The sequence below is a fragment of the Lathamus discolor genome, chromosome 4 (assembly GCF_037157495.1).
Source record: "Lathamus discolor isolate bLatDis1 chromosome 4, bLatDis1.hap1, whole genome shotgun sequence".
Lineage (NCBI taxonomy): Eukaryota > Metazoa > Chordata > Aves > Psittaciformes > Psittacidae > Lathamus > Lathamus discolor.
This window is the reverse complement of record NC_088887.1, coordinates 49,204,688-49,348,866: the sequence shown is the minus strand read 5'-3', so window position 1 is coordinate 49,348,866 and position 144,179 is coordinate 49,204,688. Positions and strand designations below refer to the sequence as shown.

The following is a 144,179-nucleotide window of genomic DNA, read 5'->3' as shown; positions in this document are numbered from 1 at the left end:
TCTTGGGGATCCCACATTACACAATATCCTAATTACATGCTCAAAGGTATGTGTTTGTTCAGCTGTTACGGTCACTCCCTCTCTCTGCTGGTGTCTGAACATTTGATTCTTAGAGGTGCAGCCAGTGAAAAAATGCAGAAAAAAAATGCAGTAATCTTTACTTGCAAATTCAGGAACAGTGACACTGTTTCAGTTCCCATGGCCTTGGCAAGGTCTAGAAAAGCACTCTTGCAATGCAGTATTGAATGTGATGTGCATAGAAACGAGTTTTGATTGTATAGCAAATATATTCTTGGTAGCTTATGTCTCCTCTGCTGCTGAATGGGAAGAAATCAATCCACGTAAGCCAGGAATTCTGCAACTGTCCTCAAGAATCTTCTTATTTTCAGCTTTCTTCAGAATTTCTCATTAAAACAGAGGTTTATTAAAAACAAAACACCCAAGTAGTTGGTTCATTAGTCTTGTATCACTCAACTGAAGTTAGGATTGTACCACATCATTAATTTTCCTGTATGTTACCACTATCTTCTGTTTCAGAACACTGCATGAGCAGATACTGCAAGTGACAGGGTCAGAGGACAGGTCAATCATTTACCTTTTAATAGGTTCAAAGGCTAGAGACAGAGTATGGCAACTAGCTTTTTTTATAGCACTCAACAGGATACAACATTGAAAGACAGGAAACTGCCCCAGAGGAAAGACTTGTATCCCAGTGGCTAATTTTCCCCCATTTGAAAAAACTGTAGTCTAAGTAAGAAACAGATGCAGATGGTTTTGTTCAGACTGTCCCCAGTATGTGCAATTAGCAAAGGAGAAATTATGTTCATTTCACTGTGAGGGGAGTCAGTTCGTTTTTCCTTTTTCTGTAGAGCTGTGTATTATTGGGATTGCCACCCTCAACTGACTGAAGGGAAGGCTTTCTCAGACAAGCCAAGTGAACCACTTTGACGCGTGGCAGCAGGGTGAGGATGCACGCCCTGAGTGATGAATTTGGATGGAGCCTCTCATGTGTTTCTGGCAGTTTTCCGTGCTTTCTGTCCACAAGCCATCGATGGGCAAAGCCTTTTGGAAAGCACGAAGACCAGTGCTTGTGCCATGTGTATAGGATCTCTCTTTTCACTGCAACCGCCCCCCCCCCTTCCCAAGCTGCAATGCTAGCTTGCCCTTGGCCAACAGGACAGGCTTCATGCATGGTGAGACCTAAATTTTCAACACGGATCTGCAGTGCTTGGCCTCAGAATTGAAGGGCATAGACCTCCAAAGATGTGTGCAGGTGTGTACTGCTGCAGCCTGACACCTGAGCTGTTCTGGCAGGGATGTTTTGACCTGGCAAACTGAGCACCTACTACCTGTGCAGAGTAACCAAAGCAAACAAATACCACTTTCTGTTACCCTACCTGGTCTCACAGTGGGGTCTCTGTGCTCAGCATCGCCTGTACTGCAGACCAGCACAGACACATAGAGGTACTTGTTCCCCTGGTCCCCAAATCCCCCATTCACCTGTGGACAGAAGCTCAGCTTCTGTGCTCTTCCTCCCCTTCAGAGAGTGCCTTATCTTCTGCTATTGCAGCCTTACCTGAACACATTCCCTGTAATGGCACGATAACAAAACCAACATGGGGATTAGCTGGTTAAATCCCACTAAGCCCCTGGTAACGAATCAGACAACATATACCTTAACTTTTTTTTATCACTCCCACTGAGTCTTCCATGGCAGTCCAAGTATTACATTTTGCTTTTATCTGCAAGAATATTTTTGCAACAGCCAAGCTTGGGCACTGAACTGAAACTAGCAGCTGAGGAAATTATTTGCCAATAAAGAAAAAAGCTATTTCTACACCACCAGTTAGTAAAGGAATTGATTCAGTAAGTCAGGGAAAAGTTTTCATGCGCTGGCATCAGAAGGTAAAGCTTCAGACTCATCTGGTATTTTTCCACTAAGACTTCTGAACTCAGAGAATTCCATTTGCTGATCATTTTACCAGAAAATTATCACTTCTGAAGGGAAGTTATTTACTCTGACTGCTGTATTAGCAGCTGCAGCAGACCAGGTGCGTACAAAAGCTAGTAAAGAGTGCCATCTCCCGGGCCTCAGGCTGCTCTGGGGAATCCGCTTTGCACACCGTGGCATGCACATGCTGAAGGCAGGGGTGCAAAACCCATATGGCGATTAGTGGATAATGGTGATTCTAGGAGTGGAAAGAGGGCAGTTTGCTATTGCCACAATTCAATAGCCTCTTAGCTAGGCAGACAAGCTCTGAGACCGTCTAATTTAGGAAAAAAGAACCACTATATTAATATTGCATAAGCCTGAAGAATTGCAGCAATTACAATGCTCGTACAGCTGTCCTGTGAGATATGTTGATCTGCATGTGTGGGGAATAGTTTTCACATCACCCAACAGCCCACAAACATTGTGAAATGCCTGCAGCACCAACACCAACCGAGCTGCAGGGAAGCCAGGTGCCTGCAAGGTTCTTTGGGACTTCTGTTTTGGGGGCTGTTTGGAAGGCCACTCTCTTTATTTCTACTAGCTGGTGTTCCCCTCCCTCTTCACATGGCTCAAACGCCATGTTCTCAGACTTAACTTCTATGTTCTTCTAACAGAACTTTTCCAAAGAAAAAGGAAAAAAATACGTTTTCAAGTTCAGAACAGTGTCAACAGGTCTGCCTTTTAACTAGTTCCAGCTAGATGTCAAGTAGGCTAACCATGTTCACATGCTTGTGATGCCTGACTTGAAAGGCTTTATTATTGCTATAGTCCAAACCCAATCAAGTAAATTGAGAACAATGGGCTAGTTCTCATTCATTTTTCATCAGGTAGGGAAGACTATGGGGCACTCTTGTACTCTGTCCCCCTGAAGTTGTTCTAGTCATTCCTTCCTCTGATTCATTTCACAGTCCATAGGAAGATCAACATTATGGAGGGAGGTATCAGCTACTTTGTATAAAGCAGTTTCTTCCTTGGAACGAACGCTTTTTTTTTTTTTTTCCATAGTAAGTTTGAGGAACACTTGGCAACGCTGGTCTAAATTAGCAGTGAGCATAAAATTAAGTTGGAATTTAAGCTGGATAAGTGTAATTTGCCATTCTCATACTGAGGTGATGCCCTTATTCTTAATTATGGAAATGAAGAAATTACTGCAAAAAAGCAAATTTTCAGAGCTTGAGGACTCCAGAGCTATACTTCATTAAACACCAGCTGAGACTCTTTCTCAGAACTAGAGGGGTGCACCTCTCTCTGCCCAAAGTGATGCCTCACATTATGCCTCAGCTAGGCTCACGATCCAGAAGCAATACTGCTGCATTCACAGTTCACAGCAGCTCACCTGTGCTAATAGATGCTATTTCTCAGTGAAGCTAATTGTCTGCAACAGAGCTCCATATTGACATGATTACACATCTTCTAGCACTCAAATAAGCTTGGTTACCTTGATGTACCACCGCATTGCCTACAGCACTGACAGACTTAAAGTACAATTAATTTGGTTTAGTATAATAGATTTTGAAAATGACTTAACTAAGTCCGTTGGGATGACTTACATCCTGAAAGAAGAATATTTGCATAGGGATTTACTGAAATTGAACTAAATTTGTGCAGACGTGAAAGAAAAACTTTCTTAGGTGACCCATGTTTAGAAAAAAAAAAAACCAAACAAAACCAACTCTACTTTTCTTTGGAGTGGGGAAAGATGGAAAAATACACTGGACTGAATTTAAAATGCATAGCCTCTACCTGCCTGTCTGCACCTAACTCCCCACTACCTCCAAACCCAGAACTGAAAGAACAGAGAAACTGCATAAGATGAAAAAAAAAAAAAAAAGAAAAAAAACCCCAAAATCTGGTGCAACAAATAGACAAAACATCCAAGACTTCAGGATTTTGCAGTTCACACCTTTGACAAAAGTGTACCATCTGCTATTCAGCTTACAAGTTCTCCATATTGCTTTCTTTTGTCTTTGCGACAAAAGAGTCGTAAGTGTTGAGGGGTGAGGAAGGTAGAAGGTGAAAATTTATAGGCATGTCCAAAAAAAAGAGCATCTGTTGATCCCTTCAGAGCGCTGGAGGTGTTCCTTCCAATCCTCCCCTCCATTAGATAACTATCCTAGGCACTGAGCTTTAGAGATTTAAACAAAACTTAGAGGACTATGAGGTTGGAAAAAAATCAAGGGGAAGGCATTCAGGGCTCAGGCTGTCACCTGGAAGGCTTGGAGGCATCTTACAAACACATTTTGCACAGCTAGCACATGCTGAAGGAGCAATCAGTGAAGTAATTTGCAGTGAGGCATGATTTTAAAACTTGCACAAAAGCAGCTTTGTATGAAATCTTTTTCCCACCCAAAAGAGTTTGTCCTTCAGTTCTGGCAAACAAATCTTGGCTTTTTCTTTACCATTAAAACTTCCCATGTTGTTGAGAGGAAGGTGAGAGAGGAGGCAAGAAGAAGTAGTGTGAAACTAATAAAGGTGGAATACATTGTCTCCCTGTGTGCAGTGAATAAAAATAAGAACGCTTTCCTGAAGGGACCTGGAGGACATTTGCTGCCCGTTTACAAAGGACTGGGGTGGAGGCTTGATGCTGCTGAGTACTGACCTATGGGAAAAAAATTCCCTCCAGCCACCATGAACAGGCACTTATCCTGCAAGGAGCAGATAACAGAAGAAATCATAGAATCATAGAATAGTTAGGGTTGGAAAGGACCTCAAGATCATCTAGTTCCACCCCCCCTGCAATGGGCAGGGACACCTCATGCTAAACCATCTCACCCAAGGCTCTGTCCAACTTGGCCTTGAACACTGCTAGGGATGGAGCACTCACAACCCCCCTGGGCAACCCATTCCAGTGTCTCACCACCCTAACAGGAAAGAATTTCCTTCTTATATCCAATCTAAACTTCCCCTGTTTAAGTTTTAACCCATTACCCCTTGTCCTGTCACAATAGTCCCTGATGAAGAGTCCCTCTCCAGCACCCCTACCAGTACCCCAGTACCCCTTCAGGTACTGGAAGGCTGCTATGAGGTCTCCACGCAGCCTTCTCTTCTCCAGGCTGAACAGCCCCAACTTCCTCAGCCTATCTTCATACGGGAGGTGCTCCAGTCCCCTGATCACCCTCGTGGCCCTCCTCTGGACTTGTTCCAACAGTTCCATGTCCTTTTTATGTTGAGGACACCAGAACTGCACACAATACTCCAGGTGAGTTCTCACGAGAACAGAGGGGCAGGATAACCTCTTTTGACCTGCAATGCAGTACTCCAATAACACCTGAAATGATATCAGTTATAATCCTTTTTGCCCTTTTAATGTAGTCAATTATTTGGAATTGTAGTGTAGTTATAAAACCCTGAAGACTAGATTAAGTTCTCTATGAAAGTTTACAATACAGTTTACTAACTTCAGCTGCAAAATGCAAACAACTCTTTCCTTTTGCATCACTGCTATTGCCTTCTCTCACTGCTAGTGTGCCTGTCTGTAGGATACACTGATGGACATGTAGAGAGAATTCGTCCAGGGTTAAATGATGGCCACGGTCTGAGAAGGGCCTTGGCAGAGATCCAATTAGTGCAACAATAACCAGTGATTTATGGATGAGTGATGTGAAACTCAATAAAGATCCAGAATCAGGTGACATAATTGGTGTGGACATCGAATGAGAGAGGGGAATTAAAAGGCTTAATATACTGAAAGCAGAAGCTAGGAGATAAAAATATGCATGACTGAATCTTTTCCAGTAAGGTGTTTGAGAAATCCTGTTCCTGTTTGGTATAGATGAACAATTGCTTTTGTTGAAGTGTATGCCTCCAAAAAAAAAAAAAAGTTATATTTAAAACTAAAAGTATGTGGTATGCAAACTTGGTGAAACATCTTGCTGGAATGGCTTCTCATCAGAAGACATTTTGACTTTGCAAGTAAGTTAAGCTTTTTCTAAGAAAACTAGAAAATGAAAGTAACCCTTCATGGAGAAGCTTGTAGAGATACAGTTTATAGAAGAGTCACACTCAGTAATTTTATGATCAGGGAGAAGACCTACATGCTGGTACATTGAAATGCTGTGTGCAAGAGCCCTTTTTTTGTCTGAAAGGTAAAGAATCCCACAGGCCTTGAAATGGATTTGAATCATAGGCAATAGATTTTATTTGTAACTGCTGCAGTTCCCTAACACAGGTTAAAAGATTATTAAAACCCTTGCTCCTATCTTGGAATATATTAATTCCACAAAGTAGAAACCTGTTGCATGTAGACTCAAAGGCTTCCGTCCCTTTTCTCAAACTCAGGGTTTGACCTTCTCACTGCAGCAAGGTTAGCCCTTGGCTAGTTCCAGGCTACCACACATTCCTCTCCCTTTTCCTTCAAAAATCTATCATCTGTGTAACTATATTGAACAGCATCATCAAAACTGATACACAGGGCATGGCAATCTCTTCCTGTATCAACATGCCTCATTCACCATCACTAAATTCCATCTTCTGAATCATTCAGCCAAAGGTTATAATATAAATGATCTCCTTCACCGATAAAAAGCTCTGCCTGTATGTATTGTGTGAGATAATCATATCTCCCACTGTCAACCAACAATTTCATAACCCAGTAAAAGCATTTTGGATTTGCTTTGACGGTGTGCTTTGGTCATACCAAATGTCGTCAGCCTTGGCAGCACCATTGACCGTCTAAATCAAGTATTAGATCATAAGCCTGGGAGCACTCCTTGTGCTTCCTGCAATGGAGAGGACACTGTTAGTCATGCAGAATGGGCATGGAAGCTGGAATAACCTGACATGTAAGGAACACATCCTCTAGCAGCAATTTCTCTCCTGTCCAAATGTATGAATTAGTTGCTGATTTCTGAATCTGGTTCTAGAAAACGGCTGAGCCCTCAGGTACAGGCAAAGTTTCCATTTGATGCCTTCTGTTGGCCAACAATGTGCACCCAACAAAAATGACCTTCAGAGATGAGAGTATCATGGGGACACCAAGACATTTACAATGATAAATCCCTTCTCTGCCCTGATACTGCTTCCTCGGACCCACTCCCCTAGAATATCATCTCACATATACCATCTCTCGATGGTTTTCACCTCTATCTATAGGTAGGTTTTGCCATCTCTTTCTCTCTCTCTCTCTCTCTCTTTACTCTGTAGGCCAGGGTCTACAGCCCACTGAGTGGTGTGTTTCTGAGATGCAGAAGACTTCAACTGAAGTCTGTATTGCAAATTCCCTAATTTACAGCTGTTGATTCATTCTCCTGCTGCTCAGAGGAAATGAATGTAACCTTTCTCCTTCAGCTGACAAGGAAGTAAACATGAGATAATGCAAGAAATGGCAAATAACCATTAGTTAATAAATACAGTATGAGTAGTTTAGCAGTTTTCTTTTGCTTTTTAGAGGTAAGCATACATCTTCTTTTGCTTCTAGAGGAAGCACACATCAATCTAGCTACACTTACACAAAGTGGTGTTTACAGTATGAATATATTATAGAGGCATGAGACAATGATGAGCAAGGGTTGTTTATGGACAACAGATTAAAAGAAGTGTTCTGAATGCCAAATAGTCAATAAGAATGTTTTTTATCTTTTTTTTACCTTTTTTAGACTAAGATGAAATGGCTTGATCCTAGCCAGTTACCTTTTAAAAATGTATCTCACTGTTGATTGACATAATGGAAGAGAGGACCAGAACCATTTTAATTTTTCTGTGCTTGAACCTGTTCTCATGCAGGGTTTCTCATCTGCATGTATCATTACTAATATTAAATTGCTGAACTTAGTTAAGAAGCAGAAGATTTATGTGTAAATGAATATTTTCTTCTTTTTAATTTCTTCAAAATATTGGGCATCTTTTATTTTATATGACTATTTTTCTCCTTTTAGAATTGTTTTCATTTACATTCTCTAGGCACATCATTATAGCATTTTTTGCATGTTGCTATAGCAGCTGAATTTGCCAAATTATATCAACAATTTATTTATTTATTTGTTCTTTTTTTCTTGACATAAAAGCCTAGTCTCTGTGGGGTGATCCAGTTCCTCACTAGTATTTCAGGGTCAGCACAGAGCAAATATGCTCCAAAAACCTTGAAATGTTGCGGGTGACAAAATTAATAACTTCTATTCTAGCACCATGAGTTACATTTGTAATTCTGCCACGTGTACTCTTTCAAGCAGGGCTGACAGTTAATCTAGTTATGAATGATACGTTTTTATACATTCCAGTGAACCTTAACCACTATTTGGAACACTTATTATGTGTTGTTACTCCAAGTTTATTTCATATATTAAGTAGGAATACAACCAATTAGTTTAAAACATTCCTTTCTAAAGTTATACTTTCTACTTTAACACAAAAGTGCCAAAAACTGCTAAACTGCTCAGATCTGAATTAAAACAAGTACAATCAGAGAAGTGAAGAAAAAGTAGAACAGAAAGCTATAAACTAATTTTTAAAACTCCATTATAAAAGCAGTCCAGGAAAAGCCAGAGGGGCCTCATGTTAGTTGACAGTGATAAGAGGAATGGAGAATATTGAGAACAAGACATTAGAGAGTAGGAGTCAGAAAGGCAGCTTGAGGGCTAGAAAACTCATTTATTCTCCAACAGTGTGCAGTGATTATGAAATATAAGCATGCTATTTTTCCAATAAGCTGTCTTATTAGCAGTATAACACTTCACATTAATCCCAGGTCAGTAAATTATCACACCCCTTCATTGTGCAATTTCTCAAATCTTTCCTACTTTCTTCTTTTGTGGTTTTAAATCAACATTCATTCCAGCTGCAAAATAAGGTTTAGCTAAGGTGAGAAGAAGATGTCAGTGATATGTGCACGCATATGTACTCATGCACACAGGTACACATTTATCATGTTGGCAAGTATTTATAGCACCCCAGACTTTTAATTAATAGTGAAGAACTCTTGAGGAAGTGGGTCACAATCTGCCCACCACATCAATTTGCTGACCTGATTGTCAGCACACCAGGTACTAGCCATAAGTACCAGAAAGCAGAACCTAATTCGTCTTACTGTGTGTGCTGAATTGTCAATGGAATACACTATAAGAACAATATGAGAATTGTTTTCAGCTGTCTCCCGGAGTGAAATTACAAGACAGAAAAATCATTGAGAGCTGGGGCACTGTGGAGTGTTGGCCCTAACTGAATGCTAGGTGCCCACCAAAGCCACTCTATAATTCCCCTCCTCAGCTTGACACAAGAAAGAAAATATAACAAAAGGCTCGAGTGTCAAGATAAGGACAAGGAGATCACTCACTAATTACTGTCACAGCCAAAACAGACTTGACTTGGGGAAAAAAATATAATTTGGTACCAGTCAGAGTACCAAATCAGAGTAGAAATGAGAGCAGCAGCGTTCTGCAGGGGAAAGACAAATTGTGCACTGTATATTTGAGTGCAGATCCAGATTCAAGGTGGATCTCCCATGTAGATGTAGTTATCTCCTATGTAGATGTAGTTATCTCCTGTGTAGATGTAGTTATCTCCCGTGTGTCACAACTTCAGTTGCCATTCCAGGGCATGTGTCAATGCGCTGAACTTCAGCAGTGATAAGCAGAGCAAACATGCTCTACTCGTGTGTTGGTTTTGATCACAGATGCATAGAAGGTAAAACTAGACTCATTTACAGCCTTTTCTTCTGGCTGTGAATTCAGCTGTTGCCAAGGGAGCTCTCAATAATTATTAATGCATTTTAGTCTTTCTAAAAAGTCCCTTTAACTAAAGTAACATATTAACGTAATTAACGGTAGTTTGATGCAGTCATCTAAAAATTATAGTGTTAAAATATCTGCAGGCCATTATAACATTCTGAAGGAATATCACATTATAACTTAGAATAAGAGGAGTATTATAGTAAAATCATTTAAATAACAGGTTTAATGACTGCCTTTTTCTTCCATCTTAATCCAGAAGACTATAAAATCTGTATATTCATTAGTATGTAATGAATTTTTCCTGCATCAAAACACTTTCTAATCAGCTCAGGCTGTGTGATTTATCCATTATATGCTTTCCGGTGCTTTAATACAGAGCAATCCTTTAAGGTAACCTGAAACAAAGCAAACTTCCTGCTTTTGTTTTCTTTAGGAAATTTATTTTTGCTTTTTGTCATCCCCATTTGTCACTCACCTGCTTTCACAATATAAAAGAGTTTACTTACTCATGGCCTGAGAAAAGAGTTGGAAAGGCATTTCATTACATTTACTTGAGCCTCTTCTAACATAATGGTCATACTTGCCATTATTGCCAGTATTTATATTAATATTCAGTCTAGGGTACTTTGATTAAAATGAGTTTGAAAGGACAACTTGACTTACCCACTGATAAAAACTCAACCTGGAGGTGCTTTAGCTGATTCACTTCTGAAATGTTACAACATCTTTGGATTAGAGACTTGGGATATACTGGACAAGGAAAGCCAGTAGCTATGAGCTTTAGAAATTAACGTTTTAAAACTAAGCATTTACTTGTGGAGAAGGGAGGAGTTGAGGTGCGGGTTCAATATGCAACTGCCATGTTGGGGACTTGGGGACAAGCGGTAAGTGCCTGCATCCCACAGTAGGCTGGAATTGAAGACCTATGTCTGGGATTTTTATTTCTGAGTGGTGTTATCAAGTGTCTCATTGTTAAACATATTGGTTCCTTATTATATTGCTCTGAGACTGCACATTTTTCCACTATTCTATCAGTACTTTCACTGGTAACTGAAATGGAGACATAAGCTACATTCACCCATGACCTTGGATGCAACTTGATTGAAGGTTATCTAATAAAATGCAATCTCTAATGAACACAGGCTCACAGAACATTAGCCTGCCCTGATTCTTTAAACAGACAAGGAAAAGATAGAAAAGGAATTTTCTGAATGTAAAAAAAGTTAGAGAAAAAAAATCCAGAAAAGTTATCCTTTGTGTGGTGGTTCAGAAAAACCAAACCAAACCAAACCAAAAAAACAAACCCAAAAGACCCCCACCTTTAAAATGACTGCACAAAACCAGAAAACTTGTTTTCAGTGCATTTTGCCAGGTTCTTTTGAAGGCTTCCTATGGCTTCATGTGCCAGCAGCCAAAGAAACCATCACTGCAGACTACAAAACAGACGGTGTTGGAGGGGAAAGGGGGAGAAGGCATTATGCGGTGGCATCTGTCAAACTCTCCATGGATAAAGTTACCTCTTATCTACTTTTAGACATCCAATCCTTTAAAACAGAAGAGCCCAGGAGTAACTTTTTCTCACACTGAACACAAGGAGGCTCTTGCCCTGGGGAAAATCTTTGCCAAATTTTTTCTGAGCCTTGTTTCTATCCTTCACCAAAAGCTGGCAGGGCACTTGCCTGCACCAAGGCAGGCACCAGCATGTGCTGGAACAGGATGTACACGGCAGAAAAAGGGCATGTATGTGCCTGCACATCAAGCCCTTGGTGGAGGTTTCACTGGCTATTCCCAACTTGGCAGAAGCAGGCAACTCAGATTAAGCATAAACAAGTACATACATGAGAGAGTTGCAAGGTCCTTTACAAAGTATTGTCCATCTTTCCCTGTTTTCCAGCATATGAGTAGAATATTCTTGTCTCGTTAAACTCTTAAACAAATGACCTACACTATTCTTCTGCTTTACCATATATACTCTCAAACAAACCTCTTCTATGTCCACACATAGAGGTCTGCAAGAAGACTTTTCTTGGAGATCTTCAGCAGCCAAGAAGCATGAGGGTCACCATAGACTGAATAACTAATGCAACCCTCAGGAAAAAGAAAAAAGCAAAACACAGGAGAAGTTATCAACCTGTGTTCCCAAGCTCCAGACACTTATTTGGTACAAACACGTACCCCACCCTGCATCTGACTGACATTTCAGGAAAACCATGTTTTTTCCGAGTTTCCAGGATAACTCACCTGAACTGACAAAGGGGGCTTCACACATCTCCCTAGCCAATAGTGTGTCACAGTGCATGTCACAAGGCACTCGTCACCTGGGAAACTGAGAAAAAAAAAACCCCACATTTTGTTCTTAAAGTAAGAATTACATAACATTCCTCTAATTCCACCTAACATGGTTTGGTGATGGAGAACAGCATCACAAAACAGACTGAGAAAAAGAAAGAGATTCAGACAACTCTGAGCACTGTATTCTCCACAAGCTTTTCTGAATAATGCTCAGATGAATTAATTCATGCATCAATTCATCCACTTATTAAGGCAAGCAACTATACGTGCACTTTCTCTGGAGATTATTGAAGGGCAGATTGTCATTGATAATGATGACAGTGTAACAAGGCAAACAAGAAGCTCACAGTCATTCAGACTGAAAAAATGCCATCTCCAGATCAAGAAGTACGTTTCTAGTTGGACTGCAGGTAGGTCCTTGGTGTAACTTGAGTAAAATCACAGGTCCCTGCTGGGACCTGAATGGCATGCATGGTCAGGCTTGCCCTTCAGAGTCCACCTGTGCTTTTTAAAGCTGGCATGAAAATGTTTCTGTGGAGAGCCCAATCTTGAGCACTCCCTGTGCAGAGTGTTGCCACACAGTGATGAGCCACAGGACCTGAGCCACCCATTCTGGTACTGGTAGGGAAGATGTCCATGGGCAGAGTCTCCCCAGTCACTGTTCAAACAGGGAGAGAATGGCTCCTTGCTTGTCAGGAGAGTGCATGTCCCTGTAACCGTGGAAATGTGTGCACCACCACAGCCCTGCTACTCTGGATGCAAGGATCCTTTGGTGCTTTGACTAGGGATATGAAGAGATCTTTGGCTTTCCTTAGAAAATAAATGCTTCTTTTTCCCTGAGCCCCACTTCCACAGGGTAGTTTAATCCTGGTAAGGCACAGTTCTCTGAATGGACACTAGCCATTGAATTAGGGGTGGATTACAAAATGTATCACTCAAACCAAAAGCACAAGAGTAATTTTGTCAACTTACTTTGCACATAGGCAAGATGAGCCAGTCTTCCTTGGGATAATCTTCCAGAAGCTTTCCTACTTTTCTGCTGTTTAGCCTGGAGGATGAATGTGTCAGACATGCAGAAGACCATGTCCTCCCTCCCATCTTCCTGTTTCCCCAGTAGAAGGGAAGAAATCTTAGTAATCCTCTCACCCTAGGGTCATGCAAGCAGTGGAATTTGCCAACAGAGACCAGAGAGTAGCCACTTTATATATAAAACTCAGTGGCTTTGTCTGCACTGCGTCTTAAAGGTTCTCTGGAGGGGACTTGGCTGCAGAAGCTCCTTCAAAGCCTCAGGAGAGCAGCAGTGCTGCAGGCTGGCCCTGCAGCACCAGGTCATGCTGGTAGGCACAGCATGTCCCACTTGGGATGCTCTGGCCACCTCTCCTCAGGGCCAGGGATGAGGGAGCCTGCTTCAGGTATGTGCTGCTTATCAGGGATGAACTCTCTCCGAGACACCTGCTTCAATGCGGTAGGCTTGGTGTGTCCTGCATCTCAAACCAGAAAGAGTAACAGAGCTGTACCTGGCAGGAAAATCAGATGGTGATGACCAGAGGTCTGTAGGCAAATGCTGTGTGCTTTAGACAAATTGTACATGAATCATCAGAAAGGGGGGATTGTACTCATGATCAAAATATATGCCAGAAAAGATTTTCTCATTCTGACTGAAAAACAGGATTTGCACAGTCCTTAATGATGCTTATTGATAAAGACAAGGCTGGGCCAGAGCTGTAAATAGGAAGAAAAAGTCAGATCTGCAGTTCACAACTTTACTATGGTATAGTTTATCTGTGAAGGTTTCAGAGCTGAGGCTGCAGTCTTCTGCACTCTCTCTGACGTTCGAGATCACTTTCCTCCCAAAGCACACAGTGTTGATTGCTCCTCACCCACTCCCAATCCCAACACCTTGAATAAGTGCTTTGAATTGGTTACTAAAATAAGCAATTGACAGTTTCTGGAAAGACCAGGGGGAGTGGGCCTTGGGAAAACACATTCTTGTAAAAGCAGAAGCTAGGCAAACTCAAATTGATATGGAAGTGCAATTAATCACCAGTGAGGCATCGCAACAACTCAGCTGAGATGTGGCAGATTCCCTGTCATTTGAAAATTTACCGCTGTATTTCAAATCTCTCTGGAAGGGACTGTTGAGTAAAACCACATCAAGATTTTTCATGCAGGAGTTGCTGAGTAAACACTCAAGCGGTTTGTACCAATAGATTACCATAGGAGCTCTTTTGTAGATTTTAAAATTATTCCTTTTCTGAAAACAGTGCATTATATCCCACAAGGATATGATTTGCAAGTCAGAGGAGCATGTTAATAAAGGCATAATTTTCTTTCAGGGCTCACTATGATGAGTGCATATAGTCAGTCGGCTCGGAATTCATAGAATCATAGAATCATAGAATAGTTTGGGTCAAAAAGGACCTTCAGAGGTCATCTAGTCCAACCCTCCTGCAAGGAGCAGGGACATCTTCAACCAAATCAGGTTGGTCAGAACCACATCCAGCCTAGCATTTAAGATGTCTCCAAGGATGGCGCATCTACTGCCTCTCTGGACATCCTGTTCCAGTATCATTGTAAAGTTCCACCCTCATTGTAAAGAATTTCTTTCTCACATCCAGCCTGAATCAACTCTGTTTTAGTTTAAAACAATTACCCCTTGTTCTATTGCATCAGGCCCTGCTAAAAAGTCTCACCTCATCTTTCTCATAGGCCCCTTTTAAGTATTGGAAGGCTGCTCTGAGGTCTCCCTGGAGTCTTCTCCAGGCTGAACAACCCAAACTTTCTCAACCTTTCCTCATAGCAGAGGTGCTCCAGCCCTCGGATCATTTCTGTGGCTCTCCTGTGGACTCAGTACACCAGGTCCGTAACTTTCTTGTATTGAGGACTCCAGAGCTGAAATCAGTACTCCAGGTGGGGCCTCATGAGAGCAGAGTAGAGGGATACAATCATCTCCTTTGAGCTGCCTGTCATGCTCCTTTGCATGCAGTCCAAGGTAAGATTGGCCTTCCGGGCTGCGGCCAAAAAAGTGTAAAGGAACCAAGATGCTCATTCACTCTTGCTTTGCTCATTAGCCTGGACTAAACCTGTGGTTTGCAACCTTTTTGACCTGCAGTTGCCTGAATACTTTTCAGTAAGCCTCTCTGTAGTGAGCAGCAGCTTGCTTAGAAATTATTTGTTCTATATGTATGCTGTAGAAATAGCCATGGAAATGGATTTATGGATCTGAGAGGCCTAAAAACCACTGAATCAAATTACTTTTTTTTTTTTTCATTCCTTGACAGTTCTGAGTTTATGCTTTATTGTCTGTTTTGCTACCATCTTTAGTCTTTGGCAGTCATCTGTCCACTTAATGTAAATTTCATCTAAATCCTGTTGGATTCTCTGAAGTCCCAAAGTTTTATTCACATAGCAGAGAATGGTTTGTACACAGAGGAAAAAATAAAGTTCCAATAAGACTAAAGAAAGTAAGGTCGGTTAATTTTATTGAAGTTGGAGGAAAAAATCATTCTGCTTAACTCTGCTCATCACATTTCATGTGTCTCATTTTCAACTCTATGGAAGACCTAGTGGGTACCAAGAGTATGTTGCTGTTACAATGTCTGCCTGCCTGATGTAAACAAAAAAAAGTTCACTAATGACACCTTTTGGCTTAGCGTAACCCCTGCCAAGACAGCAATGGTCCCCTACTGTCTTGTGCCTTATGCATGCTGATTTATATCTGTGTAGGCAGTTAATATTTAAGGTGGCCAATACACAGAAAAACATAAAGCAATTAAACCAAATCTATCATGTCTCTCTCGTAGGTTTTGCCAGGGAGACAATATTTAATGAAGCTTAGCATTATCTGACAGCCCTTCAACTTCCTCTAATTAACTTTCAGCTCTTCGAATAAACCCTCTGAACATGGTGGCACTGCCTGTAAATGCAGTGTTTTGCATGCCACTTCAGAAGATATTGACCTCCTTGGTGTGGCTGTGAGGTCAGCTCCTTTGTTAATTTCTTCATTAATTGCTCTTTCCTTAGGGAGCTGTATTGGTGAGTTGCATTGAATAGAAATTGTATTGTTTTTTTGATGAGAAAGCTTAGCAGAATATTGTATATGATCCAGAATTCAGAATATTAACGTATATCTTATTAAGCAGTCTTCCTTGCATTAACCTGCTACAAGCCATGTTCTCCCTTCCAAACAGTGGCCAAAATAATACAGGCTGTCTTCAAAAAATACTGTCTTCAAAGCTTAGCTGGAATCTCTGGAATCTTCTGTTTTCACAAATGTCTGTTTCTCTCCCCTCCAAATAGAGCTGAATGACAACTGTTGGATGATATTTTGAGAGAGGCCTAACAGGAGAATATTGATTCCTCTGTCAAAGTCCACTTGTTATTGACCAAAAAGCCAAATGACACGTTGTGACATCCCACTTCAGTTCATCCAGATAAAGTGCTTTGTCCCTGTGATGAAAGGCAGGTAAGAAGCAAGTTATTCTCCTTTTCCTCCCTTCATTCATCTTCTGTCATAGGCAGGCTCATCTATCCAAAGACATAAAGCTGAAGAATTTAAATCTTCTTAGATAACAAAGAGAGCCTAGGTCACCATTATCATCAGAGATGTCTACAAGGGAGTGTTGTGCTGGACAAAAGGAAAGATCCTTTATCCCTGCTTCACCATATCCTATGTGTAAAAATCTTCATCCTATCAGCAGGATTATTTAGAGGAAAGCACACCCAGTAGGTGCCCCAGTGGAGCAACCACCTTTCTTCTCCTTTTTAGTGGACACTTTGAATTTTCCATATGGTGTAAAGGTTAAAGAAGAAAACATGATGAGGATGAACTGAACTTCAGCAGATGCAGAGTGCTGCTTATTTTCACCAACTAATACTGTGCTCATCCTTGCTTAACTACTGATATTTTAAGGTCAAGAATAATTGTGTACAAATCTGAGAAAGTGTGGGTGCCCAAAAAACTACCCACTCTCCTGACACGTACCACTTGCTGTAACAGATAGGCGATGCTGACTGTAAAACTGTCTGTTTAATGACTTGTTAACTATCAGTTATCAATCAATCATGATTCTCTTCAATATAGCTTAAAAACCACCCTCAAGACTACTTTTAATGAAAAAGTATGACAGAAAAGGAATCGTGTTGATCTTTCATAGTTGCCTGAAATCACTTTTGACAACACATTTACCATAGCAACAAATCAGACTACCTTGTCAGCAATACTTTGCACTGGCAAGCTCAAAGTTTTGAGCATACAGTTGTTCTTCTTAAGACTTAAAACCTTCTGTATCTTTAATACACAGTGTTGATTTTCAGCTCATCTTTTGGCTACTTGGAGTATACCCTTCCATGGAAATAATACTTTATTTGTCACTCAACAGCTGAAATCACTATTAGTATTACTATTCAACACATTGACAAGCTTCAGTCATTATAGTTTTTTTTCTAGAAACTTCTTTTGCCTTACAGTAGGCCATTTTTCTTTCCTTTCTTGATTTTTTCTTTTTGGGAATGGACATTGTCTCACAACTTTTCTGGATTCCCCTTTGACATAGGTTATGTTTTCCCCTACAGTTTCACAGATGACAATTCATGTGCAGGCTGAGAGGGCTAAGAAGGGACAGAGAAGTAGATCCTGGACTAACAAGGTGAAATTCTGGAAAGGGAAACAGGCTTGATATGAAAGAAGTTTTCCTTCATATCATGAGGTGCATTGACTCACACAGGGTAGTCTTCAAAAACAAGAGAAAAGTCTTAACAAATTACATATTTTAAAGTACTCAGGAGTAGAGCATACTGTGAGTTTTTCTGATGAAAGATGAAGGGCTAGTCATCTGAAGGCAAGATTTCTCACAAAAGTAGATCAGCTACGTTTGATAGGCTGGAATTTCTACTCAGGCACTGGTGGAAAAGATGTAATATGAGCATCCTAATGGTCAACAGTTTTATGATTAGGGTTCTCATCTGCTCTATGAATCCACCTTTCATGCATTAATGCAGACTTGCTAAAGAGTTAAACAAGTCCAGGAGGAGAGGAGACAGTAGAAACCTTAGACCTGAGGCTTGGGAAATCAGTGTAAGAGCCTGTCAGCAAGTCCTGGTCAGCATCAAGCAGAGCAGTGACTTGAACAGAATGACAGAATGGAAGAGACCTCCAGAGGAGATCTAGTTCAACCCATCGCCCAAGCAGAGGCACATAGACTTGGTTGCCCAGGACCATGACCAGACAGCTTTTGAGTATCTCCAAGGGTGGAGACTACACAGCCTCTCTGAGCAGCCTGCGCCAGAGCTCAGCCATCTACAAAGTGAAAAGTATTAACACTTTTATTTTTGACTCCACTTCTCCAGCTTGCCACAGCTTTTCTTATGTCCCAATAGAAAGGTTAATTGTAAAGGCAGAGAGTTTTCCTCTACTTTCCATTTTGAGAAAAATACTTGGAAAGCACAGAAAAGTAATTTACTGCAGTCCTCCTTGTTTTCTGAACTGCAAGGGTAATTATCTCCACAGCGGTGGGATACAGGTGCTTCCTCCAAGAACCCTAACCTGGACACTGACACACATGTAGAGCCTGGGAATGAAAAGGCAGACTGAGGGATCAGGAAAGGCAAACATTGCTTGAACAAGGCCCTCTGCAGCATGTTCCAAGGTAACCCTGTTTTCCTAGGAGTCTTTGGTTTCAGATTCTTCTCCCTGGATTTTGAGAACGTTGTCTTGTTCTCAGATGAGAAACTGTGTTGTGGAATCTAAATAGTAAAACAAACAAGTTGCTATGACATAGGGTCCCATGAAACAGTTGCACAGCGGGGGGTGCTCGCCCTCCTATACACATGCTCAGACAGAGTAACTAATAACCTGTCATCCATGCCCAGCTGCATTCTGTGTAGAAAACTAGTAGCATATCAGAAAATGTAAGCTTGCCTGAATACATTTATAACCAACAGCCTGCATAACATTTGATGTGAGTGCATCAGCAGAAAGATAGCTAGACTAGAGAGGATGGGGTGACATCTTGTGTCCACCTCCAGAAAGAGCCTACATTTTATTTTCACAGTCCATATACTCCCTGCTATTTCAGGAATGAACCCTGGAGTGATAAAATCTTTCAAGCTTCTAGGCAGAGCCATCAAATACAATTGCATTCATATTCCAAATCTGAATGATGAAATGGAGAGGAGAGAAGATGCTGAGATGGCTACCCTGCAGGAAATGCTAAAATAACAACTGAGGGCACCATTCAGAAGAGGAGCTCTTGACACTAGTACTAAACTTCCAGTTCTTTTGCCCAGGATGCATCCTGGAACTATGAGGTAAGAGAAAATGAGCACTGGGAAGAGTACAGTTATTAATAAACAATTCTGATTGTATGCATTTGTGTAACTTATAATCTTTGGTTACCTTGCAATGGCAAGCTTGACATTGAAGTCTCAATGTAAAAACTCTTGTTGTGGTTTAAACCCAGTCAGCCACAGAGTTTCTACTCCCCCTGCCCCTTCTTTCCTCTCCACCCCCCCCACCCCCGGAGGGATGGGGAGGAGAATTGAAAGAACGTAACTCCCATGGGTTGAGATAAGAGCAGTCCAGTAACTCAGGTATAACACAAACCACTGCTGCTACCGCCAATAATAATAATGATAAGGGAAATAACAAGGGAAGAGAATACAATACCACCGCCGAAATGAACCCAACTGAGAAGAGAGAGTGCCCTTCCAGGTAACTCCCAGTTACCTCCCCAGGCATGACGTGGTATGGAAAACCTCTTTGGCTAGCTTGGGTCAGGTGTCCTGTCTCTGCTTCCTCCCGGCCTCCCTGGCAGATCATGAGACTCACAAAGTCCTTGGTCAGAGTAAACATGACTTAGCAACAACTGGATCAGCTCTGTTCCCAGGCTGAAATCAAAACACAGCGCTGCACCAGCTACTAAGAAGAAGAAAAATTGACTGCTACTGCTGAACCCAGGACAACTCTTTTTCTTTCTTTTTTTTTTTTTTTTTAATATTATACCTCTTTATTGCCTTAGTGGCAGAGTAAATTATGGACCAACTGAGAAACACATAATGCTTTGTTCTGCCAAAAGTAGGGACTCCAGAAAGAGTAGTGCGTGCAGGCAGTCTAGTGTCTTACATGACAAGTGTTTGGAGTGTTTCCTGGTAAATTTCAAAGGCATCTTCTGAGGTCTGCAATTAACAAGTGCAAATTTTGGAGAGAAATTCCTTTCTGCCTTTCCCTTAGTGGGTATTATCTAATGTATGTCCTACAAGAAGAGAAAGGAAGTCATTCAACCCCCATTCATCACACTTGCGTAAACAACAGATCATATCTTTAAAGTGTCTTATATTAGCAAAGGAACAATTTGACTCACAACCTGTCTTTGGGGATGCTTTCTTCAAGAATATCTGGCATGAATGGACATCTTACGCAATCACCGTCCTTTTCCTACAAAGGATGCCCTTCAGAGAAGGTATTGCTCAGCAAGACCTTCATCCCACAGAATGAATCAGATCTCAAACTGCTTACAGAGACCAAACTTCCCAACTGTAACAATGTCACCCTATTGTCAGGGATGAGAAGAAATGGTAGCAGAAATATGCAGACACAGGGCTAAGAAGACAATCAATACTTTTTTATGTTCCACCTCCTCAGCCACTGGAGAATCTCCCATGCAATTTCAGGTAACGTCAGGGACAGTGATTCTGGGGAGGAAGGACATATCAATTCTTTTGTTATCCAGATCATACTTTTCTGCTTTTTGAAGATAGATGCAGTGCCAGAAATTCTCCAGTTAAATGACTTGAACTCGATAAAGTCCTTGAAAGAAGTCTTGAAATTTCATATGGTCTTTCAGTCTATTAAGGTAAAGGCGATCTGCCCTTTTGTTCTAGCAGCTATTCCACCTCAGCCCCAACTTTTTTCCTTGTCATCCAATGAGAAAAATGAAAGAAAAGCTATCAAAAAGCTTGCATGCTTCTGCATTAAACTTTGTCAAAGTCCTCCTGCTTGGGAAGTCTTAATGTACAACAGTCTTATTTGGTTTACAAATCATCTCTTGCTCCTTCCTGACAGCTCAGCAAAGTGACAGAACAGTACAGAAACCCAAGTACTGCTTTTGAAGATTTAGAAAACAAGTTAGTCTTTGCAACAGTCATCAAATATTGAGTGACTTACATGTTGACTGTTAGATGAAACAGCGCCGTAGAGCTAAACTGGACTCAGTTTAAAACAATAATTATGTCTCATAGTTATGGTCTTACAACATGTGTTAGAGCTATGGAAACTGTATTGATGGAGAACTTTACAGAACTACCACATTTATAGTTGATTGCAGTCATCGATATAATGAGGGTTTTAAGGTCATCTACTGTCTGTGAATTTGCTGGTGATTAGTAAGTGACACACTGCAATCTTGATTTTAAAAACTAGGAACTGTTATACTTAGTTGTTGTTTTTTTTTTTAACAAACTCTCCCTAATCTTCACTCCTTTTGAAGAGTAATGCTGACTCTTGCTGCTCCTCTGGGCCCCATGGTGGTTTCATGCTAGTGATAATGGGGAGTGATTACAAGTCATCAGCATTTGAAGGCTTTTGCTGGAAGAACGTGATGTTCCCATCCATGTTTTCTTCTTCCTCACCCCAGGATCCAAGCAAAAAGCTGCAGGCAAGGTCAAGAAATACTCATACAAAAGGAGCCTGACAAGCCTCAGTGCTGAGATCTTGCAAACTGAATAAAAAACTCATGGCCTATTACCATCAGTGGCAATACCACATTACATGCTTACATGCTTGCAAAATAATAAAATCCATATAAGCATATTTTTAAAATGAAAACAAAACAAAATGATGAATGGTTTGCCTCTGCTGTTGCTATGTGGGATCTACTTGTCACTGGAAATCTTTCTTAGGTAGATAGAAAAGTTTCCTTAAAATCTGTTGCCTTGCTCACTGCATCTGCAGTTCTTTGTCCTGCAATATGCTATTCTGTTCTATTCTAGTTTTAATGCCAGAAAGAAAAAAGCTAATGGGGAGCTGAGGTCTCTGTCCTATGAGATCCTTGAGTTAGGGATCTGTGTGCTAAAAAGTGTATTCTTTTGGTTAGTATAATATTTCCCATAAATGCATTAGTTCACCATCCATGCAGAAAAAAAGCCTTAAGTCACACTTTTTATTGTATTACTGTAGTTCACCCCCAGTAATGTGCTTGTGTGAAAAAGCCCCATAATTTCAGCTCTGCAGGAACATTCTTCACAGCATTCTTGGTGGCCAAGAAGTGGTGCTACTGGAAATAGTCATGCCAAGCCAACTTTGCACCTTCGGCTTTAGAACCTAAAGTTTTAAACACCAAAGTCAGTGTCCTGAACTGCAGCTGGAGATCAGGTGAAGCCAACTCTGTCTCAAAAGTAGGGCTGCTATGTTCTCTCAGTGTCCATATTTTGCTGAACAATTGGGCAATTTGATTTTGCAGCAGCTACAGCTTGAGGACTCTCCAAACACAGCCAACTGTATTACCCAGTGCATTAATTCAAACCACAGCTTTGAAGTCAGAATATCTTGGGTAAAAATGTGTGGTTTTGAGAAATAGCTGAGTCAAAAATCACCAGCAAAGCCTCCAGGGTTTCCCTTTGTAAACACTGGGGAGAAGAAGGGAAGGGTGGGAGGATGCATTACACTGTGCTTATTACCTCATTGACATTCTTCTTCAACAAAGCTGTAGGACAGATTATATTTTTTTTCTTTTTTCATTTCTCCACCGATATTTTTTGTCGTATTTTCACTTCTTTTCCCTGGGAGAAGCATAAAACCCAATACTTCATGAAAAAAAACCAGCCAAATTGCTCTTATTCCTTTAACAACTTGGCACTCTTTCCTTGCTTACCCACCTATCAATCAGATAAATAAGCTTACAAAAACTTTGGACTCTTTAGATGGGTAAGAGCTGTGAAGAACACCATGCAATTCTCAGCTGTACTGAGAATAACATCTGTAATCTGACCGTGTAACCACACTGCTGTTTCAGATGTGCACAAAACATCATTTTGCCTCCTTGGTGAGTGAGATTCAGACAAATATTATCTCTGCTTCGTACCTTCCTTCCTCCTTATGAGAAAGAAACCCAGTCACAGTGGTCTGAAGGAAGCAAAAGCATTCTGAAGTCTGGTCCTTGATGTTGTCAATGGCTGAAGCAGAAGTCAGGTTATGCTGTGGCACCCAGATGCTGTTCATCCTCAGTGAAGCCAAATCAACAGATCCTTCTTTTTAATTGTCGTGTAAGTCCAGTCAGTAAATCAGGACCAAGCGGTGGCTCTCTCACTCCTACCTTCATTCCCCTCACTCCCAGAGGGATGGGAAGGAGAATAGAAAGAATGTAACTCCCATGGGTTGAGATAAGAACAGTCCAGTAACTCAGGTATAACACAAAACCACTACTACTACCACCAATAATAATAATGAGAAGGGAAATAGCAAGGGAAGAGAATACAACCGCTCACCACCTGCTGACCAATACCCAGCCCAACCCGAGCAGTGATCTAGCTCTTCCGGGTAACTGACCTCGGTTTATATACTGGGCATGATGTGCTGTGGTATGGAATACCTTTTTGGCTAGTTTGGGTCAGGTGTCCTGTCTCTACTTCTGCTCCTCCCTGGCAGAGCATGAGACTCAGAAAGTCCTTGGTCAGAGTAAACATTACTGAGCAACAACTAAAAACATCGGTGTTATCAGTGCTGTTCCCAGGCTGAAAGTCAAAACCACAGCACTGCACCAGCTACTAAGAAGGAGAAAAATTAATGCTACTGCTGAACCCAGGACATTAGCAATTATGAAAAACCAGAAGGGAATCCCTAATTGCAGTTTCATCATGTATTGCTCATATGGATGAAATGCTGCCATGCAAATGCAAATTGTGAACCTGAATTCTCAGGTCATCCACACATCAAAGGAGGTGCCAGGAGCCATGGAAGCTGATTGTAAGGCACCCAGGAACTATTGTGGAGATGGATGGTATGCTTGCACACCTTGCACTGTGGAGTAACAGAAATTAGAGGGTTTAGTTGCAACTAATTCCTAAGATGTGTTTGAAAATGAACCAGGATTGTGTAAGGTAGCGAATATGCCACTGGACTAAGGATGGCCACTCATGAGTCTGTAGGACCTCTATTCACAGTCTGGTCCAAGGAAAATTTGTGTACTATGACATTTAAATAGCTTTGAGGATCTGGATGTCAGGGGAAGTTTAGGGACTGTGTCATTTGGAACATGAACAACACTTACCAGAAATTACAGGTGTCTATTTTGGAGGCTTTTGTGGACTGTATTTAGATGCAAAAGTGCTTTTGAGCCAATGTGTAATTCCCAGCAATTCTTTTTATCTGCCTTTTGCACTCTTCCAAAAGTGCCTTCCAAATCCCTCAACAATGTTCACATTCATGCCTCATACTTGTAGCACTTTAAAAATACTAATGTTAGAAGTCACCTTTCATGAGGTTGAGGGAACTGAAATGCCTCTTCAGTAGCTACAAAAGGCTGAAAAGAACTGCAAGCTTTCCCCCAATAGATATTTCTTTGGAGATTCAGCAGCTGATACTTTACTGAACGTTTTCTGCCTATGGGTAATCATAATAGCTCTCAAAAAAAAATCCACACCACAGCTTTGAGCTATAAAGCAGAAAGCTGGAGGAAATTAGGTTTATTTTGCTCTTAATGGAAAGAGGCAAAATCCTGCAGTAATTGGACTGTTTTTTTTTCATTTTTAAATTACTGAGATTAATAAAATTTAAGAGACAAAATGAACTTGCACTTGCTATGAGCATGAAAGTGCACTGTGTGCTAACAAAAGGTTTCTGTGATAACCATAAAGCAGAACTTAATGAAATTGCTTCAGAGAAATGCAGCAATAAATGCATGCAATGATCCAGCAAAATGAGCCAGGAGGCAAGGTGCTTCAATAGATATGAGTCAATAAGTGCATTAGTGAAAGGAAGAATGTGAAAATTGTTTGAAGTGATCAGAAAAGAGGACAGAAGTAATTTGTAAAAAACTCTACCAAGAAATATTTTTTTTCTTCTGGTTATGTTAAAATATCTGGACTTTAATAGAAGTCTGAGATGGCCAAAATGGTAGTTAAACCACTATGCTTTTACTGTCAGCTGAAGTAGCTTCAAAGGCTGATGTGTGATATAAAATGAGGTTGTTCATTCCAGCCCACATACATATTACCAATCTCAGTGCTGCTGAGGGAACAGCAGCCTCATGATGACCATAACTGGAGCTTAGTGTTAAAATATGCGTAACTTAAGATCAGGGCCATACTAACTGAACCAAAAACTCTACAGCCCTTTGATATCTGTGGTGCATGCTTCCCACCCAGCTGGTTACAGCACTCCCCGTCTCGGGCTCAGGCTGCAGAGGTGAATTCTAGTAGATCAAGCCCCGTGGCATTCAGGTGATGGAGAGCAAAGCAGAGCTCCTATCTCCTTTCCTTTATGGCTTTTATGGAGCCAGGAGAAACTGGTGAAGGAGCTGTCCACCTTATATATGCCAGCCAGCTGCAATTTTCTGCACAGAAGTAGCACAAACACTCTAAGTTAGTGATGTCATTTCTGCACCCTACTTTTTTTCTCACTGATATTTGTAATATTCTAGGCAGCTCCTGTAGAAGGTTCAGAGAAATGAGAGCACCATCAAAATAACTGCCTTAATTTACACAAGGCAAATGGCAAATGCACATCTCCAGGCAGGCACTTCTATGTCTTATTAAATTACCTTATGTAGAAGGATGCATGAAGATTTGCTATAATTATTCATGTCACATATTGCATTGAAAAGGCCTAAACTACATGTAGTCAGGTGAAGGCATTTATTTCTAAGACGTGAAACTGAATTAGATAATCATAAGCAACACATACATCCCTTGGGCTGTAGAACATGAAAAGCTGTATAAACAAAACGTGGTAAAGAAGGTGTGGAAATAAGGCATTTCCCTGAAATCAGAGTCACTGCACAGCATGGAGCACAGATGTGACAAGTCCTGGCTGTGACACCAAATGGCTTTGTGAAGTTCTGTGCTGCATGCTTTTTAGGAGAAGGCTCCAAAGATCTCCAAGAAATATTCTTGCCTGAAACAAATTAAGAGAAGGACTTTTGCCTAGAGCTGCTATATAGAAAGTCGTAACAGTCAGCCTGTGGATTTAGGAAGCTGGCAGTAGCAATTATTTCCTTAGAAGAAAGAAAGGGTTTTGAAGGGTATTATACTCCAGTAAGTACTCATTCTGAAAACCAAGGCACATTTCAGTGTCTAATTGGTTAATTATACGTAATTTCAGTAGCAATGGATGTTCCATTTTCTGGAAATGCTCTTTTTTCTGTCAAGTGTTAATGGATATGGAAGGAAAAATGTCTTAAGCAAACTCCTATGGAAAAAAACTAAGTCAATGAGCAACCTTTCTAAGACTGAGAGTGCTGCAGGATACCTCTAGGATACCTCTAATTACCAGGTCATTGACAAACAGTGACCAAGTACTGAGAACGTTTGTGTTCATTTTTTTCCAGAGTTCTCCGGTGCCTTCCTCACAGCATTTATGAATGATAAAAATACTGGTTTTCACCATAAAAGGAAAGTAAATATAAAGCACAGTTAATCCATCAGTTAAGAGAAACCCTGTATCCTGCTGAATCCCACTTTTGGACAATTGATGCAGAAAGGTTGGGTAATAGTAAGACAGTAAAAATGTTGCATGGGTTTTGGATGGAAATAGCAATGATGGGTGATCCCCTGGTCCATGTGAGCCCGAGGTTGCATTAACTCCCATAACCACCAGTAACCACTACTCTACTAGCTCAGTTTTTCCACTGATTATTTCTCTTGCAAAACTTTTCTGAGTGCCAGGAATACCATCTGCTGGCTAAACCTAGTGCTGTTCAGAGGAGTGGGATACAAGTCCCCATGGTGGGTGCTTTTCTACCCTCTGGCCCCAGGAGGGTTCTGGTGCTTGGGGCAGCAGGCAGGCAGCACTGGAGAAAGGCAGCAAATCACTATCTCATCTTCCCCAGCCAGAAATGTATTCAGTTACTCCTTTCATGTGTGTCCCTCAAAGTTCTGGCTTTCAGTTATTATGGTTTGGGGGCTTTTAGCCATCATACTTAACAAGGAAGAAATGCCTGACCACCTCAGCTGTGCAGGTACATGGAAAAGCAGATAGACTCCAGACTGTGTGCAGGGATCAGGCATGATCTCTTTGCCATACCTCACGAAAAGTACTCTCTGTGCTAAGCTCTTTGCCATAGCTTTGCACATAGCAGCTCCCCTTTAATACGGGAAAAGCATGCAAAACAATTGAGATAATTTTTATGGAATGAGATAACTGAAAGGAGAGAGCATGTTCAAAACCCCTTCAGGAAATGAACTGAGGGTATTTCAATAGGTATTTCTTTTGGATTAAGCTGTCTGATTGTATGATCCAAGAACACAGAAGTGTCTGAGACACACTACAGGGCACACAAAGAATGCAGCTGGGAAGCTTTAGAAGGCTCCCTTTTTCTAGATATATTTTTTTGGGGGGGTGGGGGAAATACTTTTTTTACAGATAGAATCACCATATTTCAGGCACCCAGCTTCTCTCCAGGTAGTGGAGGCTGGGAGTCATTGGCTTGGATAAAAAAGAAAGTTAAGAGAGGGAGGGATAAGACAGAGGACTCATCAAGAGAGTACCAAGTACAAGAGAGTACCACTCTTTTGAGTGAAAAACAATTGTTAATTTTCTCAGATAAAATCAACCAGAAACCCTCACAGAACAAGTGGAAAGAATTAGCCATACACAAAATGTGTGGTGGAGCTATAGTCCCCTCTTTATAGGATGCCGCAGGTGCTGTGAATTTGCATGGTTACCCAGACATGCAGGTCCTGAGGGAGCCACCAGTACTTACTGCCCCATGGCAACCCCCAGGGCACCCCCCACCCTGCCTGAGGCCCAGAGCTCCATTTCAACCCTTCTGGGGCTGCCAGTCCCTGCCCCAGGGATGCCCTAATGCAAACATCTTGTCTTACACTCTTATGTACTGACACTGACAGTGAGAAGCTATTAGTGAATTCAAGTCAGACAGTTGTGCTGGACAAACTGGTTTAGAGAGAGGCTTATTTTCACCAAAAATTAAGAGGATCTCTCTCCAGGGATAGAAAAGAGAGACTGAATCTATTTTATTCTAGAAGGGGAGTTGAATTGGCTTCTATCACCTCTAAATAATATGTCCCAGTAGCCCAACCTTTGGATAATATTTTTTCATGTAATTATAGTTTGAAAGAGAGAAAAAGCTACTTTTTAACCTTTGCTCCATTAGGAAAAGCTTTTGGGTAGGGTGTCTGACTGACTAAAGAAATGGCTGCAAGCTGTGAGCAAAGCCATACCCCTCCAGCAGTCAGTGACCAGAGTTAGTACTCCCAGCACCTGAGGAGAGCTTCACCTATTCTATGTGACAAATTCATAGACTTAACTCAAAGGAGGTCAGGATACAGAATCACAGAATGGTTTGGGTTGGAAAGAACCTTAAGATCATCAATTTCCAACCCCCCTGCCATGGGCAGGTACACCTCACACTAGACCATGTTACCCAAAGCACTGTCCAGCCTGGCCTTAAACACTGACAGGGCTGGAGCATATATGTGAGCTTATGCTCACACCTTGTGCACACTGAGGTTTGATTAGCTGAGGAGCACAATTCATCTGTTGATTATTCTGAATCCATGAATATGAATAGAGATATTTCAGAAAAGGATGTCTATAGTTCTTGTTAAAGACACTTGGAAAGACGGAGGTGCCACCTACCAGCTTATAGGAAGAATTAAATATAAACAACTGGAAGGGACAAAGAGTTTGTCAGCCTCAGCCTTCATGCTTTTGTCAGGAGGGTGCAAAAGAGAAGTTGGGTACAGGGGTGACACACCTTCAGGGAGAACAGGGGAAAGCAAAGCAGCTCCTGGGAACTTTGCACCACACAGAAGACTGCAAAACCAACAGTTCTTGTTTCAGGTCAACTATTTAATCAAAGACAAAACCAACACAATTTCTGTTCCCGAAAATACATAATTTAATAAAAAGTGCAGTTTCAATAACAAGGAGGCAACCCTATACTTGTGGTATTGTGACTTCTTTTTCAGGTCTGCATGAAACTTCAGGATTCAGAGTCAGAGTGCTGTCACAATACAAACAGCTGCTTTAACTGCTACCACTGTATTTTTCAGAAAGAAAAAATTGTCATAAAGAAAATCTCTAGGGAGTTCAAAAGCCCCAGACTCAGTAGAGACTCCACAGTTTAATTTGTGAGGTGAGTCAGCTGACAGAATACAAACTCAATTTTACTTTACAGGCACTAAAGCCATGAATCTAGTCCTGTGTCTCTTGAATCTGTAACAGTTAATGAGTTTCAAACCCTTTAAAAATGCAAAAGGCAGTAGTTAGGAAGGAAAGGCTTCACCTGGCATAGAAAAGGAGCAAGACCTTGCTGTACAGCAACATAACCCAGTTATCGTCCAGGTATCCTTGCTGCCCAGGTACTCAGGTGGGGCTGGAATAAGGGTTACCATGCTGAATGAAGATATAAGAATTTGAAACATTCATCTTCCCAGTAATAGCTCACTGCTGCCATTTTAAAGAAAAGCGGACTCCCTGAGGCATCAAATGTTGCCTGTGTGCATGAAAGTGAGTATCCCTTGGAGCAGTGAGCTGAGAAATGTATCAAGGAATGTCAATTGCTCAATATGCAGAGAAATAACTCCCAGGAATTTTAATCCGAAGTCAGCAGGGTTTACACTGGGTCTGCAGGGCAAAGCAGTCTCCATTTTAACACATACTGTGCATATGTTAAGCAAGAAAAAGTGGCTTCAGGGGCATCAAGTATTGGAACTGTGGCTCTCAAGAGCGTGAGTTTGAGGAGAAATGAGTATACCCTAATCTAGGGATGCAAGTACACTCTTTTCACTCTTCTAGCACCAGTAATCAGATATTTTGCATCTGGTCTGTCCCATTTTGCTAAGCTAGCAAGGTAAAATTTATTTCCTTCTTAGTCACCTTGAAATGAATGCATGTCAGTGTAGAGGCAAGAGAACACTCTCTGCATATGCTCTAAAGCTGCGTGTTATGTTTACTGGATTAGGATGTCTGTGGTTTCCGGTTAAGAGAAAGAAATCAAATGTTGAGAAATGGGCAGGGCAGCTGTGGACCTTTGCACATGACTGCAGAATGAAGAACTGAGTCCTGGGGCATGGCTGATCCCACCTAGCAGCTGCTGTAGAGCCAAAACAATTTTGCAGTAATTTGTAGCGCCAGACATCTTTCAATAAATCAAAAGATAATTTCTTGTTTAAATCAGCTGTCTTCTTTTGTTGAGGTGTTGGTTGTTCAGTTATATGCTTTTCATAAGCAGCTCTGTATCCAACAGAACATCCTATAAAGCCACTTGCTGGTTATTGCCCTCTGTTTCAGCTGGTCTCTGTGTTCAGAAACTCCCAGAGATGCATCTGATGGAGAGAGAATTACTGTTCTCTCATGTTTCTCTAGCTTCAGGTGGATACTGACAGACACCCCTTGAACTTCTGATCCTAAAGGTTTTCACACACTCACTTCCAGTGAAGGCACACACAGGGGCATCCAGATCGCTTGCTGAGGAGACTGTGGAAATAAATTCATGCAAATCAGTAAAAGATCCCCAAACAAGCTAAAGATGGTAAACACCTTAATTTATATCTTTTCTTTTGCTTTCCGGTTTTGTGAAAACTCCAGCTCCTTTTCACTAACCCTCAAGTGAGTAGAAAAAGAGTTGGAAGAGTCCAACTCTACCTTAAAGCATCAGCAAAAGGCAAGATTTGCACAATATTTGCATATTAGCCTTATCTTTGCTATAGGTCTGTTTGAAGGAAGTATTCTGTACACTCACCACCTGTAGGCAGAATTACAAACAATGGGAATTCAGTCCAAAATTCCATAGTATCAGACAATACACAAAATTAATGCTACAATTTAAAAAATGAAAGCAAAAAATAAAGAGTATAAACCATTTATTTTTTAGCAAATATCCTATACAACTGTGGCTTGACTACCATTAAACTGCTAACAAAGTAATAACAAAGAATCTGGTAAAATAGATTCTTGAAAATCTTTCAAGTCCTGCATTACATTTGGAATGATTTCAGATATAGGAAAAATCCAAACCTCACCTATAAGGAGCTTATTCAGCTTGCATCTTGTACAACTTTCACAGTTTATAACTGGATAAGTGTTGATGCATAAAGCTGTAATTTGCCAGTGTTGATCACAATTCATATTAAAATAAATAAGCAAACATACTGAGATGATACAAGCTGAGCATGCAGAATTAATCCTAATTACACTTGATCAGAGGGATTCAAGTAAACAGTCACACCATGAAATTTCCAAAAGAAAAGCAGTATAGAAGCAATGCTCTCACTACCTTCTCAGAGCAATTTTCTCCTGATATTAGCATTACTCCTATAAACCCATTGGCTAAATTTATAAAATAAGATGTTTAAAGGTAAATTATGAAACTAATACATAAAAAAATGGTTCTTCATCATCTAAAATATAATAAGCTGGACCTTCATCTTTCAGATGTGTTGCCAAAGCAAGGATTCTTTATGCTTAAATCTTCAAAAGTTAAGCACTAGATTCATTATCTGTTCTTTGCCTTTTCAATGCAGATTCAGCTTATCCAAGATACTGATTTTAGAAGGATGCACTTTTCCCACCCAAAATGCCTGCTTTTATTCAACTCATGAAGACAGATGTCTATTTTTCTTCCCCAGGAGGAAGGAAGGAATATAGAAGGCCATTTTAAACCATCCAGTGAATTTTTACATAGCTCAAATTATGTGTGATGAATGGATCAGGTAAGTGAGGATTTCTAGGTTTCTCTGTTGCAAGGGGAGTTATGAACATAACTGTGTTTGTAATCTTGTCCTGTTAGGGTACAATTTAGTGTCCCACAATACCAACAGAACTACTCCTGATGTATTTGGTCAGCACAAAAGAAAAATCAAACCAGCATACTGGATGCCTATAGCCAGCAGATATGTCCAGCTGAGGATTTGAATTGCAATTTATATCAAATATGAACTTCCAGGTAGCTTTTGATTCATCCTCTTTAACTTCTCATATATAAAAGGAAGGCTTGCACAGCACACAGCAGCACACTAGTAAACATCAAAATAACTTTGTGTGTTTGAAGGCTGCTGTTCTCTTCACTTAGGAAATAAGGAATCCATATAATCTCATTGCTGGCATCAACAACTTCATCACAGTTTTCACACACCAAGCCCACTCTTGCAGCAGTCTTCAACGCGAAGTAAAAAAGTATCTCTGAAATCATCAAAGTGCAGGTTCTGCCCCTCTAACACAGGAGCGCCGGTGTCAGTACCTCCTCAGGGGAAGCGGTGGGTGTGCTGCTGCCCCCAGGTGATGCAGATGCACCATGGTTCAGAAGAGGAGAGGAGACAGGGAGGTGGGCAGGAGTGTCAAAGCTTCAGCATCTTCGCTTCTGTGTGTATCAGGCAGATGATATCCCCCAGGGGAGCACCCAGGAGAGCACAGAGTGGTCATAACTGCACTTTGGTTTGTGGCAGCAGGACATGTTTCTAGGAGGGAAAGAAAAACGCTATTGTTAAAGTTTAGCTGGAGGGAATATTTGTTCTTGTGACCTCAGTGGAATAAGAACCACATGTCATGTTTGTTTGAGAGACACACACTGAGCCAGCAGCTCAGCAACCACTTGGGGGGCAGAAATTATCCATTATCTATTTAATGGACTTTAATTCAGTATTTTAATTGCTTTATGGCCATACATCAGAGGTGTTATTATTACCACTGCCATGAAAATTGCTATGAATGAAGTAGCTTCTCTCCAAGAGAAAAATTATCTATCTTCTTGGGTGGGTAAGGGGATAGAAGCTGTTGTTTTTCTGACACATGCTGATAAATGCTTAGGAAATATCACTAATTTTCAGGGCAGAAAGGGGGAGCACATAATGCCTGCAACGGATAGCTTGTGCCCTTGAAAAATAATATGCTACAAGGAGAAAATAGGTAGTTGTGAAGTGTGTCTCCCTTATGTCTCAAAGCATCAGGAATAAGTGATTTTAATGGATTATTAAAAACTTTTCCCTCACTATGACTGCACTGTAGGGAGCTGCCATCAGCAGCGACCTACTTGCTGTCACGGCAGAAATGTGTGTTTCAGATGCTCGCCTAACTGCAGATGATTGTTGGTTGGTGCTCCTCCATCCCCAGTGTAATGTACTTAGAAAATAAATAACATCTGCCAGAGGGCCCCATTTGCTTTGCAAGTAGATTCAGTTGGGTACCCTTTCCTTACCCATACAGTGGTGTGGGTATGTGTGCCTGCCCTCACAGGTGGCAGGCACATGAGTGCTATCCTCAGTATCTTCAATATATACATTAGTGCTGCACTGGGCTATGTGTTTTCTTCGTAAAGGGCTGTCAACCACTAGCCCTCTGAACCTGTGTCAGAGAATCAAGAGATCTATTTTAAAATGCTATGCTCATTTTCTATGCTTTCTAGGGGGCTCTCAAGTCACATTTCCAAGCTTCACCATGCAGTCATGGAGAATTCTTCCTTTCCAAAATGACAGATTTGCTAGGGGTGGTGGCAGCATGTTCTGATCAAATTGGTCATTCCCATGCTTCTTGGGCCTTTCATGGCTTTACTACAGACCAGCAAATAACATTGCAGGCATTGGCAATACTACTGATCAGAAAAGAGTCTTCCCTCAACAAACCTTGCTGTGTTATTAAAGGCACCAACTCAAACATGTAAGGCTTATACGTGGAGAAGGAAATGTTTCAGCTCTTCTGGGAGGACAAGTCCAGTTATTTTTTGATGTTGCTTGTGTCCAAAGCACCTCCTGATGCACAGGCGGCACAATTGCATCAAGGACAACGGCCCTGGAGAAAGAGACAGGAAAATACTCACACATGTGGCTTTATCACTCCAAAATTGTTAACCTGAAACATCAGCTGTTCATCACTGCTCCCCCCACCTCCTGCAACCTACCTCATGCCAGGGGTGCATGGGCCTCAGAATGCTCAGCAGTGAAAGACCAGACTTGCACCCACCAAAGTGCACTTCAAGCCTAGTTAGTCACTCTCTATCATTACACAGTCACAATTAGCATTAGCAGTGTCAGTCTTTCTCTTTTAAGCTGCATAAGTGGGAAACAGTTTGTGTTATCTAAGAAGAGATGATCAATGTTTCCTTCAAAGTCCTTTCCCTCTCACGTCCCCAGTGAGTCCCAAGTTTGCAGCCCACTTCTTGCTTGAGACTGACAGTCACAGAGGGGCTATGGGAGGGCAGATAAGAAGGGTGCAAGGAGGCAGCAGCAGCAAGAGTGGACAAGGGTGGGGTGCTGGGAGTGGGGAGGAGATAAGGCACTGTAGGAACTAAAAGGGAGGTAGGTGAGCTAGGAGAGGACAATTTAGGTACCACATAATGTGCCTGCCTGCTGGGCAGCTAAGATATCAGTGACCAGGCAGCTGAAGTGTTAGTGCTAGTGGAGGAATGCAATGCACTGGGAAAGAACAGGGGCTGCAGCAAAAATGTAGTGAGGTGACAGCTTTAATCACCCTTTGAGACTTCCCTCATGCAGGTTACCACATTTCCAGCAGATCTACAAGGCTGAAAACTGCTGTACTGGAAGGGCTGTGCAAAGAGCTGCACCCTTCTGCTAGAAGTCAGCAAATGAGTTGAGTTAGTTACCCAAAGGCTGGGTACAAAACAAGGCAAGCTAATATATGACAAGTTAAATTGGCTATTGTAGTGTCACGCTGTGTGTGTCTTTGGCCATTCTGATCCCACAGATAAATGCCCTGCCTGTAAACATCTCATTTTTAAAAGCTTCAATTAAAAAAATAAAATTACTTCAAACCTAAAGACTTACCAAAACACTGGAAAATATTTAGCAAGCACAAGCATACTCCTTAAAAACACAGTGAATTTTGGGATCATCAGCTAGTTCTCCAGCCCACAAGTAGGACTTTCTCTGCAATGTATTCAGGGTATGTGGTGGTCTGGCAGGATGATGAAGTAACGGGAAGGGAGACCACCACATGTACTACACCTGTTCTGGGCTAGTCCTAGGGTGACTAGGTGAGCACACTCACCAACTCATCTCTGGGGGGAAAACATGCTGCAGATGCTGCCCCCAGAAACTGCGGCGGGAGGGAGAGGAGCAATGTGTGGGACAGGGGCAGGAGAGCAGCAGCTCATTCATGCCAGTGCTGAGGGGCTGTGGGGCTGGCAGGGTGACTCTGATCCCCCCAGCACATCTCCAAACCTCTGTGTGAAACCAGAGGAGTAACGTTACAGCACTGTCATGGGTTGCAACTGACAGTTCAGCCAGCAAAAGAAGTTGGACATCAGCTGTCCATCAAGCACGACCCTACTCACAGAAGGGCATGCTGGAGAACACCAGAAAAACACTACTCAGCAGAAAAATGTCTTTCAGACATTTATAGTTTCTGATGTCAATTGCTGAATTTCACTTAGAAAAGTTCCTTAGTGCGCTAGCTGTCAGCTCAGCCTGAGCAGCAGTTCTCAGGCCTGCTCCATAGGGTGTGCCTGAAATATTATTCTATCTCGAATAAACAGGACACATGTGGTGCCACAGGAGCTGGGAGTCTATTGCAGCAGGGATTTGAGCTGAAAAGAACACCACTGTGCACCACAGATTAGACTGTGAAACCAAATACCAGTTGCTCACACATAACATGCACAGCATAGTCATTTTTATGCTCTTATGTTCCGGTCATTATTTCAAACAGGGCCTGACTCATCACTTTGTTATTCCAGTTTTACCTTGGTGTAAACTTTTTATGACAACATCTAACTGGCATAACAGAGTCATGGACCACACCATCAGCAGCTTGTTTAAAATAATGAAAATACCGATTATTCAGTAGTGCGTATAGCTTGCTGACTGAATGAGAACACAACGATGAGTAAACACTAGAGACCTTACTCTATTTTTTCTCAAGAATAGTAAATAAAATTTCTCTCTGTAATTCATTAAAATATTCATAATCTGTAACATAAAATTACCTGGCACTATTTCTTTTACAGGTACAAAATAAGCTCCTCTTAAACATTAAGCTTACAGTTTGATACTGTTGGATTATTCAGCACATAATGTTGACCTTTAAAAACAGACTAGTGTATAAATATATGTACATATATAAATATATATTCATTATGTAATTTCTGTGTATTTTCCTTAATCCTCACAAAAAAACACATTTTTTCATTGTAAAGATATTTTTGCAACTACATAGGAACATGACCAAACAAAGTAAAGGGCAAAGAACTAGAAGATTAGTTTTTCAATGTACTTTTTTCTTTCCTCAATATTACATGCTGATATCTCAGTATGGATATCACAGTTGTGGCTGCCCCATCCCTGGCAGTGTTCCAGACCAGACTGGACAGGGCTTTGTGCAGCCTGGTCTAGTGTGAGGTGTCCCTGCCCACGACAGGCGGGTTGGAACTGGATGATCTTTAAGGTCCCTTCCAACTCAAACCATTCTGTGATTCTATGATTCTATGCATTGAATGTTTTCTGTTTGCAATTTTGCATTTGTTCTGAGACAAGTGTCTGGCACACACCTGATTGTCAGCATACTGTATAACCAAAGATCTGAGTCCTAGCACTCACTAGCTAGTCTCAACTCCCATCAGAGAAGATTTGCTGCTTGTTTGTCAGCACACTCCAGATAACACTCCTGGGTCTACTCCTGTCTCAGACACAAGGGAACTGAGAGGTTCCGGATAACTTCAGTGCTTTAGGTAGTCAGAAAAGGCTACCATTAATATCTAAGGAGTATTTTGTTTGTTTTTTCACCCTAAACTGTATTTTGCATAATATTACAAGCTCCATATGATTGCTCTCCAATGCAGTAAATTCACAAATCAGAGGTCAAAAGGTGAGTTATTGTTGTTATCACTGTTAGTGCTCCACTATACTCTGACACTAGAAAACACAGTGTCCATATGTTAGTGAATGGAGATAAGCTTAGCTATTCTCAGTTTTATAGTGCAAGTAGCATGGAATAGTATAGCCTTTTGCAGCAGTTTGTCTGGTTTTTCCCTAACAAATCCTGACTGAAAGAATAAAACGAGTGCTAAGGTGCACCTTCTTTCTGCAGGAACAGTCGCCCCACAGGACTGCTGGATGGTACCAGCTCCATCGGCCTCTTGCTTTCATCATTCTTCACCCAAATGTCTGCTCCGAAGTCAATCAGCAGTGTCACCAGCTCCACACTGCAATTCCTGGCAGCCACATGCAGAGGGGAGTCCAGGCCCTTGCCACTGTTCACATTTGCTCCTGAACACCAAGACATGACAAAGAACAATGACAAAGAATAATGGCTATACAGTAGCCATTTTCCATTTCCCACACTAGCTGCTATTTCTTTGAATAATCCATAAATGCTCTAGCATTCACCAGAAGTGGATTTCCTTACACTGGGGCTTGGTACTACAGTTTGCACACGAACAGCTCACACTGGTTGAGGAAGAGTGGGGTTGTGACTAAGAATATGATCCTGGAGGAACTGTGCAGGAAGTCCTTCATTCACAGTTCAGCTCATGAATATCTTGAAGCAGGACAAAGATACAGCTCCACCTACAGCCCACCTTTGCTCCCCATCCCAGTGCCCTATTCCATTAAAATACATGCAGGGTTTCAACCTGCTCTGTACTGGAGGCTTAAGCTGGTGGGATTTTCAAATGCCAAAGTATCTGTTGAGGAAAAAAATGTGAGGATGGAAAAGTTCTGGAGGCATAGTAGGCAGGTAGAGGAGGAAATAAGCAAGCACCTCTGATGAGTGCTCCCCCATCTGTTATCCCTGGCTAATGGCTCCTAAAACACCCTAAGAAGGGTGAGCTGCAGAAGCAATTCTGAGCTATTCGCAATGTTTTTATAGTACGCACCCTTCTATAGGAGACTGCAGAAAAAACAACCAAACCACAAACAGCAACAAAAAAAAAAAAAACCACCAAAAAAAAAAACCACAAACAAAAAAAAAAAAATCCCACAAAAAACCTCAACCCCAAAATGGCACAAACCAGAAAATAATAGCCAAACATTTAACATTTAGATTAATTTGTGTTTTACTTCTTCCAAAAACCTAAAATATCACTGTGCTAAATAATGATCTACCTACCTAAAAGGTAGGCAAAATATTTTCCAAAATCTTATGCAAAAATGATTGAGTCAGTTGTGTTGGGTAAACAGGGAGGAAAAGAAAAAAAGAGATTTTTTTCCTGTCCATGTCAAATAACTGTGGCATCACACACACAGACACTGGAAAGGATGGTGTTTGTTCCAACCACCAGTGGCCATGTGAAATCCAGGATCACCCAACATTTGTTGGGAACTGTAAATCTGAGTTCTGGTGTCAAGAAGACTCTGGTTACCCTGCTACCCCATTTAACTCAGGGCTGCCATTAAGAGCTAAACATCTTCAGGTCTCAGAGCAGGAACTTCTCTAAATCTTCAATGCGTAGAAAACCTGAAGATAGTTGTTGCAGGAAACAAAAGTACACGATCCTCTATTTTTCTCTTTACCTGACTCAAGCAGCTTCTTGGCACAGTTCACTTGCTGATTCTCACAAGCTACATAAAGTGGAGTACCCAGGTGTTTGATGTTGTGGTCTATATTTACCCCATGAGATGCAAGGAGTTCAACACATTGCACGTGACCTTAAAAGGGATAAAGGAAAAGTCAAATTCCCTATTGCAGTGGTGTAATTTGGCAATGATACAATGTTTTGTTTTGTCAAGAGATAGTAGTTTAACACTTTCGTCCACTCCAGTGTTTCCAGCCTGGAAAACAGGAGCTGTAAAGCCACTGTTATCAAAAACTGGCTAAATCCCTCACATTTGATCCAACTCATGTCAGATGTCTACCAAAGATGAGATGAATCACACTGTGCTTTTGAAGGTAGCCAGACAACTCCCTCAGATGTCCACATCATAGGTGACTGACTTGGACAATGCATCAGATGTGAGGAAGAAATTCTTCCCTGTGAGGGTGGTGAGGCACTGGCACAGGGTGCCCAGAGAAGCTGTGTCTGCCCCATCCCTGGCAGTGTTCAAGGCCAGGCTGGACAAGGCTTGGAGCAGCCTGATCTAGTGGGAGATGTCCCTGCCTGTGGCAGGGGGCTGGAACTGCATGAGATTTAAGGTCCCTTCCAACACAAACCATTCTACGATCCCCTTCCAGGTGTTACCCGTGAACTCAGAGGCCCCAGGAGCCGAGCTGAGCTGCTCTCAATAAGCACCAGGAGTGGGAGGAACTGCATCACTTGTGAAGAGACCAACTAGGAAGGTATTTCACATGACCAAAGTCAAACAAATTATGTTTATCTCTCTCTTCCACTTCAACACATTTCTAGCAATATGGAAAGGAGTGGTGATGCCTTTGAGACTACCTCTCTTAGCAGCTTCATGGATGGGTGATGCCAAGTCACAGGGTGGGTGTAGGCTGGCTCCATGCTGCAGCAATAAATTCAAGCAAGCCACACTGCCGCTGACACAAGCGCTGAACAGTGGAGTGTGCCAGTCCACAGTAACTCCATTCACCTGAGGGAAAATAGCACAATCAGGCTTTTTGGGTTTTTTTTTCATCTTCTCTGTGTTTCAAAACTGATGAAAATTATCCAGTTTCTCAATAGAAAATCAGGTTTTCAATTTTTATTTCATTTCTTGGGGAAAAAAAAAGTGCCTGCTGGTTAGGAAGATTACAACCTTTTATTAAAAAGATAATAAAGAAAATCTTTTGAAAACTTGCCCCCAGGTCTCTCCTCCTGCAAAAGAATGTTGTACCAGTGCCACTCTGGGCTCTCTCAGGAGTTATCAAGTTACAAGTTAAATGCATGCCCATTTCTGTAATCTCAGCTGAAACCCACCTGCCTGTAGCCCTCTGCTGAAAGAGTGCATTTTTAGTTGAAAATGTGCAACCCTCATTTTATTTAGTTTTTTAATTTTAAACTGAAAAGTAATAAATATACAATGAGTTTTCTTATTCACTATAATTCCAACATCAGCTTGAAAAGTAGAGGCCATAAGACACACCTATTTCACTGTTTTACTTGCATGTTTTTTCAATTTTCTTCCCATTTTATCATGTTGATCCTAACAGTCCTACACTTCTACTTGAGACTCTTCATATCAACACCAATGAAATTAGTTTGTGAATCCTTAACTGTTGCAGGATTATAAAACCTTTGCAAGAAGAAATTCACCTTATTGTTTCAGTAAATGATGAGAACACTGCAACTTCATCTAAAGAACAGCAGTAACTTCTTTATGTCTGTGCTTTCTGGATTACTTTATTAAAAATGGCATTGTATAACATGCAACTTAAGCAGAGCTAATTACAAAGTGTAAATCACAGTGATATGCTCACATGAAATAGTACATCACCTAGCATTAAAATGTGATCATAAAAGATATTAACACTAGAGATAATGTTCTGTCTATCATGTACTCACCTGAGCACCATGTTTTAATAGGACACTGGCACAAGCAGCATGACCCCCTAGGCAGGCTTCATGCAGTGGAGACACCTGAGCTGCTGTAACAAGGTTCACATCACTTCCCTGATGAAATAATGGAAAATATCATTGCAACCAACTACCAAAACTCTCCTACAGAAAAACAAAAAATCCCAACTTTTTAGCCTTAAAGCTTTATGTAAGCAGACCTTTCTCAACTGCCTGGAGCTACTCATCTCAGTAAGTAGAGAAAGAGGCTATGAGCCTTCCACGCACTGCTAAACAGTGCAAAAAGCTGTAGGCAGTGGACTGTCCAATGGGACAACACAGACATCCTTTTAGGAACTCAGAATGATTTTATTTCTACCACACCATGGATAACAAAACCTGAAATAACAAAACAAGATGAAAAATTGATACTAGAGTTCTTGGCAAGGTCATGACTGACACATTTTTGCATCACTGCTCATGCCTTCTGACTTCCTGCCTGCTGAGGCTGTGGTTATTTGACTAGATCAAATACTGAAACGCTTTTGAGGTGTTTTCTGCTCCTTGTAGCAAGGCATGCTGAAGGAAAGCCAGCCCCTGCATTAGAAACCATTGGTTTGATTCTACAGGAATTTTCGTTTCCAGCATGCTTGATGGTCCAGAAGGTTAGGCTGGAAGAATCTCCAGTATCCTTCCCTTCCCATCAACTCCTCCACAGGCTAAATCCAAGAATTTCAAAGAGATGGAGCAGTGAGGTTCAGGAATTGGTTCTCACTAGCCCTGCCCTTCTGTACCAGGAGCAGGGGCTCTGGTACCCTCAGGGAATTCAGAAATATGTGTGTGAGGATGAATTGAAGTCTCAGCCAGAGCCTTGCCTAGGTCTGGAGCTGCTCCTCAGCCAGGGCATCAAACACTGCTTGAAGGTGCAGGAGTTGCAGAAGGAATTCTTCAGCTGCCCAGAGACCCCAACAACCAGGGTCGCATCACCTGCGCCAGAATTAAAGTATGACCCAGGGTATATCAATACACCATCACCTTAACATACAGAGTTTGCACTAGGCAAAGAACTGCTTGTAGAAAAATCAACCCTGTGAAAGGGTACCTGTTTGATGAGTTTCATCAGAGTAAACAGGCGTCCATGGATAGAAGCGTCGTGTAAAGGAGACCAGTCTGAAACAAAGTCTGCATAAAAACAAAGAAAGGAAAAAGGCTAACAACTCCATGGACTGTCACATCAGCATACTTTACTTCAACTGCACGACACCAGCAAACCTCTCTTCTTCTATTTAATTACTTGAACTGCAAAGTTTTCCTTGGAGCAGCTATTGGGAGAGAGTGAGACAAGAGGATAGCTTCTCTCTGGGTGTGTTTTTAACTCATCCTGTGCTGGTGTTGAGCAGCTGCACTCCCCTTCAGAAGACAAGAGAGGGATTTGCAGAAAATTACATTGCTCTGAGCTTGTCCTTCACTTTGAACTATTTCCAGTGCCTTTGCATTCACAAGCTCATTACGCTTTATCAATTAGCACAAAAGGACCACATTTTGAAGATGTTATGGCTGCTCAGTCATTTACCTCTGCTCAGAGCTGGGTTGGAGTCAACAATACCTGACAAGGAAGGTACCAAAATACAAGCTGTAGATTTTGCCTTGCAGTTTTCTGTGTTTGGTGCTAGCCTCTGAAGTGATGTATTTTAAGTAACAGCTGAACTTTCTGTATTGTTGAAACCACAAAGTGAGGTATAGCATGTATAAACCATAGAAATATTAATAGAAGGTGAACTTTAGTGGAATCTGGAAAGGGACTTTTTACAAGGGCATGTAGTGACAGGACAAAGGGGAATGGCCTTAAGCTGAAAGAGTTACTTTTAAAAAATTCTCACCGTAAGTGTGTTCAGACACTGTAACCCGGAGAGATAGAGTGTGCTGGAGCAGGGTGATAACCAACTGTGTCAGCCATGTCCCAGCCTGTTGCGTTACTGCTCTCTCATCTTCAAGTATACTCAGTAAAGGACATGAACTTTAAACAAGATAAGATCTAGTATAGTGAGACTTACAATGGTTTTGTGGTTGGAAAATATTGCACTATGTAAATTGCAACCTGAGGATGGTGGTGTCTGAAATGTGGTTTTTATCACACACAGAACATCTTTGCCTGCATAATTATGTTAGGTAGAGGGATATTTTTCTGCCAGCATAGTGGCCGCAAAAGGTCCGCTATAGATTTATAGTTATTCTTGCAAGACCTGTTTATGACTGTGCAATATACCTGTCAAGAGTTGTTCATATAGGTAAAAAAAAATGATTTCTGCTACTATAATACACCATTTTTGAGATACTTGATGTAGCACACTTTGGCAAACATGTACACATTGAATCTTACCATCTCTGAACAATGGCTCATTGATGGACTAAACTAGGCTTTTGACTTTCCCATTTAGAAACTAATGCCATTGCTCAATCTGCATCAGTTGTAAGAGAAGCATGTTTATAGTAATTCTAAAAATCTAGATTGAAGAACAAGTTTTCTGAGCTGCAGCTTGATCTTTTTTTGGCCACACAAATACAGGTGGGGTTTTATGCAATCTACTAAGTTGTTATACCATTGTGTCAGCAGTCTTGTGATGCACAGTCATGCCATCACATCCATGTGCAGAATTTTTCTATTCAGTGCTTGATTGAGATAAGACAGGTTTCTACTGAAACTCTAAAAAGAGACAGACCAGAGTCATCTATGGACTGGCCACAAGCTTGCGATTTTGCCAAGTCTTAACAACGATATTAAAGACTGACCACATATGCATCAAAAATAAATGTCAGTGGAAAATAAAAAGAGCCATGTACCAACATGCAGTAATCCAGCTGGGAACTGTGGACTGAAAGGAACTTTCATCCTAAATGGAAGTGGAGGGCTATGGTAGCTTCACACCAGCCTTGGATACGTTGGGAAGAGGGGGTTGAAAGGCCTCTCTGATGACTAATTGCCATGGCATACTTCCAAATCTGCTGCCCTGAACAGCATGGCCCCAAGCTGCCATCTCTCCTGCCCTAACTTCATTTGCAGCAAGCACTCCACCCTGAAACAACACTGGGGAGGCAACCTCCATGCAGAGGAAGGAAAACTTCCTCAGTTCCTGCACCCAAGGCATCACCCTCCGGCAAACCACAAAGTTTCTATTTTCTTCCTGCTCCGGGCTGGAACTGATGTTCCTTGGCTGGAGGAGGAGGAAGGATGAAGTAGATGGTGGGGTCTCACTCCCTTCTTCTGCATAGCACAGGAGGCAAGCTGTCAGCAATACAAATTATCTATATTTATACCATACACAGGTTTTTGATTAAAGCCTAAGAAAATGCCATGGACTTTTAATCTTGGAATAGTGACTTTTTGGAGAGTCCTCAAAAAACTTTGCCCACCAGAGCTGCCTAAGGAGTAGAAAGGCCAGTGTATGTGGTTGGCACAGCTGTGTATCACCACAGGAACAAGGATTTCTCATTGCCAAAAACATGTACAACTGTTCTTTCACAGAGGAATGAGAACATTTATCCCAATTTTAAATTTACCCACACCTTAGTCCACAGGCAAGTTGAATCAGGCCTCGATAGGTTCAGCATCTAGACATGCAAAACCCACTGTTGCAGTGCCATTGGGTCACCTTAGCTCCCCTTTTGCTACTGAAAATTCCAGCAAGCCCATTAAACCTCTTGTTTAATTGAACTGCCATCACTTGGACATGTGAACGCTGGCAGGGCTCTGTACACAGAGGGAGCCTCACAAACATGCATGGCCAAACATGTGTGGACAACAGAACACTCATTTTTGTGGTCATGGTTGAAAGTACCTTTTTCCAGCCTCTGATCAGGTGGAGGATGTTGACACTCCATGCCTGTCCCCAGGCTAGTTTCCTTCCATAGCAGTCGTGCACAGTGGAGCTTGCAAGGGGCTTTGAAATCATTTTGGCAGAGGTATGCTCTTGCATACATATTTGCATATACACATGCCTGTGGCATTATATATGACAGTATTACCAATTGTATTCTTCCTATTCTAAAGCTTTCTCTAAAGTTTATGATGTATGTAGCCTGAGCCAAATAAATACATTCCTGCTGTGAGTTGCTAGCAGAGCTTATTGACTCTCGTAAGGAACAGGCAGGCACAAGAGGAAAGGAATGAACTATGATTTTCCAAGGACCAGACGATCTATGTGGAACAGTGCTTCATGTGGGCTCCCTTTCTTCCAGCCTCCATTTTGCTGGAGCTCATCTCCAGTATGGACATGGTTTGATTCATATTGTTAATAACCTCGTTCCCACCCCAGCCTCAGGGGGTGACACGCATGAGGAAAGGCAGACTACACAGCAGATATCTGATCATCTTTGCATTGTGGGTTTAGGGTCTTAATTTTCTATGAGGTATGAATGGAAGCATCCTGAACAGCCCAAGAAAGGAGCGAGTGTAAAGTCATATTATCTTAATTACCTCATTCCCTCTGCACTCACCATGAGCTGAAGGAACAGCTTCTCAGATAACAGAACTACAGGGAACACATCCAGCTAAACTGTTATGTGAATTTAAATTACTTGTCTTTTGTCACCATGTCATATTTTCAATGGCTCTGGGCCAGACAACAGAGCAATGATCAAAGTGAGGCCATTCGTCTAAATAACTCTTCACTGGTGACCACAACCGCATTGGTCACAACTGACCACAACGCCCTGGCCATTGCAGAAGAACCTGTTAGGGCTAGTGGTTCAGCCTAAGGAAAAATACTTGGGTCTGCTCATTTGAAAGAAAAAAATAAAAGGAAAAGGACAAATAATAAAGGATAAAGGGAAAGGAAAAGACAGTAGAAACATTGAAAAAAACATATATAAACCCCCCAAACTAAACAAGAAGAAAAACAACAAAGACAAAAAAAGGAAAGTCAAAGGAAAAAGTGGAAAAAAAAAAGGATAAAAGAAAAAAAAGAGAAAAAAAGATAAAACGAGAAAGGAGAAAGGAAAGGAAGGAGGAAGGGAATGAAAAGAGAGAAAAAAAAAAAAAACAACAAGGGGAACTGAGCCAATGCTGAGCTGCCACATTGCAGCTTCTTTTTCAGTGTGCTGTGGTTTGAGTGTTGCATTTGTTTCCACTTGTACAAACTGCAGTACAGAATCAGACACTTTTTTTCTACACTAAAATCCACCAAAAATACAGTATCAAATAGGAATATCTTATTAAAATCCCATCTGAAGTAAAAAGGCATGGGGACATATAGTAGGACTGACTTTGGACCTGCCCTGGAAGCAGAACATCAGGAGCAGCATACCACTGTAGCCTGACCCAACCCTTTGCTGCCACTGGCAGAGGTGAAGTCTGGTGGCAAGGCAGGAGCATTACTTACCCCTCATCAGTGGGTTTGACAGAGACATTGCAGATGCCTGGCCTCTGGCTCCTTGCAGTTTGCTGCCTTTTTGATTTGCTACCTCGTCATCCATCTCAGCCCCGTGTGTCCAATTTCTGTTTTTTCACTTCGTGGTTGGTCTCAAGAGTTCAAATTCCATCATCCCAGGCAAGCTGCCAGTGGTGGGAGTGATCTATTAAGCAGACTCTGCGTGCAGGAGACAAACAGATCTTGCAACAGACCAGTACGTGGTGCCGGCAGCACTTTGTGCAGAAACTCGAGTACCTGGGTTGGGATTTAACGAAGCAGATCCCTGGCTGCCCTGGTAGGCAGCCAGTGATCCGGCGAAGCGAGAGATGTGCCTGATGTCACATCCTCTCCAACACAGCACCCAATCGGGGCGCCCGCCGTTCGTTTTTATCAGGAAGGAAATTCTTAGTTTGCCAAAAAAACAAGACAGAAAGAGCCAGTTCAACTAGTTAAGCAAACTCTGCCTGCAGGGGATCTGCAAATAAAACCCACAGAGATAGGAGCGTGCACTGATCAGCACCACTTCCAAGCAAGATGTTTGCAGGCAACTTCGCTGCATGCCTCCCTGGACACTGTACACTGTGCAAAACAACCCCTCTTATCTGTCAGGCTCTGACTATATGCAAGAAAAGGAGAGACGAATGCCTGCTGCGCAGCAGTGATCACTGCATACCCTACAGATATTAAACCCACATGTCTGAGGAGCTGCACTTCCCACTGGAGGACCTACCAGCAAACAATGGCAACGTTTTGTCAGGAGGGCTTCCGCCTCATTTCTCTGGGTCTGTTCACAAAAATTCTGTTCTCACGGATCATCTGCATTTGCACCTTTTTCTTTCTCACATTGGTATAATTCACAGACACAAAATCCTTTTGCTGTCCCTGATTATTTGCCCATTTTAATACAAATGTAGAACTTCCATGCAAAAGTCTAAACCATGTTAATAAAAATTAAGTTGTTGTAGGGATTTTTTTTTCTGCCTACTAGAGCAGAATTTGCGTTTGTGTATTTGGAGGTATAAAGTTGCTAATCCTGGGCTAATCCTGATCCTACCTCAGCTGAGTCTAAGCAACTTGATTTAATTTTTATTCCTATCTATATCACATGCAAGAGATCTGAGATGTCCCCTTCTGAATTCCTGGGTTTAGCTCTGCATACTGGATGCAAGGTAACACTTTGCTCTGACTAGAAATTACATCTGTGCCTTAGCCACTGAAATTTCTGCATGAAAGGAGTTTACTTTACTTTAGAAGTTTTACTAAGGCTGAATTAGAAACACGGAGAACAGAGTGAAAAAGAAAGACATGTTGATTTTCTTCCCAATTGCGCAAATTGTACTTCTTTCTCTTTGCTGTGATTTTCCCACAACAGTATGGGCAACCAGGAAATCAGCATGTGAGGTTCCTAAAACCTATTAGACACATACCATTACCTCCCAAGATTAAGGCCTTATTGGTTATATCTACATTGGCAACAAAACATGGATCCCTTGATCAGTGAGCTCCTGGAAGCTTCAGAGAGAAGGTTCAGGCCCTGAAGTATTGCTTTAATGTGAGTCCAAGCTCTGCTTCACCAAATTTGCAAGTGCGGGGTGTGCTCAGTGCTAAGAGTGTAGCCAATATACTGCATGTATGCAGTGAGACTACATCAGAGAGTAGTTTGCAAATCATTTTTGGAAGCAAGCAGAAAATTCTCCAGTTACAAGGGAACATGTTTTAACATCAAGCTGGGTCTCGAGATAAACACCACACAACTTCAAATGCAGATCAGAAACAGCTTACACAACATAGAGACACACCAGAGCTTTTAGTCATTACAATACTGTTTTGCATGTAAATAGCACCTACATCCCTAAGTTCTACATAAGTGGAGTTAGCTACAGAAATCACTTCATCATCATTCAAATGTGACCACCCACAGTCAAAAAAGGTGCACAGTAAAGTTGAATCTACAGCGCTCCACATTACTTTTTCTGTTTGCATCATATTTTCTAAATGAAATAACATTTTTTCTCCTTCAAAAATTTAACTTTAAATAAGTAATTCAAATAAACGTTCTACTGTCTTGTTTTTTTGTCCCACTGGCTAATCAGTTTTTAAATTTTGCATACCAATTATTAATCATAGAAAATACTTTAAAAATGTACAACACTTTTTATTATTCTTATTTGCACAAATATTGCTACAAACAGTAAAAACGCACTGCTGATAAATCTGTCATAGCATGCAAATTCAGCGTTGGTTTCTGCAGGTACAAACCACAGAACTGCAGAAAATATTTGGAAATAGGACACAAAATGTGGGGTTTGTTTAATTTACCTTCAGAGCCAGAGCCTGAAATCTTTACTTTCCTTTAGAGCTAATGAAGAGAAATGGGCATTTTAAGACTGTGATTCATGTCATGTATCTTAGATGCCTGCTTTGAGAGGGCACAAATTGGGCCTTTAGAGTGAGCCTTCACTGACTCTAAAAGGGAACCCTAAATGATGAACAGAGATGTAGGTGTGTATGTTCTATCAGCGAAACCCACATTAAGAGTATGGATAAATCACAGCCAAATGACTGGACCTTACCCACTCATCAGCAGTGTTCTGGACTTTGTGCCACACAGCCTCTGGATGCAACAGCACAGTGTGAAACATCACTCTAGCAGAAGGCCAGCATTGGCCAGTTCCTGAACCACAAAGCCTTGGCTTTGGGGCACCTATATCTCAAAGGGGAGGATTTTGACAGACCGTTCTAGCAGATTTAGCTGCAGTGATCTAAGCTGTTGGCCTGTGTCCACATTCCTCACTTTCAGCAAAGATTACCTTTGCTGAAGATCCCCTTACAAGGGATGGCGGCACTGACCACAAATTGATGCTTCAATTATCTTCATACATAGTCCATTGTGCTAGTTCAAAATGCCATACAAGCAGTTTTCTTCTCCAGCCTGTAAACTTGAGCCCTGAGACACTATCACATGTCACATTTTCCTCTAAGGCAGTAATTTCCAGCCAATGAGCAAGGCAAGTATCTAGGACAGCCATGTTTTAAATCACAGCAGTTAAATCTGCCACAGCTTGTCCGCAGGAATACTAAACCACTGGCGTCTTTTCCAGAGGTACCTGGGTTTTCTTTGGAAAGCTGATGTGAAATCTTTGAGCAGACAGGAAGCAAAGAAGTTCTCCCTTGGAGAAATTTGTAGTATTGTCCAGCTCTTGTAACCATAATTTCCTTTCCTCAAATCAAGTCTCTCCTCCAGAGGCTTTTCTTCTAAGTGTTCTGAGCATGCAATGTTTTCATTTTCCTTTTCTCTTACCCTCACAGAAACTTCACTTTGCAAACATCCCATTAGCCTGACTGGGGACCAGACAGACTTCTACAAGTAACTGTTGTTTCCTTATGCAGGTTGGCAGTTTTACTTAACAAGGCAGTCTCTAAATCAAAGCAAACAAACCTTGTCAGTAGCACCTGGATCTATGTTTTAACTCATTGTAGATACACAGAAGCATCAAGATTTCCCAGGGAGCAGGACAAATTTATCATGAGAGCTTGCACACAAGTTTCTTGTATTTTCTTTGTGGCAGACAGGGGATTAGGGGCATCCTCCTCACAGAGAGAAGAGCAGCAACACTATGTTTTTCGCTATCTGGTGCCAAATGTGTCTCAGCGAACACCTGCACGAGCATCTTCATATGCTACAAAATAAATCTTGACATTGCTTTCTAAACTGGCTTTAAGACTTACACACTACAGTCCATGCAAAAAGAATACAGACCCCAAAAGTTTTTTGTTGTGTTTTTTTTTACTTTAATTTTTTCTCAAATCGTTGGAATTCCAAGCCTTTCTTGGGTTTGGATTGGGGTCTTTTTTGTCCTGTCTCATGGATTGTAATCATGGTTTGGCAACATTGCCAGGTTACTAGTGTGGTAAAACAATCTCATGTGACAAATACACACCAGTAAGCAGATAATAGGTGTAACTACAGCAAACCCCTAAACCTCGTAATTGAGAACTATGGTGGTTTTTACCACAGTCTCCTAGATTTTGGCTAACTGTAAGGTAGTCTTCCCAAACACCAAATATAAGTGAAACCCAAATGTAGGCATCAAGAGGATTTCAATTTCTCTTTCCTCTTCTTTTCTAACTTCTCATTATTAGTTTTGAAAAACAGTGGGAATTCTTTGGTTTGCTGGCAAATCTTTTTGGTTCCCAACCTTTCCGGTAAAAAATACCCATTTCTAAAGACAGCAAAATAATTTCCACACAGATATTAATTTTGTCAGAAAACCAATTTCCACTAACAAAAAAACAAACAAAAGTTAATGATAGTTTTCTATCAATCCCAGTGATTAGACCAGCATGGAAAAAACCAAATGTATCACAAGCAAGATCAGCATCTTTGAAGTCAGCTGAGTTGGCCTTGTTAAGCAGCACCCATAGCGGCTGGCCCCATTAAGAGCATATTCTCCATTATGCAGTCCTCCAATAAATGCATCATCTTCCCAAGCCCAAAGGCCTGTGATGGTTTTTACCAAACCAAGCAAATTTCCATGTGTCCTGTTAGTTGCTCCCTTTTCCCATTGCCTATCAGTACAAGAGGCAACAGCATAACAGCTGAGGAGTATAGGAAAGGCAGACAGCAGGGTGAGAAAAAGCTCATGGGACAGAGGTATTTAATTAAGGGGCTCCTCTGCTCTGGTGTTTCTCTTCCCCATTTTCAATGGCGTTAAATATTCTCTTTTCTTCTGGCACATTGCATTGCAATAAGCTCTTCCACCCACACTCATGGGCTGCTTTCCAGACCCTGATGGAGCTGACCTCTGGAAATGTCCCTCATGTGAGGTATCTTTTCACACTTCTGCCTGTAATGGGAACAGCATGATCTCACAGCCATGGCCTCCCAGGACTTCCCCATGGGAAAAGTTACCAACACCTTGTCACTACTATAAAATGCAATCTGTAGACTTGCACAAAAATTAGCCCATGCTCCCTTAAACACTTGTCCTGAATAGGGGCTTCTGCTGACTCTGAAAAATGGCCTGCAGAAAGCTACACTGCCAGCACAACTGCTTGGGAAATAAGGGAGACAGAGGAAAATATCCCCAAACCGAACACCTGTTTCTGTTCCCTGGCATAGCAGATGTTCTCATTTTCTTTTGGAAAAGATTATTAGCGAACTTCTAAAATGGGTGAAATTCCAAGGCTGTCCTGAACAACCTACTTACCCTGCCCAGCTCCTGGAAGATAGCATGCAGTGCTCTGGAGAAAAGGGCTTGTGGAATAGCCTATGTCAAGCCCATAGGGCCTGAACTGTTCCTAACATGATCTTCAGTTATAAGAAATCCACACTCCTGGTACTGGACAGATTAACTACTCAGATCAGGAGCTATCCATCCTTTCTGTATGCAAAGCTGGGGCTCCAATAAGCAGCCATCTGCAGCAATAGTGTGCCTTGGTAGATGTTTCCTTTGCTGTCCCAAAGCACAGCTTGGCTTTTGTTTTGCATGAGGCTGGAAATCCTCTGAAACAGCTAACGGATGCTGATTCACAATGCTGATATTCTAGAAATAAGTTTCCTTTCCTAAAGGATTATGATCTGAGCACAGTGACAAGTGTACAAGCTTGTCCTGATTACCACCCATCCAGCCTGGCCACTTAGCTGACTATCTGATGTTGTGAAAGAAGGGAAAAAGGGAAACCACCTCTGGAAACTGATGTACAGAGTGCAAAGCTTACCTGAAACTGAAGCATAAGAATCAAATTTTGTGTGTCAGGACTGCCTAGCCCTCCTCTTCACCCGGCTGTGGGGACATTCCTTGTGCACAGCAGGCTCCAGCTGACCTCTCCCAAGGCATGTGGGCCACTCCACATCCGGTCCTGGGGTCATCCCCTGTGTTCCAGATGAGGAATGACAGAGCTCCCCTGGGACCCTGACTGCCCTTTGGGTGGTGGTGGTGAGGAAAACGTTTGCACTCATCTCTCACCCTGACAAGGGTGCAGGGAGGCAGCAGGGCCAGACCCACCTACATCCTCCCCACCTGCACACTCCCTCAGACTGCTTGGAGGGGCCAGTTCTTCACGTACTTGCTCTCTACAGAGGAGACCTGGAAGCTGCCTGCAGCTGCAGGCCACAAAACAAGAGTTCTCACAGTCATTCTCCATCTTAGAAAGGTGAGCAGGTTGCACCCAGATGTTATTTTCTCACCATCTCTCCACATGACAGCACTGGAGCAGGCATCTGAAGACCTGAAGCAACCATTGTGCTCAGCTTATCATTTTTTAATGAAGACAAAGTCTGCCACAAGGATGAGCCTTTTCAGGTGCCAAGCCTGAGACACATCCAAAAAAATAATCCGTAACAAGTGATTTCATGGTCAGTGACAAATCCATATTTCTTCCTCAAGCTGCTGCAAGTGTGAAAAGCCTAGGTATTTCTTATCCATTTGCAATAGGTTAGTAGCAGACAGGGACATTTTCTGCACAAAGTGAATCATTTCAGCTCAAAGCCTTTAATAAATGTCAACAAGCTGCCATCCATCCAGCAGAGCAGCTGTGGTACCTTGTTACTGTGGCTACTTGCAGCGGATGGGAGCAGAGTGCTTTAAGGACAGAACTGGGAAGCACGTCAAGCAAAACAAAGCAGTGTCAGGCTCAGGGTGAAATTTCCTACCCATCCTACACCAACAGCCAGTGGGAACCTGCTTGTGGAAACAAGCTGGCACTACTTGTTGGCATTGTTTTAGAGGAAAGTTTTCATTTCAGTCTTGGAAAACCCCAACCCAAAATATCTGTTCCTCAGTCACTGCAGTTATTCAGGATTGCACATATATGCCTTGCTGTAAATCTGTAGTGAACCTGAAAGCACACGTAGCAAACCAAAATGGTCTCATTCAGTAATTAGCAGCCATTCTGGGATATTTGGGGATGAGTGATCTCTTTTTGACAGGTGCTCAGTGATGACAGGCACAAAACTCCTGGGCCCCAAAGCCAAAGTATCTTTATGCACATCTCAGGCTAGAGGCAGCAGACACTCACCTTCTGAAATTGTTAGAAGCAAGCATCTCTTCTCAGGATAATGAGATACAAATAACTGAATGATGTGCCCCTGGGCACTGAAAAATATGTTCAAAACCCTTCATACATGTGCAATTTTATCCAGTGCTAGTGAGTACATATATTAGTTGCAGTGTTTTGCTGACTAATGTGTTGCTTTAACTGACTTGTTAAACAAACGGCTAGAATAACATGCTCTGTTGATTCATCTCTCTTCCCCCTTACGGATGTTATTCTCAACTGGATATGCAAAGTATGCTTTCTTCCACAATTCCCTGTACATTTTATTGAAGATTTTTCAATTCAAAACCTGACATAGTTTTCCATTTACTTGCAATGTACATCACGAGTTTCTACAAATGGTACAAAATTTAAGGATAAAGGAATTTTTACGAAACAGAAAATAATTAGAAGATCTGTGTGGAATAACCTGTATTTTACATTAACATATTATACATCTCTCACAGAATATTTAAAGAAAACCCACAAAGAGGAACAATTGGCATGTGGAAAAACTGAATTTCTGAAAAAAAAAAAAAAATCACAAAGACATCATGAACTGTCAGCCCATACAAGTCAGACAGATTTTTCAACTGTCAATGAATGTGTTTGATTTTCATTATTATTATTATTATTATTTCATTATTTCACAACTTGCCCTAATGCCCTGCTGGGACACACCACCAGTATTTTCAATCAACAAGGACTGGTGGTTGTTGAATACCAGCAGCAGAGTTATGCTGCAGAAGACAGCGGTCAGGTTTGGGTCAGAAAGATGTCTGGCAGAACCTGTGCCTACTGCCTCACAGAGCAGACCATAAGCGGAGGGCAGAGAGTGGCATGGAGGGGACACTCACCCCATTGCAACGATTTGCACAGGCACAGCACAACACCAATTTCTAACATTGGTGGTGAGAAGAATTCTAAATGCCATGAAGTGGATATTAACCAGGCTTGAGTTCCCTGAGGGGAAAGCACAGCCTGGAGAGCATGAGATTCTGGTCCCTCTGCCTGAAGTGGCACAGGCATGCCCTGTCACAAGAAGAGGGAGCACAAAGATAGATGGATAAACAGCCTCCCCCACAGCCTGCATCTGCCCAGGAAAGTGGGATACTGGCATCCCAAGGCACATGTGAGGAATTTCAGCTCCTACAGTATGACCACGAGTTTCAGCAGCTCAACATATTTCCCATTTTATTAATTTCACTCTGTGAATGGGAGATTCAGCCAGACAGAAAATCAGGCACTAGCACATCTGCTGTGAAAAGCTGAGTCCTAGAGAGGATGGAGGGCTGTTAAATGCTAATAGCAGAGTTGTGTTGTAAGAGACAGAAGTCATCTTGAACCCAGCAGGTTGGTCAGGAGATCAAAGCAGACATCCTTTAGGGTCTAACTTAGAATGTGACTTTTCCTACCTACTGTGAGAAACATTTCTCATTAAACCCTTTCCACATGTATTAATGTGTTTATTTTCACTGTTGTGTGTCCCTGAGAAGGTGGCCCATTACCCAGAAGGCAGGGAGGGCTGAAATGTGCAGGTTTGGAAGGTGGCGTGGGGGGGAAGGGGAGGATAACCCAACACAGCAGCGTGGTAAGCAAGTGAAATAATACATCCAACAAGGAGATAGGCTGAGCTTCACTAAGATGCTTGCTGTTGAAGAATTAAACTTCTCAAGGAGGAAACTAAAAAGCATTTTCTTAGTGACAGAGAAGAAATACGTGAATTCAGGAGAAAGCTGACCAGGAAAGACATGCTATGAACAAGAGCTTAGTCGTGTCAGAAAAAATACAGCAGGAAGAAAAACAAAGGATTGCAAAGATGTTTGGAGACATGGGAATGCATCTACTGGTAGAAAGAACCAGCAAAGGCTGCTTATTTTAAAGATAAAGACTGCTTATTTTAAAGATAAAGACAGTGCTGCTACAAAGACCATTTAAATTCCTTTTGCTCTGGATCATGAACAATGACAAACATACACTGAGTAATGAATGACAGCTTGAAGTCAGCATCTGATGAGGTCCACATTTGTGAGGTCCTTATCACTGGCATTTCTGAGCCCACACTGGATCTCTTATAATAAATGGGTAAGAAAACTGAAAAGTGGCCCAACAGATTGAGAGCAATAAAAGGAAGTCTTTTAGGTGTACATTGCAGATCAGTAACCTATTTAAGCTGCTCCTGCAAAATACACTCAGGATCAGGACCTTTACAGCTAGAGAGCATCCATAGCCCAAGCTTGTGCTTTATACTGCAAGTCAGTGTATGTACTCAGAATGAGTAAGTAAGTGTTCATAGTTCAGAAAATCTTTTCCAATAGCCAGCATATTGTGTAATCATTCCTGTTGAGATGTGCAGCACTTTTCACCGAAGTAGGTAGTAGTGGCAGTTGTTGGGGATAAACTGCAAGGGATGTGGTATAGCAGTGGATATTATAGCACAGAAAAATGTCTGTGTTTCCAGAAAAAAAACACCCACATATTTTAGCCAAACAATTGTTTTCTGTCAATGACCTTAGAACGACTGAGAAGACATCACCTGTTTTGTAGGAAAGAAACTTTGTGAGATTATTTGGCCCTTCTTCCTCCTGGGAAAAAGCAGCTGCATCCACACCTGGGAGATGGTTTTCAAACACATTCTTAAAAATCACCAACAAGACTCAGAAGTCTCCTAGAAAACTGTCCCAGTCTTTCCCTATCCTTACATAATATGGCATAGCTGCAAAAAAAATCAAATACCTCCTCCAGTTATTTCCTCACCAGTATTTCCTTGCACTGTTACAAAACAAAGCACAGTCAATGAGAATGAAATGGGTAACTCAATCTTTTAAAACAGAGCAAGAAAGTCTAGGTAAAGTTTCTGATGAAATTTCTTAACATCAGGACTTCCGAGCTTCTCTTCCAATTTATTATGTCTCTGTTCCCCCAGATGGTCTGATACACAGAATTTCAGGAAGAATGATGTCTCCAGGAAGAAGCAAAGGTGAGGTGATTTTTTGATGGGAAGCTAATATCAGCAATAAATATAGAGCAGCTTCTGCTGCTGCTTACCATAAACCTGAGAAGCTGAATAGACTTCGTGTTTCCTTAATAGAGATACATTTTTTCTATTTAAATTCCTCTGCAAGTGAAATACTGCTTTCACTGATATTGCAGTAGGAAACCAATTCAGTATTACAAATTCTGAAATAGATCACATAAATTGCCTTAGCTGCTTTGATTGCAATGCAAGTCTGACAACCCACACAGCTGAGCCTCTGTCTCTCTATCTAGATAGAGGATGGTGCCCTGACTGCCACCTTATAAGCAGAGCAGGTGAGCTGGCAGTGAAGACTGAGAGAGATCTGCTGACATCAGGTTAATATAGACATTTCTTTCTTGGTAGTATTTGATTTTCAGAGACTCTTGAGAATTTAGAGTTCAAATCCCTGAGATTCATGATATACTGCGCTATATAAGGTCATTCATGTCACTGACAACTTTATGGACAATGTCTCTTGCCATCAGATAGCATTCAATATGTGAAAACACAGACTGAATTCTACATTCATTTTTGGCTGCAGCATTGTAGGTCCAGTCTCCCGAACTTCTGGGAGCACAGTTTATCTTACTTCTGCTGAATTAATAATAAGAAAGTACAGGAAATGTTAGACCTACCTCTCAGAGAGGGAAGCTGTCATGGGGAAATTAAGAGATTAATCTCTTCATTGAACCAGAGAGGTGGCTGCTGATGAAGCAAGAACAGGAACTAAAAGGCTGCTGGAATCCAGGCCCATATTCAGGCTCCAGCAGCCCGATTTTCCCTGACTTAAGATGTACGGTCAGTGAGAATTGGTACCAGCATGCATACTAGTTCATAATGAAAAGCCATTACACTTCAGAGCCTGAAAACACATAATCAGCCTCTTGGACTTGTGAAGTTGGGCTAAGCGGAGACAGACTCTCCTTTTAACCCTACTTTTACTACAACTAGTGAAACACTGTGACCTTTCTCACAGAAGAATTTTATGAAAACTCAGATCTGAAGAAACATTTCTCCCCTCAGAACACCAAAGGGCAAATGAACAGACCTTTACAGAGCCACACAGACGTTGCACGAGTCACTTGATCCCACATTTTTCACCTGAAAGGATACATTTTTAGCTCTGCTGTGTCCAGACTGCTAACCCTGATGACATTTAAACTAATACCACAACAGGCGAAGTCAGAACACTATAAAAATTCCTTCTCCTAGGGAGGTAATGAAACACTCTAGAGTAGAATCACAGAAACAATGATTCTAAGGGATGAAAAAGCAGGCAAGCTTGGTGAGCAATATTCATCAAGGAGAACATGAGTGATGCAGTTATCCCTAGAGGCCCTGCTTCTGTCCTGCTCTACAGTCTGAGGACTTGAGAAATGTCAAAGCATAGACAGCCTAAAAGAGCAGCAACTCCTTTATTTGGTTTTCTCTAAGTCTTGCCAAGGACAGACATTGAAAGCTGACCTACAGTGCTTATGAAAACATTTGCAGTTCTGTCCTTGAATTAAGCAGGAAAAATTATTCATGTAATGAATAAACACAGGCAGATCTCCAGAGCATTAGAGGGATATTTTTAGAAGAGATGGAGGGCTTTTTAAGACTTCCACACATTTTTGTGGCCTTATTTCAAACACCCACACCTGCTTTGGTAACACCACTTGAACTTCAGAGGACAAGAGGTGTTAGTGCTCGGGGCAGCTGGGCTCCAGGCAAGCAGATGTACAGTGGCTGCATAGCCACAGCCTGCTGGAAGTTGCTACAACCTCACTAGATTATAGGAAAAAAATGTCAGGATGTAAAGTCAAAGCTGAGAAAAGATGTGCAATATATTATATATGGTAAATGTTGGGCTTTCCTTCTCTCACTAATGGAAGAATAACAGTCACTAACTCGATTTTGACAGTGAGATTGGATAGACAAGAGGAAGAAGCTGCACAGATACTACATAAACAAATATACACTAAATACAGGGGAAACTTCTGTCTGTGGGTTGATGTGTGCATGTGCATCTACAAACACATGTCAAGTGAGCTAGCTGTTCATGTACTACACCTTCTTGGGCTGGCATAAGTGGATGTGGCAATAGACCGTGAGGGAACAATGTCCATATCATTCCATCTGTGAAAAGCTTTTTTCAATTTGCATTGTCATGCAGAAGCTGATGTTTGGTACCCACAGGAGAAAATAAATGATGTCTTTGTATGTTTTTTTTTCTTTGATATAATGATTTTGGAGTAAACAAACATTTGTTCCTCTTTCTTTTCCAGTGTAAAGATAGTCACAGACTTATCGATAAAGGAGAAAGTTCTCAAGTGGCTCAGGCAGGTGCAGCTTGCGGACTGCATATAGACATGACCGACCCAGACGTTTTCTGATACACAACCGGCACAGCTGGGCAAGGCTTGCAGGACCTGGGGTGAAAAAAACAAAGAACAGGAAACCCCAACCCCACCACCATTATAAGTCAGAAAGCAACAAACACCAGCCAGATTTACAAATCCTATCAAGCACTACCCAATGACTTGCTGAAGTCAGGGAGATCTAAATATATTATTGTTCATATTTAATATCTGTTGTCAAAGTTGGTTTAGTGACTTGAAAACTATAAGCACTAAAAACCTCTTTCTGCATGCATGGCTAGGCTCTTCTGCATCTTTTCTTGAGCAAAAGCTTAAAATACCATTAAAGTGTCTGCACTCGAGAGAGAGCACTAGGGTGCATAGCCCTTGCTCAAGATATAAGAAAAATCCCAGTGCTTTCATGAGGAAAAAGAGAGGAGTCATTACAGGGAGCTGCAGAGGTGCTCGGTGAGGACCAGCCATAATTGGGTGGACATGGCAAATACAGTTAGTTTTTCATATATACAGAGACACCAACTGCTTGTGTCTCAGCAGGTGCCTGCAGCTTTTTTACGTGACCACACTGTCTCAGAATATTTATGTATGTCTGTCAGTCTATCAGTGCTTCTCAAAATAATTTATCATCCAATTCTAATTAAGTCTGATTTTCTATCTTTCAAAGACAGAAAGTCTCTTAAAGTTTTGTGCAAAAAGGCACAAAGAGTGAAATAAAAGAAAAAGATTAACTCATTGCTAAGTAAATAAAAGATGAGAGGTCATTTTGCCCTTCCCTTGCCTTGGGGGAAAGGTTGCTGCATGTGAAAAACTCTTGTTAAACACTGGAGAGTCCGCTGGTAGGAAAGCTGCCAGAGGACTTATTGGGACCATGGTGAGGCCAGCTTGGGCAGCTGTGCTGCCCTGGTGGCTTCCCCATGGGATGATGAGGCAGATGCCCCCAGCCCACCACAGGTCAGGTGAGGGGCACAGCAGGCACAAACCCACTGGGAATAAGGCTCCATTGCTTCTGCAACTGCATGCTTGCATGGGCAAATACAACTTGCTAGTGAATGTGTCCCTGCCTCCACTTTGCTTTCCTCTTGCTGGAGCTGCTCCAGGTTGAAACTTTGCTCCTACTCAGACATACTCAGTTTTTTGAGCCCTCTCAGCCCTGCCCCTCCAGTTTCTGGCCAAGCAGTAGTGATCACAGCAGTATTTGACAAGCAATGGGTAGAGATGTGTGCTTAAAACCCTGTACTTATATCTTCCAGGTGACCTATGCTTTTACTACAGGAAAATATAGAAGCTTAAACAGGCTGATAATGCCCCTTCTGAGCAGAAATTGATAGAAAAATATGGGATATCTAGAAAAGAGGTCTTGTACCACTGTCACTGGAAGTGAAGAAAGAAGCTTCCATCTCCCAAAGCAGTTAGGAAAACAGAAATGTTTCATATTTCACATCACTTAATAGCTAGGAAGAGAAGCAATTAAAGAGAGACTAACTGCAGCAGAAAAGTCAGGGAGTAGAAGGAAAACTTTTCCACCTGAGAATGCTTATTTCAAACAGAAGGACCTCAGAAAACACAGAAATATGGGGGAAAGGCAGTTGCAGATGTTAGAGCTGCAAAGTACCTGACAGAGAACTGAAGGGACAGGTGAAGAAAATGAGGAAACTGAATTTCTGAAAAGTGAAGAGCCAGCGTGAGCTGACGTGCCCCTATAGTTCCTCTGGCTGTAAGGGAGGAGGAGTTCATGAAGATAAAATAATTAATATTGGGATATTTCTTTACCTACACTAACTCTCCTTCAGGCAGGGCAACTGGAGCAGGACAATTGCAAGCACGGCCTTTGCTCGCACAGCCTGCTGTTGCTGAGCCCTGAACATCTCAGATGCAAGGACAGAAGTTACAAGAGGTGAGAAGCATTCAAGCAAAAGTCCTCCCAGGAGGCTTTAGACATGACAAATTAAAGCTCTGCATGAAAAGCCACAGGGAAAACGAGTAGGACAGAGGATATTAAGCCAATGTTTCATTTCCTCCATAAAACCCACCTGTGTGCAGACAGCCGACACAAAGCCTATGTGCAACATTGACAGTATTAATTTACCATCCAAGAGCTATTTTGCAGCTGGAAGCAGGCTTTCTATGCACATCATGCTTTGCTCTTTGGTGGGGAGCAAGCAGGCTCAGGAAAGTGGCAAGCTGCCTGCACAAGGAAGCACCATTCACCTGCCATGTTGACAAAGCCCCAGGGAGTGATACATCAGCTAACAGGGTACTAGTGAGCTGGGAAACACAGAGGCTAGAGGAGAGGGGGGACATAATTCAGCATGCCCATATCCCAGGGATATTGCTAGTTCTGGATGTATGTGGTGCAGGTGAAAATGGCACAAGAAGATCTAGATTCATTTCTGCTCAGAAGTTTCTTCCAGCACACTCGAAAAATAGTTGTAGGGAGACTGAAAATAAGCTGCAAGAAGCACTACTGGTTTGTGCTGGGGTTGCAACCCACTGAACCACATGGAAGAGCTCTGTGACATGAAGCTGAATAGTCACCGGGCAAATAGCTCTGCTTTCTCCTGGCAAGTGAGGGCACCCATGTTCATGTTTCTTTTTCTGCAGGAAGCAGGACACTGAGCCATGATGTTAGGCTGAACACAAGATAGTGGTACTAAAATATTATCATAGAATTACAGAATCATAGAATAGTTAGGGTTGGAAAGGACCTTAAGATCATCTAGGTCCAACCCCCTTGCCATGGGCAGGGACAAGTTACCTATGAATGAATTCTTATCGCAGCTTTTAATCCTTAAAGTCCCATAGGTAAATACATATGATTTTGCTTCAGAAGACAGAAAAAGAAAAGCACAGAAAAACTAACCAATTTACCCACCGAAACCCTAACACTTGGTGTAGATTTAGCAGCAAAACAGAGATCTCTCACTCATTTGTGTGTCACGTGCTGCAGAATTGAAATTGGTAGAGAAAACAAGAGAACTTATATAGAGCATCACTTATAAAAGCAGTTAAGACAATGTACTCAGGTAAAAGAAATAAATGTTGTTTTACTTAAAAGGGAAAAAAAAAAAAAAAAGAAGAAAGGAAACTATTACCTTCCCGAAGCAAAAGTGCCTGCTCCACTTTGCTGTTGGGTATGGCAAGATCCAGGGCACATTTGAGTTCGGCATTTCTGCATTTTGGGTTAGCACCATAGTCTGCCAGCAAGACGACTACCTCCACATTTGATTTCCTTGCTGCTGCATGGAGGGGGGTATCTAATCGCTTCCCCATGTTAACATTGGCTCCTTGAGTGAACAAGAGTGTGTGGTTAGATCTGGGATGCAGCAGGAACTGTCTGAACATACATAACGGGCTGGTTTCCACCTGTAGCCTCAATAACTGAAGGGGAATGGATGGCACACAGACCTCCCTCATTTTCTTCAATAGCAGCAGTGCAAAAATTAGCGGGTCAAATACCTGCTGTTTAAAAGTCCTCTGAGCCACCAAACTCTGCCTGCTATGGACAGTACTGAGCAGTTTAACCCCCAACCCAATGGATATTCAAAGCCCACCATATGCCCTGTAAATTTGTTAATAACATAAAATCTAACATAGATTATGTTAATTCAATTACTGAGGAGAGAGGAACTCTTTAGGTATTGAATTTTAATAACTCTGGGAGCACAGCAAGCGACATGCTTGCCCTAGGCTCTGCAGGCATTAGGAGGGGCCCCATTTTGAGCAGGTCAGCTAATGCACACTGACAGCAAAAATTTATGCTAGCTCATAGACTTTGCCTGGACCTGCAATGATTATTCTTTCAAACAGCTTTACTGCTGTCTTCATCATCCCTGAGAAGTGCTTAGCATGGCAGTTTATCATAATCACGAGTTGATTCTGGTCACTAGTATTAGCCAGCATTGCCTGTGCTTCATGTTGTCATTCTAGAAAACTAGAAGTATTTATTTTATTTTCACATTCAGACAGTCTCAGGGAGGTCTCTGTAATTAGGGCTTTCTTTCCTGAGGAAGTGATAAAATCTTGAATGCAGGTGAAATTTTCAGTAGCCTGAAATGAGACTCCCAGTCTCATTTGGGAGCCTGAAATGAGGCTCACAAGCCCCTCTTGCAGGAATAACCCACACTGTTTGCAGTGGCGAGGCAGCCTGGAGAGACCAGCAGCACTGTCTCACACCATCATAGCTGTCCCTTAGCCCCTTTTCCAGGTGTACCTAGCTCCAAAAGCTTTTTGACACAGTCTGTCCTCTGGTATGTGCAAGCCACATAGAGCGGGGTCCCATGCTGGAAGTCTTCTTGGTCAATGTCAACTTCATGGGCCAGAAGGATCTCCATGCACTCCCTGTGACCTGTGGAGAGAAGAGCAGCTATGACTGAAGTGCTGCAGAGCAGAATACACCCCAATTACAACCACTGAGGCAGAAGAGCTGGGAATAAGCTAAGTCTATTCAACTGCACCAGTATGGACAAGTTGGGGGTTTTAAAAATACTTTAACATCAACAAAAGATGTATTCCTCAGTTACTGTTAGCTTCACTCAAAGCCTGAACATTACCTCTTTTGACCGCTTCGTGAATGGGTGAAGGAAGGTGGTTCCTGAGCTGTGGCTTGGCTCCAAATTCAAGCAGCATGTTGACACAGGCCACACTGCCGCTGCAGCAAGCATTAAACAGAGGAGTGATCCCATCAATGGTGACTGCATTGACCTGGAACAGCAATACATGCTCAGGATAATCCAATTTAAGGGGAACGCCCTTGCAGCATGCTTCTTGTGCACACCAGAAATACAATAGGAAAAGATGCTTGTCTTGTTTAATTTCAGGACAGATTTTGTTAACAACTTTCAGAGTTATATGTTGTGGCACAACATATATAACATTCTCCTGCGAGGGCTGCCCTCTTTCCCAGACAGCTAGTGCCATGAGGCAGTAACACTGCCTGCTGTCAATGATCCTCCCAGATTTCTTCAGAAAAAATCAGATTTTAATATTTTATTTTTTTTTAGTGTGGGGAACTAGAGTGTCTTCATGTCTGTTTTGTTTGCACCAACCCAAAGCCAGAGTAGCGCTGATGGAAATGGCCTTGTTTTTAAACAAAAACGTTTACTTTACACTTAATACTTTCACTTGAAAACACTGTCCCAGCAGAACGAATTTTCATGGAAACGTAGTGTTAATGCCAAACAGAAAAGGAGCTTGAAAGCATTTGTGTTCATATGCATGGGTGTGTATGGGTGCATGTAAGAGGGAATGAATTTCCTTCCTCTACCTCTGATGTAAAGACCTGGCAAGAGCCACCATCTGTCATTGTCTGGGACCACACAGTTCCTGGCTTGCGTTGTGCACAGCACTGCGGCTGCTATGTTTAATTATGTAGCAAACCCCCAGAGGCAATTTATGCAGCAAATCTGCATGTCTTTAATTCTGTGGCACACTGGAAAAGGGCAATGGATTATTGCACACAGCAATTTGCGTGACTTCCAAAACAGGGAGAAGAGGAAAGAGACAGGAGAGGAAAGGCTGGAGAACTCCAGGGCCATCAGGGAAGTTGGAGAACTTTGCTACCTGTGCAAGCACTCAGCTGCATCAGAAAGGGATTGGAAATACAGAGTAGAAATACCTTGGCTCATAGAAGTTAACAACCAAAGTATTTTGCCTTTAAAGCAGAGAAAGGGAGTATCGTTTGGAAATGTATTGGTTAATCATGGGTAATTTAGCAGCGGACCACCCGTAGTTGATACCTTCCTACATAACATTTTGGTTTTTGTTCGTTTGAACTATTGACTTGATTGCAATGCTGTGTGAGTTAACTCATTTTCTCATAAGGTGCTTTTCCCACAATTACAAGCCAGCTCTTGCCCGTTTCCAGTGATTCAGTCTCTGCCAACGCAAGGTCACATTCACCCGCAGGAAGCTGCACTTGCAGATTAGGCAGGTACACTGGAGGAGGCAGCCCCTGCTCTTTGGTGCATTCTCTGCTTGCTTACCTTCATGGAAAGACAGGGGTTGGGGAGAACAGACCTGGCTAAACTGTAGTGACAGGACAAGGGGTAATGGGTTCAAACTTAAACAGGGAAGATTTAGATTGGATAGAAGGAAGAAGTTCTTTACTGTAAGGGCGGTGAGGCTCTGGCACGGGTTGCCCAGAGAAGCTGTGGCTGCCCCGTCCCTGGCAATGTTCAAGGCCAGGTTGGATGGGGCTTTGAGAAACCTGGTGTAGTGGAAGGTGTCCCTGCCCATGGCAGAGGGGTTGAAACTAGATGAACTTTAGGTCCTTTCCAACCCAAACCATTCTATGATTCTATGACAGGGCCAAGAGGTAGCCAAGCCAGCATGGTATGGGGTGACACTAGGTACCACAGCATAAGAGACATCTGTCTGTTCAGATTTTGGAGCCCAAAATGCGGTTTGCTCTTCCTGAAATTGCAAAGCTCCAATTGCGACTGCAACAGCACCATCACTACGGATCCCAGACTCTTTGTTGGTCTTCCTCTCCTCATATTAATTGCCAATCTAAACTATCCCTTATTCTGCACAGCTTCCAGAAGAGCAAAAAGAAAGAAATAGCTAATGCCTTGGGAATATCTGTATTTCAGACAGATTACATGCTACCTCCCATGTCTCCCCAGTCTTATTTGGCAGATGTGGCTGGAGCTGCTGGAGGCACCTAGAGAATCTCAATCAGCACCATTTCACAACCAGGCCAGCGATTCAGGCAAGCTGATAACCACACATGAGAAAGGTGATAAGTGATGAGGAAAATTGACTTCTCTGGTTTTCCTCTCCACTGGATACTGGTTTAACTGGTAAAATGGGAAAGATAGTTGTTGCGGAGTAAGTAGCTTGGTAAAAAAATGGAAATAAAGAAGAACACAGCAAGAAAGGAGAGCAGCAGAATGGCACATGTTTTCCCAGAAGTTAGACAACAGCCTGTTGACTTTATTTATGAACAGAGAGCAGAGGGAAAGCAAAAACCAAAAATGTCACAGCTATATATTACACCAGGAATAGGCTGATTTCTTAGGAAACCAACAGGTAGTTCAGCTATGATTCTCCGAGTTACAAAAAGACAGTATTATTAATATACCAAAAATAAATAAAACAGAGCAGAAAGGGATTTTCCTTTTATCTTTCTAAAGAATTTAAATTTGGTATACAGCTTAGGAAGTTAATATATTTTCTTCTGCAGATAGCTTGATTGACTGCTCCTGTGTTGCTCAGTGCTTGCCATATAAATTGTACTTGAAAACCAAGCTGAATGAAATATATTCTTATATATTTCATCCATTCCTCTATCTCCACTGTTAACAAGTTGAACTGGGGAAAATCTTATTTTATTAGCAGATAAAATGTGTCATTGCTTCAAGCACACCTATTTTTACTTATGCAAGATTTCTAAACCATCCCACAGAAAAACGGAAGCGATTCCAGTGATCATTATGGGTGAGGGAAGGGGATAAGTCGTTTTTCAAGATTATTTTCACCTTGTTCCTTTTCCATCAATTATGACTACATTTCGGATACAGAGAGAAAACAAAACAGAGTAACAGGGTGACCCAAGCAGCCACTAGGGAAAGGCAAATCCGACACCCACAGAAACAGAGAACTGTTTTATTTTTCCCTGTTTCTGCCCAAGATACTTTTGTCCATCTGCATCCTGGCCTTGCTACCCAGGCAGTCCATCCAACATCCCTACTGATGGAAGGAGTATCCTTGCTCCACGGGCCTGCATCCCTGCCAGCAGCCCCAGGACTCACCTGAGCGCCGTTCTCCAGCAGCACCTTTGCACAGGCAACGTGGCCGCTGAGGCAGGCCTCATGGAGAGCCGACACACGGTCCATTGTCAGCAGGTTCACGTTGAAACCCTGCAATGGAGGGTAAGAGGTATGAGGGGAAAGCACTGCCCAAACCACGTCTCCCCTCAGGCCATGTTCGGTGCAAAGGAAGGTCAGACCATGGCAGGGGAGAGCCACATTACTGGGTGTGTATCCAGGGGAGGGGAGGTGCATGGGTTGGATTAATACTGTTCAGTGTTTCAGTGCTCATGCCCAAAGACAGCAGCAGGTGACTGGGTTAAAGTAAGCAACGACAAGCTATGCTTTCTATTTCTATGCCTTCTTCCTCTATGACAATGCACAGTCAATCACAGCAAAGGCATTGCTTTTCTTTAACTTATAAGGGTGGCATTACCTTTGCTATTAAGTCCAGTACCAGGAGCTAGAGCTGGTGGAATTCACCTCCCTGAATGGGGATGGCTCTGACACAGGTATCAGCAGCTCTACTGGAGCCATCGTCTCCTTCAGTGGAGACAAGCCTCCCTAGGATATGATTCATTCCATGCTAAACCAGCTGTTTCTAGTGGGTCAGATGGATTCTGTCCTAAAAATACTTCCACTGACTATATGGTGTGGCCAGTGTGTTTCACTCAGAGGTAGTAAGTACCTGGTAAATCCATAGGATAGATGAGACAAATCCCACCCACGAATCAGTTCCTCTCATTTGGCCACCCAGGAAACATTTTACATTGGAAGAAAGAACTGTGATTTACAAATGCTTTATTACAGGTATTTCCCTAGATGACAGTTCTTGGGTCTATTTTGCACAAACAGAAAACAAACATATTCACAAAGGAGAACGCAATTGTCACACGCATTTTCTCCAGAATGCAGTTAAATCTCCTAGTAATTAAGATTTTATAACCATGTGTGAGAACAGGCCTGGAAGCAGCTCAGGTTTTTTGCGTGATGTCTTATATTTTGTAACATAATTGGTCTCTACTTGATGTGCTATAAACGAAACAGCTCACAAGATGGCAGCAACGCACTGTTTGGAGAGCAGTAGCAAACGCGATGGGCAAAAGTATTTGTGAGCAATGTAACGCTGTAAAAAAGCTACAGTCTAGATGCAATGAGCGTTAAATGAAACCACTGTAATCACTTTAAGATAGATATTCTTGGATAGGAAAACAATCGGGTTTCAGTCATACGAAAGCACTATTAATGTAAAAGCTGTCGCTAAAAATTTCCCATGCCATCAGTGCCAGGGGAATAGATAAAACCTTGAAAAAATGTTGAGATCATTCCGTTCTCTAATTGCTTAGATGTCTCAAACTTCATGATAAGTATATCCCTTCAAAAGGAATATCTCCTAGAGACTTTCGAAAAGGAGACCTATTCTCAATCATTATTCGTATGTGTATATATATTTAATTATTGAAACTTGGTCATTGCAAGCAAAAGATGAAGTACTGATATCTTGGGCAAAACAGCAAACTGTTTTGGAGCAAATTCTCCATTTGAGTTATAGATATTATTATAGCTGTTTGCCAAACATTGGTCATGTTAAACCTCGTTTTCAATATATGTGAAAAATGAATCATAGAATCAAACTTCTTTTGGCGCTGGAACAGGCATTGGTGAGTTCTTGACCTCTTTTAAAACCCCATTGCTCCATTGTCCCCTTATGTCCAGGCATCCCCTGGGGAACAGAAGCCTCACTGGTCCTCTTGAAAGCTACAGCCCTATGGCAGAGACTTCTTCGTGACTCACATGCTCTCTAAAGTATAGCTCTGCATTTAATTTTAGGTTAGTATTGTAACTATATTAGAAGCAATGAGCAATGATTATGCTGCTCTGTGAACAGCTTTGCCCCAACATTTATCAAGCTGTGGTGCATCAGCTCTCTGTGGTGAATTCAGTCTCTACAAACATTGCTGCCTTAATCCCTTTTAATCAGCAAGGACCTTAATCCCCCTCTCCAAGATTAAATGTCTTCAGAAAAGGGTGGATTAACTAAATGATGTATAACCACAACACTGGGTGCTTCTCCAGTGTATAATTGGGGCATCTAGTGTATAAAAAGATACCCCACTAACAAGATAATGTGTGGTCAGCATAAATGCAGATACAAGAGGTCAGAAAACCAGCAAAGCCATGAATGAATAAGCCTTCTTTTTTATTATCCCCAAATTCCATCACTTCCTTTTCCATAAAAACTTCAGATATCAGTAGGTGAAGGAAAGAGGGATCAGGAAATGGGAGGAGAATATTGGCTGTAAACAGCAACCTCCTAGCTGCAGCTACGCCTCGATAGATGTCTGGACTGGAGGCTTTCACCCCAGCGGCTCCACTCCTTGAGGACGTTGTCCATTCGAGCTGTGGCTTCACTGGTAAAAGTTATTTACCTTGGATATAAAAAGTCTGGTGGCCAAGTCACAGAGCTCACATTCAGGGAATTAATTTCCCTGCAGTCGTCCTGACTGGGAGGGGAGCAGTTGCGCATTCGTGCCAGTTGAGGGCACTGAGTTTAAGCAAAGGTGGCAAGGAATATGGTTGGCAAAGCAGGAAGTACCATAACCTGTCCCTTTGCAGCTGCCCACTTCCACATCCAGCTTCTTGTCCTCTCTAGTATATTCTTTCTTCCACTCTTTTGCATCAACTCTCGGTTTCATTTGTTGCAGAAGGTTTCAATCTGACAGATCTCTCTCGAGTAAGACCATGCTCGCTGTTTGATAAAGCAAGATGTACTTTTATAGCTTTCTATTGATTTTTATTTTTTTTTTTTTAGCAGCTGATATATATAGTCCCTGTTCTCAAGCCCAATTTGCATGATTTGTCATTGAGAAAGAGACCAAGGATCACTGTTTCTGATACAGCAAGCTACAAGCTGTAACAGTCTTTGTGCTGGGCTTAACTAAGTAAACCAATACACGCTCAAAGGCATGCATGTGGATAATATTATTTATACAACTGTATTCTTATGCCCTGCTGCAGTCTATTACCAGCTCATCAACACAGAGATGCAATTCAGAAGAAATTATGCTGCTTCCCAACCTTTTCTTTACCTGTGCAATCAAGGTTTTCAGAGACAGGAGGCGTCCTTGGAAGGCAGCCTCATGAAGAGGGGATCGGTCAGCCCAGCTGCCTGAAAGCAAATGCATAAATGTTAATTCAGGTAAGCAGCAAAGATCCCAGAAAGACAGGGAAAAAACAGCTAGGTGCAAATGCAGATCAGGACAGAAATCAATGTGGCATCAGTGGTGAAACTGATGAATTGGCTTCAGCAGAGCAGCTGAGGGCACAGCACTCCTGAGAAAGCTGGGGCTGGAGCTCATGAGGGGACCTAAAAAGCTTCTTGGCAGAACTTTCAAAACCAGCTAAAAACATGCTTCAGCAAAGACAATGAGTTTAGTGCTGCTGGGGCTTACCCAGGGGCTTCAGAGCCCTGGCATTCTATTCAAAACCGTATCAGCCTCTATCTTTTGAAGGAAGCTTTCGTCACAAATCATGTTCCAGAATCTCTTGTATTCTGTTAAGAGATTCATAGCAGGGAGACACAGAATTCTGGCATGTCCCTGGTAGTTTTATTTCCTGAACTGTCAATTTATAAATAATATCCTCCATCCTACCAGGTAGCAGGTTTCATTCTCCCTCTCACTGGAAGGTTTCAGAAAAGACATGGAAAAATAAATCCTGCCTGAGGCTTTACTTTCCTTCCTTAATCATTTTGAGTTGTTGAACTGCTCAGACTCCTTCATGTAGGCTAGCTTGCCCTTTCTCTTATCTTAATCTACTCATTTGCCAAGAAAATTAATTCCCTAGCCTAGCTCCCTGCAGGCACGGTAAGTTGTCCCAGGTTAAAAACCTGCAAAAAAAAAAAAAAAAGTAGAAAGCAAATTTGCTTGTCCTGTATTAAAATTTATAACCATATGAGGGTACAGTATGTAGAAAGTATTTCTACAAAGGCCAGCTGTATTTACAGTGCCACAGGACAGAAGCAATACCAGTGTTTGCTTTCATGCTCTGCTGTACAGCAGCCCCATGAGCACTGTATCTGAAACCCCTGTCTTGTTTAATTTTTTCAGCTATGCTGCACACCAGAGAGAATGGAAAGGGTGATTTATCTCCATTTCAGGTGTTAGGCGAGGCAGGAAGAAATCAATGAAAGGCACTGACACGTCCCTGGGGACTTGAGATCAAGGACACAGCAGAGGTCTCAGCCTTGGCCAAGGGAATTTCCTTTTGTTACCTGAGAACTGGGATGCACTTCACCTCATGGGGTTATGGTTTTAACTATAGTTATTACTTTTGTTCCCATTTATTTAAGAAGCTGTTCCTGGGATCCTAAAGCAGGAAGCTGGCATGGAAAGATACGACCAGGCTCCTAAGGACCAAATAGGAGACACCAAGTGGAATGATGGAAACAGGAAACAGGTAGGAACTGAGAAACACTTTCCTGAAAACATCCCAAAACTTCCTCATCCCTCATCATGCTGGTGTCCGAAATAGGCAAGCTTAGGTCAGAAAGTCAGAAGACATTGCAAGTGACAAAAACCAGGGCTCTTATATACCAGGATGATCCAGATGTAAGTCCGGCAATAGAGCTACAGTGCCTTATTTAACCTTTTATGCGTGTAGCATGTGCAAGCACACATCACATGCCTTTACAACACATGTGTATGCACACACATGCCTGACCATGAAAACACATGCTGCTATATACTTCCATGCTCACCACAGCAACCTACCTCCCTGAAACATGTGGCAAATATAGTTCCCATACATGGCACATCTTCCCTTCCCAGGTGTGAGTGACATGACTGAAAACACTGTGTCGTTCTAAATGTCTACAGATAAATTAAGCAGCCCTGCTGCTGCTGCTGCACTACTTCACTGTAAAGAGAAAAGGCTCTGAAGGTCCGCCTGTAATCCAATATAATGCCCAGCAACCGCATCACATGATCTTATGTTTTGTAAGATTATCCTTAATGGCTTTTTGCAAATGGCAACTTGCAGATAAAAATATGTTGTGGTCTGCTAAACTTCAATCAGATAAGAACCAGCATGAAGATAAAAAATGCTGTTTGCCACATGTCTGACTACAATTGCATGAAGGCAGTTGGATAAAAATGACAGTAATAAATGATTGGAATTATATTACAGAGAACAGCAAATAAATTAATAACCCAGGCATGTCTGTGTATAAAGGCTTTGTAAAAAAATGCTTTGCTGCAGTATTTCTCTTGGCCAGATTTTAATCTCTCTGCTTTGGATGGCTACCTCACACCACCCATGTTCTGCTCACGTTCATGTGCCTGTTCATGGTGTCACTATTAATCACAAAGCAGGTGCCCAACAAGTGAGGCACATAAAGATCTGTGATGTCACAATACTGGTAAGAATACTCATTGGTAGTAAAATTAAAATACTGTGTAATTTTACTTAGTGGAATTACCGGGCACGCAAACATGTGTCTACTCACTATCATGACAGAAACGTGAAAGAGTAAAATCACATGGAAAACAAAAAAAAAAATAAATTACCTACCCGATAGCTTACTAAATACAATATATTCCCATGCCATATATTTTCAGAATAATTTTAGCTATATTAATTTTTAACATCTGATTTAACAAAACAGGGATTCTTGGCTTGGGCTCATAAAGTCATTAGTTATATCCTCCTAGTATCTCCTCTCAGAAAATCAACATGCTAAAACCTTCTCCTAAATATTTTTTGGCAGTAAAGCTGGCTATTTAGTAAAACCATATGTAACACCCACTAAAGAATGCCTTACTTCCGAAAACAATCTTCTTGTTTACCATAGTGCCTTGAGCAAGTGTTGTCCTCATTCTAGCTGAGTAATTGTTGGTGTCTCATATTTTGCACACCTAAATCATGCCAACACATACTGCCACCACAAAGACCCCAGAAATGGAAGGAACTTCAAGTTAAAACATCCACCTGTGGTTTTAGCAATAGATTCCTCATTTCATGGCAGCTCCATAATTTAAATCCTCAACTTCGAAAAATTATAGCAAATATACATTTAAATATTAGAGTGTCCGTATTTGTACCTTACCTGGAACTATTCCATAGATCTCTTCTGCTATCCTGGCAGCCTCTTTTCTGTTGCCTTTAACAATGTAGAAATGGGTCAGCAAAGCCAAAGAAATCTTAATTAAAAGCTTGAAGCAAAACAAAGCAAAAATAGCAAAATAGATGTTAGTGAAACTATGGAATATAGAAGTGCCCTCCATTTTGGTTTGCTCTTTGAATAGTTTCTCAGGTCTGCTAAGCTGCATCAGGCTATTCTTGGTATCATATGTCATCTATTTTAAACCCTCCAGAACCTGCTGTTCCTCAGTTACCAAAAATACATTCTGGTTTTATTTGGTATAGGCTATTTGATACTAAATAACAATACCAAGGATAAGATAGTTTGAACATCCCATGTCGTACAGTAAACAAACAGAAAATCCTCTCCAAACGTACATAAATTGGAATAAATTTTTAGATAGATACTTTTCATACCGTCTGGAAACCTATACTTCCACATTACATTTATTCCTTGATGTAACAGTTCCATTTACAAAGGCTGCATAGGTAAAGTTGCAGAAATTGTTTTGAGATACTGCAAAAAGACTACTTTTCTGTCTTTCCCATCTTGGCAACAGGCCTTACTGGTATTCAAATACAGAACAAAGGCAAGCATATCAAAGAAAAGCATCGTCATGAAAGAATCTGAAATAGAACCATATATTTCCAAAGCCAGAACAAAGAAGTCAAAGATATTCTAGGAGGCAAAAAAATTGAAATTCCATAATCAGAAACACATGCTAGCATACTGGTGTTTTTCACCACTCAGGGATAAAGAATGGTGTCTATTAATGTCTCTTGCATTCAGCATCCTACTGTTTTAAAATAATAGAAATATTTTTACACCATACATCATTGGTTCAAAGGTGTAAGGAGCCTTTCTTTAACTGCCCTTCTTTCTTTCTGAAGGTACATGGCTTCCATAGAGACCAAAGTATTTTTTCTGCATGTAATTAATTGAATCTGTGTAGAACACCCCATCTCTTTAAACTTGTCTTGATTCCTATTTTGCTATTTGCACAGCAGGATGGAGATTTACCTTCTCTGAAGCCCCTCCTTGCCCAGGTTCTCTTCCCATTCAATTTGTACACCTGTCAAGGGAAAGAGCAGGATGACTCTCTCAGAGATCCCAAGGAGATGGTTGATATGTGTAAGGACATTTTAGAGCAAATTATTTAACTGAACATTTTTGCTGCAATTTGTTTTGGTTTGTAGCAACAATGCTGGCTTAGTATCTTGCTGCCTTCAGCATGCTGCCCTCCGAGATACACTAGAACACTATGTAAGATACATGCAGATCGACTGAAAAAAAACACCCAAGCTGGCTTTTTTTTTTTTTTTTTCACTTTTCAAATGAACCAAGCTTTCTAAAAATTTTAATTAAACCAGTATATTACATTTTTACCAATAACTTAACACCTTCCATAAATATTACATGTACCTTACCTTCCACTGTAATAAAATATATCTGTAGAAGCTATAATATCTATGAATCCAAAAGGGAAAACTAGCTATTTGCAGTCACTTTAGTACTGGACAAGACAGCTGAAGACATGAATTACATGGCAAGGGAAGTTCAGTTAAGGAATCAGAGAAAAACAGTGAAGTTTGCTCAAATGGGAAACAAAAAGAAGGCATTTACTAAACAAAGGTGGACCAAAAAAGGGGTGATCAGTTAGCCCTAGAAAAAAATAAGATAACGAGAATACTCCTCTGGAAGTCAGAGGAATAGCAAAAGGTGTAAAATTCAGCATGCAGAGAAAAAGAACAAATGGAGGGAAAAAAATCGTTACAAAGAAAAGGCCAGCCTAAACGATGGAGAAATTTTTCTCATGTAGTATCTACAAAACTGACATGGAATAACACTTAAGCAAGAAGGAACAGCACCTTCTTAAAGAAAGACCAGAAAACAGGCTTCTGGTTTCAAAAGAGATCCACTGACCTTTCACAATCAGCCTGCCAGATACTAGGTAGATTTGTACAAGACCACAACCCTCAGGATATACATGAAACTGGAGTCCAGGTGATTTCCATATAAATTCTCTCACCCTGAAAGGAAGCTGAAATTACAATAACACTGAAGAGATCTCCAGGTGTTCTAAAATACCATGAGGAAGTTTGCACACTTGGAAGCAGTCACAGGAATGTAATTTTTCAAGAAGGACAAACTATTTGTGTGGTAGCAAAATCACCCTCCTGGCTTCAGAACAACAACTAAAGATTTTAAGCTAAATGATGTAATCATTTGAGAAAAGTTAATGTAATTTCTCCATCTGCTTTTAGCATACAAGAACACCAGGAAAATTACAGCAGTGGATTGAAAAAAAAAAAAAAACCCAAAAAAAAAAAAATCATCAGTGGGAAGACAGCTGAACAGCTTGGTGGGAAGCATTAAATACTGGTAAAGGTGGTAGTCAGGTAAGCTGTAGCAGCCCTGGGCTGCACCAAGAGGAGCGTGACCAGCAGGTGAAAGGAGGTGATCCTGCCCCTCTACTCTGCTCTTGTGAGACCTCACCTGGAGTATTGTGTGCAGTTCTGGTGTCCTCAACATAAAAAGGACATGGAACTGCTGGAACAAGTCCAGAGGAGGGCCACGAGGATGATCAGGGGACTGGAGCACCTCCCGTATGAAGACAGGCTGAGGAAGTTGGGGCTGTTCAGCCTGGAGAAGAGAAGTCTGCGTGGAGACCTCATAGCAGCCTTCCAGTACCTAAAGGGGGCCTATAGGGATGCTGGGGAGGGACTGTAGTGACAGGACAAGGGGTAACGGGTTAAAACGTAAACAGGGGAAGTTTAGATTGGATATAAGGAGGAAATTCTTTCTTAGGGTGGTGAGGCACTGGAATGGGTTGCCCAGGAAGGTTGTGAATGCTACATCTCTGGCAGTGTTCAAGGCCAGGTTGGACAGAGCCTTGGGTGAGATGGTTTAGTGTGAGGTGACCCTGCCCGTGGCAGGGGGGTTGGAACTAGGTGATCTTAAGGTCGTTTCCAACCCTAACTGTTCTATGATTCTATGATAAGATCAGGAATGATTAGTCAGAAACATCTGGTATTCCTGAAACTAAAGAAAAGTGAGGAACATAACATAGTGTCCTGGGTTCAGCAGTAGCACTCATTTTTCTCCTTCTTAGTAGCAGGTGCAGTGCTGTGGTTTTGTCTTTCAGCCTGGGAACAACACTGATAACACTGATGATTTTAGTTGCTGCTCAGTAATGTTTACTCTGACCAAGGACTTTGTGAGTCTCATGCTCTGACAGGGAGGAGAGGAAGCTGGGAGGAAGCAGAGACAGGACACCTGACACAAATTGGCCAAAGAGGTATTTCATACCACAGCACGTCATGCCCACTATATAAACTGGGGGCAGTTACCCGGAAGGGGTAGATCACTGCTCGGGTTGGGCTGGGCATTGGTCAGTGGGTGGTGAGTGATTGTATTCTCTTCCCTCATTATTTCTCTTATCATTATTATTATTGGGGCAGCAGCAGGGGTTTGTGTTACACCTTAGTTACTGGGCTGTTCTTAGCCCATAGGAGTTACATTCTTTCCATTCTCCACCCCACCCCTCCAGGAGCAGGGTGGGGGAGAAGGAAGGAGGGGGAGTGAGCAAGCAGCTGCATGGTTCCAGTTTGGCCACATAGGCATAACACAGGAGAACAAGTATAACACAAGAGAACAATGACAGTGCAAAACCAGGAATCTCATATTTTCTCCCTTGCTGTTTTGGGCTGCATGATAGTGAGTTGAATGAGATGGATTATTCCACTCCATCGATAGACCGAACAGGTCAGCCCTCCATAGAAAAAACATGTCTTACTCAGTACTTCTGCAAGATGTCCAAACTACACAACAAATCGTTCTAGAGTAATAACTAAATTGTCACATCAAAATATCCAGAAAACGCATTAATCCTTCAATAAAACTGTCATGAGATGGTGAATGGTTTAGCTAGACCCTCCAAAGAACTGGAAAGCTGATGACTATATATCCTTAGTTTACAAACATGCAAGGAATAAGCACAGAAGAAAAGGCAGTGCAGCTTAGATGACTTGTTTGCACTACAGTTCACTTTAACTTTAGTCAATAATAAGAAATGCCAAACACTTCTGGTCGCATCTGACAATGAAATAAAGATTAGAGGGATCCTCTTCTCAAATAAATTAAGGTCTATTCTTATGCTAGACCATCCTTGAATTTCAGTGGTGTATTTCTAATGTGTATAGTTGAGAGTTTGAGTATCAAATATATTCAAAGTAAGACAACTGGAGAAAAAAAGGAGACAGAAACCCTTTATCTCAAAGGGAAGAGATCAGAACAAAGACATACAGAAAGCCCAGCTATCTCTTTTTCATCAGTTTGAGCTAATAAATGACACTGCTTCTCATACAAGCCTTGCCTCATTTGCATCCTTAGGTCAGCACACTTACAACACTCCTGCTTTTAAAAAGAAATTTATATAGTGACTCACTGTTGCTGTCAGATAAGCAGACAAAGGACTCATCTGCCCTACCCAGCACCCATCTCACTATGTAAGGTCTGGTTATCTCTTCTCCTGCTGTTGCCTGGGCAGGAAGACTGCAAATTCCAGCAGGTATTTTGTCCGCCTTCAACACATGTGCTAGCAGGGATGACTCCTTCTCCAGATACACGCCATCAGTCCCTCCCACTTCCACAACCAGCTTAAGAACTAGCGTCTACTAGACAGCCAGCTAATGCACAATTCAATGAATCCTGCACAAATATTTTCTCCAGTCATGCCAGTGCTGGTGCAAGTCAGAATCTGAGAAAATCCAACCTGTTACAAGAAAAATGAATAATTGTAGTACAGTGGTAAATACAGATGCAGAACAACATCTTGCCTTCAGTTTTGATCCCTTAACAAAAAAACCCCACCTTTTATCTGACAAGGTCAACGTTTTAGCATTTGGGAAAAAATTGTGGAAGTCAACCTACTACTTACTGTTATAAACGATGTGATGAGACTAGTTTAATGATAGCAAATCAAACATTAAAAATATCTAAATATTATTTAATTTTTAAAAGTTTGTAAAATCATTTTCTTTTGAGATTGTTCTTGGATCTATTTACATAATATCTGTATTTTACTGAAGCATCAAAACTTTTACAATTGTTTAGAAGCCTAAGCATATATGTAAAAAAAACCCCAAAACAACAAACCAAAGACTAGTGAAGAGAAATAAATACCAAAATGGGGGAAAAATGTTTATTTAAAAAAGATACAGAAAAACTTGACCACAAAAATAAGTACATTACAGTGTATTTACCTTCTTTACAGATCTACCACATCCACTAAAACACAATCTTAAAGATGAATCTTACAGTCATACTTTACTTGATGCCTGTTCTGGTTTAACATAGAATTCTCAACTATCAGCAGGCCATCTATACCTTAATTCACAGTGTCTGCACATAATGTACTGGAAACACTATTTCTCCTTGTGCCTGCGGAATTAAATTTCATTGCAGACCAACAGAACCTTCTCCATAAGAAGCAGATCTTCCATGTAAGTGGGTTTTGGGTGTTCCCTCCTTCTTACCAGTCAGTGCTCTATGCAATACATTACTCAGTATCACTCTCTCTTTAGTAACATTTCCTTAGTATTTCACAATGATTAAATGTTAACTATAAGCACAACTGAAACATTTTACATTTTTAAGTGGTTATTTCATCCATTTCTAAATACACATTATCTCTGTTCAGGACTTTTATTACTGTGATTATTTTATTCCACCCACTGATGCTTTTTAAAACTAAATGACATCATCCCTTACTCCTCTGCACAAGGCTAGTAAGTTAATCAGTCCTGCAAAGAGTTACATGTAATACAAGTTGCATTAATTTCGAAACAGCATACTTGTAGTTAAACCTGTTGGGTTTTAAATTTTTGTGACAACTTGTCACAACAAACAGAATGTTTTTTAATACAAAAAAAACCAAAATATTTTTTAACAATCATCTTTCTCACAAGAAGTCCAACCACCAGTGATGGGAAGCAGCAATCTGGAGTATATTTCTGTACTTTCTAATTGTATGTTCCCAAATAGTAATGAAAAATAGTAATTCTTTATGGAAAGGTTAATAAGTTTTAAATAAAACTGTAAATACAAGGTTTTATGTTATTAGTAAGTACACAATTTACACAACAGAATAGAGAAGTATTTTAAATATTCTCACTATCCTGCTGAAAATTTGTTTGTAGATATTGCAGAAAACCAAAAAGAAATAAAAAACAATCAACAGAATATTATTATAAATATATATAATATTTTTCTGGAAGGGTAATCAGTATTTTAAAAAAGTGGTTATCAATTTGAATGGGGGAGGGGGGGAGGTGTAACTTTGAAAAGTAAATTACCTTAATTCCACCCGTTTATCTGCCACACATAGTCTGTGTGGCACCGTTTTAGCTGACATCCACCTTTAAAGGTAGTATGTAAAATTGAAACTGTAATAACAATGCATACTGTATGTTACATATCAAAGTCTAAATAATCTAGCAAAAGAAAACAGACTGTGTATGGAGTTTCTCTCATATTACTTTTCTGTGTTTCATGAAAATATGTTCAATGGAATTATAAAATATTAGTATAACTATGTATCTACACAAACAACAAGATATTGACAGAAGTTGTGTTTTAAATACTGCCCTTCAAGGGTTTGGAAACAGTACTTTCATATTGCACAGTTTTAATATTAATACAGTGTCCAACAACACATAATACTCAGAGACACAAAAATCATGAGATTTTCAGTCTTCAGTGATGCTTGAATAAGAAATTAACCCAGTGCATCAGGGGGAAGTTTTAGAGGTCGCTGACATAAATGAGATAAATGCCTCCTCTCACACATTGATGTGCTGTGCTGCCTTATTGTCCCAGGTATACATTACATAAGAGTGCTAAAAGATGTGAGAAGCCAGACCTTTCGGATTTTTTTTTCCCTCCTTCCCCTCCTCTCCTCTCCCCCCTCGAAAGCATACCTATTGGTTATTTCTATTTAACAGGTACCTTTCCAAAATTTCACTTGCAGAACCTGTCCAGTGTCTCTGATGTGATCTAGGAGAAATCACGCACACTGAACACTGTCCCTCCCAGAGATGGACTGAACTGCCATTTTGGTCATATGTAAGGAGAAAGAAAAAAGAAAAAAAAAGAAAAAAGAAAAAAAAAGAAAAAAGAAAAAAAAAAGAAAAAAGAAAAAAAAAAGAAAAAAGAAAAAAAAAGAAAAAAGAAAAAAAAAGAAAAAAGAAAAAAAAAGAAAAAAGAAAAAAAAAGAAAAAAGAAAAAAAAAGAAAAAAGAAAAAAAAAGAAAAAAGAAAAAAAAGAAAAAAGAAAAAAAAAGAAAAAAGAAAAAAAAAGAAGAAAAAAAAAGAAAAAAGAAAAAAAAAGAAAAAAAAAGAAAAAAGAAAAAAGAAAGAAAAAAGAAAAAAGAAAAAAGAAAAAAGAAAAAAGAAAAAAGAAAAAAGAAAAAAGAAAAAAGAAAAAAGAAAAAAGAAAAAAGAAAAAAGAAAAAAGAAAAAAGAAGAAAATAGAAAATAGAAAATAGAAAATAGAAGAAAGGAAAAAGGAAAAAGAAAAAAGAAAAAAGAAAAAAGAAAAAAGAAAAAAGAAAAAAGAAAAAAGAAAAAGAAAACTAAGAAGGTGTGGGAGGGGGGAAGGGGGGAGCAAGAAAGCATGACAGTGCTTGTTAAGCCCTTCACAGATTTCTCTCTCGTGCGTGTGCACACACACATTACTTTACACTTTGGCATAGTCTGTTGGAGGAGTTTTCAGGCCTGAGCTGTTTCTGAAGGCTGCATTACCTCTAAAGAATAGAATTCCTATACCTATGTAATCTAAAAATGGAAAACAAACAAAAAACCAAGACACAAACACCATCAGCTTTACATCATTTTCACACATGTAAGTGAACAGGACAAATTTAGCACCTCTGAAAACATAAAAAAAATTCATTATGGAGTTTTGATTTAGCAACAGGATAATCCAATTTGACTAGGGAAGAACTTTAAAATAATAATGCTACGCAGGCGAAACACTGTCACTGTGACACAACTAGAAATAAGTCTCCGACATTCCCACAATAACAGCCTTAATGACTAATTTCAAGTACCGTTTTCATCTTAGGAGAGAAAAGGTATGTTTTGTTGGGTTTCTAATTAAAATTTTTTAAGTAAGTCTCAAAATAGAAATCACAGTTAATCCAAGGAATTAGCAGAAACTATTGTAAACTAATAATTTGTGTGTTTTGCTTTCTCAAATACCAGTAAAGTGTACAGTCACTTTCTGTAATATTCACGTTGTTGAAAAAAATCTGTACTTTTGTCTCGAAGGCTTTTGAATCATATAAAACCCCATGTTCTTCCAATTTTAAGTGCAAAAGAGATGTCCGTAAATTTGCATGAATCCAAAACTAAATTAAAGCATCATCCTAAATTGAGGTAGTACATTTAACCAAGTTTCTTTCCAAGGACTTCAGAAAGAAACTGAAGAATTTTAAGAGTAATGTCTCTATCAGCAAGCATTAAAACCTTTAGTGACTGATGTGTCCTTTCCTCTCAATTTCAGCACTTTAGGAGCTTGGAAGATCTTCTTTAACGCTTCCTTTTTTTCCCCAGAAAATACTGTTTAGTCCATGCACTTTTAGGTCCTGTGGCATCTATTGCAACATCAATCACGGAATCTGGAGTCATCCACCTCAGAAATGCCAAGAAAAGGAAGTTCAAAACAGCAAAAAGAGCAAAAATATACCCAGTCACTGGGCCACAGTGGGACATAAGTCTGTCAAGTCGCTCATCCATTGGTAAAACCACTTCATCTGCAACCCTGTCATACACCTAAATGGAGAAAAGACAGAAAGCAAGAACTTAAATCAGTGTCGATTCTACCATGAAAAACAGCCAGTACTTTGTTGTCAGCGTGCAAAATAAATTATCTATTCCTTACTACAAGATGAGACAAATACTAACCCCAAAAAGCTTTGCAGATTTTAAGTACTGTTCAGAAATGTCATTATTTTTTTTAAGGAGAAAAAGGAAAATAAAGGTTTTCTGACAGACCTCAAGGGTATTTCATTAAATAGGAAAGCTTCAATTTGTCTCTTGTAATACTGTATATAGGGGGTTAGGGTTTTTTTAATTAATTGAGTGGGTTCTAATCTTACATTCACACCAGTCTCAGGAAAAGAGTCTGAACATACAATCACCACACTTTCAAAGATGGATGGCGATCTTCCAGATGTCTGTATTTGAACAATCAAGCAAACCATAGCAGGATACTGATTTTTATTTAAAGAAAAGCTAGTAACTCTTAGTAAAATGCTTAAAATTCAATGAATGTGAAAAGCATACACGTTACTAGTGACTTAATATGCATATTAGCTACAACCACTAAAATTAAAAAATACAGCCCCATGTTTCATAAATACCCACTACACCATCTCAAAAGAAACTTAAAGTTTCTTCCTTGAGAACACTGCCTACTTCATCCTACGGGTAACTCAATAAGCTAACAAACAACTCTCTTTTGTACAACTTAAGTTCCATGCATACTTTTCGTAATTACACTAACATTTTGCACACAACACTTCAGGGCTACTTAGACATCTGAGTGCACTACAGTGTAATTAAGAGGCATGTAATTCAGCTACAGTCTTCCCTAAAACACAGGGGCTGAAGTCAAAGCAACAGATATCCACACGCAGCTATAAAATTACTGCACTCAACATTCCTCGCTTACAGCGGACTTTCTACACTCAAGTGTGTAATTCTCTGTAATTCTGAAATACAATTCCAGAAGTGTGACAGTTTATTTTCATTACATCCATAGCTTACGAAAATTCAGCTAGGTTCAGTCAACTGGCACTAAACTAATTTGTATATTTCTAAACCACTTGTTAACACGTGGCAGACAAAACTTTGCCATTAACTTTTCCTTTTCATACATCTTGTACAGCATGTTTTCCAGTTATGCCAGAAAAGATACTTAATGTGAAGACTGGGGGAAAAAAAACCAACCAAAACCAAAACCAAAGCATGAGTAGAAATGTAACTAAAGATTTATGCTGTTCCTCAGAATATTAATCAGCAGTTATGAAAGAAAAAATTGCAAATAGAAAAAAACCCCACATGTCTAGGGATGTATCGAGGGGGAAAAAGTATTTTCTGAACCTTTTTAAAACCATGTGTGTTTGACAGAAAAAACACTGAAATATTACACTGAAAGGTTATATAGAGAATGTACATAGTAATGTTTCAAAGCAGCAGCTGTTTCAAAACTGTACTTAAGAGAATTTAATAGAAGTGATTATACATACTTTCTCAGTTCTCTCAGCTATATTCCTCCATGTATAAAACGTCTTTACTTTATTATGAACAGTTTCTGGAGATGGTAGTGTTCCTGCTCTAAGCTGGGCAATAGCTTTTTCTAATCCATCACACAGAGATTTCACAGAGGGTTCACATAGAATAATGAGATCTTCTGGAAGCACCTCAGGAATCCCGCCAACTCTTGTACTCACCACCTTTGAAAGAAACAACAGAAATAGCACACATGCAACATAATAGTAAAACAATAAAATCGAGCGATGACACTATTAAACTATTTAAATGTAGCACTTAAGAACGGAAAAAAAAATATTCAATGAGTGGTTGCCATGAAGGCAAAGACCAATACCATTCTTTAAAATTTTACCTGTATGCAATCTGCATAAGGTTTAGGCCTTAGAAAAGATCCAGCATAGTAGATTACTTTTAAGAATGTTCAGAATGATTCTTCGGTAGCATGACAAAACAGAAGACTTGGTCTAATGAGTGGTTTATGAGACACCTTCCCTAAACGTATCTGTCACAGTATACAACTAAATCTGTGTAACCAGATTTTAGAGTTTCTCTCCGCAGCCCCTTATGAAAACTTACCTCTGTTTGGAGAGGACAGTTTTAACACATCTGCCTTCAGTTTATGCTTTCTAGGCTACTGAACATTTACAAGAATTACTTTTAAAGTTCAGTAATTTTAATCTGAAATACTGGTTTTAAAGGGAAATTACAGCTCTAATACTAAGATGAATACTAAGAAATATTAAGACTCATATTATGCAATCATCTCTAAACAGCAGGCAACAATAAGAAAATTGCAGAACTTTCTCAGCTCTAGAGAGTAAAACAGATGACAGGGAAATAACTACAACTGGGCAGTAACTACTATAAAAGGACACTGAAGTGAAAAAAAAAAAAGTCCCTCGCATTTCCTATACTTCATGTATATTAGGTATTCTTCTCAGCCTGACTTTTTAAAAAAATGTTTCTTCATATTTTATGTGAGAATCTAAGCTTTTTATGGCTGTTGATTTAACTTTGAGTTGACAATCTCAGTTGTCAATTGGCCAGAAAGGGATTTTACAGTTTTCTTTCTCTCCAGCTGTTATCTTGAAACCCTACAGGGTAAGGCAGATACAACCTGAGTTAATGCAAGAAAAAAACTGTCAGTTCTTGGTGCAGGAAGAAAACAGTTCTAGTACAATGGTTTGGTGTGGCAATTCAATACCCCTGACTGACCATGCTCACAAGCCATTTTTCCACAGCACCTCTTAAAATAAGGTCAAAGTAAACCTTCATGAACATCAACTACCCCAAAACTCTATAAAGGAGTACATACAAAATAGCATACTGAAGAGGCAGCCTGGTTAGTTCAGAGAACTGAGAGTTAGCAGATCTACATGTTATTCCCAATTCTGCACGTTTCTTCTGGGAGCTTAAGCAGTTTCAGTTAACCCTTCTGTCTCAGCTTCCAGGTGATCTGTAAACAGGGATTATATTTGCTCACCTTTGTAAATACAGAGCCTCAGATGAAATCAAGTGTTAACAAGCACATATTATTTAATCATGAACTTTGTTTAAAATGGATACATGCATTCTAGATAGTTGAGAATTTTTTTTATTTTTTTTTTACCTGTAAACCACAGCTTGCTGCTTCCACAATTGCCATACAAAAGGCCTCTGTGAGGGAAGTGTTGAGAAAAATGTGTCCCTGGACTAGAACATTTCTAACATCCTGGTGTTCCAAGGCTCCTAGGAGACGCACCCTGCATATAAAGGGGTACAGTGTTACACATATTCTGAAAAATATTCCAATGGTTTACACTTATGTAGTGGAAGAAGGAACACAGACACCTTTGCTCTGTTTTCTCTAAATTTTTCCACCAATGAGGAAATAAAAGATTCTACTTCTTATTTTCGCACTAAAAAAAACTTCTGAAAACAAAGCTGGGGGGAGAAGCTGCTCTTTTGTTTTACTGGTAACCACCTTCAAAACATTGCTACTAAGCTTTCTAGCTCTGTAAGAGAACAAAGATTTATCCAGTTAATAATTAATATTTGTCACCCTTTCTTTGTTTAGATGTATCATCTGTAATTTCAATGCAAGGATTGATTAATCTCAGACTTGGGGGGCAAGTATTTAGCATACAATGATCAGGACCTATTATTTTGGAAACCGTGAAACAGAAAAAGGTGGATTAAGAAAGATACTAACAAACAATTTTATCAGAGGAATCACTAACTGAAGTACAGAAGGAGTAACAAAAGACAGAGAAAAGGAAATGGAAAATTAAGAACCTTGTCTTTGCCACATGACACTGTCTTTGAACAGTAAATAAACCCCAAAGAAATATACAAATGCACGTGTATTATAGAAATATTCTGATAACACAGTAGCACCAGGGAACATGTTTGCAGTACCCCAAGAACACATACTAGATAAGCATTACCTGAAGAGTTTTATATTGAAATAACAAAATAAATTACTAAGTCACCCTCACAAGCAGCAGCGACACAAACTAGCTGTCTAACATGTTATGCCATACAGTAACTTGCAATCCAAACAGCACTGTTTCATAGAGGAATATGATAAATTTATGTCTAAGTCAGCTTTTATCTGACTCAAATGAAGGTTCATACAAGGCCTATTTTTATCAGTTAACTTGCATGATCACAGTCCAACTTTAAGCCTTCAGTTAGCATCTGGTCTAGCTGCCTTGCCTTCAATAGTTCTCATCTCCTTCAGCCTCAGGTTTTGGGGTGTTTTTTTTTTTAGGGGAAGGAGGTAGGCAGAAAGGCTGTTGCTGTTGCCTTCACCACCCCTAAAGTATACTGAAGAGTCATAGACATGCACGGAACAAACCTGTCATGCAGCTGGTATCTTTCCCGGACTTCTTCCAGTATGATTCGCTTTGGTCCTTCTCCTCCAACTAAGAAATGTAACTCTGGATATTTCTGACAGAGCTCAGGAATTATACCACTAAGCAAATCTATACCTAAGAGTAGAAAATTTAGGGCAATCCGTTAATGTATTTGGTTTTAGAACTTATCGTGATTTAACCTGCTGCTATATATTCAAAAGAGGAAAAAAGATAAGTCTCTTGAAGACAGATACACTGCTGAACACAAAATGCTGAAAAGAAGACAACTTGTGAACTCTTACATAAATCACTTGAAGTTGCTGTTGCTTAATTAGAAAACAGTTAAAACATTTCTAACAGAATATATAGATTAGGGCCTAGATCACATCCCCCCTCAGTGTAAGCCAAACTTTCAATTTTACACATTTCAGTTTTGAATATCTCCAATATTACAAAAGAAATGTACCTCAGAACACAACATGCGCAAACTGAAACATACATTTCATTTTCTCGAATGGAGAGACGCAAAAGCACAGAACTGCCATCTCCCAACTCCCATTTAAAATTCAATCTGTACAGACATAGCATAAGTGGTACCTAACCAAGACCTTTCTTGACATACCTTAGAGAAAAATACAGCCACAGTAAACTTACATTTTTTCCCCATTACCTTTTCTGTATACAAGTCTGCTGACAACCACAATTGTTATTGTAGCCTCATCCCTCCTTGACAGGTCTGGAGTAAAGTCGGTGGGATCGACAGCATTGGGGATGACAGAGACTATCCGAGGGTCCAGAGCTGCTCGCAGCACCGTATTTTCCTTACTTGTGTAGGAGACACAGATGATGTGGTTGGTGTCGCACAGGGACACCGTCAGAAGTTTGTTGGTAAGCACCGAGCTGACGTCCGCAAACCCAAAGAGGGAATGGTCTGTGAACACCGTTCGCAGCCCCATGGTCTTGGCGTGGAAGAGGGCATCATGGGCCATGGCAGAGAAGGAGCTGTGGGCATGGACAATGGTGACCCTCTCCCGCACAAATATGTACCTGAGCAAGGGCAGGCTATGGAAGAGCGTCGTCGCGGTGGACTGGTTGTACATGACCTTGAGGGGTAAGTAATAGACTTTCAGCCCGTTGGTGAGGTAGCGGACGCCCTTCCGCTGGCCATAGGCGTGGGTGACCACCAGGACCTTGTGGCCCCGCTCGATGAGGCACTGTGACAGCTGGTACACATGGCTCTCCACGCCCCCCATGTTGGGGTAGAAGAAGTCCGACACCATACAGACGCTGTGCGCACACCCCTCCGGGACCCCGGCCGACATCCCGGGCCCGCTCCTGCCGGGGGAAACCACAAGATGACATCACTCGCCGCCGGCCGCACAAAAAGACCACCGGCCCCCTCGCTGCCGACGTCCCCGCCATCGCCGCCGGGCTCGGCCATCCCTCCCGCGCCGGCAGCACGCACCTGAGGGGAGGCCGCCGCGGGCCCTTTAAGATGGCGATCGCGCCAGCAACCGGCGGCCGCCTCGAGGGGGGAGGAAGGGGGGCGGAATGAGCGGGGAGGGAGGACGGGGGACAGGGCGCGTGCGTGCACGTACCTGCCGGCCGCCGGCGCTCCCTGCGTACACCCCGGCGCCCTCCCATTTCCGGAAACGGCCGCCCGGTCGCCACGGCAACCGCGCCCGAGTGCTCCCGCCTCCAGCCCCGCTCAGCGACGAAGCCAATCGCCGCCTGGCGCTGCGTCACGCGGGAAAAGGAGATCGCCAATCGCAGCCGTCGCAGGAGAAGCGGCCTAACGGAAGGGGGGCGGGTCACTCGCCCGCCGGTGCTGGGGAGGGCAGCGGGCAACCGGCGACCGGCAGCGTTTTAGGCCTGCTGCTGGTGCTCCGGCCTGGCCCCTTACGGCGGGGCGTCCTTTCTCCTACTAGAGCGTTGTCATTACTGTGTTGGGAAGCCCGCCTCGGCAGGTTGCTGTCAGATAAAATACCCCTAAATAATCTTGTGCACAAAAAAACCGTAGTCCGGAGTGGTTTATCAAGTGAGCTGTGTCCTCTAAAACTCTAAAGGCTTTGCCATGCCCTGCGGAGAAGTTGTTCTGGTGAAGTGTTTGGCTCAGTCACAACGGGAACTCCTGAGATGTTGTCTGTTGCCACAGGTGCTGGAAGCTTGCTCTCTCTAAATGAAAATAAAATACGAATACCACCAGTTTTACAGACAGGCCAGGCATGTCAACTTTGAGAAACACGGCTGGGTTGTGTGAGTTGTGCTCTGGTACCTTGGGTGGGCATCACTTGGGTGTGTGTTTCTGGTCTTCTCAAAGAGGTTTGCAATCAGCTGTTAGCAGCTCCAACACTGGCCTGACTGCCAAGAAGGATGTTACCTTAGTGGGCTGGGGTTGTGCATCCTTCTTCTACATGTTCTCAAAATTCTGCTCGGCAGCTACTTCTCGTTGCCAAGATTTCTGGTACGAATTTTGTCAGATTTAATTCTGTCATCACTCCTCCTGTACAGATATAGGTGTCATGGATGGCAGTACAAGCTGATCTAAGCTGGACTGCTGAATGGATTCCTGGTTAGATTGAAGCTTGGACAAGATGCAGTTTGGAGACACCAGTCCCAAGAAGGACCAAGATGGAAATCAGGCTCTTCATTCTGGGGACTGAAAGACATGAAAGAGGTTAATGTGCAGAAGAACAAAAACATTGCTTGTTGACTGAATTTATCTTGTGCTCAGAAAGGTGAGACCAGTATTGGCAAACCTGATTTCATCATCAGGCACTCCTCTGAGGTGGCAGGAACCTGAATTTCAGGATAAGAAGCTGCTGATGAGGTCAGAAGTGGGGAGGCTTCTCACCTGCAGTAGCAGGTATCCTGTTGTGAAAGAAGAGGTGGGGAACCAGGGGGCCATTGGGGTCCTCATTCTCAGAAGAAACTGCAGCCTGTCAGAAACAAAATACTTTGCAATACTATTTGGAAGATTTTCTTTCTTTATTAATTTTTAATATATATTCTAGATCCTTTGTGTGCTTTCTAGAGAAGTTGTAATTCTTGGTATGCAAGCTTGAAAAATACAAAGAGAAATTGTAACTGGTATTCAACACAGCAGCCCCTCTCTTTGGCAAAAGAAGTGGCATTTGACATGTTTCATAAGCCGATGCTGACCAGCCACTGTGCAAATCCCGAAAACTGTCACCAACCTGCAAAACCTTCCATAGGACAGATCTGTTTAATCTCAGAAATCTCTATGCCACAGCAGTTGTGATTTGTTTTTATCCCTATATATTCATCTGAGCTTTGGAGAGGGCTTGGTGCTTTCCCAGCAGCTGGCCGTGGGCTCTGAACATCTTTCTGAAGGAGGTCAGGAAAACCATGGTCACCAAGCCTTCCTGGCATTGGCCTGTTGTGTTAGCTCTGGTCGTCTGACATATGTGTTCTTCAGTAAACATGTCTAGTTGTGCTTAATGTCATATCTGTTAGTGGTCCAAATCAGTCCCCCTATATCAGCAGCTCCTCCTGCTGTCATGTCCAAATGACCTCGAAAAATTTGTTTACCAAGAAGCCTAGGAAAACAAAACCTTAATGGAAAGGAGAAGAATCTTTGCCAGTGTGAAGCTGGCAAAGGTACTGCTAAATTTTCTGTCCATGGCTGATTCATGAGGGTGGAGTATGGCACACTTTCTGCTGGCTGTGTTGTTGTGTTGCTTATCCACAGAACTGTAACTGATCCTGGGCCGACCCGAAGTCTATCCTGCCCTGATCTCAGGTGAAGATGTTGTGAAGGGACCAACAGCTGAAGAGGAAATAAAATTTTCTGCCTTTCTAAAATGAACTCAGTGCATTCACTCCTTCACTTAAAGCACATACAAAGTCAGAGAGGGACTGTGGGATATGTAAAGCAGAGAGTAAAGACGTTAAACCAGTGACAGCAGAGTAATTACTGCCTCCAAGCCTAGTCCTCCAGTGCTCCCTAAAGCACCCTAATAAATCTAGTTAATGGAGAGAGAAGATGAAGGACACTGAAAGAGACTCCTGTGGCTTTGTTCTGGTAGCAGATACTGTTTTGCCTCAAGGAGACCACTCTGGTGTTCTTGAAAATGCAGGAAAACTGTCTGCCGGATACTCTGCTCTATCATCTCCCTCTCAGCCTCACTTAGGCTGAAGTTGCTACTCTGTCCCCAGGCTGGTGGATGATCACTGAAGACCTCTAAAATTTCGATAATTTCCTGCATTTCTTCCTAGTACCCATTCAACAGAACCAAGTATTCTGCAAAAGCCAAAGCTGTTACAGTTTTCATGCAATGCTGGATCCTGCTTCCCTCCTCCTCTAACTTACACAGTGAGGGGTCCATAGGTAAGTTAAGCAGTATTGGAGACATTGAATTTACACCAGTCCAGATCCCCATAGGGTCCAACTGTTCATTCTTCAGGGCAGTGTAGGTGTTAACATTGTCATATAAGTTCAAAATCAGGGCAACAATATGATTATCCACACCCTTTTGCTTAAGAGCTGTGATGATGTGAATATGACTCACCCTGTTGAAGGCTTTAGCTACATCAACAAAAACAACTCCCAGGGTCGATGTTCCCTTTTTGCATTTCCAATTAATAGCTGTAATAATTTTAGGTTTTCTGAACAGCCTGCTGATTTTATAAATCCCCTTTGTCATGGATTAATGGGACATGCCTTGGTCAGCCTTACTGTTAAAATTGTAGAAAACCTTAAAATAGTTGATCCGAGCATAATAGGTCACCAATTATTGGTGTCATTCTGGTGCCCTGGGAGGGCCAGCTTAGATATTAACATAGTCTGACATTCCTCTGCCATGTCTGGGATGGTACCAGTTAGCAGCTAGAGATTGAGCAGTTCTTTTAATTTGGTATAATGAAGATCTATCAAGTCCCTCCAACTAAGCCTGTATGGACCTGAAGCCATGTTTTTACTCAACTCCCTGATGTTCTTAGAGATCTCTTCAGTTGTAATCATGGCATCAAATGCTGAGTTGTCTGCTAGACCAATGGTTCAGAAAGCATCCAGGCCTTAGAATGTTCTCATCAAGTCCTATCTTGACTTGAACGCCTGGTGCACCTTTCTGCCACTGCCTCCATTTAAGATGTTGTTTTGCTTTCAAATCTCAGTGTGATGTCCACCACAAAGGACATGTATCCTCTCAAATCAGGCAGGGTAGGTGCCGAAGAGCAGGAGGGCTTGGGAGCGGTTGGGGGATATATACCAGGAGTGGCTTCTAGTCCCCTGTGCTTACACACAGATTGTGTCTCTGTCCTTACCAGTACAGGGCAGCTGCTTGGAGTGTACTGACATATGCTGTGGATTAATGTCTTTTACACTACCTAGGCATAAGCTGTTTACCACTTCCATGCAGGGACCATTTCAGCACCTGAGTGCCTGATCTCAGTTTCCTTCCTGGTCCCTAACAACAAGCAAAGCCTGAATGCTGGCTGTCTTCTGCCTTCTCAGCTGAGTCCATGATCCAGCTTAAGGGCTCCCTGAACAGGGCAGAAGAAATTCCTGGGCACACAATGCAAAGCAGTGGCTGTGCTCTCCCTGAAGTTTGAAATCTGTCAGAAGAGCCTTTGTACTGGCAGACCTAAGGGGTATCTGCCCTGTGGCCAGCGCACAACCAGCATCAACTCTAACCAGTCATCTGACTAGTTTGACAGAAATTCAATTCTGCCTCTCTCTGGTCTGGGTAAGTGAGATACAGTAACACACAGATCTGGTATCAGCTGTTACAAAGCCACATCCTGTCGACCAAACTAGACTTGAGTTTACTTTTTCCCCAGTTTTGCTAGATTTTACTGTCCATTTAGTTGCAGATTTAAATTTCTGTTTCTGCAGCCTTGAGGCCACATCAAAGTGCTTTAGCATTCATGCATCTAAGCAGCCTTAGAAGAGAAGGCCTGTCTTAGAGGTCTCCTGTTTGTAAATTTAAGACTGTACTTGACCAACTCTTCTAAAAAATCCTGGAAATTTATGTTGTAGAGTCAATCCAAACTGAAGTGACAGAACTTTCAGAGGGGTTTTGGTACGCAAATGCCAACAGAACAGGTTTAACTGAAAGTTAAACAGGTCTTGGTGGAGGAAAAAAAAGGGTGCAGTGACAACAGCAGATGGAGCTATTGGAAACTTAAAATGTATTTGTCCTAGTGGGGAGGCAAAATATTTTCAGTGCAAAGCTGAGGAACCTGTTATGTGTTATTTCCTGCTACTAATGCTCCTACCACATGTATGCTCCTGACCATTTTCAGCACTGTTCTCTATGCTCATGATGCCCATTAATGTAGTACCTGCCTGCTTTCTATAGTTTGAATTAAAATTTCTTATAGAAACTAAACATGAACTATCCAGTATTTTGATAGCATATATCCAGATTTAAACTGTAAAGCAAGAATAATTCATTGTAACTGTACTTTTAAATCCATTACATTAAAAAAGTGTTTCTTTAAGTTGATAGTGTTATTATAGCCTTAAATGTCTAAAGATAAAATGAAGGTAAAGTCCACAGAGGAAGCAGTAATTTCTATTTGGCTGTTAGAGTTGGCAAGATTTAGAGAGGCTTCCAGGCATGTAAAACCCTTCTTTGAGGTTTGAAACGGAAGCCACAGATTTCAACTTTGTGCAGGCTGGAAATAAGTGCTCTGAGTTTAATTTAATTAATGTGGAGCAGAGCAAGGTGATCAGGTGATTGGCCTCCAGGGGACAGGTAGAGAGGCATAGGCACCATTAGCTATGAAAACTTCAGAAGTTAGCTGTGGGTAGTTTCAGAAGGGGATGTCCAGGGAAATGACAGATCAGAGAGACCAGATGACTAGAAGGGATTTTCACGACATGCCTTTGGAACTGAGCTGCAGGAAAATATTGCAGTTTATTATGGAGGCAATACTGATAAGAAGTGTTGCATAGTTCTGAACATGCTGACCTTTTCTTTGATTTTCATCACTTATATTGTTTTTCTAATTCTGAAGAGTGAAGCTAAATAACCACTGTGCAACAGTATTTGAGTATTCAGACACAATTTTGAACAGGTAGCCTGTTCATGGAGAGCAAGAAATGCTTTCCTAAGAAAGAGAAAAAAGAGCAAAAGAGGCACATGAATGTGCTTAGACAGTGGGATCTGGGTTTTGGATAAATGCTTTGCCGGTGAGTCACCTAACAGAAGCTGATGGGTTAGTCTTGATTTCTTGCATCACAGTTTCAGCTGGACCTGTGATAAGCCACACATTAGAGGTACAGTGTTCACTGATTAAAAATATCACTAGCAAAACAAGTCGGGCAGAAGAGTAGGGGGAATGCTTCCTACTCTGTTACTTTCTTTTCTTAATGGTTAGTTTGTAATCACACTTAAGAACTGGTATTTTTTATGTAACCACTGTTACATTTTAAAATATTTACTATGAACTAATGCAGATTACATTTAAATGATTGATTATTCAGCTATAAACATTTTAAAGGTAGCTTTTGATGTTTAAGAAATTAAGAAGTTCATACTAAGTCATGGATCCTCAATGCTCTCAACCTGGGAGGACCTTTCACATTGAGTACGATAAAAGTGGAAACAAAGAAGGGTGTTAACGGCATAGAAGTCAAAATACAGACCAAGCCATGGCAGCATCCTTTTATGTATTCATTTTACTTTATTGGCTAAAGGAGCAGTTTCCTTTTAGCTTAATTTAAAACAGACTTTCTCCTCACCTTCCCAGACACCCCCCACCCCCCCCACCCCCCAAGTGAAAATTCTTCATTGAAGTTTTTGAGTAACTGCTGATGTAGGAGTCTGATGGGAATAAAATGAATGGCAGCACACCGTTTGTAACTCCTGACTTGTTTGTTTTTTAATGTAGACTGTAATAAATGAGAACATAGATTCATTTCTTCTGGTAACCACTTGTAGTTCCAGAGAGACTAATTCACTCCCTAAATCCAGAATTGGAAAGTGAAAACCTCTTTGATATTTTAAAGTTGAAACACATTTATCAGATATTTAGAAAATACAGGGGAAATGGGCATTTGAAGGATATTCCACAAATTTTAGGTTGGATTTTCAAGGTTTCCCTTTTTTTTATACTACGTAGAGCAAAATAGTAAAATAACTTATTTAAATAGCGTAACTCCTGTCTTACAATGGTACAAGAAAAACAAACAAACAAACAAACAAACAAAACCCTAAAAACGTAGATGCGATTTTTTTTTTCCCCCCCTGGCTGGAAAACAGGAAGAGACCTTAAAAGTCAGCTGGAGTTGATGTACAAAGGTTACATACAGATATATATGTTTGCAGTGTATATCAGTATGACAGGATTTATGTGGTCTATCAAACTTCCTATGAATAATGTTGCTATGAGTAATGTCACAGTAAATGACATCCGATGGTTTTTGAAATAAATGATAGCAGTACTTTCAGGATTTGCTTGAATTTCTTCATTGTCACTGGCATTTTGTAGGATCACACATCCCTCTCTCCTTCTGGAAGTCAAGTATAATTTTTTGCAAATGTATAAAGATTTTGTCTTTCAAATGCAGTGTGCATATTTTGCTGTTATTCTCATTCAGTCTTTTCTTTTGCCCCCTACCTGAAAAAGCACATACGAGTGAAAACTATCTGGTAAAAACTGATGTTTTTAAAACTTTATGTGTATTCATTTAGAATTAACAATTACTCTGAAGTATTCTCATTGCTATTATAAGCAAGAATATGTAGAAGCCATAATCCAAATATCACATTAAAGACCTCCCTCATATATAAAAATTTAAAAACCACCATAGCAGGAAATTTTAGCATTATTATTCTGGCTATGAAATCTGTAAATCATGTCCATATGCTTAAAAAGTAAGTCATGCTGAACACAGTAATAAAAGGCATTTCAAACTTCAAAGAGACCATTTCTCTGCTCAATAACCTTCCCTCTGAGAAGGTCGTTTAGTCATAGGTTAAGAGCTAATGGCATCAGTCAAAAAACAGATCACCTATGAATTTTATATACCTCATTTAAGTCTTCTGAATTGTTATAGTAAATATTATTAAATTCTGATGTGTCGATATGTAAGATAACATAAAGCATTTCTATTTTAAAGTTTGTTGAATATTTTTAAATGGATAGAAGAATCTAGAATTTCTCAAATAAAATAACATTATGGGTTTTTTAAAATACTCATCTAATTCTAATTTTCTGCTCATGTTTCCATTTCCACTCAGTCTCCTGTTTGTTAGACCTCATTTTCCATGTAAAGGATTTATGTCTATGCCACAGTGTTAGTGATATCTGGGTCTTCTTGGGGCTGTGGCAGTGAAGACCACCAAGCAGCACTGGCATTCACAGTTCTGTGCTTAAACTCATGATCTTTTCCACATAGTATTTCAGTGAAATGTTACAAATATGCAGTATATACTCTAGCTTTGGTCATCTTCTAATCTTACAGGAGAGTAGAATGAAAAAGAGAAGCATGCTGCCATGCAGAAGCTGCCACAGGGCCTAAGGAGCAGGAGATCTGCTAGGATGGGGATTTCTTGTAAAAGAAAGAAGCTGTAAGATGCCTGTCCTGCAAACACAGGAGTACACAAATACAGCTCAAAAAGTAGGTGGGTCATGTTTTCCCTTCCAAATATGTTTCCCTATCCTTTCTTCAAGAGGAGCCAACTGAACAGGAGGGGAAGAATGGCCAGTTCTCATACTAAAGAAATTGGTTTACTTGGCTAGTGAAAAATATTTTCATGTTCCTATGCAGATGAGGTATGAATCTGGTCAATTCAGAGCATTAAGGTGTCTCTGCTTTCCTGCCCAGGGCAGTGCTGTGCCTTAGGTGAAGTTAGAAGGGATGCATCCATCATGCTGAGTTTCAGGGGAAAGCTACGGGGCTACAGCACTGTCCTGGTGTGTACAGGATGCCAGCATGAGCAAGAGTTTCCCCTTCCCATACCAGCCCTGGCACAGTGTGGGTGATCACCTCCACGTCATTTTGTAACCTGGTGGGCTGGAGGTAGCTGAGTGACAGATTAATAGGTTAACAGAGAGAGTAGTTGTGTGAGGTCCTGTGCTACACTGGGAGGGAAAGAGCTGAGGGTGAAGTTGTATGTGCCTATTCACACATGTGCATGCACACATGCGCCCCGAGATTGTTACCCTGCAGAGAGGTCTGAGTGTGCATTTCAGCTTTGTGTACTGGAGTTGACAATCCTATTTAAAGCATGAAAAAGTACATTCATAAGGCTTCTGGAAATCAGAGCTAACAATCTCTAAGGAGCAATGAAGTTATAAACTAGATAAATATTTAAGTGTGCTGGCTGCTTAGGTCACTCTTGTTAGTGAATGCCATCAAAAGCACTTTCCTTCTCTACCTTTTCAGTAAGCCTAAGACCTGTTCTGAATCCACAAGCTGTCTGGCACACTGCTGCTGCAAAATAGAAATCCCTCACTGGTAAAAGACATTGTAGGGGATTAAATGTAGAAATAACACTGGATTTTATGTTGGCATTCAGGTGTGTTTTTGAAGATCACACATTCTTCTTTGAGCTTGTTTCTACCAAAAATATTTATACAAACATTTAACAGAGTGATCTGCAAGAGTTAAGCACAAAATGTTGCTATGCACAGCAAGATCTCACTCTTTTCCTTTGGGATCTTCAGCCCTGAGTTAGGCCTCCAGGCACAGTCGTCTTTTTCAGTGGTCTAGGCATGAAAACCTCAAAGCAGGGTTCACAGTGGTGGACAGTGATGGTACCTTTCTAGCTTGAGTATCCTAATGGCTATAGCACTCTTCTGGATGTAAGGTGTCTCGTGTTCAAATCCCTCTGTGCCTCAGTGAGAAAGGTTTTTGAACATGGTTTTCGAACATGGTTTTCAGCCTTTCAGTAACTGCTTTATCTAAAAGTCTTCTGGACTTGAAGCAGACTTATTTGTCTCTCGGGTTGGAGCCATTCTGTTTTATGAAAGAAGTTAATGTTAACTAGTCAGGACAGAAAGGTGAGGAAGCCTCCCCAGATCAATGCTGATGAAACTCAGGCATAATTAATGCAGGGTTACAGTTGCTGAACTTCAGTTTAATAAAAGCATGGAAATGCAAAAGCTTAAGCTCTTTCCACAGAATTTAGCTGTGCAAATACTGTTGTATAGTTTCATGCAAAGGTATATTTTTACTCCACATGCCTCTGGTGCCACCAGTTAAGTGTCAGGCTTACCTCTGCAGCTCCCTTACTTTCTGAGGAATATCCTAGTGGTGTAGCCTATTGTCAATCCAGCCATAAAACTGGGATGCCCCCAGCTGAGCCAGGTGAGAAGTGATGGGCAGTTCATTCCTTTTATGCGCCCTTACATAGCTCAGGGACTTCACCCGCCATGTACATGTGTCAGAATTTAGAGCCTCTCAGAGGAGTGAGGGAAATGTGAGGGTGTGCTGCTAACAGGTTGATTCACCTGGGTTTGTACTGGGGTCACATTCCCCTCATCCATGCAAAGCACATGCTAGTTGCATGTGGCCTTTCCTCTGGAGGAAAACCTTCAGCAGGCGGAGCCCAGTGAGGACCAGGAGGTAACCCTGCTGCAGGGGCTCCACATAGCATGCTCACAGGGCAGATTGTGTTGCTTGGCCAGAGGAACCCAGGCCAGTTCCCAGCACAGGTAACAAAAGCAGCCTGCCAGTGTGTTTGCACAGACCTATATCACAAACGGCTTAGGAAGCTCTCAGAGTACTCATACAGGATCAAATCCTAAATGGCTTACTCAAACAAAAGACACATTAAATTGTTTGGTGCTTTGTCCAAAATTCAATCAATTTTACAGGACTGGGTCTGATATTATTTTAAATCAATCTATTTTTTCCCTATAGAAATATAAGGAAGAAATCTCAGGGGCACATCAAAACCCCATTTTCTCTTCCCTGTGTTGTGTCAAGCTCTCCATCTCTGCAGTGGTTGTTTCATTTGCTCTATTCCCTCCATTCACAGTGCAATGTAGAACTGAAGAATTCAGCAAAGTGGAAAAATTATTCAGTCATCAAGACCATCACTTCCAGTTCAGGATTACTGCTGACAATATTTTCTCTGGGCTGGCTCAGTCCTGACTTCAGTGGCTCAGAAAATAATTCTGTCCTTGTATTTGATTTGGGTAAAAAAACTGTTACTCAAGCCTCACACCGGTGAAAGGAATTTCAGTGCAAAAGAGAGATTTTCATAGGATGGTAAGCTAAAAGCAAAACCATCTTTTAGTGAAACATGCCTTTCTAAAAAACACTGACGAGTTAGTACTAGTGTGCTGTTACCCCCTTAGGGAGATTAACACATTACAGCAGAAACAAATAAATAAATCACACATGGCTGTCAAGCAGACGTGGGAAAAATTACTCTTTTTTACTGAAATGGTTTGATCAAGTGGCCTTGTTTCGACCTGGGTTTGGGCAGAAGCCAGTCCCAGTGGGACAAATATAAGAAGGCTGTACTTAAGATGGCCTTGGGGTTTTGCTTGTTTTCTTTTTGTTGGGCAGAGTTTTAAAGTAACAGAGGAAGATCAAAACCATTTGAATAACTGATGTATTTATTTTCTTATATACACTTAAATATGGCACATCTGACAGTAGTTGTACAATAAACTCAAAATGATAATCAAAGCTGGACAGTAGATCAAATAAGTCAGTGCTGAACCTACTAGAAGCCAAATCCTGTACACTGAATTTCTGAAGAAAGTTTCACCCAGGAACTGCATTAGCTAAGGATTCAGAGTCTAAGATTATCTAGTCTTAATCTCTGAAAGACTGCCTGGTGACCGTGACTCTTTACCAACATACCAGCTTCATCTTCCATCACGTAACATAGAACAAGCACTTTCCACTTTTCTTCGACACAGCCAGTACTTCACTGGTTGTTGCTACCTCTTAGAGAACAATTGCCAATGTCCCAAAGGATTCATCTGCAGTTAGTGATTAATAAATAAATGCAGACTGGATTCATTCTTCTGCTGTTAATGTGGAAGATGTTTGTGTTTACTATGGTTTGAAAGTCAGTGACAGCTACTTTGCAAAGCAGTGGATTTTCAGAGAATAGGGGGAGCTCAGTCAAGGAGTTTCTCTGCTTTGGGACCCATGAGAACCTCTCTTCTCCTTTGGACAACGACAATGCCTGGAACACACTGGTTTTGCAGTTGGGCATGTTCTGGGTTGGGATGGACATTTGTCCTCACAGCTGTTTGATAAAAGAGAAAAAACAAAAAGAGAGAACATTGTAATATGAAAATTCTTCACTGTCACATTCCTCAAATTGTTAATCTTTGAACACTGTAGTGCTGTCTAGACAACATTTGAGAAAGCGTCAACACCCTTACAACACAGGGAGATAAGACTTTGCTGCCTGACAGTTTTTGTCTACAGCAGTATGTCTTGCTGTTGTCCATTTTTTCACATCTATGACCTAAGCAATTCTTTCATTTCTTGAGAGCAGTGAAGTCCAGAGTGTTAGCAGTGGATAGTGCTCCCCTCAAATTCTGTGAAGGACCTTAACTCAACTGACGCTCCAGCTTTGGTTCTCCAGGAATAGTGGTCATAAAAGTCCTCTATCCAGATGACAGTAATTTCTAGAAGTCAAACTCATAGCTTCTAGAAATAACAAATGATTCCATTGGTCCCCTCCCACCTGTCTTAAACACAGAAGTGTCTAAGTCTCGTATTCTCACTTTGAGCTCTGCTGATTCTTTTAGCTATTTTTATACTTGTTGCCAACTATTTTATGCTTGTCCTTATTTTCAAAGCTGAACCTAAAGATGCAAAGGTTACTTTTTCCACAGCTTCTTCTCCATGAATGAACTTCTGAAGTTAATGAGAATGGACCTTGTAGGTGACCAGGTACTTGGAGAAACTGCATGCTGACTATCCTTCCATAAACTTTCAGACCAAGCTACTGCATGCACCAGGCTCTCTATGTGGGACCAAGGCTTTTTGAGAAATTGAAAAAATAAAAAAATGCATCCTGGCTTGTATCAGAACCAGCATGGCCAGCAGGACTAGGAAACTGATTGCCCCCCTGTACTCAGCACTGGTGAGGCTGCACCTTGAATACTATGTTCAGTTCTGGGCCCCTCACTAGAAGAAAGACATTGAGGTGCTGCAGCAGATTCAGAGAAGCTGGTGAAAGGTCTGGAGAACAAGTTTTATGAGGAGCAGCTGAAGGAACTGGGATTGTTTAGTCTGGAGAAGAGAAGGCTCAAGGGGGACCTTGTTGCTCTCTACTACCTGAAAGGAGATTGTAGTGAGATGGGGGTCAGACTCTTCTCTCAAGTAACAAGTGATAGGACAAGAGGTAATGGCCTCAACTTGCTCCAGGGGAGGTTTAGATTGGATATTAGGAAAAATTTCTTCACCGAAAGGGTGATCAGGCATTGGAACAGGCTGCCCCAGGCACTGGTGGAATCACCATCCCTCCAAGTGTTCAAAAGATGTGTAGATGAGGCCTTTAGTGACATGGCTTTGTGGTGGTCTTGGCAGTTCTAGAGTAATGGTTGGACTTGATGATCTTAAAGGTCTTTTCCAACCTAGTTGATTCTATGATTCTATGAAAACAGATTTTTTAAGAGGGCATTTTCTACCCAAGTTTTGGCAAAGAAACCTCAAAATTAGTTACACAAAAGGGTTAGGGAAAGGCATGTAGTATAACATCTCCAGAACAATTTTCCTGCTTCTCAGTGGAATCATGGCTGGTTGAGTAGGTTTGTATGTATACAAAATTGCATTAGCTCTAGACAATCACTTGCTCTGAGAACAAAATGAATAAGGAATGTATATTGTGGGTACCAACTTAGGGAGCCTTTGTCGCTAGATGTCTATGTGACTGAATTCAGCAGTCGCAGAGAACATGGGATGGGTTCTACCTACCAACAAATGCAAGACTCAGTATCTCACTGTAAATCCTCTGTGTCACACAGTAACTTCAGTTATAGCACAGGTGCACATCATTCCCTTAAGACTAGGGGAAAAACTAATAAATACTGGTAGTTGAATAGCATCCTTCTTCAGATTTCTTTAAAACATGTTAATTAAGTAAACCTTAGACTACTTCTATGAGGTAAATACTGTAAATATCATCTCTGTTATTACTATCTCCCTAACTGAAGGAAGGTATTTTGTCCTGGGTGAAGCTCCTAGCTAGTTCAGCACTTGCACCTCCAGTGTCTATGCAAGATAATTCAGATCTTGGAGTGTAGATACTGAATGCCAAGGAACACTTACCTGCAGGTTTCAGCATGAAATATCTTGTGTTTTAGAGCGCAGCTCTCCTGGCTCTCCCTACACAAATAGCAGCTGCAGTTCTCTTTACTTTGAAAGAAATCTGTGGGACACTTCTGTCTACAGATGCATTCACAATTTTCTTCATCAAATTCCATATGTTGCCCACACATAGCCAGCTCAGCAAGAGGAGGGAGTCCTGCAATAGTACATACCTCATTAGTGGTAAACTTTACTTGTCTAAATCCTGCTTTTGAAGAGACTAACTCTCTCTTTGTAATCACTAAGACTCACAGGTGTACTATCTGACACATTCTAGTCTTCAGAATTTCTGTTGTAGCTTGCTGTGAAAAAAAGGACTTGAGAGGATTGGACTGATTATTTCACTTACTGTAATACCTCCATTTATTGTGGGTTGAATCCTGCAAAAAATATTTGGGTGCTGTATATTAAAAGAGTTTAATGTTAGGTTTTGGAATGTACAAATCTTCACTGGACAGGAGGGTTTAAAAAGAAAATCTCAAAAAGGATTTAGTCTATGCCTCAGATGAAAATGTACATCCATGCAAACTGTCACACTCACCATGGAATATACTTCACTATTCATACACTGGGGAAACTTTGCAAAAGTAATGCTGTATCTAGTAAGGTGCAAGCTGGTCTAGCACTTCAATAAGGAGCATATGCAGACTACTCGGTGGAATATGGAAGAAAATACTTTGGTTCAGAAACAAAACCCCAGTCGAGTGATCGCACTGTCTAATACCTCATTTATCTGCCCTCAAAATACACATCTGGAGTACAATAAGAATCTGATCCTTGCAAAAAAGGATCCACAATTTTTGGAAGCTTTATTAAAATGCTAGCAGCACATCCCCAGCTACAGGTCAAGGCATATAATGTGTCATTGGGAAGGTAATTTCCTGTAGTTTTACAATTAGCTTTTAGATTTAACCTATGGAATGTGGAATGTAACCTATGTCTGCGACCTCTGCAGCCTGAGCTCTGATCTCAGTGGCCAGAAGAGGCTTGCACATTACTTGAAAGAAACCTTCATTATTATTTACTTAATGCTGGAAAACCAATATCCAGACAGAATAAAACCCACGTCCTATTGGAAGGGAGGAAGGAATCTGCCTAAAATTCTTGGAAGACAAACCTCTTCCTTGGGGTGATAAAGTCTGGCATGTGTGAAGTGGTATAGGGTGTTTTGGTCTCACTTTGTTTCAACATCAAAGACAGATTTTAAATTATTTTGTCTCAGTCACTGCCAAACACAATGTACTTTAGAGAATGATATTTAATCTGGGGAAATATTGAGTCTATGTCAACAAAAGCTATAATTCAACAAGCCACGAATCTTAAAGCTCCAAGCTGACCTTATGAAAGGCTAAGAGTTAAGAGGACTTCGTATTCACAGTCCTTTGGATTTACTCTGAAATATAAAGTACTAATCCTTTCTTGAGTGAAAAGTCTAACTTGAGCTTAACTACTTAACCTGATGTTTAGATGATCTGATCCAGAGTGAGAACAGATCCTTCAGAAACAACTATGAAACTGATCTCGTGCTTATTAAAATTAGAGATTATAATCAACAGACCACTTTATAAAGTTATTTATTTTAGTTTGCTAGTCCAGGAATTGCTTGCCAGCTTGCATTTACTGTTGCCTTGGATCGTTTATTCTTTTGCTTGTGGCATGTAGGTTAAACCACAAAGGCAAGGCTTCCTTCTGTGTCTGTCTGCTCTAGTGCTGTGTGAATTTTATTTTGACCAGTACAATTTCCTGAGAAAAAAAAAATGTTTAAAAAACTTTTTACAGGGCTTGGAGAATTTTTATCTACTCTTAATGTTTACTGCTAGTATCTTTAGACTTACACAGTTACCCACAGAGTATTTCCTACAAACTTCTTTGACAGATTACAGTTTTCCAGGAAAAGCAGAGGGATAAGGGAAGTAGTCTATACTTCTATGAATTTTACCCTTTTACATTTCCTTCCACAGACCTGAAGGGTTATATATGCATACTCCTGAGTATGTATGGCATATCAGCTTGAAAGCTTCCTACATATCTTATTATAAAAACTAGTCAAATACTTTGAAAGGTCATATAATCTTTTGCACTGACTGCAGATAACAGGCAGGATTTTGCCTATGTTATTCCGGGTTAAGTCTGTTCTTATAGATTTCCCACAATAAAAATTTAGCACCTTCTCCATGCAATATATTCCAGGGCAATTCTTTTCAACAGTTCAAAAGTTTTCCTAATTCACATCATACAGTTTAAAGCCTATGTAAAATAAAAAATTCTCCAGGGTATCTACTTCACTCTTTTTAATACTTTTCTATTTCTCATTCAGATTGCTTATACAGAGAGAATAAAACATCCAAGCAAAAAAACAGGAGATGGGGATAAGTAAATACAAGTGTTTGTTTTCAGATGAGTTTCTACACTCTAAGCCAAGTCTGTCTAGGGATGTGGAATCAACACTTAACTCTCTCAATTAAAAAATAGAACAAAAACATAATGAAACAAAACCAGCATGAAGATAGTAAAGCATAAGTGTCCATCTGTAATTTCGTCTTTACCTTCTCTTCTGTTGGGGTGCTGTACATCTACAACACATTCACATTTGTCACTATCCCAGATCCATCCATTATGACAAAGTTTGTTGGTAAAGGGGCATCTAGAAGAAAAGGAAAAAAAAAAAAAAACAACAAAAAACAAACCGAAAAACCCAAACCCCATAGGAATTAAAAAAAAAAAAATAAAAATAAAAAAATAATAGAAGCATCAGTGTAGTCATTTGGCAAAATGAGCATGATGGCATGCTGTACTTCATGAAGCTATGGCATCTGTGTGCGTTACTGCTGCAAAAAGAATACCTTGGGACTGGGTGGTTTTGCTGACAAGGCTGAGCTGTCTGGCTCCCAGCAACTAGAAAGAACAGGTACAGCACGTATTTCAGATTACATCCCTAGGAAACAGCTACAGTTTTGCAGCTCCCTTTTTCCGTAAAAGAGTTCTATCCCACCCAGGGTAGTCTTTGTCTTAAATTATTTCTGCCATGTAACTGTATTCAATTTTGCCAAGCTGCCAGAAAGTGCAGCTCCAGTTTATACGTTGCCCATGCTTAAGAATGTACAGTGGACTTTTCTCAGTTTTAGAGGGACCAGTTTGACTTTCAGGCACTTTGCTCTGGAAGAGGAACTCACAAACTGGAAGAAGGCGGCTGAGGTTTATCTGTATTCGTGTAGGAAGAAGACTCTGAGGGGTCAGCAGGCTGATTGAAGGCTCAAGTGGCTTTGCTGCAATGCCACCTCTCCCCTAGCCCAGTTGTCTACCTGAAGGGCAGTTGTAGTGGCAAGCCTATATGCAGAGCTGGACAGACATCTGACTTTCAGTGAGTCACTCAAGCTATCTGTGTTTCTAGAGTCTTTGTTAAATTAACATAGCCTGTTCTCACCAGGACTACAGGTATTTTATATCATATTTTGGATTAGATGTGAGATGACTTTTCTCCAGCCAATGAGCCTGAAAGATGCAAACCAGGACTGGACCAGAAAGCGAGAAGCCATGATTCACACTGACGCTTACCTGACATGCCATGAGGTTTGGCAGAGGGCTTTAGTTTGAGCACAGCACTCAAGCCCACTTGTGCCCTGCCTAAATAATGCATGAACAGAGTTGCTCATGTCAGGCTGAAAAAGTATATGCGCACATACCTAGATAGCCCCAGTGGAGCATAGTGATAATATGTGCACTTGAGCTCCCACTCAAGCACCTAAATGTCTTAATGCTTCCAGATGCTGCTGAACTAGCCTGTTATTTGTTGAATTCTGGCATCCACTCACTTCTGATTCACAAGGTTTAGTTGAAGCTTTCTAACGGAGAGTGACAATCATGTTGGGATAACATGAAGTGAGTGGACCATTTTAATGACCAAATCAGAAATTGTAAATGAGGGAACTTACCCATCTTCTTCTGGGTACTGCACAGATCTTCGTATGATGGCATACTGATGGCGCTGGGTATTTGATAGACACTTACAGCCTGTGTGATTAGCAATTTTGATTGGTACGGGCTCAGGAACACTTGTCAAGGGAACTGAGATCTCAAAGAGCTAGGTGGGTGAAATAACATTTACTTTTCAGTTTCCATTATACAATTAAAATTTGGAGTTTTAATTCAAAACCTCTTATTCTTTGCCACCACTTTTCCCACCCTCGTTCTTTTTCCAGAGGTAGTTACCATGAGCAAGTGGGCGCTGACGGTTTTGAAAAGTAAGCAATGCCCACCAAGAAAGGAAATTGCCACAATGGTGGTTCCAGTGCTGTATTACCAGCTGTTGAGCACCCAAGAGCACTCAAAATTATTTGCAAACACACTCAAAAGTTCTTCTGAATGCTTGGGTCAAATGGAAAATACAGGGGTTGGAAACTTTGTCCTCATTTATATCATCAGTTGAATTTCAATCGCTTATGGAGACAGCTATTTAACTGTCCTAGGGTATAATCCCAGCATGCATGTTTAGTCGCCTAATTTCACCTCTGCAGCCTCTTCAGAGATGTAAGAAACAGGAGTAAATAGAGTTCATTCCACTTCAGCTGTGTTCTTGCAGGGAATTGCCCTGGAAACATCTCTCTCTTGATTATAGCAGGAGCCTAAGGAACCAAGCAGCCTAACTGCAGTGCATGCAGATTGCTTAGGTTGATTTTTGTTTAGCCTTGTGGAAGCCCTGGTTCCTTGGGCAGCTACATGTCAGAGCTGTTGAAGTGACCCACCCCCCGCCTGTAGCTTCCCCAAGCCAGCTTTCTTCCCATGAAAATGAAGGCACACATAGGTTACATCTTTGCGTGCCAGCATGTCTTGGCTTAACGCTGCAGCCACATGTAGGCATTGAAATGTATTCCTAAGACAGACTGCTTGGACATTTGAATTTAGGTGTCACAGTGTCTGACTTCAGGTGACATGAATATCCTTCAGAGGATATTTTATGACAAGGAAAAAAAGATACTGTCACTAATATGGGAGTAATTCCATTCATTTTAGAGGAGTAAATCTGGACTGATGGTGGTGTATCCAGGAGTGGGACTTAGCTGGGGACTTTTGAGGGAACGGTTATTTTGAAGAATGCTGAAGGAATGTTACACTCTGCAAAACTGCACTTTTTCAACAAACTTGTAAACTGCTGCTTCAAAGCCACATAAATAAATAAATACATTTTAGCCTGACCTAGCTCCCTGAGCTGACCAGATGTCTTTTGTGTGTGGCCAGCACAGCTTTCTCCTGGTGTGGAATGAAAACAATTAATGAACATTGATGCAAGAAGGACAGGCCCTGATTGGCCCTGATTTATTTCACTCGAGCTATATTCCAGTACAACTAGACACAGTGGAATTAGATTCCAACAAACCTGAAACCAATACAGACATGAATTTGACTTGCTGCCCATGAGGACTTCAATTTTCTTTTCAAATCAACTGCCCTCCATCTTTGTTCTGATTTAAAGAAAAGCCTTTTTCATAAGTAAAATTTAGTGTTTTACTCCAAGTCAGAAGGTTTTATCAACTATAAGTAGGGATGCACAAAATGAAGGTTAATCAAGGAGGACCAGTCTCCTGTGCTCCTTCTGCAGGTGTGAACACAGGTGGTTTCATCTATAGTGCTGATTGAAAGCACTAAACTTGGAGCTCTGCTCATTCACCTACTGGAGCAAGATATCCCTGTACATAGACGCTACAGGGAGTCTACAGAAAGAAACTTTCTTGCTATTCTCTTTATGGTCACTTTTTGGCATTGGTCATTAAAACTCAGGTATTTGTCACCTGTTGTACCTAAGCAGTAATTGACTACTGTTTTAAGCCTTTCATTTCCAAAGATATTTGTGATTTGGCACATTCAGATCGTGAGGCACTCAGATTGAGAGCATCTGGTCTCTCCTGCTGAAAATGTCTCCTTTTTAGGCTGGCAAAACTGTACATCCAAAATTATTAGCCAGTCTTTTTGGCACTGATAGTAATTTTGAATATGCAGCACTTAGACTCCTGTCTCACACAGCAAAATTTTCCAGAGTCTTTCTTAGCCCTTTGGTGCAGAGGATTCCCATGAGCTAATACGCTTCAGAGGTCCCAGGTCCAAGTGACAATACATTAAAGAAGGATTAAACTTCTTTACATCATGTGAGCCTGCAGCCACTTTCTCAGGGCCTGATTTTCCATCTCTGCACATATATATCCATTTTTAACATTGCAATATGAATGTAAAATTGCCATTGCACATGCCTGCATTCACTCCGCATGGATAAAAAATTAATTCTACTGTTTGTTATGATAGTGCAGACAGATCTTTCATAACAGGATCTCTGAAACCAAACATCCTCCTTCCCCTCCCTTTTTGGATGGCCAGTGTAGAAAGAAAACAGATGAATAGCCTCATTTACCGTTTTCGACACGTAAGTTGTACTTGTATTCATGCAGCTCAGACTCTCCTCATTGCAGCAGCCCCCGCATCTGAACACATTCACACAAGGAGGCTTGAAAAATTTGTTGGTCGTTGTACCCAGCTCTTTGGCAACTTCCACACAGGTTTCCCTTGGCACACACTGAGTCTTTTGCCATTCCTCATCTATGACTGGAGAAAACACCACTTTTATGAGCAATCATGGCAAAGTTAAACCTCTGATTAGTGAGGCAGAAGCATTATATAAATAAAAATTAAGTGCTGGCAGGCCATTTGCACTTACTTGGATCGATTTGCACTTACTCTGATCGATCTAAGGACCGGAGAGAGTCTGAGTGCAAAATTACCCCAGTAATTTACACCAGCTGCACTGGCAGAGAGGTTTTTGCATGTATCCGCCTTTAGCTTTCAATGCAGATGACCAAAATCTCCATTAATTCCAGTGGTTTAAATAGAGCTGCATTGATTTCCCCTGGCTGAGAGTCAGCTCCACGGTGACTGACAAAGCTGGCCACCACCCTGTTCTCCTTTTCTCCAGGGCAGACCTCTTTATTGTCATTTTATCCTCTCTTTGTGTGAACCCCAGCACACACTGAGCAGAGCCTGGGCCTGACTGCAAGAGCACATTAATGATTAACAGATTCTGGTCAGAGGGTATTAATACTCCTACTGGATGTCAGCCAGAGAACACTGTTTCCAAAATGTCTAATGAAATCCAAGACAAACACTCTCACACCTCAGTACCATCAGGGGGTTCAAGTCTGAATAACGGGAATATGAATTCAAGCATGATTTATCTATTCAAAACACTGTGGCATCTTTCAAATACCGAGTTGTTGTAGACTAGTAATTTATTTTAGATTGATCTGTCAAATTCTGACTGTGAGAAGGAAAAATGCATTAACTGACTGAACCAGAGGGAGAAAACAGTGACATTTACATAATATTATCTCGAGTCTTATTAAGAGGTGGCCCTGCTTTTTTTGGCTTTTGCTTACCTGTTATGGAATTACTCAAAAGTCACCAGTGCTTATTCTTTAGTACCTCTTAAAATCACAAAAAACATTTTTCCTGTCTGGCCCCCTCCATCAGGCTTCTGAAAGCTCAAAAGCAACTTCTATACTATCAAGACAATTGCTATCCCATTGCAGCCCACCACCCTACTATTGTGCAAGCAGTGGATACATTTACAGGGAAGTTCTGAAAATGAAAATGTAAAAAATCTGGAGCACTTTTAATCCACATGCTATACTTTTTCTTCAGGTGACCATTTCTTTCTATCTTTCCTACCTGACTTTCCTTTTATGTTTAGCTTTTTCTTCAACCAACTCTGTATATTTAAATCAGCTTGTTTATTCCTGCAAAGTCCTTCCCAAAAGTTGATTCACTCCACTTTCTAGTTGTAAAAAAACACAAGAAATAAGAGCTTGGGGTCTGAATTATGATTTTACAATAAACTAAGAGAAGAATCACTAAAATCAATAGAACTTTATGTAATGTTTTAGATAATATTAGTCTATCAAAACAGCAATCTAATACTAGGACTCAAAATAGAAAATAAACTGCTTGCCAGACTCATTAAGGTATGTGCATGTAATCACTTCAGATGTCACTTCAATGAGTGTAAGCAGTGATGACCTTTCCAACTGCACACATCCTCAGTTTCTTAACCACTTCTTTAGCAGAAGGGCTGTTATAGGAAGGGGCGGTCACAAAGAGGTGGATGTCACATTTTGTTCAACCTGATATTTTTGGTGAGCGAGCACAGGGCAGCTGCTGAGATATTTGGCTCTGATAGAGAGTCTAGCTTGAGAGCACTGCAGTCCTAGGTGAGCGGAGCTGCTCGGGGAGGCTGTGGTTAGACAGAGTGACATGAAATTTCAATGTATTTATCTTTAAAGCTCTAGAAAAGAGGAAGAGAAACTCCTGAATTTACCCTGCAGGAGTTTGGGGTGCTATGGAAGATGATCTAGCAGTGAAGCAATGAGCAGCCTTGACCCAGCCTTCTTGTCAAAACACTTTACTAAAACAAAACAGATGCCCTTGGCAAAAAGGTCATTGCTTAATGACTGGAAAGGGTGTGGGGAAAAAAAATACATGTTTATAAGCTTGTTTTTCAAAAGGAGCTTTAGTACCCTGAACTTATTAGGATATTAGAACAAAAGTAGTTTCTGTTCTGGGGTAATTCCACTTTGGATGGCAGAATGGAGAATATGACCTGTTAGGCTTTTTTTAACCTAACTTTCAGTGCCTTGACTTTGAGAAAGCTAACATCTCTGTGTCTAGAGTTAGACTTCTAAAGGGAAAGTAGGAAGTGACTTAATGGCTGTTCCAAGCAGAAAATTACATCTATATGACAATAGTAGTCTGATTTTATTACCTGAACTGTTAAATTATTGTGCCACTGAAAAAAAAGCCCATTGCAATATGCAGTTCCTCAGTAACATTTGATAACATCCTCTATTGTCTTGTTGTTTTGACAATAGGAATATTCTAATTTTTCAGAAATGCTCGTGCTCACTAAATGAGCAGTGGTGGGTAGAGAATTACAGGACTTGACACTGGATAATACTTCTAATAACTCAATAGTTAATGTTGCTGTGTAGACATGTACAGCTATGTAAACAAAATGCTTCTCATTAATTAAAGCCCTTTTTATTGTTATTCCAATGTGTATTTGGTTTAGTTTTTTTCTGTACAAAATTTCTATGAGAAGTTTAAAACCCTCTTCAGACTGGCACTCATAGCTGCATTTCTGTGCTGTGGCTCAGAGAAGCAAATTAAGGCCTTTTCTGGGCCATAATTCAGCTGAGTAATGGTGTGCAAATATGGCTGTGGTTATTGTGAAAGTGTTACTGGAACAAGATCAGCAATATCTGTTTTCCCCAAAGGAAATTGATATGATTATATCACTTCAGGGTAAAGACTGAACAAAAAAATTACTCGCTTGGTCTATCCTTCATTAGTCTACAGGGTAGATTTGCTGTTGGATATCCATTTCATAGACCAAAGTGTAGTAACTGAGCCTTTATGCCTATGAATATATAATGCATCTTGAATCTTTCACCTAGAAAGAACAATATTAATTTTTGCAGCAGATGAGGGAATAGATTGTGATTGCCTGCATTCAGATGTTGGTTTATTGTTTCAAGATTTACTTCTTTCTGGATATACTTCCTCAAATAGATTGATATTAGGGCAATACCTTCTTACTCTGCAATTCTGCTGCTGATGCAGTGCCTCATATCAGAGCACACCGAATAAAAGAAGGGATTTCTATGCCAGTGGTAAAGCTTGTGTTTCTGCCTGCAAGCAAATTCTGAGATTTAGGACAATGCTGCTGGCTGGTCCCTCAGTCAGCCATTCCAACCTGCTCTTTGCACATTGACTTCTCCTCCATTCTTTGAGCTGACAAACCTATACATAATACATCTTCTCTTTGGAGAGTATATAGAGAAAAATAAACCTGATTTGGACACAAAACAGGGAGGCATACTCAGGCTGCTGCCTGACATTTTTTCATACAAACTCATTTTCCATGAATGCTCTGTTGTTCCCAGTACGGGTGTATTCTAGGAAACCCTGGTACTTAACACTTTACTGCACAAGAATCAGTGGTCCTGAAGCCAAGATCAGACTCAGCTGCAAACCTGCACCTACCTTTCAGTGTATCAATATCATAGAAAGCAGCAGCAAATCTGGTAGAGCGATGTGATGCAGAGCGGGAGTCTAAATTGGCCAGACTCTTAAGTTTTAGCCTGCATTTCCACAGCTTCCAGTCCTCAGAGTGAGTGATGCGAAGCAGCTCTTCCAGGCTGGATGCTCTCCTGATCTGCTGTTCTGACCGCTCCAATGCTGACAAAGATGTCCTCTGGAAGGGAAGGGGTAAGTTAGAAAGCCAGTACCTTTAAAGCCTTCCACCAGTGCAGCACATGGAGCACTTGCAGAAAAAGGCAGCACATTACAGAGAGCAGCCGAGAGTACTTAGGAAAACAGTAGCACACAGAGATGTTCCAGGGTTTGATAGTGCCCAGCACCACACTGATGTGCAGGATTTGTGTCCATGTAAAGTCTGAAGGAAGGATATCCACTTCCTCACCTTTTCCATCACAGCCCTCAGAGCTATTTGACAAATGCAGGGTTTGCTGTTCCCTGGTCCCCAGGGAACCTGGCAGACATCAATGGCATTGCTGCTGATGATCAGCCTCAGCTGGCTGGCCATTCAAGTGTGAATCCCAAATCACTCCTATAGACAGCCTGAATGAGTTCAGCTGGTGAGCACAAGCCACGTGCCTTTGCAGCAAGCCACCTCAGGTGCCAAAACTGTGGTGCCAGCCGTGAGACATCACTGTATGGTGATACAGCTGGAAGCTGCCCGAAGTATGAGGGCCTATCTATGTGTCAGGCAAACGCAGCATTCGACATGCTACAAAGTGGAGGATGCACCTGCGATTCCCCATCTGACTACTGTTTGGGTCATGCCCAAGTCGGCCAAAGTGGCCTCAAGTCCAGCCTCAGCACCGTGACTGCACAGCAGCATTAAGCACAGTCACTGCATCTTCCACCTGAGTGATATATGTGACCGTTCCCTGCTCCCAGGGAAGAACACTCCCTACAAAGACCTACACCGTCAGTTTAACATTGCTATTCTCTTAAAAAAATACCTGTTTAATGAAAACTTAGTGCACAGCACCCCAGAACAATAGTGGTGTCTTTGCTGCTGCTTTCTGACATCTGTGTTTGTGTGTTTATCAAGACATTGAGTATTCATTTCCACTGACTCACCCAGATCTGCTGAAAACTGTTGCCTTCAACACAAATACAAGATTATTGTAAACGGCTGTCTTGCACTGGGCCTGTGCTCCCAGCTATACTCTCTGGTCATGTAGTTGACTGTACTTTTTGACTTGCATGTAAAGAGCTGCAGTGCCAGTTATCATAAATAAAGTGGCAGTTCTTAAAAGCAAAGCTGAACTATAGGAAGCTGGCAAGGAGTTGTGTAGCAGTCTGAACAGCTAGCAAGTAAGTGCTCTGTATAGGACTGGGGAAGGGGTGGTGGAAAGGGTCACCTATAAGAGGAATATTTTTAGATGAGATCTGAAACCCAAGCACTGAGCGCATCTGTTATTTGTTATTAAAACATCTGTGGCATTTATTTTGCAATAATACAGATGTTAGCCTGTACATTCGGGCCAAGTCAATTTTTGGGTAATTACCTTCTACTGACCTAAAATTCCCTATGTAGTTAAATTAGAATAAGTTATTTGCTCTTCTTTATGCCCATACAGAACATTGTATTGTGCTCTAGCAAGCTGCCATGTTTCATTATAGAGGTGGCTGGTTTTCATAGGTGAATGCTGTCTCACGCACTTTATATGTGGTGAAAACTGGAAAACCTATTTCAACAGTTTTGGACAAATAGCTCAGAAGAAATGTGAATACTTAGTACCAGAAAATGGATTTCAAGATAGATTTACAAAAAAGCTATCTGGAATTTTGCTGATCTAAGCAAGCTGAATTTCAGCTTGAGGTCAGTGCGTCAAGACTCATTTGTTCTAAGAACCGCAGCTTGTATTCACACCCATTCACAAACTGTCTCCTTGACCTTGCAAAACATGTGAGTGTAGAACTGGCACTGGCATGGTAATAGGAACAAAAATATTAAAACCGAACTCTAATAATCATTAACAAGACTCTTTTTCTCTCTTTGAGGTCAAAAAGATGTTCTAGCTGAATCAGCATCTTCTGAATTAGACAGCATTGACAGAGAACCTGTAAAATGAGATGACGGTATTCTGTAAATTAGAAGATATATCCCTGCATTCGTTGTAAGAGTCACTGGCTTAGGACTAGCTTTTCCAATTCTTTTACTCTAAATATCAAGAGAAAAAAGAATACACGCCTTTACATGGTCAGCAAACATCTCTGGGTTTGTCTAAAGCAAGAACATGTATTATTTTAAGGATTTTTCTATTTTTAAAGCTGTACAATTTCCTAATGTGGACTGAACACACTGAGATTAACTAACTCATGCCTTCACAAGTACTATTGTATAGAAAGAGGAATGAGTTATATTATTAGAAGTCATTTTTATACCAAAAAAATGCATCTCCAATAGGATTTGAATTCTAGTAATAATAATAAAAAAAAGTACCTCTGATATTGATGCATCATAGTGGTATTGACAAATTGCCTAGCCACCCCAGGCCCAAAAGATCAGGAAAGGTATCAGTGTGGTGGATCTCTGGTCAAATCAATCTCACCACAGTTATCTGGGGTATAAAACATCTGAAGAGAGGCACCTAATTTTGTTCCAATCTACCTAAGAGCCAAAACAGGAACAGTAAATACCACCTTATGTCTTTGGTTTGACTCCTCTGAGACTACTACAATAATCTCACTTAGAATGTTCTTCTAAACACTTGCTAGAGCACAGACTGTTCAGCATCCAAAAGGACATTGCTTATCTTTACACACATTAGCCATAAAAGTAGCTATGCACAACTTAAAGGCATTCAAAACTAAAAGCATAGAAAGTTAAAAGAAGTGCAAAGTGCAGCAGCCCCAGTCAGCAGGGCATGGCCTTACTACCTCAGACACCACAGACTGAACTGCTCCAGCTGGGCACCCTCTTACTACAGCACAGCAGCACTGACTAGTGTGTTGTCACAAAATCTTCCCAAGGCATTAATTTCTGGCCATCCTGCAGCATCAAATGAAGACACAGAACCTCTTACAGTCTCAGATAATGAAGATAATCAGAGGGCTGAAGCACCTCTCCTACAAAGGCTGGGAGAGTTGGGATTGTTCAGCCTGGAGAAGAGAAGGCTCCAGGAAGACCTCAGGGCAGCCTTCCAGTACCTAAAAGGAGCCTACAAGAAATGTGGAGAGGGACTTTTACAAGGGCAAGTAGTGATAGGGCAAGGGGGAATGACTTTAAACTGGAAAAGGGTAGTTTTACCCTTTTTTTTACAAGTTTAGTAGATGCTAGGAAGAAATTCTTCACTATGAGGGTGGTTAATGTTATTGCCTACAAGAAATGTTCACATAGAACTCATCAATAACAAATGTCAACATAGTAAATTTAAGTAGTTCATTCTTACCTCTTCCATTTACTGCTGCTATTAATGTATTTTTTCTAAATATCTTAGATAAGAATGGATTCCATACCCAGAGATAAATATCAGGTTCATACTTAAATGAAGTTGGAAGGTTTTTTAACACTGACCTCTCATATGTTCCAGAACTATTCTTCAACTCAAAGAGGAGTATTTGTTTTCCTCTATTTGGGCTATGAGCAACATCACTGACATCAGGAAATGATAATGTGGGTTAGCACTGTGATTTTTGGATAATTACAACTTTTGTACTTCCAAAAGAAACCATAATGGACTATCTATCTTCTTCCTAGCAATCTCAGATGCCAGAAAAACCCTAAAAGTAGTTAGCATTGGAAAGGAACAAGAGAAAAAACAGTGATACATTCAGTAGGCTTTCCCATCTTGGACGCTGAGTTCATTCCCCATCGATTTATGCTAGTGAAATATTTGGCTTATCATGTCACATAGATGCACAATCCCACACATAGTCTGCACTGTTTAAACTGGGCCCCTTCTTGAGAATTAGTATTGATAATCTCCTGTCAGATGTTCAGAAGTTTGCATCTTTTTCTCCATGCTGGACAAGTTCCTAGGTTTCTTGCCTGAGAAAAAATATCCTACCGTTTGCAAACTGATGTCTACAGAAACCACATTTGCTGATACCCATTTTTAGCATGTGTGGCTCTTTGCAGCATGACATAGATGGCCTTTGCATTAATTCTGTGTTTCAGGATCTCCTGGAGGTATTTTGAACAATAGAGGAAAAATGTGTGGAATACGATAGTGAAAGAAAGATCCACTGAATTTCTAAGTTTATTTGAGGACCTATAGCACAAACACATGCCTAGGACCCAAAATTAATACTTTTCTTTTTAAATTCCTTTTTTTTTTAATTTTTAAAATTCATTTTTCTCTGACTCATAGTCTTTACCTACAGTGAGATATATAACTGGAAAAGGGTAGTTTTACCTTTTTTTTACAAGTTTAGTAGATGTTAGGAAGAAATTCTTCACTATAAGGGTGGTGAGGCACTGGAACAAGTTGACTAGTCGCGTGGCCAGCAGGTCGAAGGAGGTGATCCTACCCCTCCACTCTGCTCTCGTGAGACCTCACCTGGAGTTATTGTGTACAGTTCTGATGTCCTCAACATAAAAAGGACATGGAACTGTTAGAACAAGTCCAGAGGAGGGCCACGGGGATGGTCAGGGGACTGGAGCACCTCCCATATGAAGATAGGCTGAGAAAGTTGGGGCTGTTCAGCCTGGAGAAGAGAAGGCTGCGTGGAGACCTCATAGCAGCCTTCCAGTACCCGAAGGGGGCCTATAAGGATTCTGGGGAGGGACTCTTCATTAGGGACTGTAGTGACAGGACAAGGGGTAATGGGTTAAAACTAAAACAGGGGAAGTTCAGCTTAGACATAAGGAAGAAGTTCTTTACTGTGAGGGTGGTGAGGTTGTGAATGCTCCATCCCTGGCAGTGTTCAAGGCCAGGTTGGACAGAGCCTTGGGCTACATGGTTTAGTGTGAGGTGTCCCTGCCCATGGCAGGGGGGTTGGAGCTACATGATCTTAATGTCCTTTCAACCCTAACTATTCTATGATTCCATGATTCTATAAACCTCTGCTTAAAGCTGAACACATGTAAGAGCTCTTCTGAAAAGGAATGGTTTTCTGCATTAGGGTCACAGGTACTATTGTGGGAAGAGCTGTATAAATACCAGTGGAAATTCAACATTATTACTGTGTTTGAGGCCAGGACAAATGATTAAGGAACCTCTCAATAACCTTGCTCTGTTTTATGATCCATCTTCTCAGCAGTTAAGCAATCAAAGAAGGTAATAGCTTTATCTTGCCAGGGAAAGCAGATTGTAGCTGCGTAACAGAGTGATGACTCTCTTAACTCCCTTGTAACACAAACGTTATCAAAAAGGTTTAAGCTAAGTTCAGACTAAATCTTTCAAAATAAACCAATGTGTGTGGGGGAGTTTATCGTGAAATGAGGGCACTTGGACATCAGCAAAGGGTGCTAGCAACATGTAAGGGCATTTTGAACCTTTATGTGAGTGTTTTGTGCTTAATGCACCAGTAGCAGATGCATTCAGTTTGAGAGAATTCATATAGAAGGCAAAGACTTGACACAACCAGGAGCTGAATTCCCTCTGTTCCATTGATGCCCAAAGGCTATTCTCAGAACTAGACTCAAACCAGTTTAAATACCAGGTAGATGATTCATCACCACATGAAAATACCAAGGAACTTTCCTGCTGTGTATGCTACATTTGAAAATTACCTCCTTTTCTTCCATGAAGGCATTTTCTTCCCCAAGGTGTTCTTATGCCACGAGCTGATCATAGTCATGGGCTCATCTTGTAGAGACAGAGTGCCTACAGCTCCCTGCCACCCCACAATCATTATAAATAAAAGAAATCGGGTCCTATGAGTTTTCACCTGACTGAATATGAACTGAATATCTGAGACTGGTATTCTAGTTCATGGAGAAAAATAGGTCTATTGGGAGCACGTTCATCTCATTGTAAAGTCTGTTTGATAAACTGTTCCTCCAACTGTCTCTTTTTCTCTGTTGATGCTGAAGGAGGAGCCAGCAGGTCACTACCTCAGCAGTAGTTAGGTGACCTGAATCCCATTCAGCTGAGAGCAGCCAAATGAGATGAAATCCCCTGTCCTTATCCAAAGCACAAGCCATTTATGAGGGAGAGCAATCCCTCATAAATTTTTCTATTACACAAATATAAGAGACCAGGAAAAACAACTGCACCAGGGTCTGAAGGACCTGGGACTGCCTGAAGGCCAGCAATGGCAGCTGCCTGGACTGGGGACAGAATTTCAGTTCCTGCCTCAAAGCCATGGGGTGGTTGCCCAGCCATGCTGAGGCTCACAGTACACAGACTGTGAGCTGATGTAGCCAGGGAACTGCAAGGGAGTTCCTGTGGAAAAGTCTTGTTCTCTCTTGGCAAGAAAACAGGATAACTCCTGCCATTGTGAGGCCAACACAAAGATCTACAGGGTGTCTGAAGGTCTCTTATTTGGCCATTTCCCTAGTGAGAATGGCATGCTTGTGTGGAGTCTCTGCAGTAAGAGGAACTCCTTTTTGAGAATTTTCATCATTCTTATTAGAATTTTTAGCATTATTGTGACTCCTGGGAGTATGGAGTCAGGTACAAGCACAGAATAAAAAGATGATTCCTAACCTGATGTCTACAACCAAAGTAAAGAATGAGAGAAATCAGAGGAAGGCATTCATCCGAAGGGAGCACCAAGGAAACACAGAAAATACTGCTCAGAGTGATGGGCCATGAATTTGAGATAGCAGGGGCTCAACCATTGCCAAATTTTATCATTAAAAAAATATTGTCTATAATACAGCATCTTGTATCCTTGGGGTGTTGCATAATGGGTAATAGTGAGAGAATCTGCAGCTTGAAAACATCAGGCTTGCAGGAGTGACTTATTGCCTTATCAACAAGCAACTGAATCACCCCATAAACATTTAGTATGAGATGTCTTACTCTACCACATGTCTGACACATAGTAGTTTGCACTAATTCTATCATCACCATTATATTTCATTTCTGAAGAGAGAAAAAAACATCTGCTCTTCAGCAGCTCCAATAAAATCAGAATTTGGATTCTCTGTCAGCTATGAACTTCTGATATATGAAGTCCCATCCCTGACTGTATCTCCTCTGGAAGCCTGATTATCTGTGCATTATAAGTGCATAAATAATGAGTTATTCTTAATTATGGTGAACATAACCACAAAACAATGAGGTATTTTGAATTCCTACTAATATTTTTCCCTGAAACGGATGGGTTTGTCATGGGATATTTTGGAGACTATTACAGTCTTTGCTGTCATTATCAGAGGCATGGATGAAGTTTCAGGAGCATGCAATACTTCATTCCACCTTCAAATGGTGACTTTGTTTTTAAACAAATACCCAAATCTGTTCTGATACTTAGAAAATAGTTTAGGCTGTCTCAGTGCATTGCCTTGTCCCAACTTAACATTAGCTTGATTATCACAGTTACAGCATTAATAGCCTGGAGGGCTGCATTAGACATATGATAGTCAAAAGAAGCTGGGTTTTGGGGGACTCTAAGGCAAATTACCAGGGCAGCACCTTTTGTTTTCCAAAGCTCCCTCAGCGAACTACTGCCTTGATTTTCCTGCTAATATTTTCAGCTGTGCCCACTACTAGAGCATTTTCTGCAACTGCGCCAAAAGGAGACTCCATGTAACTATCACCAGCAAAAATATACATCAGACGTGTCACTTGGCTGTAATGCCCAGATGGCTACTCCTGCGGTGTGTGTGGAGGAGGAAATGCTACTCTGGGTGGAAAGCCTGAAGCTCACATCTACCCTCATCAGTGCCTGCTTACCCAGAAAAACCTCAAGGACTGAAGAATAGGTACAGGGAAAAAGTTCTGCTTCCCCCACCCACAACCTAGGCGAAACCTCTCCCCTGTCTGCCTCGAAAGTTAAAGAGTGTTAGCCCTGGCCATCCATCCTCTCAGGAAGGGTGGCTGTGTGATTGCACCACTTCATCCTGAAGTCTTGTGTGTCATGGCTGCTGAAAGAAAAACTGCATAGAGCTCTGTCCTGTAAGAAAAGCAGTGGAGAATTGCCAAAGCATGGAAAGAAGGAGTGACAAATATGTTACTTGTAGGTCTGGGAGAAATGTAAAATGGTAAAACTAGTAGTTTGACCGGGTATTCTATGCGGGGGCAGAGGGCTTACAGGGAGACCTTTATCTGAGACTGACACATTTCTCAGTGATACAGATGTGAGGTTTGAGGGCCTCTTTTGCTAAAACCATGTCCGAACAGCATTTGACCAAGACCCAGAAATTGTGAGGCAATTTTTAGACTGCTCCACCTCTGATGCTTAGTGTGCTACAAAGTTCCTTCCAGTCACCCTGAGCTCCAGTCTTTCTTCCAGTGAAGACAGGAGACTTACTCATTTCCTAAACTTAGTAATCAGTGTGGTCACAAACACTTCTACTTTAGCTAAAGGTGATATATATTCATAAGTAAATCACATCGGCTACCCTATGGCTTCAGGACAGCTATTTTATATTTTGAATAGCCTTTTGAACTAGAGCAGATCTTTTATGGTGCTACAGCAAACAAATCAGACTTTAGCAGCATGCTTACATTACCAAAATCCTCAGAGATGAGAAATTTTGGATGCTGTATTCTTGGTATGAATGAACAAAAATATTCAAAACAAAGAACTGATAACATTTGTACATGATTTTGTCAAAGCATAAATCTCAGAATATTTAATATTCTTTTTCATGCCCAAAGCAATCATAGACTGATGCTATTTTATCAAAATACCTCTCACAACTATAGACCTTTAGCCAGCTAAAACTTTACACCGAAATGAGGGAGGCTTTTCCCCAGCCATCAAACATTTTTAGAATCAATTACAATTGCCACTAAACAAATATTTCTCCCCATAGCCAGGCCTTTTGGCTCTTGTAGAAAACATCCTCACAGCAGCTGAATGTCATTTTGAAGGTAAAAACATTCCCTGTGCATCATTTTGTGGCAGAGATGGAAAAGCCAGATGGGCAGATGGAAGAAAAGAGTAGGTATGCTATGGTATGGAGTTTCTTCCTCTTTCAAGCCTAGTCATCTACATTGAGAGTTTACCTTTAGGGCCCTTGCATGGTGATCACACAAAGTATATTTGCTTGGTTTAGTGAAAGGTCACTTTGGTCGCTAATGACTGTCATGAAAGTCCAGGATGGTAAATCCTTGATGCATCCCAAATGTTACTGATGGCTTTGGGAGTCTTACAGTATGTTTTCTGAGCCTCTACTTGTATGTTTGTTCATATTGTCTTGCATTGCTGCAATCTGTTCAGGCAGCCATGATGCTTGGTGCAGAGCACGGCTAGAAATATTATAAAGTGGTTACTTCATCATACGCAATGTTAGGTGCTATTCTAACACTGTGATAGAGTACACACGTCAAAAATAGCATATTATATGTATTTACAAAGAGTGTGTCCAGACTGTGGACACTTCCTTCTGGTATTTGTTCATTCTTTGGAAGTCACTGGAGTTTGGACAGTGATTTTGGAATGGATCAGCAACAGAGACCTGAATTAAATCAGATGACTCTGTGTGTTTTAATACTTCAAAATATTTTCTAATGTGATGAAGATTCCTTCAGTTAGTGCTTTCATCAGTTTCTGGGTTTGCCCCAAGACACTTTAATAAATGTTTTGGAAGTGTGACTAGCCAACTGGATGGCTGGGTTTTAAAATGTCACTTCACAAAGCAAAGCCATTGCCAGTACTGACTGAACTTATGTTACCCCAATCCCATGCACACATTTTCCTGGAATTGTACTTTTTCTTAAGTAATATTTCCCTAGCAGTTCAGGAAAGTATCCTAACATGGTTTCTGAGTCACATTGCTAATTAAAGTGAAAAGCTTTGCCTATTTGTATGGCACATTCTCTACATGCAATGGTGATATATGATACAGTAACATGATGCAACAGTTTTGCAATGCAGCCCAACTCAAAAAGAACTCCCTCCCCAACTGCACACAAATAGTGACCACGCTGCAGTCGCTGACTATGAATTCTCAAAACTAACCCAGCATGCTTCCCATCTAAGAGCACGGCTCAGACAAAGCTATCTGACATCCTGATGATAAGGAGAACAGTCACCCCGCTCCAAACCCATGTGGCACTCACATGGGGTTGCCAAATCCCATGTCTTTAGCCGCATGTCCATTATATTAAAGTATGACTCTGCTGAAGTGGCAAGAACCCTAGATTGTGTTCTAGCACTAGTTGAGGGGTCTCACATTTTAGGTCATATTTGGGGAAGAAAATAGAACACGTATGCAGGTGTCCTTCAGGAAGCTGATTTTTTTCTCAGTGCAAGCAAACTAAAATACCCTGATCAATTGTTCTGCTATTCATTGATACAGAAGCCCATTTATAGCTCATTCACAAGGACATAAAAAAAAAGAGCAAATTCTGGTTGGTCTTCCCATGGGCAAATAGGTTCTCTGCAGCTGTAGTGAGAACATGCAGAGTTTTGTCTCTATTCCTCAAATCCCAACAAGAATGATGAAGATTTGCAAAATGTGCTGGGGAGGTATGAAGCAGGCAATGAAGTAGTTAAGGGACTGGCACATAGTGAGAGGAATGGGAAATTCCTAAAGAAATAAGGGTTCTTGAGGGAAGGTATCACATCAGTTTTACTTCCCTGCAGCAAAAATATCTTAGGTCATTTCTTCCCCCCCCTCCCCCACCCCGGGAAACAGAGCAATACAGTGATTTAGGGACTATATCTTAATGCCAAGCCCAAGAAACATCAATGGCCAGTTTTGTAACTGGGCATATTACTGCTGAGAGAAAGGCCTGAAAGTAACACAGATCCCAGTCATTTAATGATAACTATAAAAACTACTGTACAAGGTTTATAATGGGAATAAGAATAAATGAGTTACTAGCTACAACAACTGTACTTTATTTATTTTTTTCAAACACCAATATGGTGTCCACAGGAGATAAGACAAAGGTAAACCTCACTCAGATCTAGTCTGGAGCAGAGACAGTGTAGATGAGAACAAAATCTGCGGACACAGAAACAGAGGTCTCAAAAGCCAAAGTTTTCACCAGGTTTATTTTTCCTCATTTTCAAGCAGACTATTTCTCTGTTTGCCTCCAGTGGGAGCCTGCCTCCATCCCACCACATTAGTGGTTAGAAACAACTCAAATGCCTGTGAGGGAAAAAGCACAAGTAGGCTGTGGAAAACAGACAAGCAGCACTCGCTGAGCCTGAGTGGATTGCTTGTTTTGGTTGCCTTGAGACCACAAATTAACAGAAAGTTGGTCCGCTGCCCTCTGAACCTGCCTTCCTGCCTCCCCTTGGTTTCACTGAGTTTCAGATGTGAGCCACTACTGATGTCAGAGTTTAATTAGGGCTGATTTAATTTCAAACATCTGACCATCACAATGAATTTCTTAAATGCTGCATCTGGTTAATCTAAACAGCCTGATGTACTTTTCAGAGCTCTGATCTATCCCCAGACATTACAATCCTAGCTGAGATGGACTGGGTTGGATCAGCAGCTGGAAGGGACTTTTTTTGCTGTTTCTCACAGGCAAGAACTTCTCTTGCTAAAGTAGCAGTGTATTAGAACCCCTTATTCCTTTCCAGCTTGATAAGAGCCAAGGACAGATGCCATGTGGTATGACGACAGTACAGAATTGTTCTCTTATCCTTCACTGTACCTTGTCAAGGCAGTAGCAGATAAGTCAGAACAAGCTGGATTTCCTCACAACCTCCCTGATAGCTTCCCACTCCTGAAGGAAAAGCACAATCATTTCTGCAGGAATGTAAATTTTCACGTTTTTGGCTCATCGTGCCTATCAGAGATGGTAACCACAGAGAATCAAAAGAAACAGTGACAAAGCGAGGATAATAAAATACTTCTGAAAAAACACAATTTCATGATCTTAATTCAAAAAAGTTTGCTAACTTTGAAAGGAAACTGGATATGAGGACAAAAATCCTAGTTTAAACAGAGAAAATGTTTCCAACAACCTTTAGAGTTGCCTTTTCTAGCTGTTTAGCAGTTTGCTGTACTTTCAGAAGTTGCCTTTGAGGAAGTTATCCCATGAGATAGAATCTCTCTTTTCTGGAAACTGAGCAACATTTGCAAGTAGTTATTAGAGAACTTCATAGATCTATGTGAAAAACAACATCAGTAGTAATTACAGAGACAAAAGGTTACATCCAGCTCTGCTGCTCAGGTTTCTGTGCAGAGCTCTGTTTTGGTTGTGCAGACAGGCTGCAGCTGGCTCAAGGAAGGGAGAGATGCAAAGAGCTTCCTGATTCCTTCCGCTCACGGTGTCATGGCTCTCCAGTATTCCCATGCCTTTCCAAGGGCAAGGCATTCTCCACTTAAGTGGTCGAGGGCCTGGGGATCATGTGTAAGTGCTGTTTCATTCTCACCAGTGAACAAGGACTATGTACCAGCTGTGTTAGCAAAGTGGCTTCCGTGTCTGTCCAGCTTGCAGTGGCAGTATGAGACTGAGGAATCTAAGAAGATCTGCTGGAACAAAAATGACCACTCTAGGCTGTATCAGCGTTTAGTGCAGATGTAAAACAGGTTTAGCTGTGGAAAATGAGTGCATGTAACAGACAGCAGCTGTGTTTACCTCCTGGGCTAAGCAAATCTACGCCCTTGGTCTTCTGATCAGAAAGCAGATTTCTAGTTCAGTGATATACCTAGCAGCTGTGGATTTCTGATTTTCTAATGAACCAAAGGAGGGTTCACCATGGGGAGAAGACCTCTGCAAAAATAAAAGGCTGTGAGTCTGTTATAACTTGGGCACTACCAGTTGTCCCCTTCTCTTGCCTTCCTCCTAACACTTTATTAATAAGGGACAAAATAGGGCAGGAAGCAATGAGACTCAGATTCTCAGAGATCTAGACCTTTCAGCCTCATTAGAGAGGTGGTTTTAGTGTTTGAAGGCAGAAGCAGCTCTGACACATCATTGGCTTTTCTTTGCAAGAAATTCACCTCAGCTCTGATGAATGTAGGACATTGCTCTTTGCATCTAATTTTAAAATTCTGGAAAAAGTAGCCATGTCTGTCATTGCTCTAGGAGAGGAAAAATGTGTGGGGGAGAGACAGGAAAAGAGACAGAGAATTTTGTGGTTCCTTGGCTGAGGGGCTTCAGACCATCAGAACAAAACTTCAACAAGGAATTTTTAAAGCATTTCCTGAATAAAAAAAAAAAAAAATTAATTAAGAAATGCTCAGTGTTCAGAAAACCCATGTGGAAATCTAATTATTCAAACAGGACTTCACATGTCAGGCTGGCATCTGGAATCAAGAAACTGGTGTGCGAGGCAGGGGGCTTGCTGCCAGCCTCAATATGAGCCCTGCCTGACACCTGCATGGCTGAGTCTGCCCGCCACTTCCCACCATGAGACTGCCTTCCAGTTGTTTCTGAAGAGCTGGGAAAATGCTGCCAGACGTTAGATGTTCAGGCTGAAACTTTCCACGCCAGATGTCTGCCTCAAAATGATTCTAATAATTTTTCTGCTTTCTCTGCCAAAATGGTCTGACCGCAGTTGAGGATGAAGCACCTTCTTCATCCGTGCAAAAAAACATTGTCTGGCAATCTCATCTTTGCAAATGTTTGGCGTTTCCCTGCTGTACATCACAGATGTGAAGTTTTGACACCTGAGGAACCTTTGTTGGCCCAGATGTGTCTACTGCTGTCTCTGCAAAAATCCACCCAAATGTAAAAACCTCCAAGAGCAACAGCAGGGACCTGCCAGGGTTTAGCAGCTAGACACTCAGCAGATGGAGCTTGTGCTGACCCCACTCCATTCAAGAGCAGAGCCACTGCAGGTCCAGCCCATGGGAATTAGAACAGAGGAGCTGCCCTTCCTCTCCTTCAGGCCACTGGGGTAGGGCAGCCAGGGAAAGGAAGCTGCTGGATTTGCTTGTGGAAGGGGACATGAACACTGATGGAAGAGGGCAAGACCTGGCCGAGGAGGCTGAGAACATCCAGGGAGATCAGGACTAGAAAGTGAGGTCAGGAAAAGGAAAGCCAGGAAGTCGTGACCACAGAGACAAAGTGAGAAGCTAGGAATGGAAGAGCAAAGGGGGAACCATGGTCAGAAATGACCAGAAAGCAAAATGGTCTGGTAGGGCTGTCTCTGAGAAATTTGGACAGACCTCCTAAGAGTCTGAGAGAGAAGCAGGACATCCTCATCCAGAAGAAAGCAAGTAGGAAGAGGAGCAGCAGACAGAGAGTGTGAACAGGAGCCCAGTAGGGAAACAGAGCCTAAGTCCTGGAGGTGAGGGAACATGGTTCAAATGCTGGGACTGGAACAGGTCAGGAATGGAGAGAGAAAGCAGTCGGGCCTGACAGGCAGGGAAAACCAGCCTTGGTGTACACATATTGGCGGGACTGGGCTCCTGTACCTAGAAGAGGATGGAATTTCTGAAGGCTGGGAAAAGCCAAGCACAATGGAGATACTTGCTGAATCACGGCAGCTTATATGTTCACTGCAATAATAAGGATATTTACAGAATATAAGATAATATTCAAATCCTTAGCCCCCCCAGACTGTACCGCATGATACCACACTGACACCACCTGATGGTTTAAAGCATCACCACGTTTAAAACTTCAGGTGACCTGGGCAGAGCTCAGCTACTTGAACTCATACAACAGGGAGGACAGCGGGTTGCTGGTGGTTAACCTTTCTTGGGTCTCATTAGTTGCGTATTACCTGCATTCAGACATAGTGGTTTTTATCCAGGCAATGCTGCCATAGGTCTTAAAGAACTTTAAAAAAAAAAAAAAAATAAGGTGTGGTAGGTGAATGCAGTACATTATTTCTGTGTTCTGCAAATTCAGTTTCAGGTGCAAATGGTAAGAATAGGCATAACCCTCTATACTGTTAAACACTGCAACATGAAGGACTTTATGCGGAGTATATGCACACACTCAAAAGCCCACAGACTGTTCATGTTCATTCTGGCTTGTTTTAACAAACCAGAAATCTAATGTAAAACATTAAAAGAAAAATAAGCAGCTTAGCCAAAAATCTCTGTCTACACAAAAAGAACCAGAGCAAGCGGAAAACCAGACTTTCCCTTGTGGCAATCAGTGGCCAGTGAATGTGAAACACAGCCCTTTTTAGTATGATCTCCATGATACCTTTGTATATCTGACAGTGGCAACTAACAGCAATTTGTTATTATATGCAGCATCCTGTAACTAAGTTGGCTTCTTGAGAGTGGTAGCCAAATTTCAGTGAAAACAATTACAGATGTACATATGTTGAACAGACAATCCTATCATAGTGAATAAACTATAAACTATTTTAAATTAGCAAGAAGAGCTCTTCCACTTACTCCAGGCAAAGTGGATAAGATTCAAAATTTAATTAAAGGACTAATTAGGAATTTACTGTTATGTTGAATAAACTTGTGAGGACAGAGCTATAATCACTGCCAATTATACAATGGCTAGTATTTTACATTAGAAAGTGCTTTCTGGTTTAAATAAAGTGACAGCTACATGTAAGAAACCAGTGATTTGTCATGCAGTGCATAAAGGTAATGTATACAAGGCTGATTACTCTGGTCCTAATTCCTTCAAAGGACTTGATTGCTAAGGTTGTAAATTAAAAGGTTGTGAATGGTGTGCAGGCAAAGAGGTTAGTCATTAGTCATTCTGAGGCACACATTGCTCACCACTACTAACCTCTTGGGCTGGCAACAGCAGTCTGCAATTGAGCACATAACTTAGCATTTATTTTCTAAAACACAGGTCAGCCTGCAGTGCAGTTCACAGGCTAGTGTGTGGTCATCTCTTGCAAGCAGGAGGTTTTTTTGAAGTGAAAACAACAGTATTAGCTTGTTTTGCTCTTTTAATGAAAAACAAATAATTTATTCTGGACCACACACTGAACTAATCATTTTTGGACCCACTGCACATGTAGAAACTTGTCCCAATTTTTGTTCTGATTTTTCTAAATGATTGCCCTGGATATTCTCACTTTGTTTCAGAAAGTCAGATCTGAAGAATCCTACTCTCAAGGTGAGGCTTCAGCTTAAATTGTGTCATTTATTATATTCAGAAGAAAGCTTATTTTCCAGGCAATGTGCTCTACTATTACTAGTTGTTGCTTATTTTAAGCCCTCGATAACATCTCCCGATGAAACAGAAGAAAAACATTTCTCTGATTTCTGGCAAACAAGTGAACAAGTGATGAACATGTGGTTTTAGAGGAAAATTTTCAAGGATACTAATTCCTGCAATTATAAATACCTGAAACAAGAAAGTGTATTTAATGAGTATTCTAAATTCTCTGGTTTGCATTTTTGTTTAGATTTTGCTTTTATTTTGCATGACTGACACTAAAAGTTTAAATAAGAACAAAGTATATGGCAAGTACTTACTAATAACTAGTTAAGACATAAAATATTAAACAGCAAATATGTTCTTCATTATATATTCTCTTTCCTCTATGACTGCTAAATATTTGTGCAACTGAGCTATCACATAAAAAAAACCCCAACCACTAAAACAGCAAAAAGACCACCACTTTGCACATTGAATGTATATAATTCTGGCAGTTTGTATTATTAAGAATGACAGTAAATAAAGATCACCCACCTTCACAGATCCATTCTCATAGTCAGATCCTTGCAGCAGATGTAGAAAAGAAACTATGAAAATATTCACAGTTGCCCACAGTTTGTACATTCTGATGTTTATAATCCACAGGTTACTACGCAGATGTTGTCATACAGCTAGAGGCATCTGTTTCAAAATGCATTTCTCTATCACCAGTACAGAAAAGCTTCCAGAATTTCTCTTATAAACTCACAAAAGACTCCAACATCCAAAAGCAAATATCTGGCTCCTTACTGCTGAAAAAATAGTTGTAAGTTCAGCTAGAGAATGTAATTTCTTAGAGCAGATTTTAGATACACTTGAAAGAAAATCATGATAAGGGTTTATATATATCTGTATGTATACACATACACGCTCACAAGTGATCAGGTATGGATACCGGTTAATGAAGTTCATGTATCTTCCATCAAGACACAAAGAGACATTCAAAATCCATCTGTGGTCCAGAAAATGTAAGAAATCTGCTCTATTCTGTGCTCCGTGTTACAGCAGGCTTATAAGGTGGTAGTGTAGTGGCCAATGTTTCAAGCTCGAAAGCTGTAATCCAACTGTGTATTAAAACTTTTTTCACAACCTTCATGGAAGCTTGCAGAAGCATGTGTCTTAAATCTGATACAGACTTTGGCAGTAACACAGTCAAATTTTGGCTCTAATCCCATTTTGTCCCTACCAATAGCATAGCAGTTTTTAAACTAACTGATGCAATCTTGACTCTCATTATTTTAAAGAAGATTACGTGAAACATGAAACTTCAGCACACGTTCTTCCGCAGCACACATATTTTATGTTACTTCTTAAAAAAAAAAAAAAGAGGAAGGGAAAGATAAAAAGACTGACTCTCTTTAATGTGTTCTGTCTTATGTTGCATAGGGTTTTCTGGATAGATTTTTAAAAGGAAAGTTAAAAACAAGACTTTTTGTAACGAAACCTTATGAAGCTACAGATATAAAAGAAAAAATCTGTTGTTATTGCAGCAAAACACAATAATTATTTCTGCCCCAATTTGGGCATGCATTTTCTCTGTATATTCCCACAGTTTATAATGGAGAATCTAAAATTGGAGATCTAACATTTAAAATTGTAGCCTAGATGAAGTCTCTGATAATTATGCATGTTAAATCTATATTGCTCTAATAATATAATATACTGTATTAAGGAGAGTAGTTCTGCTCTCACATGGCTTAGTGTTTACAGAATCAGACTATACAGTTGTTAACATAAACCAGTCACATATCTAGTATTTCAGAGCACTGGTTTTCTACTTCTGTGACATCCAGGCAGTAGCTCTCTTAAATACAAGTCATGCTTCTGTAACTATCATTAGCTTGCATAATTTCTCCTTAAGTATTTACCATAAATGGACATTGGAGAGAAAATTATTTGAACACAGTTAACTGAGTCATTATCTTTTAAAAACATATGCAAAAACTGCATGATTTTTTAGCTTTGTCTTATGCCTCTTGTTTTGTGAAAGCGATCTGTTTCTTACTTTTGGCCTCCTCCCCCACCCACCCCACACCGTTTTGTACAAGGTCAGCAGGAATTTCACCTCTTTGAAATTTGTGTGAAAAAGCTGCTCTTTGTGTACCTGCTTCTCCCCCTCAGACCTTTCCTGCATCCAGGCTGACAGTCAGAGTCAGTTTCAGAGGCCCCACGCTAAAAGGGACATTCTGTGTCTGTACTTTGGTTTACCATTAAAATACTTCAACTATTTCATTCGTCATTTTAAATTAACATGTTACCTGATGCTTGTGTATGGTCACCTTGACCCCTTTCAGTGTCTTTATTTCCCTTCTGATACTAGCATCCATCTCTTTGCAGGAGCTGAAAGCTGCTAAAATAAATGAATAAAGCTTTAGCCTCTGATGAGCTGCTTAAGCCTAAGGGATCAAACAGAGATAACCACCATCCTCTCAGGACTGTATGATAATAATTTTCTTTGACCTGTAGAGTGTCTGGCCATCAGCGTCTTTCATGTATGGAATCATTATTTGAAACACAGAGCCAGGCCCACAAAACAGGCAAGAAACAATACATGTCCCCATGCCCTAAAGCCTGATGTGTACAATACTCATACAGCCTGTCTTCAGCACCCTTCAGGGATGAGCTGCTCTGTTCCCCTGCAGGGCTGGTGCAAAATTTCACCAGCCAGACCAGGCACCCATAGCCAGCCTTCCTTCCAGCTGTCAGCCAGACTGCTTCTGTCCTTCTCACAGCCATCAACTCTCCACTTCATAACTTGGCAGAAAAAAGGGAAAGCGCAGGAGCCACACAGGTTTTTAAATACCAGCTATGGAATTTCTCCTATCAGTTCAGCAAGTGTTTAATTGCTTACCTGAAGCAAAACAGTTTTGGGGGGGAGAGCGAAAAGTACCTGTGGTGGTATGTTCTGCAAATCAGCAAGGAAGGCACGTTTCTGAAAACAAGAGCACAGCTCAGGCCTCTGCTCTAAATCAACAAGCAAAGTAATTCAGACCTGAGGGGTCTCACTTCCTCAGCCTCACAGTGAAGTTGGTGATTGCCTTTCTGTCCTGTGAGACCCACAGAGTGTACGTAAGGGACTGTTAGCAATACAGCACTAGAAAATCAAGGCTGCTTGTGCTGGAAATATCGGAGGGAAGCACCTCATTAATATTTTGTGTGTGTTCTAGTTTGTCACTGTTACTTACCAAATTCAACTCTGAATACGTTTGGAAAGATGAAACTTGAATCTTTCTCAAAGCAAATGGTTGATCAGAAAAGTTCACCCAACTCTGGCTTTTTGGCAGAAAGACTGAACTTAGCCTGAGGCACTGAATCAAAATTGTTAAATTGTTTAGAAGAGCAAGTCAGATGCTGCAGGCAGAGACAAAAATACCTATTCTCTCCCCTAGGACACAGACGCAGACTAGCAAAGAAGGAGAAAACCCTTTTTTTAACTGCAGAGGACTTTAATTCTAGCTCAAAGTTTTTAGTGAGAGCAAAAGCAAAGCAAGAGAAATCAGTTGATTGGACAGTAGAGCAACTCTGACAAGGGATTATGGGGAAGCAGCGTTTTCACCATTGGCACCACTGCCCCCATCCCTTTCCCTATTGCTCTTGTCTCTCTACTCCAGTTCAGGATATGAATCAGTGCTCCCTCCGGCACCACCTCAGCCCTGTTTCTCACACAGATTTCTTAAGATTTTTCCTGCCTACTGCTGCACTGAGAGCAATTTAAATACTTTTGTGTTGGAACTCAAAACTCAGAAGTATGTTGAGATTATATTGCAGGCTCCCTACAACAGCAGAGAACAGAATTCTGTCTGACCAGACACCTCCCAGGACTATGCCCTATGTTTTCATTAATGTATGAACAGAAGTCAACAATACTTATGTTCTAGCTTCTTGGTTTATCTCAGTTTGCTATTGTAGAACTACCTGCTCAGTTCTGTGCATGGGTTGGATTAGTATTTCTTTAATCTAACATTGTATGAAAAAGTCCTTAAATAAAATTTGCATGGCTATTTACGTGACTCTTCTTTTGAAGCTGAATAAGCAGCTTCAATGACACCAGCAAGTCTAAATACTGTGTATTGAACCAATTCAAACATTTATATCACATTTAGGTGAGCAGCTAATAGATTGTGAGCAATGAGTCAGGTCTTTGCAAGAAGAGTTTAAGAATTTAGTTTAGTCAGGTCTGTTTCAAATATTGATCAATACTGATGTCTCAAATGGGTGAAAGAAGTTTAAATCTATTCATCTGCAAACATGTTGTATAATTTATTCAACAATATTTTAAGCATGAGTCTTATTTCAAAGTAACGGTCTCAAAATACATTGCAAAGAAACCCTGATTCATTGATTCCTGTACTCCCCTTTTTGTGGTAGAAGAGAACATATAAAAGATCCAGAACTTGGTCGATGTCCCTAGGAACATCCTGAATCATACTTTCTTGGTATTTTCTATTTATTTTTAAGATAGAATATGAAGACCATGTGCAGTTTATTTACCAGAGCTGCTGATTATAGTGCATTGCATTTTCCATACTTGGGCTCCAGAGCACATAAAGAGAAAAAAGGCCAGTACAGATGACTAGAACCCGAAAACTAGTGCCAAACTTAGCTTACAAGTTTCTTGCATGCATACACGCACAAAGAACAGAAGAATTTCTTCAAATGCTGAACAACTCATATTCTTCAAGCTGAAGCTCTTTTAGGTGAGACAGTAAACTCATGTGGCTATCTGAAAATAACACTTGCAGATAGGTGCAGACTAGTGACAATATTTGACTGACAAAACCAGAAGGGAAACACATCAAACAAAAACATCTTCATCTGGAATGAAACACAATGTAACAAAACACAAAAGGAAGATTTTTCAGGCTTTTTAACACAGGAGTAAGCCATAAATCACTAGGACTACTCAGATCACAGAAGATTTATGAGGATAGGCCCTAAATAAACTCCTATTTAATCAACCAGTCTCAGATTGCAAAGTTAACATTGGAGATCAATAAAGGCAGTTCATTGTCTTTACTTCAAATAAAACATTGTTTTACTCAATACCTCACACTTGAGAACTTCCCACAATTTCAGTTTTAATGTCAAGGAAATTACATAATTCCCAAGGAAGTCATTAAATAAGTATTTTTAAGATGATTCTGTGAGCAGATCTGTACATTCCCTCTAAGTAATCCACACAAAAACATTTTTCTTGAAAATTACATAGAAAAAAGAAAAATTGTGTCAGCTATCTAAAATAATAGATTTCATAAGATGCTTATGACAGCAATTATATCACAATTCAAGGTCACTCCTTACACATTATTAAATTCATTATCAAGTAACTATTACATCAAAAATATTATTTTAAATAAAGTGATGTTTAGTATGATGGCTACTGACATCAGAAATTTCTATCAAATAGCAGAAAGCTTGAAAGGTCACACCAAATGCTAAGCTGGATTGATAACGTTTAGAAAAATATGCAAAATCTGATCTGCAGAGTCTCAGACTCAGAGCCTGATGGGAATCTTCTGAAGCTGTGCTAGTGGAGTGATAGGGCAGTACCACCCAGCTGCCCCCAGAGCCAGCCCTCACAGCAGCCAGGATGCTGCTTCATATTATAAGGTTACACTTTAGCTACCCTTAAATTAGATAGCATAATCATCTACTTGCTGCAGCAAACTGAGAGCTCAGTGCAGGCTGAAAAACTTGCCTGAGAAGCGGGCCAGCCCAACTGGGTGCTGTGCCTCTACTGCTCTCCAGGCTGTGGCAGCTGAGTTGCTATCCATACCTCAATCTAACTAGCAAAAAGGTCACTCACTGGGGAACATCTACACAAGCTGCAAACACACCCTTGGCTGAAAGGCAGGCATACTCTTAGCATCAGCAAACACAAACCACCATATTCACCCATTCAGGTCTTAGCCACGCCATGCTGCAGCCCAGCTCAGAGGAGGGATGCTGCTGTTGAAGGCATGCAGCAGAAGGAGAGCTGTCAGCAAAGGGCAGATAAAGATCACAAACAAACATTTCTAGTTGAGCTTTTGAGAGATGAGCACACCTTTAATTGCTCTATCTTTGAAAGGCTCTGCCCCAGCCTTGTGAAGAAGAGCACAGCTGCCTTGTTGTGCTTCTCTCCAGTTCACATTGTAACGCCTAATGCCCAAAAAGATGGAAAACCTCTGTGGAGATGGCTGCTGGGCTGAATGACAACTTTAGCTAGCCCAAGTATGATGAAACTGGTGTGATGCTTCCTTTGCATCTGTTTGTGTTTTTCTAAGGACCCTAACCTACACAGCCCCTGATCCAGAAAGCAAGACCTCCCTTTGGATGCCGTCAATTCATATTTATATACAATAATGAGAGCTCTCTGTCTGCTTGTCTTCACATCCATCTGTGTTTACATAACCGCTAATGAGAACATAACTGGAACAATAATCAAACTTTAATTACAGAGTCATGCAATAGCATTCACAAGCTTTTATTTCACTTGTGACTTTTGTAAGTCCTTGCTGCTTTCTACAGAGAAATGAGGCAAGCTGAACAGAAAGATAAAAGGGGTCTCATAGTTAAGGAGAAAAAAGGGAAGGTAAAAAAGGGGGAGGGAGAATAGAGGAAGGGAGAATAGAGGAAGAGAGAAGAGGAAGGAGAAAAGGATCTCTGACCAGGGAGTAGAACTCATCCTTCACAACTATTAATATATTATTATAGCAAAGACTTTGCCTCCAGACTGACTGCAAAACACTGGCTGGCTGGTGTACATCTGAGAATCACTACCTGCTGAAGTCAGTGTCAGAACAGCTCACAAACAGCTTGCAGCTCACAAAGCCAAGGGAGGAAGCAGATACCAAGAGGACAGATTCAACATCAACAGTTCAATGTCTGCATTCACACTTCACTCATCTGACATTTCACCCTCTGCTATGGTACCGGAAGGAAAGGAATTATAACTGCGAGGCACAGTGAGTATCCAGTCTGTTGGATACTGGTTTGTGAACAGAGCAGATGAACTCATGGGTGCTTGTAAAGAAGAAAATGATAATAGGTTCTCCAGTTTCTCCAGTACACGTGGCATTGTTGCTAAATCACCCTGGCTCTTAACGGTATGTGCAGCTTGTACTAACTTGTGTAGCTGTATAGACATTTGTTGTATTATGCACATCAAGCCTAGAATTTCTCAAGAGAAAGATGTGACTGCAGGTAATATCAACAACCTTAACCTTGCAGTCTCTGGTAATGTCTTGGGTGGTTCAAGAGCCTTATCTGCTCCTGCCGTACAGACTTCAGTACTTCCGCTACAACGGACAAGGTAGCACCAGCTGGAAATCGCTCTTCAGTCAGAACAAAACACTAGATATTTCCACATGGGAGAGCAACAGCACAGCTTGTACTTCAAACATTTCCTTTTTTCCAACCAGTAGTGTAGAGTCCTACAGCAATATAATTCAAGTGACTGTAGGGTGGACGGTGGCAGCAGAGGAGCTACAAGACATCAGGGAGATCTGACACAGCCTTATAATGATGAAAATAACATCATAAAACATCTGTTAGGTGAGAAAATACTCATTTAGTCTAGTGACTGTTGCATTCTCAGAGGTCAAAGGGCAAATACATCTGGTCACTTAAAGCTGAATTCATGCAAGTATGTTTTCTGAAGTAGTCCTTATCACAGGATCACCTCTGCTTCTGGGGAGCTTCACCCAACTCATCACAAGATTTTGAGGCAGGCAGACTTTGTGATATAAGAGGAAAATGCAAGATTAGTTTCATCTTCGCACTTCAGACATTTGGCTAGACTCTAGCAGTCAGTGGAAATGTAGGCATGATTTAGTCTATCATAACAGGAATACTGAAAAAGCTAATTTCATAATCAAATACATTTATCTAAAAGGTAAATTAGCCTTTAGCCTTTTTCTAGACATGTTAGTCACATCCAGCCTACTCAGAAAAGTTCTTAGCTAAAAATAATACAGAATAGCTCAAGTTCAAGTGCCTGGCCAAGTTCCAGAGCTCAGATGTTTCTTGCATCCTAGTTCTGATGTCCTGTCAGGGAGATGATGCCTTGAAATAAGCAGAAACACCCCTCTGGGGACAATTTCTGTGCCCAAGTCCCAAACTCTTGACCCAGTGCACCTGGCCAGAGTATACTGTGAAAACATCCTGCCCCTCAAGGCCAACAAGGAACTCCAAGGCCAAACAAGATACCTGTGTTCACATTCCCTTCCTTTCCCTGTCTTCACCAAAAATAAAGCGGCTTTTTGCAGAAACTTTCAGCAGTAAAAGTTCCTTGGAACAACTGCCTTTACCCAGCATTTCTCCGAGACTGAGACTCCCACTCTCCTTACAGACATTTTCACAAATAATGTAAACTAAAAAATCAGAGGTAACAGGCGGAGAAGTATAAGCAAGGAGGTTCAGAGTGAGCAAATTTTGACACAAGTCCTAGGAAAACTGACACCATATAATGGGATGTATAACTGCAAGAGTGTGACAATAGAGGGGTTTTTACTTTTATTTTCTCCAGGTAATTTTCCTTCTTACTTCTGTAGCACCCTGAAGCAACAGCCTTGGAGCAATATATGCATATATAACAGATGGTCTCAGAATAAGCACAAGGTTCAGCATAATTGACCTTGCAATGAACACCCTGAGAGTATGCACACAGTAATTTACCATGACTGCAAAGCACCAAAAGTTAATTTCCAGATTTATTCCTATTTGGACACATATGAGGACACTCTAGAGTAACAGCTCAGTAATCTGAAAATAAAACCCATCTGGTGAAACTTAAAATTTGGGTATTAAATGTTTATTATTTACATTTCACTGCTTTAGCATTCACGAACACTAGGCCAATAAAAAGATAAATCAGCTCCCTGAAATCAGCAGGGGAGGATTAACCATCTCTCTTGAGCATGTTTAGAGAAATAAACGTATACCCTAAAGTATGTATATCACAAAGTTCATCTCTAAATCTAATTATTTCACACTTAAAATTTAAAAGCACTTCTGTGGTTTCCTGTTTCCTGTTCCTATTACATCCTGTTGCTATCAATAACGTACAAACATAAACACAGATTGTCAACCTCACCCTGCATTTCCTATTGAAAACAAAATAAAAGATGGCCTGGCCAAGTGGCTTTTGTAAAGAGTTTTCATCCCCAAGCTGGTAGTGCTACCCCAGCTGTGCCTGCATACCAAGATCAAATGAACACTCCAGAGCCATCATTGTTGTATGTGAAATGATCTACTTATCTCCCATGCCCAACCATTGCAGACATCAAGGTTCAGAAGACCAGGTGCTGTCAAAACTTCTCAAAGCACAGAAGGACTCCTAAAGTGGCCCAGTTTCCTGGCATTCATTTGTCCCTGAGCCTGCTGGTCTCACATCTAATGCAAACCTATTTTTTTTATGGATCAGACTGCTGCCTGCTGTTCCCCAAATCTGCACTCAAGTGTAAGATTCTGCAACTGTGTTCAAATAACACAGAAAGCCTGATGAATCACCACTAGTCATGGTGGTGTAGAGTAGAAGAGTTCACTTCGCCATATAAATCATGAGGTTTTCCACTGAGCATTGTTTAATGCCACAACAACTGTAAGAGACCTCCTCATCCATCTGGGAATTACTCTGTTGGCGGTATTTGATGAAAACACGATGAACTTAAGACTCTAGTCCTGCCTTTTGGCCAGGGTATTCATAACAAAATCCTCCAGGTTCAGAAGGGCAGTCAGGGAATGGCAAGCCAATATATATATATGCTGTTTAAATGAAAAGGGAAAAAAATAGAAATAAGTGAAATAATGAGATAGTCTGAAGTTCATATCAACTGCGACGTTAATCTGTAGATGCAGCGGGGAAATTAGATGGGAGAATTTCTAATATAAGAAGTGAACACTTTAAATTCTGAAATAGCATATACTTATTAAAAGTAATAAAAAATAGTTAAGAAGTCAGGCAAACATGAGTCCAAAGGAAATTAAACCTTAATTAGGTAAAAACTGGGACTATATCATTACCGTGACAAGTTAGAAAACAGTAGTTAACCTAATATCAAATTTTCAACAAGTTTTAAAACCCAGCAAAAAAACCCCATGATCCGTACCTAAATGTTCAGTTCTTGCTCTTGTGATGCCTTCACTTTGATAGAAAGCCTTTCAGGAATAAGGACAGTCCTTATCTGTCACATACCAAATCTTAAAGAGCTGGAGATGTAGTAAAATATTTCAGGTTTCAAAAAATTATTGTCAATGCTCCAGAAAAGACACTAAGAAGTAGATTTTAATCCAATAAGCATGTGGTGGTTTTTTTTTAGGTTTTTTTTTCAGGATTGACTAGGAACTGAGGGTATCTCTAGATCATTAAAAAGAGACAGTCAGAGAGTTTTCAGTATTGAATCTGTGCTCCTATGCCATAATTCATTATTACCTTGCTCCCTCGCCCCCTTTGAACCACTGTAGTTAGCTCACTCCAAAGAAACACCACCCAGGTTCTGTCAAGAGCTCTTTAACAATAACAAGGCTGTAGCAAGGGGATTCCCTGATTACCTTCACACAGAACTTTACTATAGTCTTCAAGCAGGCTTTGCATCTTCCAACATGCACAAATGTCTTCCTGCCATGCCGCAAGGCATGGTACATACATAATTATGATCTAATAATTAAGTCATTAAGGATAATAATGTTTAAAAAGTCATAAAAAGGGATAATTATTACTTAAAGCCACAGGAACATCACATGGAGCTTAGAGGAGATGTTTGGCCAAATGCTACATAGCCTAGATTAGGCCAACCTGCTCATAAATATAGCCTAATGAGTTGGTTTGAAGACATCTGGACATAAGTCTCTTGACTTTAGGGAGGTGACCCCTCCCTTTTTTATTCAACATTATACAAACCGTCCAAGGGACTATCCAAGCCTTAGAAAATGTATGCTACTAGGAATGTTTTGTGCAGATCTGCATTTTCTATGACCTTTGATGCAGGGAACATTGACTTCCCTGATTTTAATTGTCTTCTGCTCTTGAGGGACCAAAGCAAATACAATAAACGAATTTCAACAGATAATTGCTTGGGAATCTTTCTGCCAAGCCGAACTCCACATTTAGAATATTTCTCTGGCATGCATACCATCCCACCCACCTTTGTTCTGAATACAATAAAGAGCACTCAGCAGAAGAGGAAGCAGAACACAGAAAAAGATCAGATGAGACACACAGAGAATAAGAGGATCCTACCATGATGCAGATTCATCAGGACTTCACATAAGAGGCATTCTGTCTCCCATTGTGGTCTCACAGATGATCCCCAAGGCTGGAAAAGTAGGCAGTACATAAGACAAACTTACATGGAGTATAGTTAGCATATTAAGTGTAACTACAGGCCTGTTATTGTTGTCTTATTGTTCTATTTAGGGAAAAAGAACTTTATGCTGGGCCAGTTAATTTTTTAGAATTACAGAAGGAATTTAAAAGGAATGATCAGCCCGGGTGAAACTGTTTCTGCTGATGTCAATGGAAAGGTTCCCTTTCTAATTCCAACTTCACAATTACTGCAGAGTTTGAGGGATTGATGTGTATTATGAAAATCAATAAAAATTGGACCAATTAATAAAAATACAAGCATTATGGAATACTTAGGAAGTTTTGGATCTAAAATTCTGAGAGTACGTTTGTAATCTTATACTTTGAAGGCTGCAGGGAGGTGTAAGGAAGGTGATGAGCAGCCTAAGTTATAGCTTATGGCAACAATGTCAACAACCCTCATCCTAAGTCTTATCAAGAAGTGTCCTTCAGACTGCAATTATTAGGGCAGAGGTACCTGGTTCTCAAACTGAACAGTACCATCAGTCAACACTATGGTGAAATTCTAGTTTTTGTTTAGCATCATCAGGATCTTTGAATAAAACAAACATTTAAATATGAAAAGAAATTATAGGAACCAAGCTGTATATTCTTTCTAAACACTTCTGAAAATGATTTTGCTAGGAAACATTTATGTTTCTCTTGTAATCAGCTTAAAATCCTTACAAGATTTTTTTTTTCTTGAATACATTCAGATTCACTCTTTCTCAGTATTAACTCAGAATCTTTCTACCATGAAAGAAAGTCATTTCCCCTCTACTTTCAAACTGGATGTGTGCAGCCAGACTTTTCTCAAACACTGGATATGAAGGATTTCCCAAAATCTTTTGATGTTGGATGGACTGTGAATAAGAAATGGACAAAATAGTATATATTTCAAAAGCAGAAGAAGATGATATAAAGGAGTCTGTAAAAACTGGATATTCCAATTCAAAGAAGATCTTACATTCTTATGACATACATTTCATTGTCTGCACAGAACTGTCCCAAAAGGTCACAGAATCACAGAATCCCAAGGGTTGGAAGGGACCTAAAAAGATCATCTAGTCCAACCCCCCTGCAAGAGCAGGGTAACCTACAGTACATCACACAGGAACTTGTCCAGGCGGGCCTTGAATATCTCCAGTGTAGGAGACTCCACAACCCCCCTGGGCAACCTGTTCCAGTGCTCTGTCACTCTTACAGTAAAGAAGTTCTTCCTGATGTTAACGTGGAACTTCCTATGTTCCAGTTTACACCCATTGCCCCTTGTCCTATCACTGGATATCACTGAAAAAAGCCTAGCTCCATCATCCTGACACCTACCCTTTACATATTTGTAAACATTGATGAGGTCACCCCTCAGTCTCCTCTTTTGCAAGCTAAAGAGACCCAGCTCCCTCAGCCTCTCCTCATAAGGGAGATGTTCCACTCCCTTAATCATCTTTGTGGCTCTGCGCTGGACTCCTTCAAGCAATTCCCTGTCCTTCTTGAACAGAGGGGCCCAGAACTGGACGCAATATTCCAGATGCGGCCTCACCAAGGCTGAGTAGAGGGGGAGGAGAACCTCTCTTGACCTACTAACCACTCCCTTTCTAATGCACCCCAAGATGCCATTTGCCTTCTTGGCCACAAGAGCACATTGCTGGCTCATGGTCATACTCCTATCCACCAGGACCCCCAGGTCCCTTTCCCCTTCACTACTTTCCAGCAGGTCAACCCCCAACCTGTACTGGTACATGGGGTTGTTCTTCCCCAGATGCAAGACTCTACACTTGCCCTTGTTAAATTTCATCAAGTTTCTCCCCGCCCAACTCTCCAGCCTGTCCAGGTCTCGCTGAATGGCAGCACAGCCTTCTGGTGTGTCAGCCACTCCTCCCAGTTTTGTGTCATCAGCAAACTTGCTGAGGGTGCACTCAGTTCCCTCATCCAGGTCATTGATGAAAATATTAAACAGCACCGGTCCCAGCACCGACCCCTGAGGAACTCCACTAGTCACAGACCTCCAGCTAGATTCTGCGCCATTGACCACAACTCTCTGCCTTCTTCCTTTCAACCAGTTCTCGATCCACCTCACTACTTGATCGTCAAGCCCACACTTCCTTAGCTTATCTATGAGGATGCTGTGGGAGACAGTATCAAATGCCTTACTGAAATCAAGAAAAACTACATCTACCGCTCTACCATCATCCCTCCACCTAGTCACTTCCTCATAGAAGGCTATAAGGTTGGTCATACATGACTTCCCCCTCATAAAACCATGTTGGCTGTTCTTAATGACCCCCTCATCCTTGATATGCCTAGTGATGGAGTCAAGAATAAGTTGTTCCATCACCTTTCCAGGGATGGAGGTAAGGCTGACCGCTCTATAATTACCCGGGTCCTCCTTCTTGCCCTTCTTATAGATTGGTGTGTCCTTTGCCATCCGCCAATCCTCAGGCACCTCGCCCGTTTCCCACGACTTACCAAAGATGATGGAAAGTGGCCTAGCAATGACCTCCGCCAGCTCCCTCAGCACCCGTGGGTGCATTCCATCCGGACCCATCGATTTACAGATGTCCAGATTGCATAGCTGATCCCTAACCCAATCCTCATCTACCAAAGCAAACTCCTCCTTTGTCCTGACTCCTTCTGGGGCTATAGAAATCCGGGGCCCTCGGGGAGAGTCTGCAGGAGTAAAGACAGAGGCAAAGAAGGCATTCAGCACCTCTGCCTTCTTTATATCCTCTGTCTCCAGGGTACCCACTTCGTTCAGCAGTGGGCCTATATTGCCTCTTGTTTTAGTTTTATTTGCTATGTATTTGAAGAAGCCCTTTCTATTGTCTTTAACCCGACTAGCAAGATTGAGTTCCAAGGAGGCCTTAGCTGTCCTAATTGCCTCCCTACATCCTCTAACAACTGTCCTATATTCCTCCCAAGCGGCCAGCCCCTCCTTCCATAATCCATAGATTCTCCTTTTCCACTTGAGTTTGCCCAGCAGCTCCTTGTTTAACCACGCCGGTCTCCTAGATCCCTTACTTGACTTCCTACTCATTGGGACGCTCCGATCCTGAGCTTGGAAGAAGCGGTCCTTGAATGCTAACCAACTATCTTGAGCCCCTTTACCGCCTAGTACACTTTCCCATGAGACTTCCCTTAGCAGTTGACTGAAGAGGCCAAAGTTGGCCCTCCGGAAATCCAGAACTGTGGCTTTGCTAGGTATTCTATTCCTCCCACACAGGATCCTAAACTCCACCATCTCATGGTCACTGCAGCCAAGGCTGCCATTGACCGTCACCACTTTGACCAAACCCTCCTTGTTGGCGAGTACTAAATCTAGCAGCGCTGCTCCCCTAGTTGGTACGTCCACCATTTGCATTAAGAAATTATCATCAATGCACTCGAGGAACCTCCTAGACTGTGAATGACTGGCTGTGTGAGTCTTCCAGCAAATATTGGGGTAATTAAAGTCCCCCACGACGACTAAGGTCCTTGCTGTCATCGTGTCTTCTTTTAAGCCTTGAATACCATTTTGCAAAGCGACATGTAGGTTTATTTATGAAGTAATTTGCAATGTGAATGTATCAACAGTGCCTTTTTAATAAGGGACACATATACTTCCTGAAGAATTTGTTTTCTAGAGTCCTTTCTGAGAATTCTGATTTACACATCATTAGTACCAGTTTGCCAATATATTGAAGTTCTTACTTTATATGGAATAATTTTTCCTCTCCTTTTCTAAGGGATGGATAGAAACAACAAAGTTTGTGATTTCAAATTACATATGAATATAAATGTAGCTCCTATGGCCTGTTGCTGTATTGTCAATTTCTGGCTTCATGGTTAAATGGCAGAGCTTTGACTATATCCCCAGACATTGAAGTCTGTTTGTAATACTGGAGAAAACTAGCTATATAAGCCTAGATTATATATGTAAAATATGTTGCTATTTATACATAAAATGCTAACAAAAAAGTTGCAGAGCAACATCAAAGACAACAACATAAATGTTCACAGGCAATTTTTCTGATATGTTATGAACCTTGTTATATTTTGTAAATCAAAAAAGTTTCAAAAGACAAAATACATTTTACATGTCTTTCATTTATAAATACTGCCAAATCAGATAAGAAATATTTTCCATTGCTAACCTGGGCCAAGAATGCTAACTAGCAGTACAGTTCACAAGGGTCTCACTGAAAATAGCTGTTCTAAATATGTGGTTAGATTAGGCTGTCTAAACATTTGTAAAAGCTCAAGGAAAGCTATCTGGAAAGGCTATCTTTCATTTGTAATCGTAATATTTTCATAGAGTATGACTTTAATTGGCTACTGCATTTAATCCCTTTTGGGTCTTCTTCCCTTCTTCCAGTACTGAGGATTAAGCAATAATTCCCAGTATCATGAGACATACAGGCCAGGCCAATTAAAATATAATGTACGTCTTAAAACCTTGTTACTGCTTCTTCTTTTGGTTGGACGTATTGAGCAGATATACAGATCAGTGTCCTCTTAGCAAGGGAATTAGGACTGCAGACATGAACATAGGAAAACTATGTCTCTATACTCTGATCAACCTAATCATGCCTTTAGTACATAGAGAGTAGAGGAGAGCTAGCAGTCAGATGCTGCAGTGCAACATCTAGGTGACACTGCTGGAAAGCATACTGTCAGGGGTACAGCTTTGCCCCTCATGTTGCTCTCCATAGGTGGCCCCTGTGCTCCCCTAACAGTATGCAGGCATGTAACCCTGATGAGATAAAAGGGTAGAGAGCATTGGGATATAAATCAGTTCCAACAAGCGGCAAAACAGATCTGATAGATGACATTGAGCGTGTGAATAATAAGCTTGTAATAGAAACCTGTTCTTTGGGCATATTTTCTTTAAAGCACAGTAGTGTCAGTAATACACAGAGACTGAAGAGGAAATGAAAGCAGTGAGCTGTCAATCCAACGTACATTGTTCTGCTCAACCACAGACTTCTGCTGTTTTTGAAAGCAGCATCTCAGATCTTGTCCTCTTGTCATTCACCAGAATGCCATTTTTGTATAGCTCAATAAAAGCTTCAAGGAGAATCGCATACAGCTTTACCAGCATTTCCACTGCCGGGCTTGGTGTGAATAAAAGGTGTCAGCACCGAAATACAGCTAGACACAAAAATCACCGTACCAAGTTTTAAAAAATATATAGGATGGGCTACACTGAACAGGAGCAAGGGGTTTCACAGACTTGAACAGTGAGCACAGGCACCGCTGGATAATGCCTGGAAGCCTTAGGTACTGTTGCCATCTGAAGGACAGACAGAAAAGGTTTAGATAGGTGTCTTTTCTCCTTGTTTCCAGCCTCACTGGCAGAAACGAGGTAGCATAACAAATCTGGAGTATTCTTAACACTGCTTTACAATTCGCTTGCAGTCAGCAAGGTAATTTTGGACAGTGACCAACTTTCCCAGGAGAATATTGCACCTCCTTCAGAGACAGTGCTAAGGGGACATTTGTGTGTGTGTGTGTGTGTAAGCCCTGACAGACAACTGCAGCTCTGTATATGCTACTTCTAAATTTGATGCAAATCTACCCACGTGCATATGTACGCATGTGCTTTGAACAAGCACACTGGAGTAAATATCAAAGCAGTATTTCCAGCTTTGGCTGTAGGGAATCTAGCAGGCCTGTTCATTGAAAATCTGAAGCCTAACTTAACCTCTGGAAATCCTTGCTCAAAGCCAAGTCACACAGTATCCAAGGGAATTCCTGGTACCTATGACTGGATTAATTTCCTCTAACTTCTGACTTTTACAAACCAGTGTATGGTTTATCAGACCAAGTACACACAGCATGTGCTTTGAAATAAGGACTGTCCTAGCAAGCCTGTTTGCATTCACTACAGTGAGGTCAGGGTGACTCACTCAGGTGCAGATGGATGCTGTCTTCAGGGCTGCAAGCAACTCCTTCAGATGTCCTTCAGCCATGTAGTAAAATCAGAATGTTTTCCA

The 144,179-nt window shown here is 41.1% G+C and overlaps 4 protein-coding genes across 5 annotated transcripts; all 4 read right to left on the bottom strand.

Moving 5' to 3' along the window:
* Positions 1 to 30,970: 30,970 nt before the first annotated feature.
* ASB9 (ankyrin repeat and SOCS box containing 9) lies at positions 30,971 to 46,252 on the bottom strand. Its single transcript, XM_065677409.1, has 9 exons — positions 46,166 to 46,252; positions 45,881 to 46,087; positions 41,605 to 41,684; positions 40,512 to 40,619; positions 39,450 to 39,600; positions 38,584 to 38,718; positions 37,147 to 37,338; positions 33,742 to 33,907; positions 30,971 to 32,580 (listed from the first exon to the last, which is right to left on the bottom strand). The coding sequence occupies exons 2-8, from the start codon at positions 45,972 to 45,974 to the stop codon at positions 33,783 to 33,785; spliced, it is 885 nt and encodes a 294-aa protein (XP_065533481.1). The 5' UTR covers positions 45,975 to 46,087; positions 46,166 to 46,252; the 3' UTR covers positions 30,971 to 32,580; positions 33,742 to 33,782.
* An 11,964-nt stretch (positions 46,253 to 58,216) lies between these two features.
* Positions 58,217 to 72,371, bottom strand: ASB11 (ankyrin repeat and SOCS box containing 11). The gene is made up of 7 exons (XM_065675731.1): positions 72,179 to 72,371; positions 69,162 to 69,241; positions 66,076 to 66,183; positions 62,875 to 63,025; positions 62,535 to 62,669; positions 61,417 to 61,608; positions 58,217 to 58,378 (listed from the first exon to the last, which is right to left on the bottom strand). The coding sequence occupies exons 1-7, from the start codon at positions 72,354 to 72,356 to the stop codon at positions 58,254 to 58,256; spliced, it is 969 nt and encodes a 322-aa protein (XP_065531803.1). The 5' UTR covers positions 72,357 to 72,371; the 3' UTR covers positions 58,217 to 58,253.
* A 7,458-nt stretch (positions 72,372 to 79,829) lies between these two features.
* Positions 79,830 to 87,082, bottom strand: PIGA (phosphatidylinositol glycan anchor biosynthesis class A). 2 transcript variants are annotated; one of them, XM_065677408.1, is made up of 6 exons: positions 86,987 to 87,082; positions 86,059 to 86,723; positions 85,391 to 85,523; positions 84,161 to 84,293; positions 82,527 to 82,733; positions 79,830 to 81,048 (listed from the first exon to the last, which is right to left on the bottom strand). In XM_065677408.1, exons 2-6 carry the CDS (start codon positions 86,708 to 86,710, stop codon positions 80,806 to 80,808), a joined length of 1,368 nt encoding a protein of 455 aa, XP_065533480.1. In that variant the 5' UTR covers positions 86,711 to 86,723; positions 86,987 to 87,082; the 3' UTR covers positions 79,830 to 80,805. The 2 variants fall into 2 exon arrangements, with proteins under 2 accessions (XP_065533480.1, XP_065533479.1); XM_065677407.1 differs by lacking the exon at positions 86,987 to 87,082 and adding an exon at positions 86,854 to 86,917.
* Positions 87,083 to 97,913: 10,831 nt separating this feature from the next.
* VEGFD (vascular endothelial growth factor D) lies at positions 97,914 to 128,015 on the bottom strand. The gene is made up of 7 exons (XM_065677406.1): positions 127,377 to 128,015; positions 110,731 to 110,941; positions 107,051 to 107,241; positions 104,583 to 104,731; positions 103,197 to 103,294; positions 100,612 to 100,807; positions 97,914 to 98,575 (listed from the first exon to the last, which is right to left on the bottom strand). The coding sequence occupies exons 1-7, from the start codon at positions 127,464 to 127,466 to the stop codon at positions 98,449 to 98,451; spliced, it is 1,062 nt and encodes a 353-aa protein (XP_065533478.1). The 5' UTR covers positions 127,467 to 128,015; the 3' UTR covers positions 97,914 to 98,448.
* Between the last annotated feature and the right edge of the window lie 16,164 nt (positions 128,016 to 144,179).

Excerpts from the sequence above, each read along its gene's own strand:
- PIGA (XM_065677408.1), bottom strand. The coding sequence starts at position 86,710 with ATGTCGGCCGGGGTCCCGGAGGGGTGTGCGCACAGCGTCTGTATGGTG. Across the intron at positions 85,524-86,058 it reads CAGACTTGTATACAGAAAAG|GTATAGATTTGCTTAGTGGT; the intron begins GTAATGGGGAAA and ends TTCTACTCTTAG. Across the intron at positions 81,049-82,526 it reads TAGCTGAGAGAACTGAGAAA|GTGTATGACAGGGTTGCAGA; the intron begins GTATGTATAATC and ends TTCTCCATTTAG.
- VEGFD (XM_065677406.1), bottom strand. The coding sequence starts at position 127,466 with ATGTACAAACTGTGGGCAACTGTGAATATTTTCATAGTTTCTTTTCTA. Across the intron at positions 104,732-107,050 it reads CAACTTACGTGTCGAAAACG|CTCTTTGAGATCTCAGTTCC; the intron begins GTAAATGAGGCT and ends TCACCCACCTAG. Across the intron at positions 98,576-100,611 it reads TTTCATGCTGAAACCTGCAG|CTGTGAGGACAAATGTCCAT; the intron begins GTAAGTGTTCCT and ends TTTATCAAACAG.
- ASB9 (XM_065677409.1), bottom strand. The coding sequence starts at position 45,974 with ATGGATGACGAGGTAGCAAATCAAAAAGGCAGCAAACTGCAAGGAGCC. Across the intron at positions 40,620-41,604 it reads TGATGAAACTCATCAAACAG|GGAAGTGATGTGAACCTTGT; the intron begins GTACCCTTTCAC and ends TTATTTCATCAG. Across the intron at positions 33,908-37,146 it reads ACTGTTCCTGCAGAAAGAAG|GGCCGTTGTCCTTGATGCAA; the intron begins GTGCACCTTAGC and ends CTCTTTCTCCAG.
- ASB11 (XM_065675731.1), bottom strand. The coding sequence starts at position 72,356 with ATGGAGGGCACTTCTATATTCCATAGTTTCACTAACATCTATTTTGCT. Across the intron at positions 61,609-62,534 it reads CAAAAAGCTTTTGGAGCTAG|GAGCCAATGTTAACATGGGG; the intron begins GTACACCTGGAA and ends TGTTCACTCAAG. Across the intron at positions 58,379-61,416 it reads GGCACTTTTGCTTCGGGAAG|GTCCTGCAAGCCTTGCCCAG; the intron begins GTAATAGTTTCC and ends TTTTCACCCCAG.